This window comes from Pelobates fuscus, chromosome 1 (assembly GCF_036172605.1).
Source record: "Pelobates fuscus isolate aPelFus1 chromosome 1, aPelFus1.pri, whole genome shotgun sequence".
Lineage (NCBI taxonomy): Eukaryota > Metazoa > Chordata > Amphibia > Anura > Pelobatidae > Pelobates > Pelobates fuscus.
Genome location: NC_086317.1, coordinates 162,894,200 through 163,038,378, shown reverse-complemented (window position 1 = coordinate 163,038,378; position 144,179 = coordinate 162,894,200). Strand labels below are relative to the sequence as shown.

At 42.7% G+C, this 144,179-nt stretch overlaps 2 protein-coding genes and 1 long non-coding RNA gene across 5 annotated transcripts; 1 reads left to right on the top strand and 2 right to left on the bottom strand.

The window, feature by feature from the left end:
- The first annotated feature begins 58,089 nt into the window (after positions 1-58,089).
- TOMM6 (translocase of outer mitochondrial membrane 6) lies at positions 58,090-78,612 on the top strand. Its single transcript, XM_063451665.1, has 4 exons — positions 58,090-58,191; positions 59,689-59,852; positions 63,092-63,219; positions 78,385-78,612. The coding sequence occupies exons 2-3, from the start codon at positions 59,716-59,718 to the stop codon at positions 63,186-63,188; spliced, it is 234 nt and encodes a 77-aa protein (XP_063307735.1). The 5' UTR covers positions 58,090-58,191; positions 59,689-59,715; the 3' UTR covers positions 63,189-63,219; positions 78,385-78,612.
- Positions 78,613-78,614: 2 nt separating this feature from the next.
- LOC134608660 (uncharacterized) lies at positions 78,615-82,671 on the bottom strand. The gene is made up of 2 exons (XR_010090746.1): positions 79,591-82,671; positions 78,615-79,486 (listed from the first exon to the last, which is right to left on the bottom strand). It is a non-coding gene; the product is annotated as an uncharacterized LOC134608660 (long non-coding RNA).
- Positions 82,672-85,207: 2,536 nt separating this feature from the next.
- On the bottom strand, positions 85,208-137,489 carry USP49 (ubiquitin specific peptidase 49). 3 transcript variants are annotated; one of them, XM_063451580.1, is made up of 8 exons: positions 137,418-137,483; positions 134,100-134,253; positions 94,327-94,487; positions 92,323-93,675; positions 91,801-92,005; positions 91,193-91,301; positions 90,065-90,267; positions 85,208-87,721 (listed from the first exon to the last, which is right to left on the bottom strand). In XM_063451580.1, the coding sequence occupies exons 4-8, from the start codon at positions 93,646-93,648 to the stop codon at positions 87,489-87,491; spliced, it is 2,076 nt and encodes a 691-aa protein (XP_063307650.1). In that variant the 5' UTR covers positions 93,649-93,675; positions 94,327-94,487; positions 134,100-134,253; positions 137,418-137,483; the 3' UTR covers positions 85,208-87,488. The 3 variants fall into 3 exon arrangements, with proteins under 3 accessions (XP_063307650.1, XP_063307660.1, XP_063307668.1); XM_063451590.1 differs by lacking the exon at positions 134,100-134,253 and having other exon boundaries at positions 137,418-137,489; XM_063451598.1 differs by lacking the exons at positions 134,100-134,253; positions 137,418-137,483 and adding an exon at positions 94,931-94,980.
- Positions 137,490-144,179: the final 6,690 nt, after the last annotated feature.

Here is a 144,179-nt window from a genome sequence, read left to right as displayed (position 1 = left end):
TTAGAAATGTATATCCGATTCCCTTGATCACCGAGCTTTTTGATCGATTAAAAAGTTCTAAGATTTTCACTAAGTTAGACCTTAGAGGTGCTTATAATTTGGTGAGAATTCACGACGGAGACGAGTGGAAAACTGCATTCAATACTCGATATGGGCACTATGAGTATACTGTAATGCCTTTTGGTCTCTGCAATGCCCCGGCGGTATTTCAGGACCTTATTAATGAGGTTCTTAGGGAGTTTCAAGATGACTGTGTGATTGTATACCTTGATGATATACTTATACATTCCAGGGATATTGAAACTCACCACGGACAAGTCAGAAGGGTTTTACACAAACTTCTTCAGCATGGCTTATACTGCAAATTAGAGAAATGCAGCTTTGACCAATCCCAAACTACCTTTCTTGGTTATGTGGTTTCTGGGGAGGGGTTTGAAATGGATCCGGAGAAGCTCCAATCCATATTAGATTGGCCTTTACCTAAGGGTCTCAAGGCTATCCAGAGATTTATTGGTTTCTCCAATTACTACAGACGTTTCATTAAGGGATACTCCTCTATCATTGCTCCCATCACCAATATGACCAAACAAGGGGCTGATACTAAGAATTGGTCTACTGAAGCACTTCTGGCTTTTAAGACACTCAAGGAGCTGTTTGCTTCCGCACCAATTTTAGTTCACCCTGATACTACACTACCTTTCCTACTCGAAGTTGACGCTTCTGAGACAGGTATAGGTGCCGTTCTGTCCCAAAGGTTGGGTGTAGATAAACCATTACATCCTTGTGGATACTTTTCCAAAAAATTGTCAGGTACTGAAAGCAGATATGACATTGGTGACAGGGAACTACTAGCGGTTATAATGGCCTTAAAGGAGTGGAGACATTTATTGGAGGGTACTTTGCATCCTGTTACTATTTTGACAGATCATAAAAACTTATCCTATATTGGAGAGGCTAAACGACTATCATCTAGACAGGCTCGTTGGTCCATATTCCTCACTCACTTCAACTACGTACTCACATATAGGCCAGGTTCTAAGAATTCTAAAGCCGATGCCTTGTCTCGCCAATATGAACCTGCTGCCGTATCTGAGCCGGTTTTGTCCTCTATAGTACCCAAGTGTAACATTATCGCTAACACTACTCTCAAAGTCCATTCTCCGCTACTTGATCAGATAAGGAGCTTGCAGCATCTGGCACCTAGACTGACTCCGGCTTCCAGACATTTCGTTCCTCCTGAACTCCAATTGGAGCTCTTACAGTGTCTTCACGAGAGTAAGGTGGCTGGTCATCCGGGAGTTCGCAAGACGTATTCTTTGATCTCCAAGGATTTCTGGTGGCCTTCGTTACGGAAGGATATTAAGGATTTTATCGGAGTTTGTGAGGTCTGTACTAAAACTAAACTACCGCATTCGCTTCCTTGTGGCCTTCTACAACCTCTGGAAATTCCTGACAAACCTTGGTCCTGTGTGGCAATGGACTTTATTGTGGATTTGCCTGTTTCTAAAAGGCACACTGTTATCCTCACCGTAGTCGATAGGTTTACCAAGATGGCACATTTCGTACCTTTGCCTAAACTCCCGACTTCTCCTGAATTGGCGGAGATCTTTGCTAAAGAGATTTTTCGCTTGCATGGGATTCCTTCGGAGATCACTTCTGATAGAGGCTCCCAATTTGTTTCACGTTTTTGGAGATCGTTCTGTTCTCAATTAGGCATCAAATTGAATTTTTCATCCGCCTATCATCCTCAGTCTAACGGAGCTGCCGAACGAACCAACCAGAAGATTGAGCAATACTTACGTTGTTTTGTTTCCGAACACCAGGACGATTGGGTCGGTTTGATTCCTTGGGCGGAGTTTGCGCACAACAATCTCGTTTGTGACTCTACGCATTCAAGCCCCTTCTTCATGAACTATGGCTTTCATCCATCTATTCTTCCCTCGGTTTCTCCTTCCCAAGGGCGGCTCCGAATTTTGTTCCAGGCGATAGAGTTTGGTTGAGTACTAGGAATATTCGCCTTAAAGTTCCTTCCATGAAATTCGCTCCTCGTTATATTGGTCCCTACAGGATCTTGACTCGAATTAACCCAGTGGCGTATCGTCTAGCTCTCCCAGCTACTTTACGCATCCCGAACTCCTTTCACGTGTCATTGCTGAAACCTCTAATCTGTAACAGATTCTCCTCCACAATCGCCCCTCCGCGCCCTGTTCAGGTAGAGGGTCAGGAGGAGTATGAGGTTAACTCCATTATTGATTCTCGTGTCTCCCGGGGGAGAGTACAATATTTGGTTGACTGGAAGGGTTATGGTCCTGAGGAGAGGAGTTGGGTACCACAAGAGGATGTTCATGCTCCTCGCCTTCGCAGGGCATTTCACTCCCGCTTTCCATCTCGCCCCGGCTCCTTCCGCCCGGTGGGCGTATCTGAGAGGGGGGGTACTGTCAGGGTACCTGAAGCCTCTACCTCTGAAAGAGGTAGAGACTTAGAAGTTTATCCGTCCGGACGGCATGTCTCCTCGGCCCCTCGCGGTTCACTCGGTCTTGCTAACGCCGGCCGCGAGGGAGTCACTTCCTTTTATAGCAGGAGGACCGGAGGTCGACGTCATGACGCCAACCCGGAACGTCCTGTCACTCAAATCTCGGGAGACGAATCAGGACTCGCCGGAGGCGTGTCTTCTCTCCCTAACCAGGATACTTAACAGTGGCTCTCTCATTTACTCATTGCCCTGTCGTGGTTCTAGTCTGCCTAGTCACACAGTGCTTTGTTATTCTCTTGCCTTTTGGTTCTGACCCGGCTTTGGTATTTACTCTCCTGTCTTTCTGTTATCCTTGACCCGGCTTGTCTCTCGCTTACCTGTCTTCTCGTTCCCTCGACCTCGGCTTGTCTCTGACCATTCTATCGTAGTTTTACGTTAAGTCCGGCCATTCTAAGGACCGGTATACGTATCTGCTACTCTTTGTACTCTGCGTGTTGGATCCCTGACCCGATCCTGACAACAACAGACACGCCAACACTCTCCGCCTTCTACACCTCCACCAATTAGCGGATTGCTGGCGAGCACTACACCCAACAACCAGGGACTACACCTTCTATTCACAAACACACTCGACGTACACAAAATTGGATTACTTCCTGATGTCCCACTACAACCTAAACCTGCTTCAAAACGCGGAGATCCTGACGATGACTTGGTCAGATCACAACCCGATACGAATACGGTTGAAATCGCCGTTGTACAGACCCAGGCAGATGTCATGGAGACTAAACGAGTTCATCCTTTCAGACGTGGTGGAGACGGACAAGATAGGCAACACTATAAGGGACTACTTCCACAACAACGAGAGGGGGAACATGATGCCGCTGACGTGCTGGGAAGCGCATAAAACGGTGGTCAGAGGCCAGATCATCGCCATATGCGCAACCCGCAAGAAGGCGGCAGTGCAGGAGACGCTTGAACTAGGCAAAGACATAGCGGCCCTGGAGGCTAGACACAAACGCACCCTCGACGCACAAACGTACAGAGACCTAACGGCCAAACGAACACAACTCACAACACACCTCAACCGAGCAATCCAACGCTCATACCAACACTACAGACACATGATACACGAACATGGAGATAAATGCGGGAGATTGCTGGCGAGCCTTCTGAAACAACGAAAAACACAACTATACATCCCCAAAATAAAGGACGCACAGCAACGGCTCCAACACCTTCCAGACCAGATTGAGACGGAATTCCACACCTACTACCAGGGTCTATACCACCTCCGGCGAGATGAACCGGGAGACCCACGACCTCACAAACTTCGGGCCATACGTAGTTACCTGGACTCGGCTCATATGCGAGAAATTCAGGAGGCCGACCGAGAAGCACTCAAAGCCCCCATCACGCCGGAAGAATTGGCACACGCAATTAAGAAGGCAAAAACAGGCAGAGCGCCGGGTCCCGACGGGTTCCCCCTTCAATATTACAAAGTATATGCGCAAGACATCGTTCCGAAACTACTGCAAGCCCTGAACTCCATCCAAGAAGGGGCCACGCCGACAGCCCAGTTCACCTCGGCGAACATCACCTTACTCCCAAAGGAGGGAAAAGACCCGACACTGTGCCCAAGCTATCGCCCGATATCGGTGCTAAACACGGACATCAAACTCCTCGCCAGCGTCCTGGCATCGCGACTAGCGCCCTTACTACCAGCCACGATCCACCCGGACCAAACGGGATTCATCCCAGGCAGGGAGGTGAGGGACAATACAATACGGGCCCTAAACATCATAGCGCACGTCAGAACCCAACGGCACGGAACCCTCCTCCTGTCTACAGACGCTGAGAAGGCGTTCGACAGGGTGGACTGGGATATGCTAATAGAAACCCTCCATACCATAGGCATAGGGCCGAAATACGGTGTTTGGGTGAGGGCACTGTACACCTGCCCGACGGCACGACTCAGGATCAACGGCGCACTGACGCCGGGACCAGACAAGGCTGCCCACTTTCACCGTTACTATTTGCGCTGACGCTGGAGCCATTCCTAAACAGGATCAGACACAACGCAGACATCCAGGGGCTCAAGATAGGGAACACACACCACAAAACACTAGCGTACGCAGATGACATGCTATTTGTGGTCACGAACCCACAGACCTCCCTACCAGCGATACAGAAAGAATTTGAGGACTACGGGCGGGTGTCAAACTTAAAAATCAATTACTCAAAGTCGGAGATACTGAACTTAACCATCAAGCACGCGGATAGACTGACTCTTCAGAGGCAACACCCATACCGCTGGTGTGACCACCGCATGCGATACCTAGGAATTTGGCTCACCCCAAATCCGACAGACCTGTACACGCAAAACTACCTTCCCATATTGAAAAAAGCAACGGAGGAACTACATAGATGGAATGCCCTATACATCTCGTGGCTGGGGAGGATAAATGCGATCAAGATGACACTACTGCCCAAGCTGCTGTTTGTGTTCCAAGCAGTACCGATACATGCCCCACAAACATTCTTCAGGGCACTGAAGGCAGAGGTCCGCTCGTTTGTCTGGAAAGGCAAGTCCCCACGCATAGCACACACCCAGTTAATCCTACCTAAGCTTCGAGGAGGCCTGGCACTCCCCGACTTTGAGAAATACTATCACGCAACGCACCTGACGAGAGTCGCCAGCTGGACAATAGCCAGCGGCACTAAGCCATGGACCCAACTGGAATCAGACACCATTAACTGTGACCTCCGAACACTACCCTGGATACCCGCGGCGGCATACAGACGCAAACGCATCACCAACCCCTTCGTGGCAGCGACCATGAGGATCTGGCACAGGCAGGGCCACAAACAATACCTGACGACTGACCCTGGCCCGCTGCTGCCACTAAGGGGCAACCCGGACTTCCCAGCGGGAGACCTTGGCCCTACACCGGGCCAAGCAGGACGCCCGGCAATCCCTCGCATGGTGGATGTCCTCGTGCACCCATTTAATATTCGGCAGTTAACAGACCTCTTCCCAGACAGACCACTCACGTTCTCACACACACTGGCCAGAGCACAACTCTCCCAATACGCCAGATCGATCCCGCAAAAGCCATCCCTGATGAGGGAACTGACACAATTCGAACAACTCTGCACGCAAGACGCGGAAACACCTAGAGCCATCTCACAGATATACACTATACTGATCACTAGTAGATACCTACTGGCACCGCCCTGCATAAGGAACTGGGAAGAAGACCTCGACGAGGCTATGTCAGAAGCCGACTGGGACAAATGCCTCACCCTGATACAAAAAACGCCTAGCTCAGCGGGCCTACAGGAAAACTCCTACAAGGTACTTACCAGATGGTATCTGACACCAACGGCACTACACATCAGGAACCCAGACATACCAGACACCTGCTGGAGATGCGGGGAGGAAACGGGCACATTCCTTCATGTCTGGTGGTCATGCACACGGGTACAGCCATTCTGGGACACGGTCAGAGGCATCATACACGAAGTAACAGACGAGATGCTCCAGAGATCCCCAGCAGCCTTTCTCCTCCATCACACCAACATGGCCACACAGTTATACAGCAGATCCATAATACCGCGGTTACTGAATGCAGCCAAAGCGATCATCCCTATCTATTGGAAGCAAGCAAGCATACCACCGATATCAAGATGGGTGGAGGAGGTGGATAACACCAGGAAATACGAAGATATAAAGGCAAACACCCCGAAACTCAGAGACCGATACACCAAACACTGGTTCCACTGGCTGAGAATAACCACATCAAACGACTTCCAACGACACCTGGCCCCGCAATAGCCGGACGGGTCGAGAGGTGGAAGAGGGTGACCGGGGGACCAGACGGGGAGCGGAGAGACGTGGCGAAGGGGGGCAGCAGCAGGGGATGGAGACACGCATAACCCCCCCCCCCAAACCACACTACCTACCCCCCCCATACTGACACCAGACCAGACCCGCTAACGCACCACACAAAACGGACACGGAAGCAAATCTAAAAAAAACAGAATACCAAGCAGTGAGTTTAGAGTGTGAGAAACATTAAACCAACACTTGATATAGGTGCAGCGCTTTCAAAGTATAATGTAAATAATCCTTATGCACTTACCCCTTACAATAGGCACGGGGTGTACATGAAAAATAAACAAAGGAAATATATAGGGTAGTACTGTCAGATAACTTGATAATAGAGTGAAAAATATAAAAGGGGGAACTCACATTGTAAAGAGCCTTTTATACGGGTATAGGCTCTAAACACATCAACCAGTGTGCCTTTCAAGGTAGGCAGCAAAACCTAGGAATAGAAGATGCTCCTTTCTTCCTTCTGTCTGCGAATTATATCTCCAAAATAAAGCACAAAAGAAGACTCCTAGTGCAGATTTATCTTCAATTAAATATTGTAGAACACAGGTATAAATTTGGTGCTCACCTTTTATAGAGCCTTTTGGGGACTGGCTCTAAGTGCTGTAGGCATCAGTGTCAATTTAGAGGTGACACTTCCCTCAGGTGGATACCAGATATATGGAGGAGATGGAGTAAGGGTATTTAAAAAATTACATTTATTGAAAATCACAAGAAAACATATATATATATAAAATGCATACGAAGTAGCATGTATAAGTATACTACTACTAGAATGTCCAATCTCCTCTTCTCCCAGAAACGCGTTTCGCCGTCCTTATCGGCTTCCTCAGTCTGTACTTGTGAGTCTGCTGGTATCCAGTTTATAAAACATCAATTCGCGCCCTTTTCCTCGCCGTCCTGCAGCTGAATTTCATTTCCTGGTTAGATGCCGTCACGTCACTTCCGGTTCGGCTTGTATTGCCGATACATCATTTCCGGGCTCCAGTTGTTCCTACAACTCCCAGCATGCTTCAGTTTGTCCTTCCGTTTTTTTCGAACCTGCATGTAGGGAATGAGCTGTGCAGGAAAAAGGGGTCCTCTACCATTGCTCAAAAGTTGATATGTAATTAATGTATTTCATAAAACTCTCTTCAGAGTAAAACATTTAACAATAGCCATATATCAACTATCCTGGTATATTATAGCATACATATTTTTTCATATTCAACCAGGAACAGCAAATAGTTTTCAAATAATTTTCAGTATGAGGTAGACAGGGATATACAAATGTTAATATTTAAAACATACAATGGTCATTATTAGTTAAAATTTCCATAAAAATTACGTTTGCATAACAAATAAATGAACAATAAATAGTATAAAAAATATATATGGTCGAAAAATGTATTATAAAAAATGACATAACTCAAAATCAACGTTAAGACCAAAAGGAACAAGGGTATTAAGGTTAAAAATCCATTTCATTTCTGTTTGGCCAAGTTTTTTGATTACATCTTCCCCTCTCCAATTTGTCTCCACCTTCTCAATAGCAAAAAATTTTAAAAAACTTGGATCACTATTGTGTAGTGTTTTAAAATGTAGGGATACATTATGTTTTTCATAACCTTTTTTGATATTTCTTACATGTTCACTGATACGTATATGTAGGGGGCGTTTTGTTCTCCCCACATAATACAGATCACATGGGCACTGCAGGATATAGATAACCTTCTTGGAGAAACATGTAGTCATAGTTCTCAATTTATATTCCTTTTTGTTATGGGGGTCTTCAAAAGATGTAAGGTGTCTCTTACTGCTGCTAGTGCCCCTACAGGCCAGACATTGTCCACACCCAAAAAAACCTAACTTATGAAAAAAAGGAGTCGACTTTTTTTCTTTGATGTGGTTTTTAGTTAGAAAACATTTTAGATTGGGAGCACCTCTGTACACAATTTTCGGCTGGTCTGGTAGTATGCTATACAGCATAGGGTCATTTCTTAGTAAGGGCCAGTATTTTTTCATAGTTTTCCTGATTTGGTTGCTGTTCTGATTAAAACCACAAATAAAAGAGATCTCCTTATATTTTTCCTCTTTCTTAGGTTTGTATTCTAAGAGGGATTTACGATCTATATTTTCTATTTCCCTCTCAGTGTTTTGTAGTGCCTGATTTTCGTAACCTTTCTCCAGGAATTGTTCTCTAACTCTATGGACTTGATTTTTAAAAGTGTCTATATCCGAGCAATTCCTCCGAACTCTTAAAAATTGTGACCTTGGAATATTTTTTAAAAACGGAAGGACAAACTGAAGCATGCTGGGAGTTGTAGGAACAACTGGAGCCCGGAAATGATGTATCGGCAATACAAGCCGAACCGGAAGTGACGCGACGGCATCTAACCAGGAAATGAAATTCAGCTGCAGGACGGCGAGGAAAAGGGCGCGAATTGATGTTTTATAAACTGGATACCAGCAGACTCACAAGTACAGACTGAGGAAGCCGATAAGGACGGCGAAACGCGTTTCTGGGAGAAGAGGAGATTGGACATTCTAGTAGTAGTATACTTATACATGCTACTTCGTATGCATTTTATATATATATATATTTTCTTGTGATTTTCAATAAATGTAATTTTTTAAATACCCTTACTCCATCTCCTCCATATATCTGGTATCCACCTGAGGGAAGTGTCACCTCTAAATTGACACTGATGCCTACAGCACTTAGAGCCAGTCCCCAAAAGGCTCTATAAAAGGTGAGCACCAAATTTATACCTGTGTTCTACAATATTTAATTGAAGATAAATCTGCACTAGGAGTCTTCTTTTGTGCTTTATTTTGGAGATATAATTCGCAGACAGAAGGAAGAAAGGAGCATCTTCTATTCCTAGGTTTTGCTGCCTACCTTGAAAGGCACACTGGTTGATGTGTTTACAGCCTATACCCGTATAAAAGGCTCTTTACAATGTGAGTTCCCCCTTTTATATTTTTCACTCTATTATCAAGTTATCTGACAGTACTACCCTATATATTTCCTTTGTTTATTTTTCATGTACACCCCGTGCCTATTGTAAGGGGTAAGTGCATAAGGATTATTTACATTATACTTTGAAAGCGCTGCACCTATATCAAGTGTTGGTTTAATGTTTCTCACACTCTAAGCTCACTGCTTGGTATTCTGTTTTTTTTGGTTTCAACATTTTAGTGGTTTTGGAGTATCCACTATAAGTGCATATAGCAGCTACACTAAATAAGTTTGCACCAAATAAGCGTTAAGCGCCTTATAGCCACACCTTTTTTGTATCTTTCTACGGAAGCAAATCTAGACTGACAGATCTAAACAGGACACCCCCGCTCAACACGGCGGACGGGAAACACCGTACGAACGACACAACCCTACATAATGCCAGAAAGACCCCTGCCCGACGTACGTACACGAACTACCGAGACACACAGAGGGACACCAATGTAAGCCGCCCAGGGAAGGAAAAAGCACACAGGGAACAGAAACCTAACACTTCACAACGATACACACACACATACACTCAACTAAGGCCCGTCAAACCTAACAAAGAGAGATACCAGAATACGGGAACGGGCACCACTCACCGAACACCAATAGGCACAAGACCTCGGCTTAGCCAAATAGGGAACAGCACACGGGAACCGAATCAGCCGCACAGATAGACGCACCACAATAGATTGCCACCCAGGACTGAAGCAACCACCCTTAGCGGCGGAGACACCAATTCGGCTAGAGCACGCAACAACAACCAGAAACCCAAACAAGCTATAACGAAGCAGAATCTAGAGTCCCGCAGCGCCCAGAACACACAAACTACCAAGACACTCATAGCTGTAGGTAGGGCAACATAGCCAGACACACACACAAACTACACCTATTACAAGAACGAACGAGATTAGGGTATAGCCAAACACGACCACAACACAACAAGAGACACAAGGCAATGGATACTCAGCAGCACGGGAAACATACCAAAACATGTACTGGAGTTACACATTACACGGTAAAAAGTTTGAAATATGCCCTTCAGAAGAGAAGGCACTGGGTAGATACACTCTGCCAAAGGTCACCAGAGTAGACAAGACAATGGTGCGCCACGAGCAGTAACAGGGTCAAGTGCGAACAACTGACCAAGCATAAGCAAACTGTATTACACCAACATGAACCAGCTGGCCTCTGCATAGACGACGTAGCGCATAACGACATATACACCGAACATATGCGCCCCTGCGTGGGCAACCTATGCTTACTCATACACGAAGAAGCCACACGCACATATGCTACGGCAACAATAAGTATACAAAAATCTTAAACACACAGCCGTAAAACTAATCTGAGTGCATAGACCAGTTGACAATTTGAACCAAAATGTTATGTCATGTTATACAGGCTAAGACTAATTCGCTTCTGCGTAAGCGACGAACCGTTTACACATTTGTTCACCAATGCTTATGCCCCTGCGTGGGCGAATATTTGCTTTACTAAGACTCAGTTCGATATATGCGTTTATATTGTGACAACAATAAAAATATTCAAAACAAACCTTGCCTCGTGAGAAGCCATTTGCTGAGCCAAATCTGCGGGGTCCATGGCCCTATCGTAATGTAACGAAAATATACCCCAACTCACAGGATTCAACTCGACAAAAGACAACACAGAGGAGAGATACGTCTACCGGACCTTAGAATGGCCGGACTCGACGTATATGAGAGGAGACAGAGTCAGGAACGATCCGAGGTCAAGGGCACAGAGAGACAGCGTAAACTAGGACTAGCCGGGGTCTGGTACACAGTAAACAGCAAGCCGGCAAACAGAACAGATAAGGATAAAGAGATAACGTAGTCAGAAACAAAGCCAAGGTCAATACGAAGGAACACAACTGAACACAACAAGCGCTAAAGGGAACTGAAACAGAAACCACGATAGGGCAGGGAGTAAAGGGAGAGGTAAGTTTAAATACCTTCAACTTATTCTTGATTGGCCCTTGTCATATCCACGCCCCCAATATGTGAGAGGATGGGGAGTGTGGGGTGACAGGGGCCAATGGGAGACCGTTTTGATTTTCGGCTCCCACTTCCCCTTTAAGAGCGTGCTCGTGACGCGCGGCGCGCTCTCAAAGCTAGGCGGGACACGTGACCGCATTCCGCGGTCAGCGCCCGCCATCATCGGCGCTCTGAGCGCGCCAGGAACAGAGGACCTCGGCCGGCCCCCGGACAAGGTAAGTAACGCTACAGTTACATTCACTGCTCCATTCGGATGTCGTGGCAGACATTTATTGGAATTTTTTGTGCGCTTTCGCTCTGCCTCACCACCTAACTGCCCAAACTTGGAGTTGGGGTTTAGTTTTCCTGGTGGCCGGACAGCTCTTAGCTCTTTCAGACATTTCTGCAGAGCTCAATTTGCTTGTCCTCCCTTGCACAATTTTCAGTTCTGTGGGATATTTCTCTTGTCCTCAATTTTTTCAAAACTTGGCCAGATGCTTCATTATCTCTTCAGCAACTTTCTGTTGCTTAAATGGCCATGCTTTTTTGCGTAATCTCCTGCAAGAGACTTTTCGGACTTTAGAACTCTTGACACTGCTGCTTATTAATTTGCTCCGAAAGCCAAGGCCACCCCTTTTTGACATCTCTCAGAGAAGGGAGACTTCCTCCAAGTCTGTGGTATACCCGGCTTTCCCTAGGAGACCTCAACTTTGCCCAGTTGCATGCTTAACACAAACATGAAACTCGTACCATTCTTTTGCATAACCCTTTGATGCCTCAGCTTTTCATCTCTTTCTGCAAGACTCATCTTCCTGCACTGATTCAATAAGCAGTAGCAACAGTATAACTGTGCAGCATAAAAACTCCAATCAAGGACATTAGCATTGATAAAGGGCAATTGCTCGAAACTATTGCAACTTATATTTTGTCCTTCCAATAAATATGGTTACACCCGGGTGTGCACTTTAAATACCAGTTGCGCATTACTCCATTTTTTCTTGTTTGTATATACACTGGAGTAACTACAGTCGGAGTTTTTATGCTGCATGGTTATACTTTTGTTACTGCTTATTGAATCAGTGCAGGAAGATTTTCTGCCTCTACCTCTTAGTGCAAAATGGCCCATTGGGTCAAATGGACTATGTATCTTGTAGGTATTGACGTCTAAGTTTTTTCACCTCACTTAGTACATGGTGCTAGGGCCTCTCATACTTCTGCAGTTGGCAGTTGTTTGGATATCTTGAGAGCTGCTGATGATTTTTACTTAAGATCTATTCAACAGTGATTATTAAAGAACCACTATAGGCACCCAGACCACTTCAGCTCAATGAAGTCTGGGTGCCAGGTCCCTCTAGGGTTAATCCAGCCTCTAGTGGCTATCTCATTGACCGCCGCTAGAGGCGCTTCCACGCTTCTCACTGTGAGAAGACGCCAGCGTCCATAGGAAAGCAGTGAGAATGCTTTCCTATGGACTGACTGCGCGCGTGGGTCTTGCCGCGCATGCGCATTCAGCCTATGATGTCCAAATGAGGAGGAGAGGCCCCAGCGCCGAGGGAGCCCGGCACTGCAGAAAGGTAAGTGTTTAACCTCTTCCTCCAACTTCAGCCCGACGGGAGGGGGGCCATGAGGGTGGGGGGCACCCTCAGGGCACTATAGTGATCCTTTAAGCTGTAGTTGTTCTGGTGACTATAGTGTCCCTTTAATAAAATTCCCAGATTATTTTTTTTTTTATTCTATATTTATGTTGTGCACATATTAACAAACAGGTTTCGGTATGCCACGATAGCTATACCCAACTATAGTAATGCAGTCAAGGAACAACCGTAGCATGGCATGCATTTACATGGCACATTTTTCATTTTTAAGTGTTGTCGTTAAGGAGGAGTATAGTGTGTCACAGACTATGTGTGATGGTGGATATATAGTTGCTCATCCATCTCCGGGCACTCTTATGCATCTCTGGCGTGTTGTGGCCTAGATTTAACTGGGATACAGTGGTGCTGAGCTGCGTTCTAGAGTGTGTCCCAGCTAGTGTGTGTGCCGGAGAATGTTATAGGATCATTGCTGACCGCCTCCGGTACTTGTCAAATCAGTGTTATACGTACTTAGGTCCTAGGAGGTGTGTGTGGGGGGTGGTATAAGTGGCTCATGGGGAGCTGTCGAGCTACAGGTGGGCTGTTGGTGTACGAGCTCTCTTCTGTGTGTATGTTAGTGGGGCTAGGTGTGAACATGGGGCTTAAGTGTGTTTAGCAGGGAGCTGAAAAGTTAGTAAAACATTAAACATTATAGACTTTAAGTTCTGGTGCCCTAGGCTGTGCCTAAGGACGTGTGAATAGCGGACTGTCCATCTAATCAATGTCCTCAGGTGGTGGCTGCTGCAATTCCTCCCTTATTCGGCCGTCAGGGGGAGAACGGAATCACTGCGCCCGGGTTCCATTGGTGTGGAATGCGGCCTGCTGTTTCTGCTCCAGGCGGTGACAGGACGTCGGGTGAAAGGTTGAGGGTGGGCAGTGTGGCCTTTGCTTCTTCGAGATCTCTGATCTGGAGCTTGTTCCCTCCGTGTTGGATCATTAGGGTACGGGATTGCCGCCACTGGTATGGTATCTGCTTCTGTCGGAGGAGTGATGTGAAGGGTCGGAGCGACCTTCTCCAAGCTAGCGTACTCCCTGATAGGTCCGGGAAGAAGGTAAGTGACATGTCTTCAAAGTTATATGGCGCGTGGTCTCTGACCGCCGCCATCACCGCTGCTTTATCTTTCCCGCTCATTAGTTGGATGACCATGTCCCTCGGTACGTCGTCCGGTGCTCGTGGGGATTTGGGTACCCGAAAGAACCCCTCTATTCCCACCAGCTTGCCCTGTCTCGGGGAGAGTATAGTGCCCAGTAGGCGCCTTAGGAGGTGCGGTAATTCCGCTGTCGGCACTCCGTCCGAGATGCCCCTGATTTTGATATTATTTTTCCGCCTCCAATCTTCCATTGCGGAGAAGCGGCGTTCAGCTTGTTCGCTGTGTCGCTGGAGCCCCCGAACAGCCTCTTGAAGTGTGGCAATCTGTTGGGCCTGGGTATCGGACGTGGCTTCCACTACCGCCAGTCTGCCCGTAAGGCCTTGCAAATCCGTGCGGATCAATGCGACGTCCGTTTGGATGGTCTTCTGGAGATCCGCCAGGAGTGCTTTCAGCACTGCTGCCGTCACTGGAGCGTTGTCTCGGTCGGTGTGCTGTTGAGCCACTCTTGGGCTCGCAAACGGGATCTCGCTGTCCTCATCAGGGACAATGTCATCTGAGAGGTCAGAGTACGTTGCAGGGTGGTCGGCCATCTTTGGTCTCGACCCTCCGATGGCCTGCCGCAGCATGTCTCCGATATCGAAGCCCATCCGTGGCTTTTCTGGCTTCATCTTCTTTGATTTGCGACCCATGGCGTATCCACTGTCTCGTGGGGGGTTCCCCTGTTGTGGGTAGCTGAATTTTAGGGTCTTGTGCAGTATTTGTTTGGGTTTTGCGGTCAGAGCTCAGACAATGTGCGGCCATTCAGCTCGGCTGCTTGGCTCCGCCCCCAAATTCCCAGATTTTACTGTTAACATGACGTAAAGTCATGATTTTATTAATGACATGGATATGAGTATTATCCGCTCCTCCCATCCCTGGAGGATTATCCTTTGCTTCTAGGTGAGTGGTTTGATTTCTCTTTATGGTAAGTCCCCAGTAACCAATTATGATAGGCCTGTCCCCATCAATCATGCTTAAAGTTGTAAATTTGTTTACATATCTTTGTTATGGCTAATTGTTATGCTGAATACTTGCTAATTATGTGTAATTTAATTACTTCATTGGTATTACCATATTTTCTTTTCTCTCACGTCTAGCTTAAATAACATAATTTTCAGTTTACAAATAAAAATCCATTAAAAATAATGCCTCGGTTTACAAATCTTTTTTGCAATACAAAGCAAGTTTCCCCAGGACGAGGGTGGAGGTGTTGAAACGGCTTTTGCATCATTTTTAGAGCCGTTCTGGAAATTGTTTGCAGTTGTTTTGGGACTTATTTGAGCATTTCTCAAGCTGTGGAAAGTAGGGAGCTGAGCTTCGTTGTTTGCATGCCTTTTATTGTGTGTTCTGCATTGTGGGTTGGTTTCCATGCCAGCTCATTTTGACTTTTTTCTGACCTCCAGAACGGATGAATTGGTTTTCAATGCATTCCTATGGGAAACCGCGTTTCGATTTACAAATTTTTCGCAATAAGAAACGTCCCGGAGAACGCATTAAATTCGTAAACCGAGGTCCCACTGTAGTTTTAAATGTTTTTTCTTTGCTGCTGAGGGAAATAATGAAAGAGTGCAGCATAATAGAATAATTCTTGCCTCTGTGTCCTTATTAAAATCATGATTTTCCGTCATGCTAATAGTAAAACCTAGGAATTATATGATATTGGCAGGGGTCCGCAACCTGTGGGCCGCACCAGATCCGACCAATGCAATACAGAGGCCCATCACTGTATGCTTTGAAATACTAGGCATCCAGCCCTCTGTCTGTCCTGTCACACCACAGAGCCGAGCGGTAGATTTCTTAAATTGTAAAGAAACTGGCAGTTACAAATGCCCTAATGGTAATAACATTTCTGCAAGGTAAAGTAACTAGCGCTCTCAAATAGAAATTACTTTGAGTTAAGACCAAGCAAAATAACTCAAAAGTGGATAGCGCTTTAAGAAAATTTAATTAAATGTGCATGCAAATAAACAAGCTGCAATCACAAAGTTATCCAAAAAACAAAAACAAGTGGTGCTCTATAAATTATACTTAACATCTATTGATCAAATGAATTCAGAAAAAAAAATAACAAAACACAATCTAATGCAGATTATCCTTATTATAGATATAAAATAAGCAATATACACATATGTGGGTTGCAATTACATTTACAGAGCCAGGGCACGGAGGGTCACCCTACCTGAGGCTGAGTATCAAAAAATGCCCTTTCGGATGACCAAAATTTAAACCATGGCACAGCTTAGAACAGAATGCAAATTTGATATATAGAGCCTTAAAAGTTGCAGATTTGGCACAATAGATTGTGTGTCCCGTTGCACACATGACCCAAGCATGTTTGCATCATTGTGTATGTAAGGAAGTGAAACACCCTAAAGACACAGTCTCAAAGTAGCCAGCATGGGAAATTCTGATGATGTCACCAAGGAGGCGGATCGAGGACAGGAAATAAGAGGAGGAAAGCAACCTAAATGGTGGATTTAACACTATAGGGTCAGGAGCACATGTTTGTGTTTCTGACCCTATAGTGTTCCTTTAAGGTGTTGCAACGGCCCAGTCAAAGTCCAGACCTCAACCCAATTGAAATGCTGTGGCGGGCCCTTAGGAGAGCTGTCCATAAGCACAGGGCCGTCTTTAACGAGGGGCAAACGGGTAGCTACCCAGGGCCCAGTTACTACTGGGGGGCCCAAGGCAGCTGCCCCGTGGGCCGCCCACTGCCTGCAATAATTTTTTTATGAACGCGTTCAGTGCTCACACCGGGTCATCCGTCGGCACTCACGTGGAAACTTTTGTTGTTAAACTATGCGATCTTATAACTTGTGTGTGGCGTGATGTCTCACATTGAGACAGTCACACTAGGGCCTCACTGTGACTGCGCTGGCAGTCTATACCTCCCTCCCATACGTGCAGCCAACGTGTGTCATATTCAGGACAGAGGTCAGTGTGCAGCCCCCCCCCCGGCCAACTTCACAGCAAACCTCAGCCCCCCCAGCCTCCTACATAGCCTTCCCTCCGACACCCCCAACCACCGACACAGCCACCCCTCTGGCACCCCCAGACACCTACACAGCCCCCAGTCAGCCCCCCCCCCCAGCATATACTTATATAAATATTTGCAGCCCCCAGCAACATATACAGTCCACCCAACATATATTATACAGCCCCCAGCACATATACAGTCCCCCCCACCATATTTTATACAGCCCCCCAGCACATATACACAGTCCCTACCACATATTTTATACAGCCCCAGCACATATACAGTCCCCTCCACATATTTTACACAGCCCCCAGCACATATACAGTCCCCCCACCATATTTTATACAGCCTCCCAGCACATATACAGTGTCCCACCATATTTTATACAGCCCCCCGGCACATATACAGGGCCCCAACATATTTTATACAGCCCCAGCAGTCCCCCCAACATATTTTATACAGCCCCCAGCACATATACAGTCCCCCACCATATTTTATACAGCCCCCAGCACATATACAGTCCCCCAACATATTTTATACAGTCCCTTAACATGTTTTATACAGCCCCCAGCACATATACAACCCTCAGCATATACCTATATATATATTTTTACAGCCACCCAGCCATAGCATGCATATATATATATCATTTTATTAATATTATATAAACCAGCTATATATATTATATAAACCAGGTATATAATCTGTGTGTGTGTGTGTGTATGTGTATGCATATGTGTGTGTGTGTATATATGTACATATATATACACATGTGTTACTGCAGGGGGGTGGAGCGATGATGTGATGTGCACGTGGTCACGCCGCGCGAATGAGGGAAGCAGGAACAAGGAAGCGCCCTTCTAACCCCAGGTGATGAGCGGCGGGAGAATGTGGAGACCGAGGAGAGAGTGATATGAACGGGAGGAAAGGAACGCGATATGGTAAAAACTTGTTTTGCCGGTAGCTCGCACCGAAAGTTGGACCTCCACTGACGGCCACTCTGCTTAGCCGCGAGTACATCCCTATATCGAAGACTTTACCGCACGGTGGTGAAAGGAGGGGGATATAAGGAAAGATAGGAGAGAGAGAGAGGAACAGAGAGAAATAGCAACACCTGGTCGGGCTGCTATCAACAGCGGTGATTATGTGTGCTCTCCTGGCCTTGGCAAGCGGTGACTACTTATGCTACTTATGCTATTTATGCTTAAAGTCTGCTGAAGGTTTAAATAAGATATATACACCTAATGCTACACTCAGAAAAGAGATATAAAAGTGTTAAAGGAACACTGTAGTCACCTAAATTACTTTTGCTAAATAAAGCAATTTTAGTGTATAGATCATTCCCCTGCAATTTCACTGCTCAATTCACTGTCATTTAGGAGTTAAATCACTTTGTTTCTGTTTATGTAGCCCTAGCCACACCTCCCCTGGCTATGATTGACAGAGTCTGCATGAAAAAAAAAACTGGTTTAACTTTCAAACAGATGTAATTTACCTTAAATAATTGTATCTCAATCTCTAAATTTAACTTTAATCACATACAGGAGGCTCTTGCAGGGTCTAGCAAGCTATTAACATAGCAGGGGATAAGAAAATCTTAATTAAACAGAACTTGCAATAAAGAAATCCTAAATAGGGCTCTCTTTACAGGAAGTGTTTATGGAAGGCTGTGCAAGTCACATGCAGGGAGGTGTGACTAGGGTTCATAAACAAAGGGATTTAACTCCTAAATGGCAGAGGATTGAGCAGTGAGGCTGCAGATGCATGTTCTATACACCAAAACTTCATCATTTAGCTAAAGTTGTTCAGGTGACTATAGTGTCCCTTTAAGGTGTCCCTATCATATGGTGTGGATATTGGACGCTTTTTTTTTTTTTCCTCTCTCCTCTTTTTGGTACTTTTTTCCACGCGCCCTCAAGTTTACCGTTGGTCGTTATTTATTTTTTTTAGTTTATTTTTTTTAATTTTTTTATTTATCTCTCTCATCCTCCACAAATAACGACATGTGCATTGTATATTCACAGTGACACAAAAGTGAAATAAAATAGAGCCTACTAGAGTGAGAACATCACATCAGCTAGTACGGTCTTAATTAGCCATTAGAAACATCATAATTCTAAACTGTCATACTGCCAGTACACGATGGCATAAAAAAAAGTGACACTAAAACCAATGCTAGAAAAGACAGAGAAAAAAAGCTGAAATAAAGGCTGAATTAAAGTCAGAGAAACGCCTGTCAAATTATTTTCTATCTCGGGGCGAGGCCGGACCGCCGACCAGGATGGTCGCACGCAAGACCAGCTCCAGCAACTGCAGCCTAATTAAGCTACAAAATTAAGATTTCCAGCGTGAAAAACGTTCAGCGACGGCGGCCCTTACCGGGTGGAGAGCACCAGAACCAGGGCGAGGCTGACCCGAAGGGTTTTAGTCCCCTGGAGGAAGAAACCTCACTGGCACACAGAGGCCTACTCCGGCGGTGAGTGAGGCAGACGGCCGCTGCCCAGCTATCCCGCCTATCGGTGCTCCGCCAAGAGCCAGACCCGCGAGGAACCGGCTCCGTTCCCCCCCCTTTGGACCGGGGGGGTGATCCCGGTCCTCACCCTTGAGCCCTGACCAACACACAGCACCCAAGATGCCGCGGCAAAGGCGCCCCCGACCCGCAATGGAAACTCCGAAACTAAGATGGCGGAGGCCACGTGTGCGGGTACTGAAACTAACATCTACCTGCTTACCCGGAGCGGCAACAACCAGGAGGGATTGAAGGCACTTGCAACACAGTCCACTACTGCAGCCACCCACGGACACCCCTGTGTTTAAACGAGCCACACAGACCTCGAAACTGAGATATGAACAGGGATGAGGGAAAAGACCGCGACAGGCAGCGGGGAAGGAGGCTAAACAGACAAACATCGGCCACACAGAACAGACAGCAGGACCCTGAACTGCAAATGGTCACTACTCTGATAACGCGATCCAGAGGTACCCTGCCGAGTGACCCTGACGGAGACACGCCACACTCAGGCAGCCGACCTGCGGCGGGAACACGCTGAGTCCAAACCAAGCAGAGACTATTGAGATACACGAGAGAACACTTTGAAAGCAAGTCTCATTGCCACACAAAGTTAGTCTATAACCCTGGACTGTACGAGTAATTGGGGGGCGAGGGGGGGATACCTAGCACTCATTAGCGTCAGTTAATAGTATATGCATGTTGTCTACTTCTCTATGCATGACACACTAATCTGTATGCACACTCAGTTTGGCATGCCCTTTATGTTTTGAAAGCCTAGGGGGTTCAGTATACTGCCTATTCAGTCTTGCTGACTGTTCACTTATCTGCCTAATCTACTTAATTACCACCTGACATGTCTGCTGTATTTCACCCACATATTAACTACGTCGCAGTAATTGTCAACCAATGTTTAATCACTATTATATATGTTGGAACAGCAGACACACTCCAAGTTAGCTTGAATTAGCTTGTTCAATATTTTGCAACCATCTTGATACTTATCCTGCCTACCAAACAAACAAAGAATCGTTTACACTTTAAAGCGAGGACACTCAACGTAAATGTTAAAGTAATATTCTTAATCGATCGATATCCTTTTGTATTACCTAATCAAAAAAAAAATGTGCTCTGTTTCTCTATTACCCAATGTAACAAATGTTTTGAAACCTACGTATGGAATGCCGTTGGGGTACCATATGTAAGCATGTAACTACCATAAGCACTGCAAAAATAAAGATTTACAAATTATTTTCTATCTCAAGATAAGGAAAGGAGATTGAGTCAACCGGATTTTACTAAGCCTGGCGGAGAGGAGATGGCGAGTTCAAGCCAGGCTGATGTAAGTGGAGCGAATCAAAACTGCATTTCTTCACCAACTGATTCGATAAATATCGATAGAGTTACTCTGAATAGCTGTTTTGATACTCAAATGGAAAAGATAAAAAGTGAAATTCAGGCTAACACTATAACTTTTAAAGATGAAATAACGAAATTGAATATAAAGATCACGTCTATGGAAGAAAAATTGGAATATTCGTTGGTACAAAATAATATGATGGAGGAAAAAATAAACTCTTTGGGGCAGAGATTAGACCTCCTAGAAACTAAATTGGTGGACTGGGAAGATAGGTCCCGAAGAAAGAATATCAGGATTAGGGGAATTCCGGAGAATATTTCCTATCAACAGCTAACTGGCTATCTGTTAGAATTCTTTAATTTTCTAGATATACATTTGGAGAATATCCCATTCGTCTTTGAGAATGTCCATAGACTACTGATACCGGAGAAACTGACGGAAGCGAAGCACAGAGAGATGGACACAGGTTTCTTCAGGAAGGAAGAGATTCTTTATTGGATCACCGATCGGGACTCAGAGGGACTAGCGTCACCAAAATACAGCAAGTTCTGAGCCCCGGACAATAGTGCAGGCTCCTTATATAGGCACATAACTCCTCCCATATTAAGCTCCACCCGCACATTCTCTTAACCAATCAATACAAATAAGAATTAACTTCCTGTTTGACCGCATGGCTTGTCCAGCACAATGGAGGAGGGGGAATACTACATCCTGTATTCTTGCACATGCTCCGTACACTACTGATCGTATCTTGCCTCGTGCAACCAACTGATCGATACATCAGCATATGCACGTACACATGCCACGTGGTAATCTCGGCCTACTAAATTTATTTTTACCGAGATGCCACCACATTCCCCCCTTTGATGCCTCTTGATATTTCACAATTACTTGAGGCATCACTTAACCTTGGTTTGCATACACCGCAAGTTACCTTGAACCAGACCAGACTTATCTTATGATGTGAATCTTTTAACACTCATCTTCCTGCATTGGTTCTCCCTGATCTAGAGCCTTATACTTATAAATCGCCATTATCTGTGCAGCAGCCTTCCTCTCTGCTATATTTTCTATCAGGCTTTGCACAGACCTAACTACTAAGGGTATAAGACACGGCAGGAGTAGACACAACATTAAAATCAGTAGGACTCCACCTACCACTGCCTTAAGCCCTCCAAACCACTCATACCAGCTACCAAACCAACTACTTGGATTATACCCTTTCCATACCTGAGTAGGCACATGCGCTAGTTTAACCATATGGCTAGTAAGCTCAGCTATTGCTTGCCCTTCGTCATCTATTTGAAGACAGCAATTGCTCAGGTTAAACTTCCCACATACACCTCCCTCTACTGCCAAAAGGTAATCCAAGGCTAATCTATTTTGGTAGACTGCCGTCCTCATCCTGGTGTTATGCTTCGCTAGAAGATTGAGCGCTTGTGATGTCTCGTTGGTGATAATCTCAACCACCGCCTGTAATCTTATAATTCGGTTGAGCATATAAATAGGGGTTCTGTAACCAAAGGTACCATCCTCAGCCCACGTGGCTGGCCCATAATAATCTATGATACGCTGGGGCGGCCATTCATCATCTTCCCAGGCGCCTATCTCTATGGGCCCCCTTTTCTTCCTATGATTCACATCATACACTTTAACACCTAAAGTCTCACCTGTTTCAATCGGTAACAAGAAGAAGGATGGTTTGAGCATACCCAACACACATGCCCCTTCCCAGTCCTGTGGCAACTCCGAATAGGCTTTCTTACCACAGATCCAGTACAAATTTGCTGGGGCTCTCCAGGTAGATGTGATGGATAAATCAAACCACACATCCTTTAAATTGGCGTATCTAGCAAACGGGTTAGATGGTTCTGAGACATTTGAAGCCGACCACCAAGTTGTATTCTTTGTATCATCATCATAAGCTTTTTGCCCTAGACAAGTTAATTCTCCTACAGAAGTGTTATACATTATTCCTTTCCTTGCTATGCAAACATAACCTATGATGGAGGTCTTTAATCTCCACTCAGATTTACCTCTAACACTCATATGATAATCGGCTTGTGTAGATATTAGTTGGTCAACTGCCTCAGAACCGGACATTACCTCCTTTGCTTCCCAAGGCCATTGGTCTCCCATGTTAGTACCTCCACACACATAGCAGTTGGTAACATTAAGACTACCGGCAATACTTTCAGCTAAGTCAATGAACAGGTTTTTAGCATTATGGGGGATCTTATTATCTATACTCATCTCTTCATAAAAGGAATGGTATACTTGATGAGTTTGGGAGGATACCGTATCAGTCTCTATCCCTATAAACAATACTGTCCCAGGATCTAAACCCGTCCCGTATATCTGAAACCCAAATAAATTGCCATATTTGTCTAAGAACTTGTCGGGGTTATTTATAAGTATATGGATGGGATTACATTCCATAGACTTACAATATGGGCTAGTCGGCAACTTAGTCACTATCATGTCTTTGTCTACTGTCTGTCCCCAAGTCGCCCACCCCACACAAGACCAATATGGGCAGAAGTTATAGTCTTTATTTGGGCATCTAGGACTCACATATTTATTTTTACTACTGGGACAAATATATTTATCATTAGACCCATACGTCCTCTCCCATCTAAGATCCCCACATACATTCCACGGCTTTCTACCACTCGATATCGCTTTACACGCATCAAATAGCAGAACACCCGAAGAATGTACGGATTCTAACACCGTTTTATTAATTAGGGTCCCCTGAGGATCTCCATTCCTGAGAGTCAACCAAATTGTACGAGGTTGATACTCCGGACTGAAGCACTTAGGTTCTCCTACTCCTAAATGGCACACACTATAGTCTATATTTAAGTATCTACATCTCGATACATCTCCTTTACACTCGTATTGTGAATGCCAAATTAGGGTTTGGGAAATATGGTTACCTGTTCTCGTAGTCTTAATGCATACCTCACAGCTAGGAGTGTCGGTACCTCTACCTTCCTGAATATAAAAACACACATAAATAAACACTATCAAAAACACATCTTTCGCCGTCATCCTCAGTCTTCGTCCGTGCGAAGGCACCTCAGCTTCCAGGATGTAAGGGCTGCAGGGAATGGAGTTCTGCTCGTCTTCACAGGAGTCCCTTCGAGACTTTCCCTGGCTTATAAACTATACGTCGGTGGGCGGACAGGCTTTATTATGGCCTTCTCACTCACGCACCAAATCCCAAAAATAATAAAATTTGTAATCCACAATAATTCCTCGTTACTCCGACTGAGTAGTGCGTTTTAACCGGATCTTGCAGGGATTCTCTGGATCTGCTGTAACTTGCCAAGAATCGACTGCTGCTGGTTTAACCCTGGAGTGATGTATCCACGGAGTCACTTCGGCTACTTTTATCGCTGTAGGGGTAGACAAAAGAACAACATAAGGACCTCTCCACTTGGGCCCTAACGGTACATTATTCCACTCTTTAATCCACACTTGATCTCCTGGATGATAACTATGAACAGGGGGATAAATATTCACAGGTAATCTATCTTGTACCCATTTCTGTACCTCCTCCATAGTCTTACCCAACTCTACAACCTGCTGCCGGGTAATTCCTTCTCCCAACTGACTCAAATCCCCCCTTAAGTTACCAAGTACGGGAGGTGGTCGCCCATACATGATTTCAAAAGGAGAGAGGCCCATCCTTCTGGTAGGGGTACTGCGGATTCGCAATAGAGCTATGGGTAAGAGAACGTTCCACTTAAGTTGGGTTTCCTGACACATTTTAGCCAACTGGTTCTTAATAGTTCTATTCATTCTCTCTACCTTACCAGAGCTCTGGGGTCTATATGCAGTATGAAGCCTCCACTTTATACCAAGCATATGAGTCAGTTGTTGTAGGCACTGATGAACAGAAGCTGGACCATTGTCCGATCCTATAGAACAGGGTAGTCCATATCGGGGTATTATTTCTCGTAGCAGGAATCTCACAACTTCTCCTGCTTTCTCTGTACGAGTAGGACATGCTTCTACCCAGCCTGAATAGGTGCACACAATTACCAGCAGGTAACGATGTCCACCCGATTTAGGCATCACTGTAAAGTCTATTTGTAGATCGGACATGGGGAGTCCCCCCATAAACTGGACTCCTGGTGGCTTTACTGGTCCTTGTCTTGCATTATTTTTAGCACACGTTACACATCTTCGTACAATGGCCTGAGTCAAGTTGGACAATCTTGGTATGTAGAAATGTTTTCTGAGAGATTCTTCAGTACTGTCTCTCCCAGAATGTGTCCCGTTATGATAATTTTGGACAATTTCTACCGCTAGTGATGCTGGTATGACTATTCTTCCATCTTCTAGCTGATACCACTTGTTCTCCAAATACTTTCCTGGTTCAGTCTTTAACCACTCCTCTTCTTAAACTGTATAAACTGGAGTCCATTGGGACAGTGGAGTTGGTATAAGAGCAGCTATATGCCCCACATACTCCTGTCTTCCTGATTCAGCAGCACGCTTGGCTGCACTATCTGCCATCCGATTTCCCTTGGTTACATCACCATCTCCTCTCAGATGCGCTCGACAATGTATGATACCGACTTCTTTCGGTTCCCACACTGCTTCCAATAGTTGTAAGATTTCAGCTGCGTATTTGATTTCTTTGCCTTCTGAATTCAGTAGTCCTCTTTCTTTATACAAAGCTCCGTGGGCATGAGTGGTTAAAAACGCATATTTGGAGTCCGTGTAGATGTTCACTCTTAAACCTTCAGCCAATTGTAACGCTCGTGTCAGTGCTATCAATTCTGCCTTTTGTGCTGATGTTCCTTTCGCCAGTGGCCGAGCTTCTATCACCTTGTCTATTGTTGTCACTGCATATCCTGCATAGCGGATCCCTTCTTTCACATAACTACTGCCGTCAGTATAATATTGAACATCGGGGTTCTGGATGGGAAAATCACGAAGATCTGGTCTACTTGAGAATACTTCATCCATTACTTCCAAACAATCATGTTGACTTTCAGTAGGTTGTGGCAAAAGGGTAGCTGGATTTAAGGTGTTTACAGTCTCTAAATGCACTCTGGGGTTTTCACACAACATTGCTTGATACTTGGTCATACGGCTGTTACTAAACCAATGATTTCCTTTGTAATCCAACAACGTCTGTACTGCATGTGGGACTCGTACATAAAGTTCTTGACCCAGAGTGAGTTTATCGGCTTCAGCTACTAGCAGGGCGGCTGCAGCTACAGCTCTTAGACAAGGTGGAAGTCCGCTGGCCACTGCATCCAATTGCTTAGACATGTAGGCAACAGGTCTTTGCCATGATCCCAAGTACTGTGTCAATACTCCCACAGCCATTCTTCTTTGCTCGTGTACATATAAGTAGAATGGTCGTGTGTGATCAGGTAGACCTAATGCTGGGGCACTCATCAAAGCCTTCTTCACATCTTCAAATGCCGTTTGCTGTTCTTGGGTCCATAAGAAGGGGTCGTGCTCTGTACCTTTGATAGCTGCGTACAGAGGTTTTGCCAGTATCGCGTAGCTGGGAATCCATATCCTACAGAAGCCTGCTGCCCCCAAGAATTCTCGCACTTGTCTTCTATTCTTGGGTATTGGTATTTGGCAGACAGCTTCTTTTCTCTCTGGCCCCATAATTCTTTGACCTTCAGAGATATGGAATCCCAGATATTTGACAGTTGGCAAACACAACTGAGCCTTCTTTCTAGACACCTTGTATCCTGCCTTCCAGAGAATGTGTAGTAGATCGTGCGTTGCTTGCTGACAGATCTCTTTTGTAACTGCTGCTATCAACAAGTCATCTACATATTGTAACAATACACACTCTCCTGGGATGGACTCGAAATCCAGTAGATCTTGACTTAGGGCTGAACCAAATAGGGTAGGTGAATTTTTAAACCCTTGGGGCAGTCTTGTCCAAGTCATTTGGCGTTTTGAGCCCGTTACAGCGTTCTCCCATTGGAAAGCGAAAATACATTGACTTTCAGCGGCAATTCGGAGGCAAAAGAAGGCATCTTTGAGGTCTAAGACTGTAAAGTAGGTAGCCCCGCCCGGAATTAAAGCAAGCAGGTTATATGGATTGGGCACAACTGGATGTATACTAACAACCGCATCATTGACTGCTCTCAAGTCCTGCACAGGTCGATACTCATCTGTACCGGGCTTTTGAACAGGCAGCAATGGGGTGTTCCAGGGGGAAGTACAGAATTTTAGGATACCATACCGTATGAACTTATCCAGATAGGATTGGATGTTCTTCTTAGCCTTCTGCGGGATGTGGTATTGTCTTAGGCTCACTGGATAAACCCCAAGTTTTAGTTCAATTTTTATAGGTGGAATATTGCGGGCCAGTCCTGGTGGGTTGTTCTCTGCCCAAACTCCTGGTATGTTAAATAATGTCTCATCACTCCTAGGGTTTTGGCTAGTCAACGCTGTATAAAGTCGCCACTCTTCTTCCTTTGGTACGGATAATGTCATGATACCTGAAGGTCCATTAAACTTTAAAGATGTTGTTCCATTTGGTAGGAACGTAATCTGCGCTTGTAATTTTGATAGCATATCACGTCCCAGCAATTGGACTGGACATTCAGGCATATAAAGGAATTGATGTTTTACTACGTGGCCTCCCAATGTACAGAGTCGACTTTTAAGAACCGGTTTTTCAGCACTTCTTCCAGTTGCTCCTATCACAGTAATAGTCCTTCCAGATGGAGGAGCAACTAGATTAGTCACCACTGAATGTTCAGCACCAGTGTCGATCATGAACGCACTCCTTTTTCCCCCTATTGATACATCGACCATAGGCTCCGCTCGACCAAGGGGGATGGAGCCCGGTCGGTATCAATAGTCCTCCATGACCGTGTCAGCCAATCCTACAAAGTCCCTACCTTCTCTATCGCGGGACCTTTGCGCTGCTGGAATATACCTGTCTTCCCTAACACTTCCTCTGTTCCCATTATTCCCTCTATTACCATTACTCCCTCCGGGGCCTCCTCTACCTCTCGCTCTGCCTCTAAAGTTTCCATAACCTATCCTAGGTCTGTCTTTCTCACACTGTTCTCTTCGAGGACACTCATTTCTCCAATGCCCTTCTTCCCTACAGTATGCGCACTGATTTCTACTTAGAGGTTCCTCATTCCATCTACTATCGCCTCTATCTGGGCCCCGTCTATCTACGCCTGCGATCGCTACCGCTAGCATGTCTGCCTTTCTACGCATCTTGCGCTCTTCCTCTTTCTTACTTTCTGTTTCCCTATTCATATAAACCTTATTCGCTACCTCCATTAGTTGGGTGATTGACATACCTGCAAACCCTTCTAACTTTTGTAGCTTGCGCTTGTGGCGAAACCGAACTCGCCACGTGTCCTTGGAGGGGGCTGCTTGCCCGCCTCTTGCCTTTGGACTATGGACCAGACTTTATGGGAATGTGATACCCCAGATAGCCATACCATGGAGCCTATCTATATAATGAAAGACTATGGGAAAGACTTTAGCTCCATGGCAATTGTACTGTGTGAGTAGGATCTGCGCGCTATTCTGTAGTTTTGTGCGTGCAGATCCCAGCTATCTGGGGATAGGTGAAATGTCTGTGTGTTATGTGTAAATGTGACTTTATGTATTTTAAAGTGTTTTATGTTGTTTTGCAACCATGTGGTTAATGGAGTCTGCCTTTAGTCCTGGGTAATTGGATTACTTCTCCAATTAACTCCAGGGCAGAAGGGAGGAAACCAGGGTGCATTGTGGGGATGTTTTTCTGCCAGCCAGAAAGGAACAAAAGATACTTTTAGTAACTTTTTAACCCCTGGTCGGATTCATGCCATTTTTTAATATGTTGTTCCCCTGAATGGATTGATTGTGGATATGTATTTTTATGTGAATGTGATGTATGGTTTTAAAGTTATGAAAGTTGTGTAAAAGTATATGTTACACTGTATGCATAATGGGATTATGTGTCACACTAAGGGGAGGGGATGTGTGGGAGGTAACATCTATGTCATTGGTTCTTTTATGCCTCCCCCTGGGTGTGGCCTGTATGTGTGAGTTGGAAATAAAAGCCAGGCTGGATGAGCCAGTCCAGAGTTCCTGTTTTAACCTCAAAGTGATGTGTCGTCTCATTATTGGGGGAAGGATTTATTGTATGCTGTTCCAGTTGACTGCTAGGAGTACAAGCCTATTCGTATGGTTCCTATTCAATGGTCTACAGCATTCATATGCTTGGGAGAATTTAAAGGTTTCTCGGATTCGGTGATTGTGGTGTCTGCCAGAGTGCTTGGAGTCCTCAGGAAGCACTAGGAGCATCCATTAACGGAGGTACCAAGTCGGGGTGCCAGGCGATCCGTTACATTGGTGGCAAGCGGTGGGATGGCGTCCTAGTGCGAGGTAAAGCAGCTCAGAGACACTGTTTGGATTTACAAATTGAGGGCAACGCTAGCACTCGTGCAGCGCCCCTGGGAGCAGACTAGTATGGAAGGTTCTGGCTCTGGAGATGATTGGCTGGCCGAGGTGAGGCAGCGAGTGGCCGAGTATGGGGATGATATACCCATGGAGACACGCCGGGTGATCTGGAACCAGGTCATGGCCGAGCGAAACACAAGGCTGGACCGAGAATTCCGGTTGGCGAAAGAGAGGAAGTATGCTCAGCAGCAGGAGCGTTACAGCAGCCGAGTAGAGGCTGCATCCGAGGAGGTTAGCCGTCTTTCCCTGAGGCGGCGGGAAGAACCCGAAGTGGGGGTCCTCATAGACTGGTCCTGTGAGGAACCACAACAGGCAGGTAGAGATGGGACCAAGGTCTCTCCACCGGGATGCTGGGCAGCCGGCCCAGATCCCCAGCAGCAGCCAGAGTTGCCAGGTGGGGAAGCAGGTGGCCCTTACTCACAAATGTTGAGGGGCCTCACGGATTGGTCCTGGGAAGACTCACAGATGGCAGGTGGAGATGGGACTGCGGTCTCTCTACCGGCCCTACAGGGATGCTGGGCAGTCGGCCCAGATCCCCAGCGGCAGTGTGCGTTACAGGGAGCTGAAGGTGCCGTTCTTGCTCCCCAGCGGCAGTCTACGGTGCAGGGAGAGGAGCCTGTTATCCCCTCTCCCCAGCGGTTGAAGGTGTGTAAGGGAGAGGAGTTTGTTATTCCCTCTCCCCAGCGGCAGCACAGCTCACCAAGGGGAGACAGTAAGCCCCTCACCAGCGCAGATGGGACCGTGGTCTCTGCGCCCTGCCTGCGGGGAGTACAGAGGGTCAGCCCTGCTCCCCAGCGGCTGAAAGTGTGTAAGGGAGAGGAGTTTGTTACCCCCTCTCCCCAGCGGCAGCTTAGCACACCAAGGGGAGACAGTAAGCCCCACACCAGCGCAGATGGGACTGTGGTCTCTGCGCCCAAGTTACAGGGAGCTGAAGGGGCCGTCCTCCCTCCCCAGCGGCAGTGTGATTTGTTGGGAATTGGGAGCCGAGTCTCCATTCCCCAGCGGCAGAGTATCCAGCAGGGAATGGAGAGCCCAGCCCCCTTTCCCCCTCAGCAGGACTCTGTGCTGGGAGGAGAGACAGTCGGTCTCCCTCCGCAGAGACGGGAAGTATGTATGGGAGAGGAGATTGTTACCATCTCTCCCCAGCGGCGGATCATTAATGTACAGGGAATAGAGAGCCCAGTCTCCATTCCCCAGCGGCAGAGTGTTCTAATGGGAGAGGAGCTGGTTACCACCTCTCCCCAGCGGCAGCTTAATGTACCAGGGGGAGACTGTAAGCCCCACACCTGTGCAGATGGGACAGTGGTCTCTGCACTTCCAGCACAGGGGGTAGGGACGGTCGGTCCTGCCCCCCCACGACAGGGCTGTTTAGCCAAAGGGGAGACAGTCTGTCTCCAGCAGCAGAGCTGTGTACCCAGAGGGGAGACGGTCGGTCTCCCCCTCCCACAACCAGGCTCCAATCAGGCTACTTCAGTGGTAGCGCTGGCACCAGGGCAGAGTACCGCTGGTCTCTGCCCACTCAGCAACCCACCAAGGCAGACTACCAGTCCCCCACACAGCCGTGGTGAGGCACCTGGACCTGGACAAAGTTCTCCTCTACCCAGGTGTAGTAACCAGTTATTGTGGGTGGGAGGTACTGCTGTTTGTGCTTCATGGGTGGGTTGCTGGACTAACCAGGGCACGGACCGGCAGGAGGTCAGATACCCTGTTAGTCTGGGGGATAAAGGGGAGAAGTGTGGCGAAACCGAACTCGCCACGTGTCCTTGGAGGGGGCTGCTTGCCCGCCTCTTGCCTTTGGACTATGGACCAGACTTTATGGGAATGTGATACCCCAGATAGCCATACCATGGAGCCTATCTATATAATGAAAGACTATGGGAAAGACTTTAGCTCCATGGCAATTGTACTGTGTGAGTAGGATCTGCGCGCTATTCGGTAGTTTTGTGCGTGCAGATCCCAGCTATCTGGGGATAGGTGAAATGTCTGTGTGTTATGTGTAAATGTGACTTTATGTATTTTAAAGTGTTTTATGTTGTTTTGCAACCATGTGGTTAATGGAGTCTGCCTTTAGTCCTGGGTAATTGGATTACTTCTCCAATTAACTCCAGGGCAGAAGGGAGGAAACCAGGGTGCATTGTGGGGATGTTTTTCTGCCAGCCAGAAAGGAACAAAAGATACTTTTAGTAACTTTTTAACCCCTGGTCGGATTCATGCCATTTTTTAATATGTTGTTCCCCTGAATGGATTGATTGTGGATATGTATTTTTATGTGAATGTGATGTATGGTTTTAAAGTTATGAAAGTTGTGTAAAAGTATATGTTACACTGTATGCATAATGGGATTATGTGTCACACTAAGGGGAGGGGATGTGTGGGAGGTAACATCTATGTCATTGGTTCTTTTATGCCTCCCCCTGGGTGTGGCCTGTATGTGTGAGTTGGAAATAAAAGCCAGGCTGGATGAGCCAGTCCAGAGTTCCTGTTTTAACCTCAAAGTGATGTGTCGTCTCATTATTGGGGGAAGGATTTATTGTATGCTGTTCCAGTTGACTGCTAGGAGTACAAGCCTATTCGTATGGTTCCTATTCAATGGTCTACAGCATTCATATGCTTGGGAGAATTTAAAGGTTTCTCGGATTCGGTGATTGTGGTGTCTGCCAGAGTGCTTGGAGTCCTCAGGAAGCACTAGGAGCATCCATTAACGGAGGTACCAAGTCGGGGTGCCAGGCGATCCGTTACAGCGCTTAATATCTCCGTAAGCTTGGCTGACAAAGGCGGAGTTCACCATTCGGGAATTATCTGCGTCTTCCGGATTAAAGGGGGTATACAAGCGGTATGCCTCCAATAATCGGTCATAAAAGACACTGGGCGCTTCATCACTTTTCTGAATCACCTCAACTGTCTTCGACATGTTAATGGCTTTCTTTCCTCCGGCTTTCATGCCAGCAATTATAGCGTCTCTATAGGCTCTGAGTTGAACCATATCAGCACCATTTACATTCCAATCGGGATCGGTGTTGGGATAATGTGTTGCGGCCCATGCTGATGGATTGGCTTGGTTTAAAGTACGGGCTTTATCCTCTAGTGCTTTAATGGCCGCTTGATTAATTCTTGTCCTTTCCTCATTGTTGAATAAAGTCATTAATAACTGCTGGCAATCAGCCCATGTCGGGTTATGTGTCTGTACTATTGAGGTGAACAGATCAGTCATAGCTTGTGGTTTCTCAGTATACGAGGAATTGTGGGTCTTCCAATTTAAGAGATCGGTTGTCGTGAATGGGACATATACAAAGACTGGGTCAGCATGTGCCATTTGGCCTGCGGCATCGATATAGGCTGACCCAGGATTCAGACGAAGAGGCATCTGATAGTGTTTTAATTGTTGGGCACCGGTCAACTGTCGGGTCTGTATGGGGCTACGTGGAGGGGCGTCAGTCATAGGTTCCAGTCGGGGAGAAATAGGGTATGGGGATGTGGGAGCTTGGTTTTGGGAAAAGGTTGTAAATAAAACACTTCGAGCCGAGCTAGATGAAGCTTGACCGGAAGTCTGAAGTGGCGCCAAATCAGGATATTCGTTTTTAATGGGGGTTGGTTCTGATTCCGGAAGGGGAGATTTAGTACGAGGGGGGGTGGATCCTGTACTGGAGGAGGAAGCGGAAGTGGATGGGGGTAATGAGGGGAGGGTTGCAGGACTTCCTGCATTTGCGTCACTTCCTCTTAACGGAAAGTAAGGGGGCGGCAAAGGGATCTCGGACTCAGGGGGCGTGTCCAAAATGGGCCTAACACCAGTCCTAGTGGACGAACAAGTCCTAGCTACCATGAGGCGACACTGCTCCTCGTGGCATGTCTGGAGCCATTTTGGCGAGTCATTTACGGCCTGTCTCCAACAATCAATATAAGGAAACTGGCCGTAAAGTTCAGGCCTACCCGATACAACCACGTGTAAGCGCTGTACCAGAGTTGGATCCAAACTGCCACGTGGCGGCCATGCCGCAACCAAAGTAGGCACTCCCTAGTACACAAAGTGACCAAACGTACAGGAGACATTTTAACCCCAAAATCACATGTCTTGAATCCCTTTTTAAAATTCTTCACCATACAACCTAAGGGATCCGGAATCGTTGACTGCGACGCACCCATACTTAACACTGGAACGTCGTCGACAACGAATACTATACACGCGTACTATTCAACAGTCACACCCGTTTCCTCTGGCAACAGCACCACGTGGTACGGTTACCAAGTGAAACGTACACAATAACACAATAAACACTCAGGGAATTCCCGTACACACACAGCTGTTACACCAGTCACTAGATAATCAATATTATGCCCTTTGGCGTAACTATACAGTCACCCACGCTATAATTCTCTATATATGAATTACCCGTCTATAACACACCCCAGTAACATCGTCTTTTACAAATAGCGGTTACAGTACGGTTAGCATAGGTCAAAGCACAAGTTAAGGTCACAATACAATTATTAGTGGTTATGGTGTTAAACATGCAATGGACGACAATGATTAGTACTTATATACAGTGTCAGTAAATATACAGGGTTATGGTACCGTGCACTATGATACAGCAACACACTATTAACACTCTCGCTAGACGGCTGAGCTCGCGCTATCTAACAAGATATACACTTTACTAAACAATCTTTATCACATTTACAATTCCCAACTAAACTATTGGCCAGTACCTTGAATGGACTACCTAAAAACAATCTACATACGTTTTGGTTAGCCACACTGCCCAATCACCATATATAGCGAGCTAGAGGACCGAATTTACACAGACGCCTCTTAGTCGCACTATCAAAAGTCTAGTGGGTTCCAAATTTACACGCCTTCCCACTTAGCCCAGATAGGTTGAGAGCTAGCGAACCGAATTTACACAGACGCCGCTTAGTCTCCCGGTCCCTCCGACCTAGCGAACAAAATATACACCCTAGAACGCTAGTCTAGACAAGACACCGGTGTCCGGCTAGGGCTATTTACACCAGAGCCCCGCCTGACTAACAGAATCAAACGGTCTGACTAAAGAGCGTTCGATCGAGCGGTGCGCCTTCGCTCCTTCCCTCCGACAGAGGGGGCAGATACACAGATTCAAACCCCTTTGGGCCTACCGCACAATCGGTATACCCCTAGTGGGTTCTGCCGTCTAAAACAGCAGTTGTCTTACCTCCTCGTTCCTGAACCTGAGTTCACACTCATCGACGGGGACACCCCAGCACTTCTCACGTAGAGGCCGATGATCTCCTGGACAACAGACCAGTGGCGCCGAGACGAAGGGAGGTCCACGCAGAAGTTCAGGGGTGCAGCCGTAGAGAACGTGGGCAAAGATAGACCGTCTCATGCCTCTGCCTCTCAGCTACCGTTGAACGATGAGCTTCCCGGCCAATGCACCAAATGATACCGGAGAAACTGACGGAAGCGAAGCACAGAGAGATGGACACAGGTTTCTTCAGGAAGGAAGAGATTCTTTATTGGATCACCGATCGGGACTCAGAGGGACTAGCGTCACCAAAATACAGCAAGTTCTGAGCCCCGGACAATAGTGCAGGCTCCTTATATAGGCACATAACTCCTCCCATATTAAGCTCCACCCGCACATTCTCTTAACCAATCAATACAAATAAGAATTAACTTCCTGTTTGACCGCATGGCTTGTCCAGCACAATGGAGGAAGGGGAATACTACATCCTGTATTCTTGCACATGCTCCGTACACTACTGATCGTATCTTGCCTCGTGCAACCAACTGATCGATACATCAGCATATGCACGTACACATGCCACGTGGTAATCTCGGCCTACTAAATTTATTTTTACCGAGATTCCACCACACTACCAAAATCAAAAAGTCTACCAGCTCATGTCCCAAGAGAGGTCATCATTTAAAGGTTAAACTTAATGCTGCACTGAGGACGAAATCCCTAAAGGACTTAAAGTTTGCCGACTTAAAAGTCTTTAATGATGTATCCCTGGCCATGAGAAACGCAAGAAATAAATACTCAAGCTACACGGCAAAGTTAAGAGAACACAATATAGGCTCTGCATGGGTATTCCCTATAGGATTAAAGATTCATCATAAGGAAAAAACTGAACTGTTTAAAGATACTGACAAGGTACAACAATGGTTATTAATGAACGAACCGGCTTAAAAGGAAAGGGAAGGATAGAGAGGGGAGGGCAGATAAGAAAATGTCTGCCTTTTTTTTTTTTTTTTTTTTTGGTAAATGAGGCTGAATCTAAAGTCTATTTATAAGAAGGTGATATGGTGGCAATAGTGGAGCCATACAGTAGGAGGATATATGGAGGCAGGAGGGGAAGGAAAGGGAGGAAAGAGGGAGAAGAGAAATGAAGTGTTTATTAGTAGCTTGATACACGATTATTTTGCACACAATAGGATATTTTTATGTGACTCACTAAATTACCTGCAGTTACTATTGGTCACAAATTTGATGTTAGATTAGAAAGTACTTGAAAATATGATAATGCATTCACAGGATATAAATACACTTAATATTACATTTGAAGTATGTATACGCGTATATAAGGGGGGAAGTATAGGGATTACATAAATTTCTACAAGACCACTTGGGAATAAATCAATAAAGAGGTTGAACATAGTTTGAGGATTATTTATATGAGTGTAACACAGGATAATACTGGATAGAGATATAGAGATTTTTTTGGTTTTGTTTTTTATTGATAATAAATGCAGGGTGATTTATTTGCAATATGGGATAGTACATGAGTGATATATATTAAAGTTTCGCGGAGAATGGATAATTAATACAGGGTGAATTAGGACGGTTGTACATATTCCTTCTCTTACGTTTTATTGGAGAACCCTATCTCCCAATTTGTATTATTGCTTTTTTTTTGTTTATACGAGGATATACGGGAGTGTGAGATGGGAAGACTTTTACGTATACAGTACTACATAGATTTTCTATGTATATTAAACAAGGAGGTTCAACAAACATTAAAGATGTATTAAAAGGTATCATAAAGGTCTTTTGAAACTTATTCTGCATTCTATTGTAATACCAATCTTGGCTTCTGCGCAAGCAAAATGTTTCTGTACACTTGTTACTCCTGTCGAGTCGAAAAATAAAGAATAAAAAAAAAAAAAAAATACTGTAGCATTACACCCTATTCCAAATTATTATGCAAATTCTATTTGTGTCACAAAGATTAAATATTTTGTTTTTCAGTTTAACTCATGGATGGCATTGTGTCTCAGGGCTCTTTTGATCACTGAAAACAATCTCGGACACCTGTGATAATTAGATTGCCAGGTGAGCCCAATTTAAGGAAAAACTACTAAAGGAGGGTGTTCCACATTATTAAGCAGAGCACCATTTTCAAAAAGGATCTCTCTGCTGCTGAAAAGAGTAAAATAGTTCAATGCCTTGGACAAGGTATGAAAACATTAGATATTTCACGAAAACTTAAGCGTGATCATCGCACTATTAAGAGATTTGTGGCTGATTCAGAGCACAGATGGGTTCGTGCAGATAAAGGCACATTCAGGAAGATTTCTGCCAGATCCATGCATCGGATCAAGAGAGCAGCTGCTAAAATACCATTACATAGGTATTTGAAGCTGCTGGAGTCCCACGAACATTTAGGTGTAGGGTCCTACAGAGTCTTGCAACTGTGCATAAACCTTCTATTTGGCCACCACTAACCAATGCTCACAAGCAGAAACGGCTGCATTGGGCAGAAAAATACGTGAAGACTAATTTTCAAACAGTCCTGTTCACTGATGAGTGCCGTGCAACCCTGGATGGTACAGATGGATGGAGTAGTGGATTGTTGGTGGATGGCCACCCTGTACCAACAAGGCTGCAACGTCAGCAAGGCAGTGGTGGAGTCATGTTTTGGGTCGGAATCATGGGAAGAGAGCTGGTCTGTCCCTTTAGGGTCCCCGAAGGTGTAAAGATGACCTCTACAAAGTATGTGGAGTTTCTGACTGACCACTTTCTTCCCTGGTTCAGAAGGAAGAACCATGCTTTCTGTAATAAAATCATCTTCATGCATGACAATGCACCATCTCATGCTGCAAAGAATACCTCTTCATCAATGGCTGCTATGGGGATAAATGGTGTGGCCTCCATCCTCCCCTGACCTCAATCCTATTGAGAACCTTTGGAGCATCCTCAAACAAAAGATCTATGAGGGTGGGAGGCAGTTTACATCCAAACAGCAGCTCTGGGAGGCTATTCTGACATCTTGCAAACAAATTCAAGCAGAAACTGTCCAAAAACTCACAAGTTCAATGGATGCAAGACTTGTGAAACTGCTTTCAAATAAAATGTAACGTGACCTGTTAAAATGTTGTCATAAGTTTGATTGAAATAGCTTTTGATTTCAGTAAATATGCGGCAAACACAACAAATGACAATTTTCAGTTCTTTACAACCTATAAAGTGTTTTGAAACTTACTGTGCGTAATAATTTGAAACCGTGCATTGTAAGTTTTTTATGTTTTAAAAAAATACTGCTATCATTAGGAGGCTTGTTCAATAAAATTTGAATTGTACTCTTAATAGTTGATAACATGAGTATTATGCTGACTGTTATTTACATCAATTATTTAGGTAAATTAGAAAAATATAATTTGGAACAGGGTGTATAAATAAATGCATGTACAGTGTTGGGTAGTCTCTTTATTTTAACTGTAAATTTAACTGTAAATTTAACTGTAAATTTAACTGTAAACCAAAGGCGAGAGAGTCCCTCACTTCACCTCGGCTCTGTCCCTGGGACATTATCAGTACTGATGATCTCCTGGCCAATCTGATGCTTACGACAGAGAAACACTGGGACACAAAGCACATGCACTGTAATCACTACCCGGTGCCTGCAATGCTTCTTATAGGGTACACCCAACCCAGTGCTTTTTTGACTGACAGATGGGAGGGTGCAACCTTGTCACTTTATAAAACTGATCATTTATCTTATAAAGTGACACAGAGGGAACACTATGTTAAGCCCCAAAACATTTTGGTAAGCTGTAGTGCATTAGGGGTTTGGAGTGCTCCTTTAAATTATAAACATAGTAACATAGGGTCTTATTTCTCAACCTGTGGCATTGATACTTTAAATTGTACACCCACCAAAAGCCAGCGGCAATGGAGCTCTAGCTTTTAAAATAGTCCCAGACTGGTCCTGCCATCACTCTAATTAGGTGACTTAGGCAGGCTCCAACAGATGCTTGACCATCCTTTGATTCTCCTGAAGTTCTTCCTTCTGTGTGGCCTCACAGGGAAGCAGCAGCGTTCTCACAAACAGAGTTCTGTTCTTGCTGTGTTCGGGAGCCGAGTTCTGTCTGCAGTATAGGAGTAGCGTTCGCATGAACAGACGTGGCGTTTGTAAGCATGGGGTTCTTCCTTCTGGATCTGGTAAGTGGCGTTTGTGCGAACAGAGGTGCTGTTCGTATGAACGTGAGCGGTCAGCGTGGGTGATTGAACCGACCGCGCTGCCTGGGGGGATTATATAGGTGAGTGAGGGGACAACCTGATAAGGGGTGGTTTTATCAGAGTCCATACAGATGTTTAAACTGCAATTGGATAAATACTTCCAAAAACATAGCATACAGGGATATAATTTCTAATTAGTGGGGTAATAGCTTCTTGAACGAAGGAGATATCTGGCTGCCATTTTGGGGTCAAGAAGGAATTGTTTCCTAGTTTGTTGCAAAACTGGAAGTGCTTCAAGCTCGTTTTTTTGCCTTTTGAATCAACAGCAAAAACATATGTGAGAAAGGCTGAACTTGATGGGCACAAGTTTCTTTTCAGCTATGTAACTATGTCACAATTTAATATTTGCATATACAGGGACAAACTGAGTTCAGGGTGTCTAAAATCGAGTCAATAATAACCTCCAAACCAAATCATTTATTGTTATGCTTCCTATGGATTTGGAGTGGAACTCAACTGCAGAATAGTGTTTGAGGAAGTGATGAGAGTATAGGTCGATGGGGAGGTTCCTGTAGACTTAAGGAACACAATATAGAGATAGCTTGATGAGAAGAGTTCATGTAGCTTTAAGGAACACGACATGCAGAATAAAGTGATGAGGAGAGTTCTTCCTGTAGCTTTAAGGATTGCAATATGAAGATAGTTAGTTGAGACGAGTTCCTGTAGCTTTAAGGAATACAATAAGAAGGTAGTTCGTTGAGACAAGTTCCCGTAGCTTAAAGAATACAATAAGAAGGTAGTTTGTTGACACGAGTTCCTGTAGCTTTAAGGAACCCGACTGGAATTAGTGTCTTGTATTATAATACAGAGAGGATGCAGAGGAATAATCTGCGAGGATAAGTTCATGTATGAATTACAGAGATAGCTTTTCCATTAATAGTACTCAGACGGCACGGAAAGACCTTGAGGTGCCAGTAGAAAGGGATAGTCCAACATTTACTTGCCGTAAGTTGGTGGTTTAAACAAGAAGAGTATTCCAAAGGTAATCCGAGTCAAGGTAAGGAGAATGGAGGTCAGAGGATTAAACAGTCCAGGTTCGGTACACGTAGTCAGTAGATTAGCGTGATAGTTTGTAGCCGGTCAGAAGACAGGAAGCTTCAAAATAATCAAGCACTTTGAATCTGGCGCGGTTCCTCTATGTAGCGTGAGGAAGCCGAGTCAGAGAAGGGGGTGTGTCATTGGTCCGTGAACCCGGAAGTGTTGGATATCGGCAAGGTCGCTAGTTAAAGGACCACTCTAGGCACCCAGACCACTTCAGCTTAATGAAGTGGTCTTGTGATGTAATTCCAGTAAAATACAAGTTTAGCAGGCTAAGATTGCCACAAGGCATATGTATGTATATGTGTTTGTAGTATCAGTTAGTTAATTACACGTAGCTAAGATACTGTTATCACTGTACTGACCAGGTGCAGGAATGTAAGAACTGGAATTACGCGTCCCTCTCCTTTGTATCAGATGAGCCACGTGGTTAGACCGGATGGATGAGTTTAGACTCTATTTATTAAATAGGTTAAGGGTATGTGTGGGTGTAGTTAATTGTGGGAGGAGCTACAGTGCTATATAAGGAATGTACTCTATGTATTCAGTACTCAGACTTTGCTGTATTTTGGTGACGCTAGTCCCTCTGAGTCCCGATCGGTGATCCAATAAAGAATCTCTTCCTTCCTGAAGAAACCTGTGTCCATCTCTCTGTGCTTGGCTTCCGTCAGTTTCTCCGGTATCATTTGGTGCATTGGCCGGGAAGCTCATCGTTCAACGGTAGCTGAGAGGCAGAGGCGTGAGACGGTCTATCTTTGCCCACGTTCTCTACGGCTGCACCCCTGAACTTCTGCGTGGACCTCCCTTCGTCTCGGCGCCACTGGTCTGTTGTCCAGGAGATCATCGGCCTCTACGTGAGAAGTGCTGGGGTGTCCCCGTCGATGAGTGTGAACTCAGGTTCAGGAACGAGGAGGTAAGACAACTGCTGTTTTAGACGGCAGGACCCACTAGGGGTATACCGATTGTGCGGTAGGCCCAAAGGGGTTTTGAATCTGTGTATCTGCCCCCTCTGTCGGAGGGAAGGAGCGAAGGCGCACCGCTCGATCGAACGCTCTTTAGTCAGACCGTTTGATTTGGTTAGTCAGGCGGGGTCCTGGTGTAAATAGCCCTAGCCGGACACCGGTGTCTTGTCTAGACTAGCGTTCTAGGGTGTATATTACGTTCGCTAGGTCGGAGGGACCGGGAGACTAAGCGGCGCCTGTGTAAATTCGGTTCGCTAGTTCTCATCCTATCTGGGCTAAGTGGGAAGGCGTGTAAATTTGGAACCCACTAGACTTTTGATAGTGCGACTAAGAGGCGCCTGTGTAAATTCGGTTCTCTAGCTCGCTATATATGTGGTGATTGGGCAGTGTGGCTAACCAAAACGGGTGTATATAGTTTTAGGTAGTCCATTCAAGGTACTGGCCAATAGTTTAGTTGGGAATTGTAAATGTGTTAACGATTGTTTTAGTAAAGTGTATATCTTGTTAGATAGCGCGAGCTCAGCCGTCTAGCGAGAGTGTTAATAGTGTGTTGCTGTATTATAGTGCACGGTACCATAACCCTGTATATTTACTGACATTATATAATAAGTACTAATCATTGTCGTCCATTGCATGTTTAACACCATAACCACTAATAATTGTATTGTGACCTTAACTTGTGCTTTGACCTATGCTAACCGTACTGTAACCGCTATTTGTAAAAGACGATGTTACTGGGGTGTGTTATAGACGGGTAATTCGTATATAGAGAATTATAGCGTGGGTGACTGTATAGTTACGCCAAAGGGCATAATATTGATTATATAGTGACTGGTGTAACAGCTGTGTGTGTACGGGAATTCCCTGAGTGTTTATTGTTATTGTGTACGTTTCACTTGGTAACCGTACCACGTGGTGCTGTTGCCAGAGGAAACGGGTGTGACTGTTGAATAGTACGCGTGTATAGTATTCGTTGTCGACGACGTTCCATTGTTAAGTATGGGTGCGTCGCAGTCAACGATTCCGGATCCCTTAGGATGTATGGTTAAGAATTTTAAAAAGGGATTCAAAGTTTGTGATTTTGGGGTAAAGATGTCTCCTGTACGTTTGGTCACTTTGTGTACTAGGGAGTGGCCTACTTTGGTTGCGGCATGGCCGCCACGTGGCAGTTTGGATCTAACTCTGGTACAGCGCTTACACGTGGCTGTATCAGGTAGGCCTGAACTTTACGGCCAGTTTCCTTATATTGACTGTTGGAGACAGGCCGTAAATGACTCGCCAAAATGGCTCCAGACATGCCACGAGGAGCAGTGTCGCCTCATGGTAGCTAGGACTTGTTCGTCCACTAGGACTGGTGTTAGGCCCATTTTGGACACGCCCCCTGAGTCCGAGATCCCTTTGCCGCCCCCTTACTTTCCGTTAAGAAGAAGTGACGCAAACGCAGGAAGTCCTGCACCCCTCCCCTCATTACCCTCATCCACTTCCGCTTCCTCCTCCAGTACAGGATCCACCCCCCCTCGTACTAAATCTCCCCTTCCGGAACCAGAATCCACCCCCATTAGAAACGAATATCCTGATTTGGCGCCACTTCAGACTTCCGGTCAAGCTTCATCTAGCTCGGCTCGAAGTGTTTTATTTACGACCTTTTCCCAAAACCAACCTCCCACATCCCCATACCCTATCTCTCCCCGACCGGAACCCATGACTGACGCCTCTCTACGTAGCCCCATCCAAACCCGACAGTTGACTGGTGCCCAACAATTAAAGCACTATCAGATGCCTCTTCGTCTGAATCCCGGGTCAGCTTATATCGATGCCGCAGGTCAAATGGCACACGCTGACCCAGTCTTCGTATATGTCCCATTTACCACAACCGATCTTTTAAACTGGAAGACCCATAATTCCTCGTATACTGAGAAACCACAAGCTATGACTGATCTGTTCACCTCAATAGTACAGACGCATAATCCGACATGGGCTGATTGCCAGCAGTTACTAATGACTTTATTTAACAATGAGGAAAGGACAAGAATAAATCAAGCAGCCATTAAAGCATTAGAGGATAGAGCCCGTGCTTTGAACCAAGCCAATCCAGCAGCATGGGCCGCGACACACTATCCCAACACCGATCCCGATTGGAACGTAAATGGTGCTGATATGGTTCAACTCAGAGCCTATAGAGACGCTATAATTGCTGGCATGAAAGCCGGAGGAAAGAAAGCCATTAACATGTCGAAGACAGTTGAGGTGATCCAGAAAAGCGATGAAGCGCCCAGTGTCTTTTATGACCGATTATTGGAGGCATACCGCTTGTATACCCCCTTTAATCCGGAAGACGCAGACAATTCCCGAATGGTTAACTCCGCCTTTGTCAGCCAAGCATACGGAGATATTAAGCGCAAGCTACAAAAGTTAGAAGGGTTTGCAGGTATGTCCATCACCCAACTAATGGAGGTAGCAAATAAGGTCTATATGAACAGGGATACAGAAAGTAAGAAAGAGGAAGAGCGCAAGATGCGTAAAAAGGCTGATATGCTAGCGGTAGCGATCGCAGGCGTAGATAAACGGGGCCCAGATAGAGGCAATAATAGATGGAGTAGGGAGCCTTTGAGTAGGGATCAATGCGCGTATTGCAAGGAAGAAGGGCATTGGAGGAACGAATGTCCGCAAAGAGAGCAGTACGAGAGAGACCAGCCCAGGGCAGGCTACGGAAACTTTAGAGGTAGAGCGAGAGGTAGAGGAGGCCCCGGAGGGAGTAATGGTTATAGAGGGAGTAATGGGAACAGAGGAAGTGTTAGGGAAGACAGGTATATTCCAGCAGCGCAAAGGTCCCGCGATAGAGAAGGTAGGGACTTTGTAGGATTGGCTGACACGGTCATGGAGGACTATTGATACCGACCGGGCTCCATCCCCCTTGGTCGAGCGGAGCCTATGGTCGATGTATCAATAGGGGGGAAAAGGAGTGCGTTCATGATCGACACTGGTGCTGAACATTCAGTGGTGACTAATCTAGTTGCTCCTCCATCTGGAAGGACTATTACTGTGATAGGAGCAACTGGAAGAAGTGCTGAAAAACCGGTTCTTAAAAGTCGACTCTGTACATTGGGAGGCCACGTAGTAAAACACCAATTCCTTTATATGCCTGAATGTCCAGTCCAATTGCTGGGACGTGATATGCTATCAAAATTACAAGCGCAGATTACGTTCCTACCAAATGGAACAACATCCTTAAAGTTTAATGGACCTTCAGGTATTATGACTTTATCCGTACCAAAGGAAGAAGAGTGGCGACTTTATACAGTGTTGACTAGCCAAAACCCTAGGAGTGATGAGACATTGTTTAACATACCAGGAGTTTGGGCAGAGAACAACCCACCAGGACTGGCCCGCAATATTCCACCAATAAAAATTGAACTGAAACATGGGGTTTATCCAGTGAGCCTAAGACAATATCACATTCCGCAGAAGGCTAAGAAGAACATCCAATCCTATCTGGATAAGTTCATACGGTATGGTATCCTAAAATTCTGTACTTCCCCCTGGAACACCCCATTGCTGCCTGTTCAAAAGCCCGGTACAGATGAGTATCGACCTGTACAGGACTTAAGAGCAGTCAATGATGCGGTTGTTAGCATACATCCAGTTGTACCCAATCCATATAACCTGCTTGCTTTAATTCCGGGCGGGGCTACTTACTTCACAGTCTTAGATCTCAAAGATGCCTTCTTTTGCCTCCGAATTGCCGCAGAAAGCCAATGTATTTTCGCTTTCCAATGGGAGAACGCTGTAACGGGCTCAAAACGCCAAATGACTTGGACAAGACTGCCCCAAGGGTTTAAAAATTCACCTACCCTATTTGGTTCAGCTCTAAGTCAAGATCTACTGGATTTCGAGTCTATCCCAGGAGAATGTGTATTGTTACAATATGTAGATGACTTGTTGATAGCAGCAGTTACAAAAGAAAAATGTCAGCAAGCAACGCACGATCTACTACATATTCTCTGGAAGGCAGGATACAAGGTGTCCAGGAAGAAGGCTCAGTTGTGTTTGCCAACTGTCAAGTATCTGGGATTCCATATCTCTGAAGGTCAAAGGATTATGGGGCCAGAGAGAAAAGAAGCTGTCTGCCAAATACCAATACCCAAGAATAGAAGACAAGTGCGAGAATTCTTGGGGGCAGCAGGCTTCTGTAGGATATGGATTCCCAGCTATGCGATACTGGCAAAACCTCTGTACGCAGCCATCAAAGGTACAGAGCACGACCCCTTCTTATGGACCCAAGAACAGCAAACGGCATTTGAAGATGTGAAGAAGGCTTTGATGAGTGCCCCAGCATTAGGTCTACCTGATCACACACGACCATTCTACTTATATGTACACGAGCAAAGAAGAATGGCTGTGGGAGTATTGACACAGTACTTGGGATCATGGCAAAGACCTGTTGCCTACATGTCTAAGCAACTGGATGCAGTGGCCAGCGGACTTCCACCTTGTCTAAGAGCCGTAGCTGCAGCCGCCCTGCTAGTAGCTGAAGCCGATAAACTCACTCTGGGTCAAGAACTTTATGTACGAGTCCCACATGCAGTACAGACGTTGTTGGATTACAAAGGAAATCATTGGTTTAGTAACAGCCGTATGACCAAGTATCAAGCAATGTTGTGTGAAAACCCAAGAGTGCATTTAGAGACTGTAAACACCTTAAATCCAGCTACCCTTTTGCCGCAACCTACTGAAAGTCAACATGATTGTTTGGAAGTAATGGATGAAGTATTTTCAAGTAGACCAGATCTTCGTGATTTTCCCATCCAGAACCCCGATGTTCAATATTACACCGACGGCAGTAGTTATGTGAAAGAAGGGATCCGCTATGCAGGATATGCAGTGACAACAATAGACAAGGTGATAGAAGCTCGGCCACTGGCGAAAGGAACATCAGCACAAAAGGCAGAATTAATAGCACTAACACGAGCGTTACAATTGGCTGAAGGTTTAAGAGTAAATATCTATACGGACTCTAAGTATGCGTTTTTAACCACTCATGCCCACGGAGCTTTGTATAAAGAAAGAGGACTACTGAATTCAGAAGGCAAAGAAATCAAGTACGCAGCTGAAATCCTACAACTATTGGAAGCAGTGTGGGAGCCGAAAGAAGTCGGTATCATACATTGTCGAGCGCATCTGAGAGGAGATGGTGATGTAACCAAGGGAAATCGGATGGCAGATAGTGCAGCTAAGCGTGCTGCTGAATCAGGAAGACAGGAGTATGTGGGGCATATAGCTGCTCTTATACCAACTCCACTGTCCCAATGGACTCCAGTTTATACAGCTCAAGAAGAGGAGTGGTTAAAGACTGAACCGGGAAAGTATTTGGAGAACAAGTGGTATCAGCTAGAAGATGGAAGAATAGTCATACCAGCATCACTAGCGGTAGAAATTGTCCAAAATTATCACAACGGGACACATTCTGGGAGAGACAGTACTGAAGAATCTCTCAGGAAACATTTCTACATACCAAGATTGTCCAACTTGACTCAGGCCATTGTACGCAGATGTGTAACGTGTGCTAAGAATAATGCAAGACAAGGACCAGTAAAGCCACCAGGAGTCCAGTTTATGGGGGGACTCCCCATGTCCGATCTACAAATAGACTTTACAGTAATGCCTAAATCGGGTGGACATCGTTACCTGTTGGTAATTGTGTGCACCTATTCAGGCTGGGTAGAAGCATGTCCTACTCGTACAGAGAAAGCAGGAGAAGTTGTAAGATTCCTGCTACGAGAAATAATACCCCGATATGGACTACCCTGTTCTATAGGATCGGACAATGGTCCAGCTTTTGTTCATCAGTGCCTACAACAACTGACTCATATGCTTGGTATAAAGTGGAGGCTTCATACTGCATATAGACCCCAGAGTTCTGGTAAGGTAGAGAGAATGAATAGAACTATAAAGAACCAGTTGGCTAAAATGTGTCAGGAAACCCAACTTAAGTGGAACGTTCTCTTACCCATAGCTTTATTGCGAATCCGCAGTACCCCTACCAGAAGGATGGGCCTCTCTCCTTTTGAAATCATGTATGGGCGACCACCTCCCGTACTTGGTAACTTAAGGGGGGACTTGAGTCAGTTGGGAGAAGGAATTACCCGGCAGCAGGTTGTAGAGTTGGGTAAGACTATGGAGGAGGTACAGAAATGGGTACAAGATAGATTACCTGTGAATATTTATCCCCCTGTTCATAGTTATCATCCAGGAGACCAAGTGTGGATTAAAGAGTGGAATAATGTACCGTTAGGGCCCAAGTGGAGAGGTCCTTATGTTGTTCTTTTGTCTACCCCTACAGCGATAAAAGTAGCCGAAGTAACTCCGTGGATACATCACTCCAGGGTTAAACCAGCAGCAGTCGATTCTTGGCAAATTACAGCAGATCCAGAGAATCCCTGCAAGATCCGGTTGAAACGCACTACTCAGTCGGAGTAACGAGGAATTATTGTGGATTACAAATTTTATTGTTACAGGTGTGAGTGAGAAGGCCATAATAAAGCCTGTCCGCTTACCAACACATAGTGTATAAGCCAGGAAAGTCTCGAAGGGACACCTGTGAAGACGAGCAGAACTCCATTCCCTGCAGCCCTCACATCCTGGAAGCTGAGGTTCCATCGCACGGACGAAGACTGAGGATGACGGCGAAAGATGTGCTTTTGATTGTGTTTATTTATATGTGTTTTTATATTCAGGAAGGTAGAGGTACCGACTATCCTAGCTGTGAGGTATGCATTAAGACTACGAGAACAGGTAACCATATTTCCCAAACCCTAATTTGGCATTCACAATACGAATGTAAAGGAGAGGTATCAAGATGTAGATACCTAAATATAGACTATAGTGTGTGCCATTTAGGAGTAGGAGAACCTAAGTGCTTCAGTCCAGAGTATCAACCTCGTACAATTTGGTTGACTCTCAGGAATGGAGATCCTCAGGGGACCCTAATTAATAAGACGGTGTTAGAATCCGTATATTCTTCGGGTGTTCTGCTATTTGATGCATGTAAGGCGATATCAAGTGGTAGAAAACCGTGGAATGTATGTGGGGATCTTAGATGGGAGAGGACGTATGGGTCTAATGATAAATATATTTGTCCCAGTAGTAAAAATAAATATGTAAGTCCTAGATGCCCAAATAAAGACTATAACTTTTGCCCATATTGGTCTTGTGTGGGGTGGGCGACTTGGGGACAGACAGTAGATAAAGACATGATAGTGACTAAGTTGCCGACTAGCCCTTATTGTAAGTCTATGGAATGCAACCCAGTCCATATACTTATTAATAACCCCGACAAGTTCCTAGATAAGTATGGAAATTTATTTGGGTTTCAGATATACGGGACGGGTTTAGATCCTGGGACATTATTGTTTATAGGAATAGAGACTGATACGGTATCCTCCCAGACTCATCAAGTATACCATTCCTTTTATGAAGAGATGAGTATAGATAATAAGATCCCCCATAACGCTAAAAACCTGTTCATTGACCTAGCTGAGAGTATTGCCGGTAGTCTTAATGTTACCAACTGCTATGTGTGTGGAGGTACTAACATGGGAGACCAATGGCCTTGGGAAGCAAAGGAGGTAATGTCCGGTTCTGAGGCAGTTGACCAACTAATATCTACACAAGCCGATTATCATTTGAGTGTTAGAGGTAAATCTGAGTGGAGATTAAAGACCTCCATCATAGGTTATGTTTGCATAGCAAGGAAAGGAATAATGTATAATACTTCTGTAGGAGAATTAACTTGTCTAGGGCAAAAAGCTTATGATGATGATACTAAAAATACAACTTGGTGGTCGGCTTCAAATGTCTCAGAACCATCTAACCCGTTTGCTAGATATGCCAGTTTAAAGGATGTGTGGTTTGATTTATCCATCACATCTACCTGGAGAGCCCCAGCAAATTTGTACTGGATCTGTGGTAAGAAAGCCTATTCGGAGTTGCCACAGGACTGGGAAGGGGCATGTGTGTTGGGTATGCTCAAACCATCCTTCTTCTTGTTACCGATTGAAACAGGTGAGACTTTAGGTGTTAAAGTGTATGATGTGAATCATAGGAAGAAAAGGGGACCCTTAGAGATAGGCACCTGGGAAGATAATGAATGGCCTCCCCAGCGTATCATAGATTATTATGGGCCAGCCACGTGGGCAGAAGATGGTACCTTTGGTTATAGAACCCCAATTTATATGCTCAACCGTATTATAAGATTACAGGCGGTGGTTGAGATTATTACTAATGAGACCTCACAAGCACTCAATCTTCTAGCGAAGCATAATACCAGGATGAGGACAGCAGTGTACCAAAATAGATTAGCCTTGGATTACCTTTTGGCAGTAGAGGGAGGTGTATGTGGGAAGTTTAACCTGAGCAATTGCTGTCTTCAAATAGATGACGAAGGGCAAGCAATAGCTGAGCTTACTAGCCATATGGTTAAACTAGTGCATGTGCCTACTCAGGTATGGAAAGGGTACAATCCAAGTAGTTGGTTTGGTAGCTGGTATGAGTGGTTTGGAGGGCTTAAGGCAGTGGTAGGTGGAGTCCTACTGATTTTACTGTTGTGTCTACTCCTACCGTGTCTTATACCCTTAGTAGTTAGGTCTGTGCAAAGCCTGATAGGAAGTATAGCAGAGAGGAAGGCTGCTGCACAGATAATGGCGATATATAAGTATAAGGCTCTAGATCAAGGAGAACCAATGCAGGAAGATGAGTGTTAAAAGATTCACATCATAAGATAAGTCTGGTCTGGTTCATGGTAACCTGAGGTATATGCAAACCAAGGTTAAGTGATGCCTCAAGTAATTGTGAAATATCAGAGGCATCAAAGGGGGGAATGTGATGTAATTCCAGTAAAATACAAGTTTAGCAGGCTAAGATTGCCACAAGGCATATGTATGTATATGTGTTTGTAGTATCAGTTAGTTAATTACACGTAGCTAAGATACTGTTATCACTGTACTGACCAGGTGCAGGAATGTAAGAACTGGAATTACGCGTCCCTCTCCTTTGTATCAGATGAGCCACGTGGTTAGACCGGATGGATGAGTTTAGACTCTATTTATTAAATAGGTTAAGGGTATGTGTGGGTGTAGTTAATTGTGGGAGGAGCTACAGTGCTATATAAGGAATGTACTCTATGTATTCAGTACTCAGACTTTGCTGTATTTTGGTGACGCTAGTCCCTCTGAGTCCCGATCGGTGATCCAATAAAGAATCTCTTCCTTCCTGAAGAAACCTGTGTCCATCTCTCTGTGCTTGGCTTCCGTCAGTTTCTCCGGTATCAGTCTGGGTGCCAGGTCCAGCTAGGGTTAACTAATTGTTTTATAAACATAGCAGTTTCAGAGAAACTGCTATGTTTATCAATTAGTTAAGCCTTCCCCCTAATCCTCTAGTGGCTGTCTCACTGACAGCCGCTAGAGGCGCTTGCGTGATTCTCACTGTGAAAATCACAGTGAGAGCACGCAAGCGTCCATAGGAAAGCATTATGAATGCTTTCCTATGTGACTGGCTGAATGCGCGCGCAGCTCGTGCCGCGCGTGCGCATTCAGCCGACGGGGAGGAACGGAGGCGGAGAGGAGGAGGAGAGCTCTCCGCCCAGCGCTGGAAAAAGGTACGTTTTTACCCCTTTCCCCTTTCCAGAGCCGGGCGGGAGGGGGTCCCTGAGGGTGGGGGCACCCTCAGGGCACTCTAGTGCCAGGAAAACAAGTATGCTTTTCTGGCACTAGAGTGGTCCTTTAAGTTTTGACATTTAGACAGTCAGCAAACAGTGGGAAAACCTAAAGAAAATTGTGTCCATTGCATTTACTTACACTTGCTTGTACTTAAGTCCCTCCAAAATGCCAAGATGTAACAGATTCTCACGGCACAGCCGGTTACTTACCCGCTCCTGGGCGCCCACAGCTTCCTCTTGGTGGAGCGGCAGCAGTCACAGCTCTCCAGCGGCACCCTCTCTCCCTCTTGCCACAGAAGTCCGCGGCGACCACCAAATTGGCAGCCACCACGCGGACTCTGCGTTCTGGTCATGGGGGGGACACGAGATGTGGATCTGATAAGGGGAGGCAGGTCAGGGACTGTGATGAAAGCCAAAATGGCGTTGAGTCCCTGACCTCCTTTTATTGATCCTGCTTGCTCCGCCTACTGGGAGGAGGTGGCCAGTCATGTGAGTGTCTCCCTATTTAAACCCTGCACGCCCCCCAGTCAGTGCTTGGTTATTTTCCTTGCTCCCTTATCCTAGCTGATAATACTGCTTTCCTGATTGACTTCCTGGTGTCTGATTCCTGAACTCCTTATTGACTATGTGTTATAATATATATATATACAGGGAGTGCAGAATTATTAGGCAAATGAGTATTTTGACCACATCATCCTCTTTATGCATGTTGTCTTACTCCAAACTGTATAGGCTCGAAAGCCTACTACCAATTAAGCATATTAGGTGATGTGCATCTCTGTAATGAGAAGGGGTGTGGTCTAATGACATCAACACCCTATATCAGGTGTGCATAATTATTAGGCAATTTCCTTTCCTTTGGCAAAATGGGTCAAAAGAAGGACTTGACAGGCTCAGAAAAGTCAAAAATAGTGAGATATCTTGCAGAGGGATGCAGCACTCTTAAAATTGCAAAGCTTCTGAAGCGTGATCATCGAACAATCAAGCGTTTCATTCAAAATAGTCAACAGGGTCGCAAGAAGCGTGTGGAAAAACCAAGGCGAAAAATAACTGCCCATGAACTGAGAAAAGTCAAGCGTGCAGCTGCCAAGATGCCACTTGCCACCAGTTTGGCCATATTTCAGAGCTGCAACATCACTGGAGTGCCCAAAAGCACAAGGTGTGCAATACTCAGAGACATGGCCAAGGTAAGAAAGGCTGAAAGACGACCACCACTGAACAAGACACACAAGCTGAAATATCAAGACTGGGCCAAGAAATATCTCAAGACTGATTTTTCTAAGGTTTTATGGACTGATGAAATGAGAGTGAGTCTTGATGGGCCAGATGGATGGGCCCGTGGCTGGATTGGTAAAGGGCAGAGAGCTCCAGTCCGACTCAGACGCCAGCAAGGTGGAGGTGGAGTACTGGTTTGGGCTGGTATCATCAAAGATGAGCTTGTGGGGCCTTTTCGGGTTGAGGATGGAGTCAAGCTCAACTCCCAGTCCTACTGCCAGTTTCTGGAAGACACCTTCTTCAAGCAGTGGTACAGGAAGAAGTCTGCATCCTTCAAGAAAAACATGATTTTCATGCAGGACAATGCTCCATCACACGCGTCCAAATACTCCACAGCGTGGCTGGCAAGAAAGGGTATAAAAGAAGAAAATCTAATGACATGGCCTCCTTGTTCACCTGATCTGAACCCCATTGAGAACCTGTGGTCCATCATCAAATGTGAGATTTACAAGGAGGGAAAACAGTACACCTCTCTGAACGGTGTCTGGGAGGCTGTGGTTGCTTCTGCACGCAATGTTGATGGTGAACAGATCAAAACACTGACAGAATCCATGGATGGCAGGCTTTTGAGTGTCCTTGCAAAGAAAGGTGGCTATATTGGTCACTGATTTGTTTTTGTTTTGTTTTTGAATGTCAGAAATGTATATTTGTGAATGTTGAGATGTTATATTGGTTTCACTGGTAAAAATAAATAATTGAAATGGGTATATATTTGTTTTTTGTTAAGTTGCCTAATAATTATGCACAGTAATAGTCACCTGCACACACAGATATCCCCCTAAAATAGCTAAAACTAAAAACTACTTCCAAAAATATTCAGCTTTGATATTAATGAGTTTTTTGGGTTCATTGAGAACATGGTTGTTGTTCAATAATAAAATTAATCCTCAAAAATACAACTTGCCTAATAATTCTGCACTCCCTGTATATATATATATATATATATATATATATATATATATATATAAAATAAATATATATATTTGTGTTAGGGGCAAAAAAGCAGTATAAAGTGATAGAGAGCAATATAGGAATAGCATAATACAGAATGGAAAACGTCGGTTTAGGTATGCCGGAACCGACGATACTGGTAGGCCTGTAAAATAAAGAGGGTCCACCCAAGGTTATTTTTAAGGTGGCAAAAAGCAGACCATATTACAGAAAACATGGCAAATATGTTGTTAATATACTGTACTAATACTTGGTCAGAGAATACGTAACCTGGAAGTAGGGATGTGCATGGGGAAAAAAATCGTTTCGGTTCGGCATTCCGAAATTCGGGACTTCGGCACTTCGGTTTAGTTCGGCACTTCAACACTTCAGAACTTCGGTACTTCGGACCTTCTGGACATCAGAATTTTGGGACTTCGGATGTTCTTTTGCAGCCGCTTAGTAGATAACTCCCTAATTCCACGGTATTAGGGAGCTATCTACCAAAAGGCTAAAAGACCTAAATTGGTCTTTCAGCCAAATCTACTAATACTAAGTAAAAATTACTTAGTATTAGTACATTCTGCCCCTACTTGCTATACCGCGAGTACTGGCATGTCTATTAAACAGTGAGCAGCCTGTGGCTGCTCACTGTTTAAAAAATAAACAAAAACAAAAAAACGGGGCCCCCTCCCGAGCCCCCATCCGTGCCGCGAGTGGGGGGCTTTTAAACTCAAAGGGTGACCTATTGCCCCCCACCTGGCCCCCACCCCTGAGTAGTGGGTGGGGGCCCTTAATTACATCAAGGGGGGACCTATTGTCCTCCCTCCGGCCCCCACCCCTGAGTGGTGGGTGTGGGCCCTGAAATACTTCAAGGGGGGGGACCTATTGTCCTCCCCCCTGATCCCCACCCCTGAGCTGTGGGTGGGGCCCTAAATTTCTTGAAAGGTGGGGACCTATTGTTCTCCCCCTGGCCCCCACCCCTGAGCTTTGGGTGGGGGCCCTAAAATACTTGAAAGGGGCGAACCTATTGTCCTCCCCCCGGCCCCCACCCCAGAGCTGTGGGTGGGGCCCTAAATTTCTTGAAAGGGGGGGACCTATTGTCCTCCCCCCACCCCTGAGCGGTGGGTGGGGGCCCTAAAATACTTGAAAGGGGCGGACCTATTGTCCTTCCCCTGACAGAGTGTGTTATTAGTGTGTGTGTGTGACCAGAGTGTGTTGTTAGTGTGTGTGTGACCAGAGTGTGTTGCTAGTGTGTGTGTGTGTTACCAGAGTGTGTTGTTAGTGTGTGTGTGACCAGAGTGTGTTGTTAGTGTGTGTGTGTTACCAGAGTGTGTTGTTAGTGTGTTGTTAGTGTGTGTGACCAGAATGTGTTATTAGTGTGTGTGGATTACCAGAGTGTGTTATTGGTGTGTATGTGTGCGTTACATCAGTGTGTTTTATGTGTGTGCGTTACATCAGGGTGTGTGTTATCAGTGTGTGTTACCAGAATGTGTATGTGTTATCAGTGTGTTCGTAACATTAATGTGTGCATTACATAAGTGTGTTTTATGTGCGTGCGTTACATCAGGGTGTGTGTTATCAGTGTGCATTACATCAGTGTGTGCGTTACCAGCCTGTGTTATTAGTGTGTGTTACCACTGTGCGTGTATATATATATTTATGTGTGTGTATGTGTGTGTATGTGTCAGTGCGTGTTTCAGTGTGCATGTGCGGGGCAGTGTATGTGTGTAAATCACAGCAAACGCCAGCTCTACATACAAACATATTAAAAACACAAACACTAATCATATCTACAACACAAACACTATATACAAGTACACCACTACTTTTAAATAGCAACAGTACATTTAAACATACAACTGCATTCAAATGCCAACACTTCACACAAATTCATACATACATTAAATTAAAACACACAAAACATGTTTACATGCAAACACAAACTCTGCTCGCAAATGCAGTTCTGGAAGGATGGCTACATGGTAGATCCCCACCAAGAAAAGCATTGTGGGATTTGTATAAGAAATGGGGATCTATCTGCCTTTTGGCCCTCTCTTCATTAGTTCTGCCACTGGATCCCATCAATAATTATTATTTTGCGTTTGTGACTCAATTGCGCGATGCTCGAGCGCGGACTGCATAGGACCGGTAGAAACAATAAAAATGCTGTGTAGGGAAGGGCGTAGTGCGTCGGGAGGGGACAGTGCAGTGCTAACGTCGCAGCCTGCTGCACATGTCAGGTTGTGGCAATTTGCCACAATATATAATATTTGAACCTACCTAAACGTGTTCTGTGATTAGAGGCGTTTATTATTATTAGCCATGTAAGTTTTTTTTTGTTTTTTTTTACATTTTATAATGAAAAATATAAAAAACTAAATTACTTTTTATTACTTATATACCTTAACTATAGTATATATTTTATATGCGGCCCGAGAAAATTTCTCAACACTCAATGTGGCCCAGAGAAGCCAAAAGGTTGGACATGCATGCTCTAGTGGCTGTCTCCTTGACAGCCACTAGAGGCCTCTCCCGCGATCCTCAATGCGAAAATCACATTGAGGACACGCTGACGTCCATAAGAAAGCATTGAGTAATGCTTTCCTATGGGCAGTTTGAATGCGAGTGCGGCTCTGGCCACGCATGCGCGTTTGGAGCTGACGTCGGCAGGGTGAGGAGAGGTCACCAGCGCTGAGGGAGCCAAGCGCTGGATTAAGGTAAGTGGCTGAAGGGGTTTTAATCCCTTCAACCCAGCGGGAGGGGGGGATCTAATAAATCTATAGTGCCAGGAAAACGAGTTTGTTTTCCTGGTATTATAGTGCTCCTTTAAGCCCGACATAAGGTCCAGTAATACACAAGTCTATCCTTTCTCTCTGCCTCTTGGTAGTATTGCTGACCTATATAGACTGAGCTCTGCAGGGCGGGGGAAGGCGTATAAAGCCTTGCCCTGCCCTGCAATTAGGCTCAGAGCACTCTGATTGGTGGGTTTAAGCCATCCAATCAGAGTGCTCTGACAGGTAAATGAAGAGGCTGACAGGTAAGTCTCTACATTTACCTGTCACAGCACTCTGATTGGTTAGCTTGACATCCACCAATCAGAATGCTCTGTGTCATTTTACACAGCGTGGGAAAGTTATTTTGAATTTTCCCACGCTGTGTAATTTTACTCATAACAACACTCTGATTGGTGGATTGAAAGTAACCAATCAAAGAGTTATGAGTCAAATTACTTTCCCACGCTGTGTAAAATGACACAGAGCACTCTGATTGGCTGGATTTCAAGCCATCCAATAAGTGTGTTATGAGTCATTTTACACAGCATGGGAAAGTTCCTTGGAATTTTACCACGCTGTGTAAAATGACACAGAGCACTCTGATTGGCTTAAAATAAGTGTTCTTATCCTAATTGCAGGGCAGGAAAAGGCTTTATAAGCCTTCCCCGCCCTGCAGAGCTCAGGCTGTGCGGAGCCCTCCATGGGTGAAGATGGATTTTTTTTTTTTTGCGTTTGGTTTTTTTTTTATTTTTTTTATTGCGACTGTCATTATGGATTTTTATTTGCCCTTCTATGGAGCTGAAAAAAGAAGATTTTAGAAAAAAGAAGATATCAAATGGTAAGTTTTATTTTTTTTACAGGTACTTAGTTAATGGACCCCCTCATTATTTTTAGGGAGAGGGGGGTAGGTAGGGGTAAATTTGTTTGGGAGGGGGGTGACTAGGGGTTTGGGGACCCCTAGTCACCTGGAGTGGGGTGTTACATTTTTACGTAGGGCCCCCACCCGCCGCTCAGGGGTGGGGGCCAGGGGGGAGGACAATAGGTCCCCCCCTTAATGGTATTTAGGGCCCCCACCCACCGCTCAGGGGTTATTAGTGTGTGTGTGTGACCAGAGTGTGTTATTAGTGTGTGTGTGACCAGAGTGTGTTATTAGTGTGTGTGTGTGACCAGAGTGTGTTGTTAGTGTGTGTAAAACAGGTGACCCCAGCGCAGCATTCAGCCAGGAGAACACCGTACTCATCGACAACCACACCGCTGCACAGCACGAGAGCTCAGACCTCCCACACACTGGAGAGCTGGCATGGGCTGCGACGAGCGACACTGAGAGAAAGCACCCAGCCCCAACAAGGCATTGGCTGACCCTACAGTGACTGAGACCTGATACCAGGCAAAATGCCCATTGCCAACCGCCCTTCAAAAGCCTCCATTGAACTCACACGACTACATTATCTGTAGACTCTTAATATCCTTTCTTTAAGTTATGTTCTCACGTTGACTCACACAGGGGGTCACAGGGAGGGCCTTACTTGTAGTTTACATCGTACCAATGCTAATAGTAATTAAACTTAAACATGTATGCAAGCAAGTAGCTGTAACTAATGACCAATGGTTATGTCTGTCGTATCTCACCCACAACAGGCGCAGCATAACTCCCAGAACACACAGCCTATATTAAGCCAGTTTGCTAGATAGCATCAACCAGACAAGCCATGCAACAAACATTTACATTTTATTACGATACATCTGACGCTGCATCACTGCGCTAAACGTGCTTATACTATAACATTGTGCTGCATAACTCAATGTTTAAGCTAATCGAAATCTTATACTGTTGCAGTCTTGTTATGTTTTTCTTTTTAACCACAAATGTGCCTGACTATCGATAACCACAACCTGTAAAGCAAATGTTTATAATTATACTCTGATGTCGCTGTTGTGGCGCACCAGGGCTTACTGTTCCTTTTGTGCACACCAAAAATAAAGAATTAAAAAATAAAATAAAAAATCCAGAATATTCTAAACTTGCACTCTTAGGTCTAGCAGTCTAATCAGGTGGTTATCCAAGGCTGCCAGACACAAAATACCAGACACAGAACCAGAATCCAAAGTTGCCCATACTGAATTGTGACCAGAGGAATCATGGTTGCCATTATTCGTGGTATACTTGGCCCAATCCAACAAGTAGGACCATTGGTTTTGGTTTACAGAGATGGATTGAACCGGACCCATCACAGTACGTTTCCTAACAATACCAAGGTTTATGGACTACAATATATATATGTACTAAATACTTTAATACTATGCAGTAGCTGTTTTTCCACTGAAGGAAAATCTTATCAATTTCCCATCTGTTTATTAATCCATCTGTTTGTCTTTACTGGAGTAGTTTTGGACTATAACCCCAGCTTTCTATGTAGAATGTTTGTGACGATTATAGTTATTCAGGTAGTAGATATCAACAGGAACTCCACAGTTGTCTGAGTGTTGAATCAAAGTAGTGTTGTACCTCTCTGCAGTTGGACTACAAACTACATGAAGCAGAATCACTTTGAAGAACCAGATCACATACTCAGGTTGTAAATTTTTGACATGGAAATCTGAATACATATTTCTAATATTAAGTTTTGTATACTGTATAAAGCAGTCATTTATATGCCAGTCTTCATGATACGCCACCGGTGTATGTTTTGTCAGTATCCCAATAGAAACAGTATCAGGAAATGCCTTAATCTGGCCAATGAGTGGCCCTCTGGATAACCTCAGTAGACACAAAGGCACATTTGCATTCAAATGCTAACACTGCACACAAATATACCCAACACACACTCCTACATTCAAACACATAGACACTGCACCCAAATACTGCCTTGAATGGATGGGAAAAGGGTAGATCCAGAGCTGGAAAAGTATTGCGAGGGTTTAAGGACAGTTGAGAACAGTTGTGGACAGTTTGTGCACCAAAATCCTTTCTTCATTTGTTGCTCCACTGAGAAAACGAAGTAAATTGAAATGGATAGAGATAAGATAAGGGAAATTGAAATGACATGTGGGGCACAACAAATATTATACATTAACAAGCCAGAAGAGACATGAATTATAAGTGGACAATTACATTGATATAGATATCAGGGAGGAACTAACATGGTCAAGCACGGGTTGTCTGAACGGGACAGTTATCAAGGGGAAAGTAATTACAGAACATTGGGATAACAGGGAAAATAATGTAACCTGATAGAGAAAGTAATAATCATGTGACAAATGATGGGAATTTTAAATAGACAGGGATAGTGGTTATGAAGGGAGAAAGAGATGGGGGAACAGAAGAAAGTGGGAATTGTGTGTGTTAGTGAGAGGTGGAACTTAAATCTATATTGTGCCTTGTGGTAAAGGAATAAAAGGAAACGTGAAGCTTTTGAAAGTTAGAATTATATTCATGCAGACCGTGATAGATATCAACTTGCTACAGCTTCATCTTAATTTGCTGCTTCTGGTCACAGAAATAAACATCTACCAAGAATGACAAAATACTGAAACTATTACATAGTGAGGCTATGCCTTATGTACACTGTATCATTACACGGTATCAAGTTTTTGTGTTTTCCTTTATTTTCTGTGTAATCTGGTGAAAGACCTTGCTTGTTATACATAAATCTTGAATTCTGTTCCTGACCTTGTAAGTTTTATCCAGTGTGAGTACAATCTTCTCCCCTACATTAACAGTTCCTTATCTTAATCTCTATAAATAGCTGATGCCGTGCTACATCTGTTTTTGTTGTTGTTGTTGCTGTTTATGCAAAATTAATTATGTCTCAACCTTATTTATATTCAACAGCATTGTTACTTCCACATAGTACTTTTTTATTTTTTTTTTACAATGTGTTCATATTTTTATTTTGTCTATAAAACGTTAACTTTTCCCAAAAACAAAACAAAATGGGGGAATTCATGGACTTGGTAACAAATAAGGACTGGCTGCCCTTATCAAGCAGGGACACTTGTGTTGAGTGTCTCCCAGCTATGTCCCACGTGCTTCATGTGGATAACACTGTCATACCCCCTCCTGCCTGCAGAGGTCACTATACGGACCCGGAAGCAGCATGTTCCTGAAGCAGGAAGAGGTTAGCAATCTCACAAAGAAAATGGCGCCGGGTAGCACGGAGAAAGCTGCTGCAGGGTCCCAGGGATGGCTCCATGGGGCCTATCATTTTATCACCGATAAGAATGACTTCCGCAGGTTTGTGACCCCGAGGGTTTATATTGATAGTGTCATACGTGGAGTACATCCTATAACACACAACACGTGCATGGCTCCCAGGGTGTGGGTGATGGTGGCAGTGTGTGTGATATTCACATTTAATATCATTGCATATTACCTGCATGTATTTCCTCATAGTGTATTATGACATTACTGTCTTAGCCATGAATATTTATATATATTACACACATTGCCAACATTTGGTCTGTATGTATTTACTCCTGGGAAATGTAGTTCTGAACAGCTGGAGTGTCCAACACTATATATCTGTAATTTAATATAACTGTGGGTGTCACTGTTCCTGCTGCTGTTGTTTAATGTACCATGCTTCCATGTGAAACAATGTGGTGGGTTACACCGATTGTGTTCAAGGTCATGATGTACTGCTGCTGAAGACATAACATAAGCATGCAAGGGTTGGCACAGCTATTGCAAATTGTAGGCAATAATTAATGAGCTTGAAAAAATAACTTTTATTTTGACAATTTAAATTATGATTTTGAAATTTAAGTTGCTGTTATTCATCCTCTTAAAGCGGCACTGTCATGCCGAACTTGCCTTTCTTTAATCGATTCCTTTTCTCTCCCTCTCTCAGGATCTGTTCTTCATTTCTTCCTGTCTGCTTTAGTTTTTTTTAACCCCTTAAGGACACATGACTTGTGACATGTCATGATTCCCTTTTATTCCAGAAGTTTGGTCCTTAAGGGGTTAAAACATAAGACAAAGTAGGGACTACTTGTCTTGTGGAGGTTTCCTACGCCTGACCATCTCTGACATGTGGAGGAGCAATTTTACCATAATTCTCACCTTTTGTCCTCCTCCCACCCCCAGGCCCCCACACCTGAGCGCCGGTTGGGGACCCTAAATAACAATGGGGGGGGGGGGGGGGGGCTATTGTCCTCCTTCTAAATAACAATGGGGGGGGGGCCTATTGTACTCCCACCCCTGAGCGGCAGATGGGGACCCTAAATAACAATGAGGGAGAGTGGGAACTACTCCCCCCACGGCCCCCACCCCTGAGCGGCGGGTCGCGGCCCTAAATTAAATTGTTACCCCCCGAACCCCAAAGTGACTAGGTCCCCTAGTCACCCACCCCCCCCAAAAAATAAACCCCTACCTATCCCCCTCACCCTAAAAATAATGAGGGGGGATTAAAATAACTAAGTACCGGGGGGGGGGGGGGCAAATAAAAATCCATAATCCCTGTCAAACTTGGAGAAAAAAAAACAACCCAGAGCGTCTCTACATTTACCTGTCACAGCACTCTGATTGGTTGGCTTTAAATGCAACCAGAGTGCTCTGTGTCATTTTACACAGAGTGGGAAAATTCCAAACAACTTTTGAAAGTCGGATTTTTTTTTTTTGCGCTCGGGTTTTTAAAAAAAAGAATTGACAAGTTTGATGGGTATTATGGATTTTTATTTGGCCTTATTTGTCGCTGAAAAATTAACGCTAGGTCCCTCCTTCAGTTAAATAGCCCCCACTTGCGCAGCCCCGCAGGGGGCATACTAGATTATTATTTTTTAAATTAAGTGAGCAGCCACAGGCTGTTTAATAGACATGCCCCTATTTGCGATATTGTGAGTAGGGGCAGAATTTACTAATATTAAGTAATATTTACTTAGTATTTGAAAATTTGGCTGAAAGACCAATTTAGGTCTTTCAGCCTTTTGATAGCTCCCTGATACCATAGGAATTAGGAAGTTATCTACTAAGCAGCTGCAAGATGCTGCCGCGGCACGAATCGGATCAGAATTTCATTAATTCGAATGAAATTTCCGGACAAAGACACGAATGGAGAAACTGTTCTCATTCTGTGAGGACGCAATTCGGTAGTTTCGCCGGCGTTCTGTCTAACTGACAGGACCTTCAGGAAAAGTGAAAGGAGGCTCCGCGGGAACACTGAGGAAAGGTGAGCATTGTGGGAAAATTGCTCTGACCACCAAAAATGAAGCCCACTGTGCACACACAACCCATGGAGCCCCGGTGCGAAAACTGATCCGTGGGCCCCCCTCTCCCCCCCCCCCCCCCGAGCGCTTACTCTGCGCGAACTGGCGGTGGGCACCTGGTCGCATGGGTCACAGGGCTGCGACCGCGGTATGTACGCCAGTGCATGCAGATAGACATACACTTAAAGAACCACTACGGACACCCAGATCACATCAGCTCAATGAAGTGGTCTGGGTGCCAGGTCCCTCTAGTTTTAACCCTGCAGCTGAAAACATAGCAGTTTCATAAAAACTGCTATGTTTTACTGAGGGTTAATCCAGCCTCTAGTGGCTGTCTCATTGACAGCCGCTAGAGGAGCTTCTGCGAGTCATTGAGTAATGCTTTCCTATGGGCGGTTTGCATGCGCATTCGGAGCTGAGTGGCGGAGAGATCCCCAGCGCCAAGGGTGTCCGGCCCTGGAGAAAGGTAAGTGCTTAAGACATACACACTCAACACACTAACAGACACACATTCACTAACACTAACACACACACACACACACTCTCACTAACACACACACACTTTTTTTTTTTTTTAAATTGAATCCCCCCAGCCTCCCTACCTTTAGAAGTGCTGAGGGGATTCCCTGGGGTCCGGTGGTGGTGGTGCTGCTGCTGCTGGGCGGGGTTATCTGGCTGGCGGGCGCGCGAGGGAGCACTTTCCCCCTGAGTGCTCCCTCTTCAGCTCCCTCACGCGCACCGTACTGATACCGGAGCCGGAAGATGACATCATCTTCCGGCTCCGGTATCAGTGCGGTGCGCGAGGGAGCACTCAGGGGAAAGTGCTCCCTCGCGCGCCCGCCAGCCCGGTGATACCACGGCCAGCCTCTGGGGGCCCTGAGGTGGCCGGCTCCTGGGCCCCCCAGGGGAAGAGGCTGGCCACAGTGGGTACATACCGGGTCGCAGGGCGGCCGGGCCCCCTGGTGGGCCGGGCCCGATCGCAGCCGCGACCCTGGTATGTACGCCACTGCCACTTTTCTCCTCTGCTGGTCAGAGATGGTCAGGCGTAGGAAACCTCCATAAGACAAGTAGTCCCTACTTTGTCTTATATTTTAAAGAAAACTAGAGCAGACAGGAAGAAATGAAGAACAGATCCTGACAGAGGGAGAGAAGAGGAATCGATTAAAGAAAGGTAAGTTCGACATGACAGTGCCGCTTTAAATATATTGTTAGTTAATAAACCATTCTTTATGCCATTTCTTCAAAGTGATGCTTATGTTTTCTTTATAGGAATCTTATTGTGAACTTAGGGTTATTTGCAGCTGGTGTTTGGGTGGCCAGAAACCTGACAGATATTGATTTGATGGCACCACCCCCTGCGCTCTAGCCAAAGAAAAACACAAAACAATGCTTGTAAGGTGAGACTTCCCATGTGAAATGCAGCAACCTGTGCTTGAATGTTCCTAATTGTTCTGAATCTGGCAATATGCAATTTTTTGACTGTTAATGATTCACCACTGCACATAGTTAATTACATTCCTCAGTCACCTTGAAAAAGACACATGTAGAGTTATTTCAAGGGGGTTTTATATTGCTTCAAAGTGCATAAATATGGCATTTTTTTTTTTGCTGTGGGCCCACTAGACATGAATGCTGAAAAGATGCAATATGCATCGACCCACTCCCCCCCACACAAAAACCCCAAAACACTGCCATTTTGTAATGTCAGTCAATGTGCAACATTTCTTTCCATTTGATCTTGGTATAATTCTTAAAGGATCACAATAGGGTCAGGGACACAAGCATGTATTCCTGACCCTATAGTGTTAAAAACACCATCTAGCCCCCCTGGGCCCCTCATGCCTCCAATAATATAGCAAAATCTTACTGTATTCAAGCCAGAAGCTGTAACTCTGCATGCTGTTTGCCTAAAAAAAAAAACAAAAAACAAGCAGTCTGCTGACATCATCAGAAGTGGTGGCCTGATCCAATCACAATGCTTCACCACTGACAAAGAGGCAGATCAGGGGCAAAGCCAGCATGATTCAAACAAAGCCCTGGCCAATCAGCATCTCCTCATAGAGATGAATTGAATCAAGGAATATCTATGAGGATAGTTCAGTGTCTGCATGCAGAGGGAGGAGACACTGATTGTTTAGGATGCATTTTAGGCAGCCATGACCCAGGAAAGATCTCTAGCAGCCATCTGAGGAGTGGCCAGTGAAGTTATCACTAGGCTGTAATGTAAACACTGCATTTTCTCTGAAAAGACAGTGTTTACAGCAAAAAGCCTGGAGGTAATGATTCTACTCACCAGAACAAATTCAATAAGCTGTAGTTGTTCTGGTGACTATAGTGTCCCTTTAAAGGAAAACTTCAAACCTCTAAAGCACTTCAGCTCAAATGATTTAGGGGTTATCAGTGTCCCCTAATTCTAATGTTCTAAAAAAAAAAAAAAAAAAGCAAACTGCAAGAGAAATCAGAACTTTTGTAAAGCTCCAGGTTGTAGCACCCTCCTTGCTGTCAGCTGAGAGGTTACTTTTTCTCACATACTTTTAGTGCTCTGAGAAACTTTGAACTGGTAGTGAGGATATTGCTAGATTAACTTCTGAAGGTTCACAGATATGCAGAGGAGACTCTCTCACTGCTGTATTAGTGGTAAGTAATAGCTCTATATCAGGGATGGGGGAACCTTCGCTCCCCTAGATGTTTTGGACTACATCTCCCTTGGTGCTTTGCCAGCATTATGGCTGTAAGAGCATTATGGGAAATGTAGTAAAAAACATCTGGGGGGAGCAAAAATCTGATCTGAAAATAGTTTAGAACATCAGCGTTACAAATAAAGGTTTATAATACTGGAGTATTATAAATAATGCAAATAGTTTTGTCATGTGCACAAAATAATCATATTGTGCCTTAACCCCTTAAGGACCAAACTTCTGGAATAAAATGGAATCCTGACATGTCACACATGTCATGTGTCCTTAAGGGGTTAAAGGAACACTCCAGGCACCCAGACCACTTCTGCTCATTGGAGTGGTCTGGGTGCCAACTCCCACTACTCCTAACCCTGCAACTGTAATTATTGCAGTTTTTTATAAACTGCAATAATTACCTTGCAGGGTTAACTCGACCTCTAGTGGCGGTCTACTAGACAGCGACTAGAGGTCACTTCCTGGATTATAGCAAGGATTTTCCTTGCTAGAGCGTCGCTGGACGTCCTCACGCTGTGTGAGGACCTCCAGCATCGCTCATTTCCCCATAGGAAAGCATTGAAATTCGTTTTCAATGCTTTCCTACGGGGAGCGCTAATGCGCATGCGCTGCATTGCCGCGCATGCACTGCATTGCCGCGCATGCGCATTAGGTCTCCTCGGCCGGTGGGCGGGATCAGTCTCGCCGGCCGACGGAATCAGAGGGAGGAGCGGTGCGGAGGAGGAGACAGCGACGAGGGACATCGTCGCTGCCTCAGGTAAGTGACTGAAGGGGTTTTCACCCCTTCCGTAACTGGGGATTGGTGGGTGGGAGGGAGAGGGACCCTCCAGTGCCAGGAAAACTGATTGTTTTCCTGGCACTGGAGTTTCCCTTTAAAGTACCACTAAAGTTACCCAAGCCACTTCCTCTCAATGAAGCGACCTTGGTGCAGTGGTCCTGTCAATTTTTTTTTTTTTCTTTATTTTTCACTTGACAGAGCATAGGTGAACACAGTTGCATCACGGCTTTCACCCACATGAATAAACACAGTTGCATCATGGCTTACGCAGAAGCCCTTGTAATCACGGTTCTGGCCAACATGTGCTTTCCTGAATATAAACATTAAGCTGTGTAGCCGTAGGGGTCCTGTCAATTTAACTTATTGAAGGTAAAATCTTGCAGTTTTGCACAAACACAATGTTTACCTTAAAGGGTTAAACACACCCCCAGTGGCTATTAGTCATTGGAGGCATGTCCACTGTATTGACAGTCAAACTCTGTAACATAGTGTAGATTCCCCTATAGGAATGCATTTATTAAATGCTTTCCAATGGTTAAGCTTGGATGCTTATCGCTCGCATCCTCTACGAGGAACATTGGATTGGACCACACGATAGGAGGCTGTCTCCATGATGTAGTCGGTGGCAGCGAGATGGCCACTGGAGGGGCTTCTTGGCTCATGGCTGCACGGTAAGCAGCGCTGCCTTCAGCGTCCCCGCGCTCTGCATGCAGAAATTGAATTTTCCTCATAAAGATGCATTGATTCAATTCATCTCTATGAGGAGGTGCTGATCGGCCAAAATGGCATATGGCCCTGCCCCCGTGCCGATTTAGGGAAAGCATTGGATTGCAAAAAAGCCTCCACTTTGATGGTTACAAATGGGGCGGAGCCAGTGCCGACTGATCCGCGCAGCGCTGGAAATAAGTTTTAAACTTTTATAGGGGAGCAAGCCACTTCAGTGGTGGGTTTAGCACTGTAGGGCCAGGAATACATGTTTGTGATCCTTTAAGAATCAAGTTTTTTTTTTTTTAGGTCTATGTAACGTAATGTCTCATTATGCTAATATACAGGTTTATTTATTAAGAGAGAATTCAAAGTGAATTTCAAGTTGAACATGAAAATAACCGAATTTGAATAATCTGTCCAGCAATGCTTTCAGTTTGGCTTCTCGGATCTCTAAATTTAAAATTCTCTTTGAATTCTCACTTTAGTGAATAACCCTGTCAGGCTTTTGGAAATGAAACCACAAAATGAGTGATACTTTTGTAACTGCAGTTATAGACTTCATTATGACTGAAGTGCTTTATTTGTGAAGAGTGTCTCCTCTTTGCATTTTACAAAATGTAAGTAGAAATGTTCACTTTCAGAAATGAACCTTGTTACACTCCCCTGTCAGACAACAGCTCCTGTTACTTCCTGGTTTGGTTAGATCAGTGGAACTAGACTCAAGAGGCAGAAAAAGCTCAGAGCACTTGACTTGCAATGACTTCTCATTGAGCTGTGATTGGACAACCACAGCCCACAAAGGAGAGCTTCACATACATATATTTGCAATTTTGTAAATGCAGAAATTGCCCACAAGAAATATATATACAAATAAAGGAAAAAAAATATTAAAACCTCATTTATTTCATTCATTTAAAATAGAGAGAAAATGTTTCACCCTATGAGGGGTTAGTGCTATCGTGAAGGAATAAATTTAGTGATTGGTTTAACCCTATGGTGAAAGAAAATACAAAAAAAACTAAGAAAGAAAAACTTATGTACAGCTGTACTATTGGGCTAAGCTTGTCCTTTTTTTTTTTTTATTATAGAGATGGCAACATATATTTGAGCTAGCTATTCCCTTCTTTGGGCATAACTTAAATAGTGTCTATTTACCTAATAACAACATGTTACCATTTGTCTACAGTTGCAGCTACTAGACATATATGTTGCCATCTCTATAAACAGTCTGGCTTCCAGCCAGTACAAGAGAAGTATGGTATATGGAGGATTTCCATCGCCCCAGTCTCTTGATGATGTGAACCGGTGTATTAGTGCTGGAGGCTGAAGAGGCGGCTCCTATGCGAAAAGAGTGCCCGGAGAATGAAGTCGGATTAAAACCCAGTTTAGATAATAGCGTTCTGACGTGAGACGTGAATTTAGCAGTGGTAAGCGGGTGCCCTTGTATTGTTAAGAGCGGAGAGTCTGGTAAGTGTGCGTGAAGGGTTGACCGTAGGTGGTCTAGCGCCTTGACCGGACACCAGGCATTATCAGTAGGGAAGAGAGGAATTACAGTGGGGTGTAGTGAATGGTTGGTTTTAGTTGATGGGATCGAAAGTAGATAGTGATCCTCCACCTTTGTAAGGTGCGATGTTTTTAGGCTGTGCGTGATATCCCCTTGACAAACAACCGTGAACTCTCTAGGTCTGAGAAAAACGTAGAAAGCAAGATAGATAGCCACTTTGATCACCAGGTTAGTGTCGGGATCAAACAGGGATTCGTCAAGGATATTGCTAAGTGATCTGAAGACAGGACCATCTATAGGTAGTCTTGTGATAGTGAGAGGAGCTGACCCCTTTAACACCTTCAATACCTTTTTAATGGGATATGATGACAAGAAGGGGGTGGTGTTGGGGAAATTTGTGAGGCTATGGTGCTGCACCCCAGTGAGATAAAGTTTTATGGTGTTGTGGGAAAGTTTAAGATGTACCGTATATACTCGAGTATAAGCCGACCCGAATATAAGCCGAGGCCCCTAATTTTACCCCCAAAAATTGGGAAAACGTATTGACTCGAGTATAAGACTAGGGTGGGAAATGAAGCAGCTACTGGTAAATTTCTAAATAAAATTAGATCCTAAAAAAATTATATTAACTGGATATTTAGTTACAGCATGTGTATATGAATGCAGTGTGTGTGTATGCAGTGTGTATGAGTGCAGTGTGTATATAATGAATGGAGTGCAGTGTGTATATAATGAATGGAGTGCAGTGTGTATATAATGAATGGAGTGCAGTGTGTATATAATGAATGGAGTGCAGTGTGTATATAATGAATGGAGTGCAGTGTGTATATAATGAATGGAGTGCAGTGTGTATATAATGAATGGAGTGCAGTGTGTATATAATGAATGGAGTGCAGTGTGTATATAATGAATGGAGTGCAGTGTGTATATAATGAATGGAGTGCAGTGTGTATATAATGAATGGAGTGCAGTGTGTATATAATGAATGGAGTGCAGTGTGTATATAATGAATGGAGTGCAGTGTGTATATAATGAATGGAGTGCAGTGTGTATATAATGAATGGAGTGCAGTGTGTGTATATGAGTGCAGTGTGTGTGTGTGTGTGTATGAATGCAGTGTGTATATAATGAATGCAGTGCAGTGTGTGTATATGAATGCAGTGTGTGTATGAGTGCAGTGTGTATGCAGTGTGTGTATAATGTATGAGTGCAGTGTGTATGAGTGCAGTGTGTATATAATGAATGCAGTGCAGTGTGTATGAGTGCAGTGTGGGGGTTGGGCATTTTATTAATTATTATTTAATTATTATCTTAATATTTTTTTTTTTGGTTTTTTTTTAGGTAATTATTTTTTTATTTTATTAATTGTATTATTATTTTTTGTTATTATTATTTTAATATATATTTTTTTCTTATTATTTGTTTTATTAATATTTTTATTTTTTCGTCCCCCCTCCCTGCCTGTTAGCTGGCCAGGGAGGGGGGCTCTCACTCCCTGGTGGTCCAGTGGATGGGCTGTAGGAGGGGGGCTGGCAGAGAGCTGTAACTTACCTTCACCGCAGATCCTGTCTGCTCCCTTCTCTCTCCTCCGTCCGCGCAGCTCCCAGGTTGGCTTCCTCTGCAACTCTCGCGGCCGCGCGGAGCGTTGCCACGGTAACCCGTGGCAACGCTCTGACCCCGCGGCTCTCGCAAGAGTTGCAGAGGAAGCCGACCTGGGAGCTGCACGGACGGAGGAGAGAGAAGGGAGCTGACAGGAGCTGCTGTGAAGGTAAGTTACAGCTCTCTGCCAGCCCCCCTCTCCCCCCAGTCTGTATTATGGCAATGAAAATTGCCATAATACAAACACTCACTCGAGTATAAGACGAGTGGGAGTTTTTCAGCACAAAAAATGTGCTGAAAAACTCGTCTTATACTCGAGTATATACGGTAAGTGGCAAAAAGAGGCAAAAGCCACCATGGTTTGAATAGAAAGGTCGCCTTGTAAACCGAATTCTGCAGTGAATTTGTTAAATATGGTTAGTGCCCTATGATAAGAGATGGCTGTGTTAGGTGATAGTGCTTGGTGAGTGAGAGTCCTAGCGTGATGCATTAGTGTGCTCAATCCAGGATTAGTTCATGAAACCGTGGTGTCCTGTATGGCTGGTGGTGAGCCGTAGGGAGTGCCTGAGAGAATACCTGGAATTGAGAGCGAGAAAGAGCGTCCGCTGCAGTGTTATGGATACCCGAGATGTGACAACAACCTAAGTGAAACTGACCAGTTGCTGCTAGCCAGGTCAGCTTGCGAATCAGCTGCATGATGGTCAGGGATGATGAGCGCCCCTTGTTAATGATTTTGCAAGCTGCAGAGTTGTCAGAGTAGCATTTTACTGCCTTGCCGGACCAGAGATGACCCCAGGTGTGTGTGGCCGCCACAATGGGATATATTTCAAATAGGGCTGAGGTCTCCCTGAATCCTGGCAAGGCATCCGTCTCAGCGGGCCAGTGACCCCTAAACCAGTGGTTGCCAAAGATGGCTGCGAAACCAGTGTTGGCTGCAGCGTCTGTGTGAATGATGGGTGAAGAAGTGGAGAGAGGGGGGATAAACATGGAGATACCGTTCCAATCTGCCAAAAACTTCCCCCACATAGCTAAGTCAGCCTTGGCGTGGGGGTCCAATGAAACTGGGCAAGAGTCCGGTACCCCATGGAGCAGGCAAAGAAGCCTGGATATAAAAGACCTTCCCTGCGGGATGATGCGCATGGCGAAGTTCAGGGATCCCAGAAGGGACTGGAGTTCCTTCCTGGTGCAAACATCATTCCGCAGGAACATGTCTATCTCCCTTCTCAAGCGGGTCAGTTTGTCATGGGGAAGGCTAGCCCTGAGGGTAACGGAATCTAGCTCTATCCCCAAAAAGGTTAATTTAGTAGGGGGGGCCATTGTTTTAGATGGGGACAAAGGTACTCCAAGTGTGGAAAAAAGTGCTGTAGTGCGTCTGATAGCGGTGGGTGTTTGTGCCCCAGGCTCTATCAGTAGGAAGTAGTCTAGGTAGTGAATAACTGAGTGACACCTGAGGACGTTCAGAAGCAGCCAGCATAGTGTCTCAGCGAAGATATTGAAAAGTTTGGGGCTGCTTCGAGAACCGAAAGTGAGTCGTGTGGAGAAGTAGTACTTTCCTCGCCATTTAACACCGTGCAAGTGCCAGAGTGAGGGGTGCATGGGTAGTAACTTAAATGCGTTTGTGATGTCTGTTTTGCTGAGCCAGGGGCGATTACCAGAAGAGATGATGGCCTGTATAGCGTCGTCAATAGTTACGTACTGGAGTGAGAATTCGTCTGCTGGAATGAGTGCGTTTATGCTGGGAAAAAAAGAGGAGTGCGGTGCCAATAAATCGATAATTAGACGTTTTTTATTAGAATATTTGTGAACTGCGACACCGATTGGGTTAGTGCGCCAGGAGGTGAAAGGCCCGATCATGAAACCATTAGTAATTTCTGAGGAAAGGAGAGTGTCTGTGGAGACTGGGTCTAGACGTGCTGACAGTAGATTAGGACATTCAAATGTACCTGAGGGGATGGCTACTATACCCGTGAGAAACCCCTGTGTGAACCCTGTGGTCAGATATTCCACCAGGTGCCTGCTAGGGTGTGACCTTAAGTAAAAAAAACAGGTTGTCGACATTAATGTTGGTTAGTCATTTGTTAGGGGACAACCTGTCCGTCACATGGTCTTAGTATGGGCCCTGAAGCAAATGGGGCAGATGTGCAATAATCTACATGCGCTGAAACTGCAGGAGCCTGCGTTGAAATTATTGCACACCTGCACCTTGCCTAAAAAGGAGATGGGCCTACCCGGCTTGTCACGTAGACCACCCACTGGTTTGTTGTGAGGGGTGAAAGAGGGATGAGGGGTGGGAGTGGAGGTGGTGGGATCTGCTTTAGAGGGACATAAGTCCGCCATGTGGGATGTGGAATTACATATGGCACAAGACGGGGGCCTGAGACCAGCGAAGTGGCGACAGAATAATTCTGTATCCATCTGACACCAGTTAATTCTTACGTTGAACTGTTTCAGATGGGTCGCCGCCTTCGCTGATACTGACTTATGGTAGTCGTAGAAAGAAGAGCCTAGATCCACCACCTTGTGAAGGTAGAGGTCTAACTCCTCTCTTCTGTGGGGATACACCGTGCAGATGACGTCACGGTATATCCCGAAAGCTATCCCGAACTGGAGAATTGAAAGTTTTTTTATTAAGCCTAGGATCTCTTGTCTTGAGCACTACTGAAATATCCCCGTAATTGTAAGCCTGGTTCTCCAGTATGTCCTGTGACGCTATAAGCAGAGACACCAGACACACGTCCTTCCCGTCTAGGATTTCTTTCCTGATAGAGTCTGGGACGGAGTGAGCTGGTGACTCAAAAGGAGCTATAGCTGTGAGTGGTGTAGGCGAGGGGAGTATGGGGGGGGGGGCATGCTGGTACAGCCCAAGGGTGGAGACTGGGAGGCCCGGGGTATTACCTGGGGAGGCGATGGCGCTCTCCACCTTAGCCTGCTATTAAGGGTCTGTAGGTTGACCAAGATTGCTGCCAGGGTATCCTGGGTGGTCGTGCCAGTGCTTGGTGGCTGTCCTTGAGAGCTAGTGCTTGGCCTAGGTGCAGGGGCATGGTAGGTAAGCAGCCTGTGAAGTTCTGCCTTTCTAGCTGTGGCTGGAAAGGGGATTCCCCTGAGCCTAAGTTCGGCAGTAATTTTAGGAATAGTCCATGCTCTCAAGGACGTGGGAGTTGAAGGGGTGAGAGATTCGCCTGGAGACTCTGGTCTGGTTGGCGTGAACGGTATCTCTTCTGGCAGTTCTTCGATGGGGATTGGTTCTTGGGACATTCTAAAATAAATGATTTTGTGAATGAGGTATTAGAAGGGGAGTAAGGAAACGTGGGGGGGGGGGGGGTGGTATGAGAGATGGTATTTATCGGAAGAACTGGACTGTAATGCTAGTGCCTAAGCGAAAAACGTATCTGTAAGATTTTGAGCAGGAATGCAAGAAACCGATACAATCTGTAAAGCCAAAGACATGTGACAGAGGCAAGAATAAATGACTGCGTGATTTTAAGGAGAAGATGTAGTACAGATGTGGATTTAACGGAATTACCCTAGAGTATCATAGTCTAATAAATTAATATCTGTATGTAGGGTTTGAATAGGGTTGGTGTATAGTTAGAAAAACTTGTTTATTTATATTGGTGACATGAGAAGTCTATAAGAATTAATAAAATGGATATTAAGACGTAGGTTACTAGTTAATTAGGTGTAGGAAAAAGAACCATATCTTTATAAATAATTGTTGAGATTTTAAATGTTTTAGATATATCAAACCGGCCAACACAGTTTAAGAAAGAGACTGGTAGTTAGACCGGATTGTATAACCAATACTGACATGTAGGTATCAGCAGTTAACTGACCGAACAGGGAATATGCGTTTACATTTAGAATTCGTGTAAATGAAATTGATGAATTAATTTAGCATGGTTTAACAGAATTACCGTATATACTCGAGTATAAGCAGAGTTTTTCAGCACATTTTTTGTGCTGAAAAACCCCAACTCGGCTTATACTCGAGTCAGTGTCTGTATTATGGCAATTTACATTGCCATAATACAGACAGGGGGCTGTGGGGGCTTACAGAGCGTTTACTTACCTCTTCTGCAGCTCCTGTCAGCTCCCTTCTCCTCTGCGGCGGTCCGTTCAGCACCTCGGTCAGCTCCCAGTGTAAGTCTCGCGAGAGCCGCGGGGTCATAGTGCGGCTCTCGCGAGACTTAGTGTCAGCTGACAGAGGGAGCTGACCGGACCGGCGCGGAGGAGGAGGGAGCTGCAGGAGAGGTAAGTAAACTCTCAGCCAGCCCCCCTCCCCCCACTGAACTACCAATGCCACTGGACCCCCAGGGAGTGAGAGCCCCCCTCCCTGCCATGTATCAAGCAGGCAGGGGGGGACGAAAAAAAAAAAAATCAAAATAATAATAAAATATTAATAATAATAAAAAATAATAATTAATTAAAATAAAAAATAACAATAAAAAATAATTATTAAATAATTAAAAAATAATAATAAAATTGCCCATCCCCCCACCAAGGCTCTGCAACACACACACACACACACACACACACACACACTGCATTCATACACACACACACTGCATTCATACACACACACACTGCATTCATACACACACACACTGCATTCATACACACACTGCATTCATACACACACACCGCATTCATACACACACACACACTGCACTCATACACACACACACACTACACACACACACACTGCACTCATACACACACACACACTGCACTCATACACACACACACTGCACTCATACACACACACACTGCACTCATACACACACACACACACACTGCACTCATACACACACACACACACACTGCACTCATACACACACACACACTGCACTCATACACACACACACACTGCACTCATACACACACACACACACTGCACTCATACACACACACACACACACTGCACTCATATACACACACACACACACACTGCACTCATACACACACACACACACACTGCACTCATACACACACACACACACACTGCACTCATACACACACACACACACACTGCACTCATACACACACACACACACACACTGCACTCATTCACACACACACACACACACTGCACTCATTCACACACACACTGTAAATAAATATTCAATTAATATAATTTTTTTAGGATCTAATTTTATTTAGAAATTTACCAGTAGCTGCTGCATTTCCCACCCTAGTCTTATACTCGAGTCAATACGTTTTCCCAGTTTTTTGGGGTAAAATTAGGGGCCTCGGCTTATTTTCGGGTCGGCTTATACTCGAGTATATACGGTAATCGTAATAGGGATTTGTACCGTGGGTTCGTTTAAACCGTACGAATAGATCGGTACTGAATGAGAAAATAGCGAGGGGTGAATAGGATTATTGTCTAATGTTAAGGATGCACGAACGGGTAAGTAGGTAAGTACGAGGTTCGTGCGTAAGCCCGAACAGTAACATAGAAATACAACGATTAATATGTGCGTTATACTTATACATAGTTCGGTAGTTTTCCGTACGAATACGTGAACGATGCGTAAGTGTGACGGGCGTTCGTCTGTTTTGGCGCGGACGCTGAATACGTTTAAACGAGCATGGATACGCGTAGAGAAGATAGAGGGAGCCTACCCCAACGTTTTTAGGCCCGAACAGAGGGAAATAGCCGAACGCTATTTCCCTCACTTAGCTTACGTGAGCGTGCCGGTCTCGTGACCGGAAGCCGTGTACCGCGACCTGGAGGGAAAAAAAACGCGCGGCGGGGCCTCGGAACGGAGGGTGGAAAGCTCTGGACCTCTTGCTGCAGGAGACTGAAGCTGATCTGGCGGGAAGCTCGGACCGGAAGTGCTGGTTGGTATGGGGATAGACAATCAGCTGAACGGCAGAGGTGAGTAGGGCCTGGGAGTTTAAGTAGGGGACTTACTCCTCCCACAAATTCAGGCCTAATGGCCTTTCTACATATATATATTTGCAGTTTCCCCCCAGTGGCTGTATTCAAAGTGGGCTTGTCATGTTGAAGGGGTTTTCAAAATATTCAAAGATGCATGAAAGTGACAGAGCTGCAGAAATGCACTGAATATGTTGTTCAGCCTCGAGTACCAGATGATAAGATTCAGCTGCTAAATAATTTGGTAGCTGCTGCTTCACAACTGTTCTATGTTTGGCATCTTTCTTTTTAATAAGGTTGTGTGCACAGTGTTTATCTAAGCTTCCAACTATGGCCAGGTTGTTTCCAGAGAGATAAATAGTGGATGTGTGAAATTGAACAGTGTGCACATGACCTATGGCTCTCATTTTAAAGGGACACTGTAGGCACCCAGACCACTTCGGCTAATTGAAGTGGTCTGGGTGGAGTGTCCCTTTTGCACTTAGTGCTGCAATGTAAAACATTGCAGTTTCCTAGAAACAGCAATGTTTACAATTGCGACTCTAAGTCTGCCCTTGGTGGCTTTCTGAATTGAAATGGACTGGTCCGGTATCTGACGCTGGACGTCCTTACGCTCTGCATGGGGATCTCCAGCGTCATATTTTTCCCCATAAGAAAGCATTGGCTTTTCTATTGGGAGGTCTAAAGCTCAGGGCATGTTTTTTGCCGTGCATGCACATTAGACCCTGTTTGTCGCGTGACGGAAGGGGTGGAGCGTCGACCCAGCGCAGAGGGACATCGACGCTGGGAAAAGGTAATGGGTTTTTAACCCTTTATTTACCGTTGGACGACAACACACGCGAAGGAGGAGGAAGCGATTAGTGCCAGAAATATGTATTCCTGGCACTACGGTATCCTTTTATGTAAAAGAGAAAATGGGAAGATGTGTGCAAGGAGACTGGGTACCACTTTGCACCATTATGTCCATGGAGTAGTTATGCTGCTTAATGTTTATTTAATCCCCTAAAGAAATAGCACAAATGTTAGGTTCTGTTTAGAACTTGAACAATTACCTATGTTTGTTCCTCAACTGTAATTTTTTTTTTTTTAATTCTTTATTTTGTATTGTGCTTATATCAACAGTACAGGCTTGTCTAGCCACAACAGTGTCCACAAGCTTAGTTACAACAATTTTTGGTGGCAGCGTGGCATTTCGAGTAACAGCACACATTTTTTTATAACGTATGAAAATCAGTTGTGTGTTAAGTAGCATATAAGTAAATAAAAACAGGTCTGCAAGAGTGTCCAGTACAGGTAGCTAGTCATATAATAGTAAAGGCATGTTAAAGGCAGCGCTCGTTGTACAGGAAACAATGCATAGGTGAATAAAGCTGCGAGCTGCGCGCTTGCCATATACGTTATGCTAGACCTGGATGTCAGAAGTTTAGAGTCAAGCTAGTATGGTGGGACAAGTATTAGTTTGTCATATGTAGTAGACTAGGCAGAGCAAACAAGCTAGGTAGGTAAGTAAGTACATGAGGTGCCATAAGTTACTGAGCAAGATACAGATTAAAACATAGATTAGTGTAGTTCGACTCTGTGGGAGACACCCCTGTGGGGGCCAAGGGGTAACCAATACTCTGTGTGCTGGCCACTAGTCAATAGTCATAGGAGTTGGAGTCAGACCCAGAGTGTAGTGCTGGCAGGGTATTGTCCCGTGAGACCATTAGCTCCGTGGAGTTCCTGCTGTCTGTCAGCCGGGTGCTTTAGCCGATACCTGCAGGGGGGGAGCATATCTGCCCCTAAGTGTGGTAGTGTAAGGCAGTGGGGAGGGGTGCTGCTGACAGACCCAGTGGGCCTTTGATTGTTCCATGCCCTCTCACCCTCTCCAACCGGGATCATGCTGGGATCATGTGCTGTTCTTGGAGGGATCCGACAACTTTTCGCTTTGGGGTGTAAGTCCCGTGATCTCAGGCGGCGGTGTATCCTCCGCTTATGCGATCTACAGGCTGATGTTCGGGGCCACTTGGTCCTCCGCTTGGGAGTAGGGCGCCGCTCCAGAGCTCTGCCTGTCGGTTGCGTCTTGGGAGCAGGTATAGTCGATTGCCGACTCCGCGCCTCCACTCTCCTCCAAAACTGCTGGCAGATGTCATCAAATGTCTTCAGGAACAGAGTCTCCCAGTCAGGGAGTCGTTGCAGCGGCAGGAGAGCGCCCGCCTCTCCCGTGCTGGCCAGGCCGCAAAGGCAGCGTGGTAGGAGCCGGCAAGAAATTTGTCGTGTTTGGCATGAGTGGGTAGCTTATGCTGTCCCTTGGTTCCCGGTAGCAGGCTTTGGGTCAATGGGAGCTTGTTTCGGTCGGTAAGTGGGTAAAAACCGCCCCCGGGAGCAGGAGCTGTGATACCGTGCGGCTGCTCTGCTCAGAGGTCAGGCCCCGCCCCCCTCAACTGTAATTTAAGGTTTTCTCTTTAAAAGGGAAGTTATTATCCTACATGTTTGCCTAACAACATTTAAATAAAATACCCTGCCCAAATACAAAATATTACTGTTTAGTAGATATACTCCAAATAAACTTGCATGTATTCTTTTTTTTTTTTTTTTATTGGGGTAGATCTAAAACAGCTTACAAAGCCTGGAGTTCTCTTGTCTGTAGCCTTTGCAAACCTTCCCCTTCTAACACCACCCAGACTTTGTCGCTGTCCAATCACAGACTTCCCAATGCAGCTCATTGTGTAGTCTTTGCAAGGCAGGTGCTCTGAGCAATTTCTGCCTCTTGAGTTTAGCTCCACTGAACTAACCAAATCAGGAAGTAACAGGACCTATTGGCTGCCTGAAATCTGCACTTTTAGCAAAATGAAGTCAAATGTGGTGGTGGGGCACAGGTTGGCTAGCATTTTTTTTTTTTTTTGTCTTCCATTGCAACTAAATAAAAATAGATAAAATCATATCTGTCCTGAATGGTAAATTTCCAGGATCTAAATTGTTTGGTAGTTCTGCTACCCTGACTATATTTAACTCCCTTTATCCTTACCCTTAACATGACACTATCCATAACTCTAAAATAGAAGTAACCCTTAACTTTAACTCTACGCCCAAGTCTAACCATAAGCAGATACATTTCCCACATAAAACAGTATTGTGGTATGATGCTGCCATCTACTGGATTTGTTGTGGCATATTACAGGAAGCTTTTCCTGACTGATTACACTGTGATCAGTGCTGGGAATCTGGCAAAGCCCAGTATAAACACAGTTGGCTTGGGGATATGCAGGGAGATCACAGGGGTCTCATCAGCAGTTTGCTGCATATAGCTATAAATTTATGGCTTGAAAGTATACTATTAAAGTGATCATCTACATTGTTTCAAAATTAAATTGATGCTTTAAAGACTTTTGTACAATTACAATCCATTTTCTCTTCTAGTTATTCGACATAGAACTTGTTCATTCAGCATACTCAGTTCTTTCGCTTGAGTGCACTAGCACATGTCGGAGCAGAAGGTACATAGGGCTACAGTGAGGAAATGGGAACCTTGTTCGTGGCCATGTTGGAGGTTTGCGGCAGCACATCACTGGATGGGATCAATCTGACTTTTGTTTAAACCATTATTTAAAAGAAATGTTTTAGAATTCAAATAAATGTACAATCACAGCTTTGGTTTTATCTTTTAATAGGAAACTTTAGCTTACAAAAACCAAGGTGTAAAAAGAGTAGAGATTTACAAAACTCATAAAAACATGACTTCTACCCCCTCCCAATTACACAATTTTTCCTCTTCAAGAACATGGATAAACATTACTTTGTATCCAACAATCCACAGCCCTGTCAGCTATCCATTTAAAAGGAAATTAACTAGGACAGAGTCACTACTACACACAGGCCGTTGGGCAAAGGATATGTGTGAATGAGATTTAAAAATGACCAGCATATACTAATGTGTATTGAAATGATTGGAGTACACATTCCCAGTCCAACTTAAATGGAAGAAAATGTTATTTTTATGAAGCCTGGTGAAATCCTCAAGCCATTACTGATTTGGCCACAGAAAACACATGAAACCAGTCTTAATGACTATAGTTTGTGTTAACATGGTTTTTAATCCCAAGTCTGATATCACACAGTGGAAAAGGAGCAGTTTGACAAGATTCTAATGAAATCACCCAACAACCCAGTAAGATTGGAAGAGAACATTAGTAAGGAGGGTGGCATTTTAAAGAGTTGGACATTGGTTATTTATGCAAAAAAGTGCTTTTCACAATGGTCCGCTCTTGTCAAAGGCAGAGTAGACACAATGCTTACTGTTCCATTCTTATTTATTAATCTGAGGACTGTATTCACTAAACAGTAAATTAACATGAACTACAATGTTTTTAGCCAAAATGAAAGCAGTATAGAAAACATTCTGTTTAATTTGACACAAGTGCAGTTAACTATTTAGTGAATACATTTGTAATCTAAACCTTTGCACAAAATGCATATCAATTTTACATTGTTTCCCCATGTCTCTACATATACAGCAGTGGTTCTATCCTGGGAGCCATTAAGGAATATTGAAGATGTATCAAAGGCAGTTATATTTTAACATTCTTAGCCTTTTGGTAAAGTAAAAAAACAAATTGTGAACATGACACAATCTAGGGTGAAATGTATATGGCAATAAAGTGCTAAAAAAGTGACTAAAGGGACACTATTAGCACTAAAACAACTTTACCTTAAATAAGTGGTTTTGGTTTATAGATCGTGCCCCTGCAGTCACACTGTTTCCATATAGACTTTCTGCAGAGAGATCTAATTTTTAAACTTCCTGCAAGTCATAAGGTGTTTAATATTAGTCTTAAATGTTTTGTTAATTATCTGCAATAACCTTCAGAAGCTTTGTGTGAGTAAATTTTAGTTAACAGAACTGGATAAAATCACTTCTAAAGTAACACACTGTGCTGTTACATTTGAGACTGCAGGGGCAGGAGCTATACACCAAAACTGCCTCATTAAGTTAAAGCTGTCTTGTATCCCTTTAATAATGTTTGATTTGCTACTTTGATGTGGTAGTCTTGTAGAGTTGTTGCAACTCATCTCTCTTCCCATCAATTTTTTTATAGAAAGGAATTACTAGTTGAAACCAATTACAAATACGTTGGAGTACTATCTGCAGCTAAAATAATAATCCAGTGTTCTCCCTCTAAAATACAGAGGTAAAAAAAAAAAAAAAAGAGTGGGTGCAGCAGTAACACCTATAGTGATCACAAACCATGTGGCTGCCTTTATGAAAGCCAAATGGACATTCTATGGTCCATTTGACATTCGCCAGAATATTTTGTATTTGAGTCTATATATTCCATTTCAGGTAAGGGAACAAAAACGGTCAAGTGCCTAGCATTGACATTAGCTATATGATATATTTCTATAAATCTGCCAATTAATATGTGGCTAACATAAGATGTAGCAGATTGCAATGGAAATGTGATGTATCACAGTGACTTTAGGGCAGGGTTGCCCAAAAGGTAGATCCTCTGATGTTGTAGAAATATAACTACCATCGTACTGTGCATGCCTTTAGAATGACAAAACATCTGGGGATCTACCTTTTGGGCACCTCTGCTTTAGGGTATACCACGTAAAAGTTGGTTTTAAATAATCAAGGATTTTGATTATGGAAGGTCTGTGCTACTTGCCATAGTTTAATCAAATGCTCTGCCATGTAATTGGTACTTATCTTATATGCCTACCAGAATTCAGTACTGGACAGCTGATTAAGTGATGTAGAATTCAATACAGTGGTAGTTAAAATAAGCTGTATTCAGGGTACATGCCTATTTAAACCATACAACTTATTTATTATAAGGTCACTGCAAACACCATGACCACTTCAGTAGTTTGAAGTGGTCATGATGCTTTGAGCCTGTATGTGCAGAATTTTAAGTTTGAAGCAGTGATATCGCACATTGCTGCTAGGGGTGGAAGTCCATATACAGCCGTACCATTAACCAGCCCTGAACAAGTGTTCTAGGCTTGTTGTGTTAACATTGTGCACACATAGCATGCTGCAGCCAGATGACCAACGATGGCACGATCCCGAAGTCCTCCACTCAGCCTGTCTAATAAAGGGAAGGAATAAAATCACCATATGAGGACAGGCTGCAAGGAGAACTTGGCCACAGAGTGGGATTGCAGGTAAGTTTCTCTTCAGATGGTATTCCAGCAAAGCTTACTCCATCCATAAGCTGTTTACTTAAAACACTGTGGTTGAAGTAACCCTTTAACTTCTGGCAATGGAAAATCCTTTCCGATGGATCATATCTGCCTTTTTGCAATGAAATGGATAGAAGTTTTGGATGTAAGCAAACTGAATGCCAGTCCTGTTTTAAAACAAAATTTCTGATAATTGTACACAGAACTATAGACTAAGATGCAGCCAGCAAACCAGTAATATTTAAAACACCAACTACACAGCAACAAATAGCTTAAGTTGAATAATTGTCCCTAAATTACATTCTCATTGTCTGCAGCTAAAGAACGACCCAATCTGCTTTAAAATAACCAAGTTATTGCTTACAACAACACTGGTGTGGATATGTCCCATACCTACATAGTCGTTCTTTCAGGACATCTGAAAATTCGTGAATTAGTTTTAGATAGTGAAGCTAAATTCACAATCTGGATTTAAAAGTCACAGGCCCCATTCATGTACCACATAGACGTTTTATTGGTACTTTTTATTATTAAAATTAGGCACAGATCATAATGGATGATTCGTGCAGTGGTACTTGCCTCTTAATCATGATTATTTATGTAGTATACAAGTGTGTGCGCATCTCTTGGTTCAAAAAGATGTTGTGATACTTGAAAATAGTACTTCAGATCAATGAATCTATACTAAAAAAAAAAATATATATATTGCTATCGAGGTGCCTACAACCCAATTAAAACCATCAGAAAGGTCAAACGCCCATCCTGAGAGACATCCTTTGAAAAATGTTTAGTTACAAATTTTAGTATTTCTGGAATAATGTCACAGGAACATTAAGGACAATGAGTATCATAACCACTACAGCAGAGTGTCGGTATTTTTTTCAAATAGTCTTTGGGTAGTGTTACTCTTGTTTGAACCTTTCCTGTGACTTGGCTAATGCAGAGGGAACAACCCCATTAGCCATCAAACAAGCTTTCAGTGACCGGAGATAAAGGCTTGGCTGGCCATATCGCAGCCTATTATAATCCTACAAATATGAAGTCACAGTAAAGAGTCCCACATCGACCTGGATTTTTATCAGACCACTCAAATGTTGAAACAAATCAGGGGAGTTTAACTCACAGAAGTGACCAGCTAGAGCGGTTCTTTCTGACTGATAAGGGTTTTAATTCGTAAAAGGAACAAACTAATTTTGTAATTTGGTAGGTTTGACATTGTTGTAAATGTTCATACTTTAAGTAGCTTGCTAATGGTAGGTAGTTTTATAGTTATGGATTACTGCCACCTTTTCAAAGAAAATCTTATCTTTAGACACAAACTTATTGTGCCTCAGTTCCATTGTTCTGCATAATGATTGTATACGTTCATGTAGCATAAACCAGCCCAACAAGAGCCAAATGTAAGACATTTAATTAACCCCTTCTACATGAATCAGATTAATAGTGTCCATTAAAACAGTTAGGAAATGTACACAGACACTGGACCTAAAATATATAAAAAATAAAAAAAATAACATTCAATAAATGTCCTCACTTCAGCATAAAAAAAAAACCAACACAAATCCCAAACACTGAATGAAAGCAAATATTTGAATGGAAGCTACCAACACTTTCAAATTAGCTCTCTGTTCTTTCACTTGTGTCAAAACAGGTCATGTGATCTATGAGAAATGTACCTTTTTTTTTTTTAATGCAGAATGTCTCACACTATATACGGTTTGAGGTAGGTGATGTGAGGTCATGCACGTTTATCACTTACCAACAAGTTGAATATTTACTTTCCTACCACTTTTCCCTCTAGTTCGATTGAAAGGGATGTCTGTGCATTTTTTTTTCCCTTCTCAGAAGAATGAAAATGTAAGAAGCACATATCAACCATGAATAAAACTATTAACTACATTCTGAATAACTGCCTTTACTGTCCACACGCCTTGCTTATAGAATTGTCAAAAAGCAGAATGAAACCAGTTGCATACAGTATGTTACTAGACACACAATGATAATCTGCCTGAATCTACTGCAATGAAACTTAAGACTCAAAGGACCACTCTAGGCACCCAGACCACTTCAGGTTAATGAAGTGGTCTGGGTGCCTGGTTCCTCTAGGATTAACCCTTTTTATATATATATATATATATATATATATATATATATATATATATATATATATATATATATATATATATATATATATATATATATACACACATACACATACACATACAAACAAACATACATAGCAGTTTCAGAGAAACTGCTATGTTTTTACTGAGGGTTAATCCAGCCTACAGAGCCTCTAGTGGCTGTCTCATTGACAGCCGCTAGAGGCGCTTGCGTGCTTCCCACTGTGAAAATCACAGTGAGAAGACGCCAGCGTCCATAGGAAAGCATTGTAAATGCTTTCCTATGCGACCGGCTGAATGTGCGCGTGACTCCTGCGCATTCAGCCGATGACATCGCGAGGGAGGAGGAAAGCTCCCCGCCCTGCGCTGGAGAAAGGTAAGTGTTTAACCCCTTCCTCTCTCCAGAGCCCGGCAGGAGGGGGTCCCTGAGGGTGGGGGCACCCTCAGGGCACTATAGTGCCAGGAAAACAAGTGTTTTCCCTGGTACTATAGTGGTCCTTTAAGTATTCTAAAGTTTGCCACATAGTAGTTTAGGCTAACTGGAATGAAGGGGGGCCCCCACACAACTTTGTCCACGAAACGTTGCAACACTTGTTCTCTCCCAACAGTATCTTGTGACGATCTATGAAGTATGTTACATGTGCAAAACTTGTGATAAAATACATGTCTGTCATTTAACACACAAGATGTTTATAGTGTAAGAAAATAGATAAAACGAAAAAAGCGATGGTTGATGGTCCTCAAAATGCAAAACATAGTACGTATGTTTGCTATATATTTTTCTTAAAATAACGGCAAACATGAAAAAAACAAAAAGCTGCTTTCCCCCCTATTGTACCACCTTGATGCACAGCTCCCAAACACACCAGATTCTCATTTTTCTTGAGTGCTGTCACAAACAAATTGCTAGAATTCAACATTAACACTGTTAATGGGCACTGGAGGCATTTTTATTCATTTATTTTTTAAGTATAAAAACAGTCCTGAATTTAGCTGCAACTTCTGAAAAAGACCTAGCAAGTGGCTGACATTTTTAGTGGTCCTGGTTCAGATTTCAATGGGGGTGATGGACAATCCTATGCACACCAATAAAAACTACTTGGCAAGACTTAAGAGGAACTTTCAGTTTTTCCACATGAATGAGTTACTGTAGACCATGGGTAGCCAAAGGAAGACCTGAGCAATTCTAGAAATACCATTATGCTTTTCCAGTATTTAGGGGGTTGTTTTCCTAAAAGGCTGGCTTGATATGTAGCTGTGCATGCCTACTTTTCATGATGATCTAGCGATAGCCACAAAAGACCTAGAGCATTTTAATTTTACAGCAGACCAGTTATATGCATACACATGCTATTCAAGTTCATGTACAGAGAAGAAGGGTTGGACTATAGCTTCAGGGTTTGTTTTAAACCACTGCAGCTATAATTAACCCCTTAAGGACCAAACTTCTGGAATAAAAGGGAATCATGACATGTCACACATGTCATGTGTCCTTAAGGGGTTAAAGCCACAGACTGTGGGCTCCTAGCAAAATATGCTCTACAAGTAACATGTGGTATGGTGCTTAAATAGTCCCTTAAACAAACAAAAAATAGTACAGTGCAATATAATGAACATCACCGGATGAATATTTTTGAAAACACATAGCAAAATTAAGTGCATCAAACTTACACCAGTTATTTCCATCTCATACACAAACCACATCATTTCACAGGCATAAATTCTTTGGGAAGGGGGTGGGGTAGAAGAGTATGCTGGAAAAAAAAAAAAAAATGCTGGAAAAAAAAATTCTCTCTAAAATCTTGGTTGCCTTTTGATATGTGCAAACACACAGTTCCACATTTTTGGTTAAAAAAAAAAAAAAAAAAATGCTATACACACATACACACACACACACACACACACACACACACAACTTGTTACCATTACACTGTTTTTGTATCGCAAGTTAAAAATTCTGTAAGCAAGTTTATCAAATGGCCTTATTTCCTAAAGGAACACTATAGCTTTAGGAATACTAACATATTCCTAATGCTGCAGTGACTTGTTCAAGGTCTAGCTTAACCTCAACCCTCTGAGTTCATTAAAAGGCGAGTTTTATTTTTCTTGGCCGTCGCTCTGCTTTCTCCACGGCCGGCCCGTTTCTCCGGCTGAGATCATCAGTCTTGATGAGATCAGCCAGTTCAATTCATACTATTGGAAGGCTAGTGTGCAGCTAAATGCTTCACTGTGACAATCCGCATCTCCTCCTAGAGATGCATTAAATCTCTGAAAACGCAGAGTTTGCTGTGCTAAGACTGTAGGGACAGGCTATAGCCACCAGAACCCCACAAGCTGTAGAGGTTCTGGTGACTATAGTGTTCCTTTAAAAGGAGCCATCAACCGTATACCTATGTAAACAGAGAATGAAAGGACTGCATTCTAGATTGCTTAGCTTGTGAGACAAGAGACAGATACCTGTGGTAGCCTTGATTTAGTAATTTTGTCAAGCAGATGTAAAAAAATGATGGTCATGAAGGGAAGTCCAGAACCACAATTCCAGCAAATCTTCTGCGTTCGGCCGAATTGATTCACTGGAGTTGCTGTGGCTCTGAGTTGAATGTTTATATATTTCTGGGTCTCATTATAGATCCAAATTCATACATAAACCACTTTACTTACTATGTCAAGAGGAATAACAGCTCCAACGCACTAGAAAAAGCTGAAATCATAATCTAGTGGTGACGTTGCTCTCTTGTAGCGAAAAACTGATCTGGATTGTTATTGTTGATGGGACCATTCTCAGTAACATGGAAAGTTTTCCCACTATTGTGGCATTAGTAAGGCAAAGCTAGTTTGGGTTGTGCTGCACATTTAGGAGCCACTCAAAGTACAAACCTAAGTTGGTGCTCTGTGTCTTACACGTTTGTTTTGCCCACTAAGAGATACAGCTGCTAGTAACATGACCTGCAAAGACACAAAAATACTCTGATGCTAATCAACATCTACATCACTCTGTACATTTTATTTATAATGATGTAAAAAGCTGCCTCAATTAATTGGGAAACACTGTACCAATATGACATAGGATCCCTGCCTTAGTAAAATAAAAAAAGAAAATTGTAGACAAATGTAAAAACAACATATTCACAACTAGTTTCCTCTTATCGAGCCAGGTAGCACAGCTGTTAACATTTGTCATAAAATGATGCCCCAAAATCTGTTAAATAAATTCCACAATCTATACCTACATTGAAGGTAGACACGTGGGTCTTAAAATTGTACTAAAGGGTAAAAAAAAAAAAAAAAGCCTATCCGATTACTGGAACAAGAGGCATTGGAAGGAAGTCTTAAGCAATCTGTTGCATTAGGATTGCCAATTTGTGGCTGAACAGATTAAAGCCACATATTCGCAGAATTTAACTTTAGTGACCACATCATATTTAAAAAGGCAACCACAAAACATTCAGTGATCAGTTTTAAGCGGCTATATAGGAAGACAGTTACTAAGCTCCAAGGAAGTGCAGACACCAAAAACATAAGCAACATAAGGAAGAATAATGACCCCTCAAGTTACAATTCTAAACAGCCAAAACAGTGGGCGAAGACGCCTTGCATGGATTGTGCTTTCAAGGTTAGTCCTTGCCCTTTGGCTTTTTAGGACATGATGCTGACGAGCCTTACATGGGCAGTCACACACCTGAAGATAACAAGGAAGAAGGCAGACAAGTCTAGGCACCAAATTGGGGGAAAACAAGAGCAAAATTATGTCTATGAATGGGGGTGGAGGGGGAATTTAAAAAACAAAAAAAACAAATCCACCACAGGAATTTTCAAACATACATCTGAAATTACACAGTAGTGATATGGACAATAGTGAGATTTGATATGGTCTCCAACAGGCTCTCAATGGACACTTTACACTACTGTTTTAAGTGAATCTGTAGTTCAGCAGCTTTTTGTCAATGGCTTTCACCACCCAGCTACACATGTCAGTGGCAGTAAATATGTAATCAGATCACAACCAAGAACACTACATCTTTAGCAGTGAATGTTTAAAAAAGACATCCTGGCCATATGCACTTTATTCTAAATTTAAAACCTGCCCCACTTGGGTGTCCTTCAGATTTATCACAATGCAAGTCTTTTGTTGCAACTGACAAGATGGAGGGAAAAAAAAAAAAAAAATATGGAAAATTAAAATGACCGGGACATCTTGCAGTGGTACCAGAAATGTCAGGGAGCAATAGTCTTTTGGCTGGATTCTTGTGGATTGGACGGATCCTGAGATGGGAAGGGGAGGTCAGGGATCCCTGCATCACTCTGGATGTTGCTGTTCGGTACTCCACTCTGTGTAGTATTTTGTGTGTTACTCCGCTGAGTGTAGAAAAGGATGTAGGCTTGTGTCCTGCACACCTCCTCCACAGAGCACATGTTCAGTTTCGAATCATTGCAGTGCACCCAAAAGCCTGAAAGGACATTGGAGAGACATGGTGATTAACAGTGCTTCTTAAGAGACACCATTTACACTAATTGTAGTAACAATAATAAAAAAAAAAAATACTCGCCACAGTCTGGATGAAATGGATAGCAACCAATATAGAAAACAATGACGATAAGAACAGTGCAAACTTTATTTGCCCATAGGTAAACTTGTTTAGGGAATAACTTTTCATACAAAACGCTTTATGAATTTGGTACACAAAATAGATGACCAGGGCAGGATTAACATAGGGTCTGATGGAGCTGCAGCTCCAGGGCCAAGCCCATGGAATAGGCCCATTGATTTAAAAAAATACACTGCTCTTAGGGTTGCCAGGTATTTCTCAGGTATTTGAGGCTGCCTAGCAGTAATACCAGCAATACAAATGTCAGTCTCAGTATGAACAGAGATTATTCTGCAATACCAGTGCTTGCCAGTAGGGGTCTCTGTGTGTGTGGAGAGAGGCAGGGATAAGAAGTTACAGCATCTCCCTCCCTGCCTCTCTACTCAATGAAGGGAGCAGCTCTGCACAGAGAGTCCAGACAGCATCTCCGAGCCTGCAGAGACAGCCAACAGCTCAGGTAAGTGAGGGATGGGGGGGTGGGGGTGGGAAGGCTGCAGGGAGACATAGGGACACAGACACTAGGAGACATTTAGACACTAGGGGACACTACTAAGCAGAGTAGATAATGTGAACCGCACTCAATCCCAGCGGCCACGGGTGCTCCGGATCAGGACCAGCAATCCCAGAATCATATGTAAAAAAGGAAGAATCACAGGCACTCAGAGTTCAAGCCGCAGGCAGTTTTATTGTGACAAAATGCAACGCAACGTTTCGACCGTAAAAGGTCTTTTTCAAGCTTGAAAAAGGTCTTTTTCAAGCTTGAAAAAGACCTTTTACGGTCGTAACGTTGCGTTGCATTTTGTCACAATAAAACTGCCTGCGGCTTGAACTCTGAGTGCCTGTGATTCTTCCTTTTTTTACTAGGGGACACTACAAGACATGGAGACACTGAGACACTAGGGGGCACTGGGAGACCTGGGGACACAGACACTAGGGGAAACTGTGAGAGACTTGGGGACACCTGGTGACACTGAGACACTAGGGGAACTGTGAGAAATGGGGACAGTTAGAGACTTGAGAACACTAAGACATTGAGACACTGGAGAACATGGGGGCCCTGAGACACTAGGAACACAGTGGCCACTAGTCTCCCAGTGTCCCCATGTCTCCCAGTGTCCCTAGTGTCTCAAACACTAGGGGACACTGGGCAACATGGGGGCACTGTGAGACACAAGTGTCTCAGTGTCCCCTAATATAAAAGAAAAAAAATCTCAGGCACTCACTGTGATAGATTTAAGCAGGTTTATTGGACACCGCAACGTTTTGACCTGTACCCAGGTCTTTATCAAGTCTCCTATGTATCACAGTGTCTCAGTGCCCCCAGGTCTTCCAGAGATCCCTAGCATCTCAGTGTCCCCATGTCTCCCAGTGTCCCCTAGTGACATGGGGACACTGGGAGACAGGCACTAAGGGACTGGGAGACATTGGGACATAGACATCCCCCTTTTTGGGTATGTTTGCCCCTCTTCTGGTTATGTTATTTGCGTCAGTGGCCCACCCTTTTACCCCGTCCATAGAATGCCTGCTTTACTGGACACTCCTGTTAGTGGGTATGGATTTACTTGAAAGATGAAAGCGTGGGTGTGTTTTCTCATAGCTGCATCATATGATCTTCCCTCCAGCACCATCTCCATCAGATACATGACGCTTGGGAGGTAGAACTGTTTTTGGTCGATAAGACTTTGTAATTAGGCCCATCATAATTGTCAGCACCAGGCCCACGGGGCTCTTAATCTGGCCCTGTATATGACACTTGACACGCTAGGGGTAAATTTTCCTGTGTTTGCACTATACCACCAGTTCAGTTTTCCAGTGTAAAGCTGATTGAAAAGGTTTCAAAACCAATAGCATTTGGAAAAAGAGGAAACTGTGGCCTTTGCAATTTAAAAGGCACTCTATATTTAATTCAGTTTAACTAAAAAATACAGAATTTTGTTAAATCTACATAATAGGCAGTTTCCTTTTAACTCATTTAATTATAAACTTCTGAAAGCCATGCCACTTGACACTTTAGCAGACAAAGTACATTTCCCATGGTCCTCAGCAAGTTAAGAGGACAGGGGCAGCTGAAGCTGTGAGAACACCATAACAGCTAAAATGCAACATTATATAATTTGGGTTACAGAATGCATTATGAGAGTAGGCGGTGAGGGCAAACAAACAAACACCAGTATGTAATTCTCCATTTTAGTCATGCACACTTACCCCCCTCTGTATTATAGCAGTATGCAGTGTAGTGTCCAGAGCCAAAGCCTTTACCATGATGCATGACAACTGCAGAGAGGTCATAAAGAAAAGTCCCTGTATCGGACGACGGCAACACACTTCTACAGTATGGCTCCATGTTTAACACCTGGTCAAAAAATACATGAACTCCAATCTTCTCTCTGTGATTCCGTCCAGACCACCTGTATGTTTAAATAATAATAAAAAATAAAAAAACAATAAAACCCTCAGACACGGACTTGAAGTGCAGTAGCAGAGCAATAGAGCGTCTGCTTGCAGACTTTGGGGTTAAACTTGCTATCTTGCCCTGAATGTCCCTTGGCTTGAGGTTAAAGTTTTTCATGAAGATAGCATCTTTATGAAATACTAATACTTTCACTCAAGTTCCAACCCAGCCAAGAGATTTACTGAGAAAAAGTACAGACTACTTTGTCTCGGTATTTCTCTTACAACTGACACTTCTAGACAGCGGTAGCTACGACCACCGTCTAGAAGTGTCAATCCCTCCCAGCCGTCACAAGGTATGGCTGCAGGGAACTGGCTTAATCTATGATGGATCTTGCGGGATCTTCCATAAACCTCAATGCTGTACTCATGTCAGCTCCTGGCACTGAAAGATGGTGGCATCCACGGGGGACAGGTTCAGGTAAGTAGAACCAATAAGGGCTGTTGTCACTGTGGTGAGGTGTTCTGCCCTCCAGCTGGAGCTGGGTGATCTCTGGTGATCACCAGAACCCATTCTTGCACTGACTGGGAGAGAGAGAGACCCTTAATTGCTTTGGAACTATTCACTGGATCGGAACTGTGCTGCAATCCGGTGAATCTTTGAACAGATGCCAGGGACAGTGCTATTTGGAGCGGATGTCTGGGAGGAGAGGCTGCTTTCAAGGATGTCCAGGACTTTAGGATGCTCCTCTCTCAAGAGCTATAGGAACACCTATTGTATGAATCACCCCTGCTGGTTCAATACACATAGGCTATATATAAATATGCAAGTCTCTGAAGTTGCCCTGATGAAAAAGAAGGGAGATTGGCGGAGATACTCAGCCCGAGTAACGAGCTTTATTACACACTTCTATAATGCTCTAGCCATCATGTAGGCCTTACCTGAAGCGCTTGAGATGCAGCCGCAGGACCTGAGGTAGTCTGAAGATCATGAGTTGTTTCTTTGCCTCACTCAGCAACAAGGGTTTTGGGGAGGACTTTCTCCTTCTGCCTGTAACAAACTTATGTCATCAACTGTTCTATGTTATTGCACCAATGCAATAAACAAAAATATTTAATTTACTAAGTTTTAATAAGTTAATTCCCCTGTAAATGTAATAAAATACCATCCCTGGACACATATGCAATGTCTAGGATACTTATTTGGTACTTGAATAGTAAGGAGATACTTGCATTCAAGGAAAGGTCTATAGAATGTAGAGGTGGGTTTTATTCCCATGGTTAAACAGAACATGGGAGATTTATTAAAGGATTCTGTAAAGTAGTCCAAAAATAAAAACTGAGGAGTGAGCAATGGAATGTGTTGGTTCAATTAGTTTTCATTGTGATTGCCGTTTTATAGCAAAATTACACACAGGACGGTGCTAGCTTTGATTCAGCTTTCAGCGATCCATATTGACAATAGGTGTAGAAGCAAAGAAGCACATTCAGCCTCAAAACACTTTACACACCAATGTGATCATAACCAATATTATTACCCAAACACTCACTGTTACATTGATCACAGGCATATATTCTTCCCTCCAGGGCTTCTGTTTCTGTGAACTTAGCCAGCATTTCAGTAAGTGTGCATTCAGTAGTGGTGACAGGAGCAATCCCCTTTTCCAGGCAGTGGTAGCGTTCAGGAAACTCTAAAGACAGATCCCAGAAGGGTTCTACTGTGTCAGACTTATAGCTGCACGTTAAGCAGGTGACCTAGCAGAAAATAAATGGTTTCAGAAAGCACAAAGGTCATATGCATCTACATAAAAGCATAATATTAACAATAGTTAAGCTAGTATAAGTTGATGAAAACAAAAACAGCAGCCCCCACCCTCCCCCTGCCAAAAACCACAACACAAAACAGGGTTATTAGCTAAAGTGAAATAACACTCTTTAAGTCAGTTATGCTTCCATTTCAGCTACTTTGTCCTTAAAATTGAAATTCACTTTGAGTTCTCAATTTACTGAAAAACCCTGCTGGGGTATGCGGGGTGGGGACGAGGACATTACCGGCAATCTTAGGTTCTCACCTGACTGAGCAGCTGCCCATGGAATATCGTATTCACTACTTTCAACACCTGTTTAGTTAGTTTTCTCTGGGAAATAGGTATAAGTATCCTGTGTTTGTTGCCTTCAGACTCTAGCTCTTGCTGCACTTTATCCAACAGCTCACATAGGAACTCTTGGGCATCCTGCTGATCATAACCCCGGAAAGCTGGGATTAGATTCCACACTGAGTGCAGCATGGCAAAGGGCGAAACCAGCGCCCACTTTCCTGACCACATCACCCGGAACAGAGTGTGCAGCTCGTGGCATAGGGACAGTTGTTTGGTGCTGGGTTCCTTGGCTTGAATCAGTTCCAAACTTTTGCTTATGGAGGACTCTCCATTCAATCTTGGTCCCAAAGCGGGGAGTCCTCCTCCCCCACTGTCAGTTACATGGTGTTTGCCATTGGTGCCAGTTCTTGCCAATAGTTCTTCCTTCTCACAGGTATCGAGGGTGAGAAAGCACTCCCTAAACTTCTGCAGGTGGCTGAGCACTTGTAAGATAGAGTTCATGTAGCAGGTGTTTCCCAGATTTCTAAGTCCAGTTACTCCTGGTGTCACAGTGGGCCTGATGGAATACAGCTGGTTGAAGCGTCTACGTGCCTCACGCCTAGAAGAGGGGCTGCTGGATGTCATGTCCCTGAATTTGCGTGGAATAAGGCTGTCCCGGTTTGTGTGAGACAGCAAACGTGCACTTTTCCTTGGGGGGGTGTTTGCAAGCTCTTCAAGAAGGCGCCGTTTCACTTCTTGCCTTTTCAGCCTGGCTTCTTCTTTTCGCCTTTCAAGTTCAGCCTGTTGCCTCCTCTCCTCTAACTTTATCTGTCCCAGTGAACTTCTTTCAAACCAAGACCGCAGTGCTTTGGCCAACAAAGCCTGGCGTCTGTGGCGCAGAGCGGTGAGCATCATTGTGTGCCCTTGTGGTGATCTGTGGCAACCACTCCCATCACTTGTTGAAGCTTGGGAACGTAAGCTTCTGCGGCTTGTTTCTTCCTGCTTCTGGCTGCGCACAGCAGAGAGGGCGCTTCTAAGCAGCTTCAAGTCTCCCTCAGGGTTATCATTTAATACATAGTCCTGGCACAAATAGCAAAATACATAAAGCTCATGCACCTCCATCACTAGAGGGTGGTTGCTCTCTTGAAAGTGGCGCAAAGAGTGCTCTTCAATATAGCGTCCACAAGCAACATGGGAACACTTAAGACATGCCCATACGGACTCCCGTGTGTCACAGTCCACACAACGCCATTTCTGTGGGTTTAGGATGGAGTGGTCCTGGGCCAGACGCAGGCGTCCTACGTGTTTGCATCGATCCATATTCACAAGAATGTCTCAAAGAAAAACCTAAGGTAACATCGTAAAAAATAAAATTAAAATAAATTTATGAAGAGTACGGTGACCTCCAAGAATACATGTCAGATAAAGGTCAATTAATAAACACAATCAAGGGGGGAGGGGACAACGACACGATGAAAAAAAAAATAAAAAATAAAAATTACACATACACACAAACACACTCTACAGAAATAAATGGTTTAAAAAAAAATTACAAAATCATGCATGCACACACACTGCAACTAAATCAGTCTGTCAATCCAGTGTTTCTCTAAGAGAAGCATCGTCTTTTGTTTTGTGCAAGATTTCTCAAAACGCACGTAAGGAAGGGCATCCTACAGGCTTCTCTGATAGCTGGGAGGGTGCAACCTAGAAGCGCTATAAAAAGTGCAGATTTTGTTTTCTTGATATTGGCATTTTTGTAACGTAGCATAGAAAGGACAAGCTTAAGCTGAAGTGCTTTAGGAGTTTGGATTGTTCCTCTAAAGGCATTTTTAAACTACCTATACAGAAACCAGAAGTGAGAGAGGAGAGGGGGAGATCTTTCTTCAAGTAGTACGAAGTATATACACACACACACACACACACACACACATAAAAAAAAAAAAAAAAAAAAAAAAAAAAAAAAAAAAACTACTTTCATCCCCCTGTTTTATTTACCTGTTCATAGCCCCACAACAAATTCTTTGTAGAGATGAAAGCAGCAGAGCCTGGGCCAGCCCCATGTCAGCCAATCACAGACTTGGAGATCCTCACTGTTATCCAACTACTCCTATGTGAGTAGAGAGAATTTCTAACTCAGAGGAGGGGGCACCTCATCACTGGCAAGGAAGAGAGAGAGAGAGAGAGAGAGAGAGAGAGAGAGAGAGAGAGAGAGAAACAGAAGTATGAAATAAGACAAGATTGCACATATATGTTTTAATCATAAGATAAATTCATATTATGAGTGATAGGACTCACAGCTCAGTTAAAATATTTTTTCCCCCCTGCAGTCAGTCAATCTAAAGGATGAATATTTCATACTGCAACTTATGGTACATCAAACTCTTTATATTTTATTATATACATGTGTAGAAACCTTTCGGAATACAATGTTTGATGGCTAATAACATCAGCCTTTTTTAGAATAATGCCGTAACATTACGTATCACTATAATAAGATAATTTAATGAAGAATGCAATACAACACATGTGTTGAATAACCCTTGTTCTATCAAAAATGATAGCCAAGTAACCAGAAAAGGCAAACAATTGCATTATGTACCATGACGTTGATTTCCTTAACTCAAAACGGACCAATGAGACGGATTGTTCTGCGAGCCAATCAGGTGCTATTATGACATCGCATCACAAGTTGAAACCAAGCTGAAACCAAGTTGGCCACGGCTTTTTTGTAGTTGACCAATTTATTGTTCACAGATGATATATGACCAAAAAAAAAAAAAAATGATTGAAAATAATTGACTGGTCAGCAGCCATGTTAAATAACGTTGCGTGAAAAAGGCTAAACTTATAAGGAAATCTGGTAGTATATGCCTCTGGACCATTCAAGGTTGTCCAAACCCCTTCTGTGTAAGGTGTTTTCCTTTAAAGTGCTGTAGTTCTTCTTTCCAGTGCTTTGGAATAATAGATACACCAGGTCCAGGATAGTGAATCCAATAAAATGCTTTATTTCTTTAAAATCAATGAGTAAAAATAAATAAACGAATCTGTGCCAGGTAAATACCTGGATAGACTAAGTAGTCCAATATCAAATGTCCAAAACGCGTTTCGCCTTGTTAAAAGGCTTCCTCAGTTGGTTGTTCTGTCTCTTCCTCCTTTCTCCTGTTTTTAAATCGCCCGCTTCAGGTTGTTAATTGTTTGTATTTCCGGTCTCTCATTTCCGGTTTTTCGTTTCGTGGAACGCACGTGCGTTCCACTGTGCGTCCTTGCTTCCTGAATCATCATTCTGGTAAAACGCACCTTGTGTTCGGTTTCCGCTTCCGGTTCCGCGATCAGTGGAACGCACTTGCGTTCCAGCGAGTGTTGTCACGGACACCTTTGTTTTACCTTCTAGACAATACTGTATGAAGTTTAATTCATATGTGGATAACACCATCTTTAGTGGTAAACCTTATTTTTACAATGTTACTATTATCCCTAATTTTGTGTATCTTTCAAGGGTGACTTCATTCCTATTCATATATATTCCCACTATTGCATATACATCCACTTTTAAATATATTTTAAAGAAGAAAACATTTAAAAAGACCTTGTCAATAAAAGCAATGTTAATATATATCCTAAAAATATATATGGATAAAATCAAATGATAATTTAAAACCCATTTCTTTAAAAAACAAAGAGAAGAGAGGAAAGAGGTAAATACAGATGGAATCTTCAACTTAACTGGGAAGGAACTACCCATGGGGGAGGTGGAAATTTTACAGAAAGGCTTAAAATTTGCCCCAACTTCTGATCTTAATAAGTTCGATTTTTTCATAGATATTAACAAGTTCATTAGAAACCTCTGTTTAAAAAAATTTTTTTACAACAAGGAAGAACCACAAAAGGAAGAAGGGATATCCGAGTACATACATACTGATCTTAAATCAAAATCGGACTTCTTCCCCAAACATCTTATCTCAGACGAGATTAAAACTTTTGAAATAATGGTAATGAAAGAAATAAAGAAAATTAAACCTTTGAACAAATACCATCAAAACTTGTCTAGTAAAGAAAAAAGAATAGTGAAGGAATTAAAACAAAATAAGGAGATAGTGATTAAACAGGCGGATAAAGGGGGCGGTGTAGTGGTTATGCAAAATAGCAAATATTTACAGGAAGCAGAACGGATCCTCTCAGACTCACAGACATACCAGAAATTAGAGAAGAACCCAATCGAAAATATCAAAAAGAAATTTGATGATTATATTGAAAAAGGGTTAGAGAAGGGAATACTAACCACTAAGGAGGCTAAGTATTTATCTACTCCACACCCCAAAACTCCAGTGTACTATCACCTCCCAAAGGTACATAAAAATAAGGATAATCCACCAGGGAGACCCATTATATCTGGGATAGATTCTATCTCAGCAAAAGTATCTGAGTATCTCGATCACTTACTACAACCCCTAGTGGTCCGAAATGCAGCATATTTGAAAGACACCATACACATCCTACAACTAATTGAGGCAATAACGTGGCAAGAAGGTAATTTTTTAGTGACGTGTGATGTGACCTCTCTTTACAGCATTATACCACACGAAAAAGGTTTGGAAGCAGTGCAATATTTTTTAAAGAAGAATAATTTTAAAGAAGAACAAATTTTATTCATTTTAGAAGGCATCCATTTAATTTTAACCAACAATTTTTTCTGGTTCAACGAGACCTTCTATCTACAGATTAGGGGAACGGCGATGGGCACCAAGTTCGCCCCAAGCTATGCCAACTTGTTTATGGCTTATTGGGAGGAACAGTTTGTATACCAAGGACACCCATGGGGGGCGAACTTGGTGTGCTATCGCCGTTTTATAGATGATATATTCTTTATTTGGACAGGCACTAACATGGATTTAAACCAATTTATCACACACTTGAACACCAATGAATGGAACATTGTTTTAACTGCAGAGATTAGCACTAAACAAATTAATTTTTTAGATTTAGAAATTAACATAATGGACTCACGGATCGTAACAAAAAACCACTTCAAAGAGGTAGATGCCAATGGATACATCGGTAAGGAAAGCTGCCACCACGCACCCTGGCTAATGAATGCCCCAAAAGGCCAATTCTTGCGTATTAGACGCAACTGTACAGAGGATCGCGATTACATAATACAAGCAAATAAGATTAAAAAACAATTTTTGCAAAAGGGGTACGAGGAAACAAAACTCCAAGCAGCCTTAGAAGACGTCCTCAAGATCCCACGAGAGAGCACTTTAATTTATAAAGACAAAAAGAAGAACCCAAAATGGGGCGGGCACAACACCCCATTTATATGTAGTTTTAATGGAAATAATAGGAAGATAAACAAAATTGTAAATAGATACTGGCACATCTTGAAAGATGACCCTGTCCTTAAAAACATTCTACCAGACAAACCTAAAATAATATATAGAGGAGCAAAGAATTTAAGAAACACGCTGGTAAAAAGTTGCAACAAGGACACAACACAAACCAATAAAACCTTTTTTAATATGAGCAATGGTTTCTATGGGTGTGGGCAGTGCCTGGCATGCAGAAATACTAAAAGCAAAAAACGTCACATAATAGATGTGGAGCCCATCATAAACCGAAAATTTCAAATAAAAGACCATTTAACCTGCCACTCAAAGGGGGTAATATATGTTTTAAAATGCCCGTGTAACCTTTTATACGTAGGCCGAACAATCCGCAATTTAAACACAAGAGTGGCAGAACATATAAGGAACATAAGAAATGGGATAGAGACACATAGTGTCTCGAATCATTTTAAAAAAGTTCACAACCTTAACCCTGAAGGGCTAACTTTTATGGCAATCAAAACAGTGAAGAAAGATTGGAGAGGTGGCGATTTTATTAAAAAGATTGGAAGGGAGGAGATGAAATTCATTTACAATTTTAACACGATGATGCCATATGGGTTAAATAATGATTTTGAATTATGCCATTTTATGAATTAACATGGTGCATTTTTATTAATGATTTTTTAAAGAAATGGGTTTTAAATTATCATTTGATTTTATCCATATATATTTTTAGGATATATATTAACATTGCTTTTATTGACAAGGTCTTTTTAAATGTTTTCTTCTTTAAAATATATTTAAAAGTGGATGTATATGCAATAGTGGGAATATATATGAATAGGAATGAAGTCACCCTTGAAAGATACACAAAATTAGGGATAATAGTAACATTGTAAAAATAAGGTTTACCACTAAAGATGGTGTTATCCACATATGAATTAAACTTCATACAGTATTGTCTAGAAGGTAAAACAAAGGTGTCCGTGACAACACTCGCTGGAACGCAAGTGCGTTCCACTGATCGCGGAACCGGAAGCGGAAACCGAACACAAGGTGCGTTTTACCAGAATGATGATTCAGGAAGCAAGGACGCACAGTGGAACGCACGTGCGTTCCACGAAACGAAAAACCGGAAATGAGAGACCGGAAATACAAACAATTAACAACCTGAAGCGGGCGATTTAAAAACAGGAGAAAGGAGGAAGAGACAGAACAACCAACTGAGGAAGCCTTTTAACAAGGCGAAACGCGTTTTGGACATTTGATATTGGACTACTTAGTCTATCCAGGTATTTACCTGGCACAGATTCGTTTATTTATTTTTACTCATTGATTTTAAAGAAATAAAGCATTTTATTGGATTCACTATCCTGGACCTGGTGTATCTATTATTCCAAAGCACTGGAAAGAAGAACTACAGCACTTTAAAGGAAAACACCTTACACAGAAGGGGTTTGGACAACCTTGAATGGTCCAGAGGCATATACTACCGGAGTCATATGACGGTATGACTCCAGGCTTGTGAGTGACACCATTATATATTTTTAAACCAATTTTACATATACTGTGTTACACTATTTTGCTGCATTATCTTGTTTTTCAGAATATTTGCTGCATTGAGCTCCACCTTTTTATGTATGTATACTATGTATTTTTAAGTGGTGTAGGGGATACCACTTTTTAGGTGTTTGAGCATCAGTCCCTAATCACCCCCACATTGTGCACCCATTTTATTGTATTATTTATAAGGAAATCTAACCAAACTTCATATTTATAAACTGTGCAAGAGGGATCTACAGAATCTATCCATTCAAAACCAATCTGGGAAAAGCACAACTTTATGTAGTGATAGAAAAAAAAAAATGTGTGACAATCACCAGAGTTAATTAAAAATGAATTGTTTCAATGTGGTTTGAAGAGTAGTGCTAGTATTGTAAGACGCAGAAAATTCTGTGGAGCCTATTAAATAATCTTGTGAGTCAGAAGCAACCAAGGAATAAAAGAATGGATAGAAGCAATCATACAATCTTGGTTTCACATTCTAACACCTGAAGAATTATTAAACAGAGTTGGGAAACCCTTTTGCAGCAATTACTGCTTACAACAGCATCCCGTGGGCTGAACTAACAGAAATGGTTAGAAGTTATGAAACACACTTCCTGGGGTTTTATTCGCATTATCATTGCAATTCTTGTAATAAAGTATATTGCATTATATTCTGCATTAAATGGTCTAATGATATAACATTTTATGGTATTAGTCTATTAAAAAAAAAAAAAAAAAAAAAGACTGATATTGGAAAAGAAAGAATGATGCCACAAAACATCAGGAATAAACATTTTCCAGGTTTCCACAATTTTGAACACTAGTGTATAATATTACATTTTACCATATATGCCTGCATATAAGTCGACATTTAAAAAAAAAAAAAAAAAAAAAAGAACAACTCAAAATTAGGGGTCAAATAATGTACTGAACATTAAGTTGCTGACATGTCCAAGATGAAATGAAGGCCTTATTAGTACACAGATGTATGAAACAGGACTATTTGTAGACGTCAGCTGCCTGGCCTAGGCCCTTTATTTTGAGGGTTGACTTTTCTGTTGAATATAGGCCTAAACCTTTATAATGCCTCTAATTTTGGGGGTTGACATATATGGTGCATTTAGTCTGTGTATTTTTTTTTTTTACCAACTCCAGTAACTCAAAATGTTTTCTGACTCGACAATAAACAATGCAGCACACATACAAAATGAAAACTCTTCCTGAGTACGAGATACAATGTGCAGCTTCTGTCATGCCCCCAACCCCCCGATATCATTAAGTTTAAGGGAGAAACAGGGATATTTCATGCACAATACACACTCAGTGAACAGGCCCTGCGGGAACATCCTGCCAGTCCCTCATTTACATATTGGAATACTAATCAAATGCCATAGTTAACATCTGCCGTTTGCTTTAACACTTGGGTCTTAAGCCTCTGCCGTCTCAGGGACGTGATTACCAACAGGGATACAAATATAAAATTAAAAATTATAAGCAAACATTACAATAAGAAGGCAGAGGCAAAAAATAAAAAAAACAACAAAGAAACAAGACAAAATTCTGATATTGGTAGGTTAAGGTTTGGCAAGCTATAGCTTGCATTTTTAAGTTTCAATGCAATTATTTCTTCTTTAGGTCACAGCCTTAGAGGAGTTTTCCTTTGGTAATGATAGTGAAAGGGTTAAACTTGAAGGTGTGTCTGTAAACAGAACTAATTGCTAGTAGCAGCCAAGCTCATAGAATCACTGTTTGCACTAATTGCCTTCTGTCAGCAGTAAAACACAGTGAGCCCCCTCCCCTTCTATATTTCTCCCTCTTCGCATTGGAGGCTCTTGCATTGTTCCCAGTGTGAACAGGAGAGGCCTTGAGAGGGACTTAAGGGGATTCTCAAAACGACAAAGCTTTGTGCACGTGGAAAGAGCACACTATGTGGATTTACATATATACCTGAAAAACAGTTGTATAAAACCACCTGCTGACAGCATTGGAGTAGCTGGGCAAGAGTAATAAAAGCTAATCTGGCACAATATTTGCCGTTATCTGTCAATGTCTTAGTTTGGTGAATATCTCACAAAGAGCCTTTTTAAATTAATTTTTTATTAAAGCTGCATTTTTCTCTGAAAATGGTGGTAGAAGATCTGGTTGAGAATTACAATTATCCTCATCAGCAATCATTTTTTGAATCAGAACTGATGAGCCAGGTAAGAGTATGTTAATTAGAAGCCATGAGCAGCAGATGCTAATAGTACAGATTGTATGTGAGTTGCAGTTAATCAAATAGTATTTGAACGTGCCACAAGACATGATCCTAGCACCTAAAAGAAAACAGGAGAGGAAAAACCACAAAAAGCTGAGTCTACATGTACACACTCTAACAGATGGTCAGATCAGTACAGGCATTGCCTGCTTAACCCTGTGCCCTAACAAGATTATAGAATGGCTCCTGAAATTTTTAAAAGGCACGCTAGCCTAGAATGTCTTTTTGTTCCCCCCACCAAAAGAAAAATAAAACACAAACACACATACAAAGCATTCACCACCCTACTCCTAGAAAGTTATTATTAGTATTTATATAGCACCAACTTATTCCACAGTACTTTACAATATTATGCAAAATGCTACAGGAACAATAGGTAAATGAGGACGCTGCTCAAACCAGCTGACAGTCTAGAGAAGGTGGAGTGTAAAGATACCATAAGAAGGGCATCAAGTGGACAGCGAACAAACAAGCTGTAAAAGTAGCACAACTGGAGGCATGTGAATCTTTACTGCTTTTAAATTACTGTTAATAAATAGATTTTGGTCATTTTATTATTTTGTACCATTATCTTTTTTTTTTACTTTATTATTTATTTTAAACTACCTGGCTTTTTACCCGATTTATCTCCTATACTCCAAAGAATCCTTAGGTGGGGATTATACCACCCGTACCTGTATCATAGAGCAGTTAGCCTGCCCTATACATTGTGAGTATATTTTATTATATTTTATATACCAGCATTATTTTACTGAGAGCACTATTGCTGTTTTATTATCTTCTCCCTGAGCTCCTGTTACCATCTTAAGAACCATTTCAAGATCGCTCACCACATATCCCAGAGGCAGGGATTATACCGCTGTATGCCTACTACACTAGAGCTAGTATAAGCTCTATTAAATGTGAGTGGATCTACTATATCTAAATACTTTTTATCCACTTTTGGAACATACTGCACCATCACTGTTTTTTGTTTTATCTCCCCACCTGGCTGTCTGTCACTACACCGAAGAGGATACTCACCGCATATCCCATAAGCGGGGATCATACCGCTGCAAGCTATTCATACCAGAGCTGGATTAAGCTCTACAAAAAGGGAGTATTATCTCTTCTATTTTATTTGGATACCTTTTGGATCACCCTTTATCATTATTATCTTCATCATTCATTGCCCTCCTCCATATATCTGCAAGGAGCGATACTCTAGAACTTCAAAGACCAACATAGGACCAAAGTTCCATTATACTGGACTCTATTTCAAAATTATTACCTCAACCAGGACTTTTTATTCCATTTACTTTGCTCACCGGCGCAGTCCCATCCCTTTGTTTGCCTTTCTTATTTATTTCAAGGACACGTGAGGGAGTCCTTGTTTGGGATTGCTGCCCTTTGTACCTCTTTCTGATATATTAGCGCTGACTCTATTCTCTGTTTTTTCTTACCTTTGTCTAAACCATGGGTCGTCAACCTGGTCCCTACTGCCCACTAGTGGGCGTTTCAGGATTCCAGGTGGGCGGTAGGGATTTTCAATTTTTTTTTTTATAAATTGGGCGGGCGGGCGGGCGCGAGCCGGCGGTACCACTGTGACTGGGTACCGCCATCACCACTTGCGGCCCCGGCGGCAAACCGCCGGGGCCGCATATGGAGGGGTCCATCGGGTGGCCCATGCTGTCAGGGCCACCCGATGGATGTGGATTGTGAGGGGGCCCGGTCAGCGCTGGGCGCTTTAACAGCGCGACCGGGCCCCCTGTGATGACATCAAATCTGCTGGGAGGAAGTGATTCCCCGGTCACTCCTCCCAGCATACAGAGAGCCGCGCGGGAGGAAGGAGGAGGAGGGAGTCAGAGTGGGAACTCTGACTCCCATGCACCTGAGCCACCACTGGACCCCAGGGAAAGTCACCCTCCTGCACCTTAAAGGTAGGAAACAGGAGGGTGACTTAAATATAATGTGTGTTTGTTTATGTGTCTTTGTATGTATGTCTTGTGTGTGTCTGTATGTATGTCTTGTGTGTGTCTTATGTAAGTGTCTTGTGTGTATGTCTGTATACATGTGTCTTGTCTTTGTATGTATGTCTTGTGTGTGTCTTATGTATGTGTCTTGTGTGTATGTCTGTATACATGTGTCTTGTGTTTGTATGTATGTCTTGTATGTGTGTCTGTATACATGTGTCTTGTGTTTGTATGTATGTCTTGTATGTGTCTTGTGTGTATGTCTGTATACATGTGTCTTGTGTTTGTATGTATGTCTTGTGTGTGTGTCTGTATGTGTGTCTTATGTATGTGTCTTGTGTGTGTGTGTGTGTGTGTATGTCTGTATATATGTGTGTCTTGTCTTTGTATGTATGTCCTGTGTGTGTCTTATGTATGTGTCTTGTGTGTGTGTATGTCTGTATATATGTGTGTCTTGTCTTTGTATGTTGTGTGTGTGTCTTATGTATGTGTCTTGTCTTTGTATGTTGTGTGTGTCTTATGTATGTGTCTTGTCTTTGTATGTATGTCTTGTTTGTGTCTGTGTGTATGTCTGTATATATGTGTGTCTTGTCTTTGTATGTATGTCCTGTGTGTGTCTTATGTATGTGTGTGTATGTCTGTATACATGTGTCTTGTCTTTGTATGTATGTCGTGTGTGTGTGTGTGTGTGTGTATGTCTGTATATATGTGTGTCTTGTCTTTGTATGTATGTCCTGTGTGTGTCTTATGTATGTGTCTTGTGTGTGTGTATGTCTGTATACATGTGTCTTGTCTTTGTATGTATGTCTTGTTTGTGTCTGTGTGTATGTCTGTATATATGTGTGTCTTGTCTTTGTATGTATGTTGTGTGTGTGTCTTTGTATGTATGTCTTGTGTGTGTGTGTCTTTGTATGTATGTCTTGTGTGTGTGTGTGTCTTTGTATGTATGTCTTGTGTGTGTGTGTCTTTGTATGTATGTCTTGTGTGTGTGTGTGTTTGTATGTATGTCGTGTGTGTGTGTTTGTATGTATGTCTTGTGTGTGTGTGTCTTTGTATGTATGTCTTGTGTGTGTGTGTCTTTGTATGTATGTCTTTGTATGTGTCGTGTGTGTGTGTCTGTCTGTATATATGTGTGTATGTATGTGTCGTGTGTGTGTCTGTCTGTATATATGTGTATGTATGTGTGTCTGTTTCTTGTGTCTGTCTGTATGTGTCTTTGTATGTATATCTTTGTGTGTGTGTGTGTGTGTGTGTGTGTGTGCCTGTCTGTCTGTATGCTGTCTGTGTGTCTGTATGTCTGTATGTATGTGTGCCAGTCTGTTATAGTGGGATACCTAGCTCAGCCTTCCTACTGGGCATTGCTATAAGGAAGGTAAAAAAAGGGGGAAAAAAGGTGGGGAGGGGAATTGAGGAGGGAGAAGAGGGGAGCTGACGCACAGATGAGAAATCATATTATGCGCAAACAGAGAAGTCGTCTGAATATCACCGAAAGAGGAGACCTTCGTTTGTTCCTTACAACCTCAAGGATCTCATTAATCACTAGTAAAGGTAATTTCAATTTACTTTATTGTTTTCTCATTAAACTTTTTATAAAGTTAAAAACATTATAAACATGCATTAATTGCAAATAAAAAGATAAATGTACGTACATTTATTTTTTTTAAAACACCCTCCTTTCGAAAAAAATATTCCGCACTTGCGCGAAAACTGGTGGGCGGTAAGGAAATTTTTTCAACCAAAAAGATGCATTAGTGGGCGGTAGTTAGAAAAAGGTTGACTACCACTGGTCTAAACCATGTCTACCAACTCCAATAAACTACCTGAAGTTAAAGGACCACTATAGGCACCCAGACCACTTCAGCTTAATGAAGTGGTCTGGGTGCCAGGCTCATCTAGGATTAACCCTTTCTGCTGTAAACATTTAAACTGCTATGTTAACATTAGGGTTAATCCAGCCTCTAGTGGCTGACTCATTGACAGCTGCTAGAGGCGCTTCCGACTGTGATTTTCACAGTGAGAAGACACCAACGTCCATACGAAAGAATTGAGAATGCTTTCCTATGGACTGGCTGAATGCACGGGCGGCTCTTGCCGCACATGCACATTCAGTCGATGACGGGGAAAGGAGGCGGAGAGTCCCTACCGCCGAGGGAGCCCGGCACTGGAGGGGGGCCCTGAGGGTGGGGGGGGGACCTAGAGACCCTATAGTGCCAGGAAAAAGGAGTATGTTTTCCCGGCAGTATAGTGGTCCTTTAACCCTGGCATAAGTCTCCTCTCTGACCTGCTCAGAATTAGGACAGTATATGTGAATCTGTATCAGTATGTGTGTGTGTATATTTCTTTATCTGTCTGTGACAGTGTATGTGTATATGTATATGTATATGTCAATACACCCAGGTATTCCAACACAATACACATACACCCCTGTATGCAAATACCAACACTACATTTAAATTCAGCAATACATACAAATACGCTAGTACATTGAAAAACACCTACACTGCTCACAAATATAACCCTGCAATGATTGGAAAAAGGTAATTCTCCAGCTGGCAAAGCATTGTGGCAGTTGCACGATAGTTAATGTTCTAACTTTTAACCATCCTTGCAAATACATTCTTGCACCAAGGCCCTCCACATTAGTTTCGCCACTGGATAAGTACTTTTAAGTATAGAATAGAACAATGTAAAAAAAAAAAAAAAAAATCCCTTATTACAGAGTATTTACCACAACTCCTGATTGCTCTTGCATTTACATTCCTACCAAATTTATTAATAGAATGTGCAATGCAACTCCTGAATTTCTAAATTATAAACAGCATGTCCCCCTTAACAGGGCTTCACATTTTTGGCTACTAAATTCTTAAAGTAAAATTTCAGTGTTTACTTTTATTTTTGTATGATCTGTAGCAATGAGGAAAAAAAGCACGCTGTTTGTTAGCTTTAATAATTTTATTTTATAATAAAAGCAACAATGTAGGTGAAGAATCTGAAATAATTTTAGGATAACAATTTGAATTGTCCCCTACAAACTCTAGATAAACAACCACTTCCCCCTCTCTATCCAACTGATCTTTAATGTTTGCTCAGCAAATATTGTATGAATTTCAGATAGATAGATAGATAGATAGATATATATATATATATCTATCTTTGTTCTACATTACTCCGATTCACTCTACATTCCTCATGGATATTGTTCAGTCACACCCTTAGTACCAATAGCATGTATTCACCGTTCTAAAAGTAAAATTCTCCCACATTAAAGTGTTGCTTTAATGCGTGCTTCCAACCAACAGTCTTATTTATGTTCTGCATCTCCCATGATTACGGATGATATTTTATTTTTCCAGGTTCGGTACAGAGTGTTCCTGCTTTTCTATTCACCTTAGCCACCCCATTTCTAATGCTACAGTTTCTGTTTAACATATCAAGAAATTCCCTGGCCCCTTTTCTCATCAATCTAATCAGAGATCTGATGTGTTCTAAGTCACAACTCCAAACATTTAAAGCAACACCACTTTCTCACCATCAGCTGTGTCACTAATACATGTCACACGTCCAATGCTAACCTAATGAAGTTTTTTTTATATTTTTTTTTCCTCTAGGTCCTAGTTCTGCTTACAAGTATTTCACACAAGAGCTGGAATTAAATAGATTGTCATTTCTACTCTTGAGACTTACCTACTGCTTATGTTGCTACTTCTATCAATGAAAACCCATCAAGAACATACACTGAATGCCAAGCCAATCTATCACTTTCATTTCCAGTCTGACTAGTGAAACTATTATGGTGTTACATACATAGTTACATAGCTGAAAAGAGACTTGCGTCCATCAAGTTCAGCCTTGCTCACATTAGTTTTTTTGCTGTTGATCCAAAAGAAGGCAAAAAAAAAACAAACAAACACAGTTTGAAGAACAATTTTGCAACAAGCTAGGAAAAAAATTCCTTCTTGACCCCAGAATGGCAGTCAGATTTATCCTTGATCAAGCAGTTATTACCTTGCATTCAATAGAACAGAACCAACTACGATTGCATTATCAGCAAGGCAAATAACATATGAAATCTGTGTGGCCCATCACACAGTACAAAGTGTAATGTTCTTGTAGAATAAGACAAGACTTTATAGTTACAGACTGCTTTTTGTGGATCACCATCATTGTTAAAAAAAAAAAAAAAAAAAAGTAATATATATTACAAAAGATTAGTCACATACATAATTGCAACTTTAGATTTTATTTAAAGAACACTATAGTTACCAGAACAACTACAGCTTATTGAATTTGTTCTGGTGAGTAGAATCATTACCTTCAGGCTTTTTGCTGTAAACACTGTCTTTTCAGAGAAAATGCAGTGTTTACATTACAGCCTAGTGATAACTTCACTGGCCACTCCTCAGATGGCTGTTAGAGATCCTTCCTGGGTCATGGCTGCCTAAAATGCATCTAAACATTCAGTGTCTCCTCCGTCTGCATGCAGACACTGAAGTTTCCTCATAGAGATGCATTGATTCAATTAATCTCTATGAGGAGCTGCCAATTGGCCAGGGCTGTGTTTGAATTGTGCTGGCTCTGACCCTGATCAGTCTCAGCCAATCCTCTTGGGAAGCATTGTGATTGGATCGGGCTATCACTTCTGCTGATGTCAGTAGGCAGGTCTAAAGGAAACAGGGACAAAGTAAGCAGCTGCAGACTTGAAAACAAGTAAGATTTTACTATATTTAGGGAGGCATTGGGGGGACAGGGGACTAGATAGTGGTTTTAACCCTATAGGGTCAGGAATACAGGTTTGTGTTCCTGACCCTTTAGTGCTCCTTCAATAAAACACATGTGGAGTCAAATTGCCATTTCAGCCCAGGGTTGTGTTATTTAATAAGTACCCAGATATTATATTTAATAAGTACCCAGATAATATACCTACAATGTTTCTCAAGCATATCAGTGACATTTTGATGGGCCCCACACCACTGTTGAAGGAAGCAATTGAATGGACACTACAGGGCCAGGAACACAAACATGTATTCCTGACCCTTTAGTGTTAAAACCACAATCTAGCCCCCCCTGGAAACCGCTCGCCTCACATAATATAATAAAATTCTACCTTTATTCCAGTCTGCTGCTGCTGGCTCTACACCTGATCTGCCTGCTTTGCTGGTTGTTTTACTATGGGTATCAGTGATGGTCTGAGCTAATGATTTCACATAGGAAAACATTGGGTTGCCCAAGACTGTCAAGAAAGCAGAGCCAGCACAAGCCAAACAAACAATCAATGCACCTCTATGAGGAAAGTTCAGTGTCCCCATGCAGAAGCACTGCAAAATACCTTAAGGGAATGATTCTACTCACCAGAACCAACACAAAAATATATGTTGACTCAGTCCACTCACAATGCACCTCTGGAGGGTCATTTGCTAAAGTGCAAATGCAGTCAGGATCAGCAAAATTCAGAGAAAATACAGACAAAAAATATTCACAATTCTCATTTACACCACTCCAACTTAAATTCAGTTATTTCAACCAAAGCAACACTGCTCATTCACTGCCATCTGGTGTTTACTTTAAAAGTAGTACTTCTGGGGGGCGGGGCCTGACAGCCAAAATGGCCGGACGTGCTCTCTAAGAGCTCTTGCACTGGAGGGCACAAAAAACGATAATCCTGGCAAATCCAATCATGCCAAAAGCCGAGGTGCCCAGAAAACGATAGAGAACCACACGAGGAACACAACGGTACCGGTCATGCATCACAAAGTTACACGAGCACAAGAACCGGCCATGCGGCCTACACTGCAGCGGAGCCCGAAACCTGGGGGAGGCGGCCGATCGCCCAGCAAGGGATCCGCTCGCAAGCGAGAATTGCAAGATGCCCAGCTACCCCCCCCCTCTGGACCGGCGGGGGATATCCCGGTCCTCGCTGGGGGCGATTACCCCCACAACAAGACGCGAACAAGCGACAACACTTGCTGGCAAACGGGGCTGTCAAGGCCAAAAAAAGATGGCGCCGCAGGCACAACCCGCAACGAAAAGCTCCCCTGCCAAACCACCCGTTCACACACTGGACTTTTTTGAACGGCTCTGTACCAGCCTATGGTCTGGGCTCCGCAACAGGAGATGGCTCTTCAAGCAAGCGAGAAAAGAGTCAGCGGCATGGATTCGCCCTGCCACCCGGCGCCTCCTGAGTGGATGCCCAACCCGAGCCCCCAGAGCTGCCCTCAGGCGAAAACGAGGTGAGAGATCGGAATGGGGGAGAGCAGAGAATAGCCTCCCAGGCTCCATAACTAGCCCTCACACATGGCGGCACGAGATTGCCACACATACCCGACCCACTCACCGCTCAGCAGCATTCGACGCCTCCGAACATCGAAACACGTCCCCACACTTATGGACGCGAGCTGAAAACCTGCACCAAGCACCTACCATCCCAGGGGCCACCCGACACAAACAGCAAGGAGCTTACCAGAAGCAGGAGCTTCATCAAAACATATCCAGTCGTCCGGTGGAGGCTCCCTCACAGTCCGGGGACCAGAGAGGCACCATACAAGAGCACAGAACTGCTGCCTATTGGCCGAGTCTCTTTTACCGCATGACAGCTCTACACTCAAAACAGCCCGACCCTGAGAATGGGACAGTTAGCCTCTATGAACTATCGGTGTACACCATCAGCTTGCCGATCACCGGAGTTGGCTGAGCGAGTATTGTATACTGTGTGCTTACACATGCCATGAGTCCCCTATGAGCTTAATAACCATGTACCCTACTCACTATGTTCACTACAAGTTCAGTATAGTATAACCCAGGGGCATAAATGTCTTGCATGTTTCTCGTATCCAGATAGATACTGCTACCTTTTGCTTTTTCCTAGCATAGCACAACACTTACTTACATCTTGCCCAGCTAGCAAGACAGGGGGCACTTAAAAGCTCTTTCTATAGCCATAACCTGAGGCCAAATGTTATCAGTTGTTACTTGTTTATATGTTAAATCTCTTAAAGTGAACTGCACAAACCTATGCTTACACCCAACATACTAACAGACCCTAGCCTAATGCATTGTACGTTAACATGACTGTGTGGCTTGAGGCCATCTTGCCTTTGCCACACTATAAAATGGTGGTCGTACCCAGCGATTATACACGCAAGAAACTACTCCAGTTTATAAGCGCCTCACCTCATGATACAGATATAGACATCCACAGCACCAGCCTGTCTATCAGCCTAACACTGTAAATCCCTATAAAACGTGTGATACTAACATACTCCACACTCTGACCAAGCATGTATACAGCATAGTTGTACACGTACAGTTGAAGCTACAATGTTAAAGCTATAATGTTAACACAGCTTATCAAATTATAATCTGTTTTATGAACCTAAACAACGTAAACCAATACTGTATATTTCCTTACCAAAAAAAAATGTGCAAGTTCTACTGTTTACCCTTATGTTTTAATTGTGTAAATTACGCTAGAGGAATGCCTTTGGGGTACCTCTTCAGCATTTGTTACAGTCGTACGCACTACAAAAATAAAGAATTACAAAAAAAAAAAAAGTAGTACTTCTATATTTTAGAAGACATGAAAAAAAAATAAAACATTCCCTGGCTTTTTTGCATACTAAAATCTGTAGTATTTGCCCACATAATAAATAGTTATTATTTTGCCTAAATATAACAACATTTAATAACCTAAACAAACATGTTTAATTGTACGACCCTGTGGATTTAGTTATCTGAATAGTTGCAATTTTTGCCATGATAGCCTCTATTGGCAACTGTCTACCTACAAATTCGGTCCAACCGAAATTGTAAACAGACAGCTGCCAGTTCGGTCTAATCATTATATCTGAGCATTTGGATGTGTCTGGAGAAGCTGAAATCCAGTTTATATCTGCAAAATCTAAATCTTCTTTTCAAGATTTTGCAATACATGTTTGCAGTGCAGTCACCTGCTCCTCCTCCCGCAGGCGCTGCTTTTTCACCCTCTTGTCCAATCAAATGCTCTTCACAGTAAACATTGGGAACAAGAAGTACTTGCATAGCAAGTATCAAGCTCCTCCAACTGAATGCTCTCTATAAGAAGCATTCAGATAACTTAAAGGGACACTGTAGGCACCCAGACCACTTCAGCTCATTGAAGCAGTCTGGGTGCTGTGACCCTTTTGCACTTAGTGCTGCAATGTAAAACAGCACTACAATGTATTTACATTGCAGCTCTAAGTCTCCTCTGTGGCTGTCTAACAGACAGTCACTAGAGGGCTTCCGGAAGCCAAACCGACCTTTGGTCAGTTATCGGACGCTGGACGTTCTCACGGACCTGCAATAAAAATATCTCCATATATACACTAATAATGGAAAAATTTAACAGGGCTAAAATGACAGGGGTACTGCACCCAGATAACTTCATTGAGCGGAAGTGGTCTGGGTGCTAATCGTGTAAACCGAATTTACCTTTCCCCAAATCGATTCCTCTTCTCTCCCTCTGTCAGGATCTGTTCTTCATTTCTTCCTGTCTGCTACTTTGTCTTATGGAGGATTCCTACAACTGACCAGTGGAAGAGCAAAGTGTGCTTCATTTCCGGCAATCAAAGCAATTTTCCTACAATTCTTACCTTTCCCCTGTGATCTCGCTATGCTTCCTGTCAGTATTCCTGAACGTCCTGTCACTTAGACAGAACACCGGCAAAACTACCGAATTTCGTCCCAACAGAATGAAAACAGTTTCTCTATTCGTATTAGGATGCAATTTGGGACTTCGTTCAGATCGGAATTTAATTTGAATGAATGAAACTCCGATCCTATTCGTGCAGTGGCTGCATCTTGCAGCTGCTTAGTTGATAGCCTCCTGATACAGTGGGAATTAGGGGGTCATCTACCAAAAGGCTGAAAGACCTAAATTGGTCTTTCAGCCAAATTTACTAATACTAAGTAAAGATTACTTCTTATTAGTCAATTCTGCCCCTACTCGCTATGCCGCGAGTAGGGACATGTCTAGTAAACAGTGAGCAGCCAGTGTTGGAACGCCCCCCCCCCCCCCAACCCCCATTTTAAACTGAAAGGGGGACAATAGGTCCTCCCCTCCCTCTTATTGTTATTTAGGGCCCCACGCTCTAAATAACAATAAGGGAGGTGCGGGGTGGGGGTTAACCTATTGTCCATCCCCACCCCTGAGCGGCAGGTGGGGGCCCTAAATAACAAAGAAGGGTGGCAGAGGGGTGGGGGAGACCTATTGTCCTCCCTCGGCCCCCACGCCTGAGCAGCAGGTGTGGGCCCTAATCAACAATAAGAGGAGGGCAGGATATCCCCCCCACCCCTGAGTGGCGAGTGGGGGCCTTAAATAAAAAATGCTTTCAATCAACCAATCACAGTGTTATGAGTCAAATTACACACCATGGGAAAATTCCAAAGAACTTTTTCACACTGTGTAAAATGACACAGAGCACTCGGATTGGTTGGATTTCAAGCCAACCAGAGTGCTGTGACTGGTAAATTTAGAGACTTACCTGTCATTCTCTTCATTTACCGGTCAGAGCACTCTGATTGGTTGGCTTAAGCCAATCAGAGCGCTCTGTGCCTAATTGCAGGGCGTGGGAAGGCTTTATAAGTCTGCGCCGTGCCCTTGCTTGGTGAAAATTGATTCTTTTTTAGCGTGTTTTTTTTCCGTCTTTTTTTTTTTACCGCGCTCAGGTGTTTTCTTTTCAAACTGCGACGGGTATTATGGACTTTTATTTGCCATTTTTGGGACTGAAAAAAAGAAGACATCAAATGGTATTTACAGGGAATTAGTTTTATTGAGTGTGTCGTTTCCCCCCCCCCCCCCCCCCCACTATTTTTAGGGTGAGGGGTGTAGGTAGGGACTTCTTAAAAAAAGGAAAAAAAATGGGGGGAGGGGGGGGGGGCTGTGACTATGGGTGGGGGAGGAAATTAGCTCTCTATTGTTATTTAGGGGCCCGCCGCTTAGGCGTGGGGGCCACGGGGGAAAGACAATAGGCTCCCCCCCACATTTTCATTTAGGTCCCCCACCCGCTGCTCATGGGTGGGGGCCGGGGAGGACAATAGGTGGTTTTGTTTACTAGGCATGCCCCTACTCGCGGTATAGCGATTGGGGCAGAATTTACTAATACTAAGTAAGCTTTACACAGTATTGGTAAATTTGGCTGAAAGACCAATTTAGGTCTTTCAGCCTTTTGGCAGATAGCTCCCTGATACCGTGGGAAATAGGGAGTTATCAACTAAGCGGCTGCAAAATGCAGCCGGGGCACGAATAGGATCGGAGTTTTATTCATTCGAATGAAATTCTGATCCGAACCAAGTCCCGAATTGCGTCCTAACACGAATGGAGAAACTGTTCTCCTTCCTCTATGCCGCCGCAACAGCTTAAGCCCATTATAAAGAGGATGGCATAGATAAATCTTACCTTTATTCCAGTCTGCTGGTGCTGGCTCTGCCCCTGATCTGCCTCCTTGGCTGACATCATCAAAAGTGATTATCTAGGCCAATCACAATGCTTTCCCCACAGGAAAGCATTGGATTGGCTGAGATGGTCAATTCGGATGAGGTCAGCCAATGAGGTGGGGTGGGGGTAGAGCCAAACATTTGGATCCACCCTGGCTAATCAGCATATTCTCATAGAGATGCAATGAGGGTGAAGACACTGAATGTCAGTGCTGCACACTGCACTTACACAGGAAGCACCTCTAGTAGCCACTGGATGTGTCCCTAGGCTGTAAAGTAAAGTAAACACTGTATTTTCTGAAAAGACAGTGTTTACTGCAAAAAGCCTGCAGGGACTAACTATACTCACCAGAACAAATCCATTGAAGGGACATTGTAGGCACCCAGACCACTTCAGCTCACTGAGGTGGTCTAGGTGCAATGTTCCATGTACATGTAGAGGGACCTCCGGAATAGAAACAGACCTTTTGAATAATGCTTTCCTATGGGGAAATCTTAATGCGAGCGCGGCCATTGGAGTGCGTGCGAATTAGGTCTCCTCGGCCGAAGGATGTCGGCAGTGGAGGAGCATGGACGTAGCCCGACCCAGCGCCGAGGGACATCGGTGCTGAATGAAGGTAAGTGACCTAAGGAGTTTTAACCCCTTCAGCCGCTCAGGAGGGGTGGGGGGGGGGGAAATCACAGAATTCTACAGCGCCAGGTGACTATAGTGTAAAAAGTATCACAGCAATAATAACAACATCAGTAAAAGTGCCGTTTGGGTGTGAAAAATGCAAAAACCGCCACTTTCACTGACGATATCATCGTTGTAATACATTTTACGGTTTTGAAACACTAATATTTGTGTTCAGCGAAGTCTCCCGAGTAAAACAGTACCCCCCATGTACAGGTTTTATAGTGTCTTGGAAAGTTATAGGGTTAAGTATAGTGCTAGCAAATTAAATTTCCCGCAAATTGTAATTAATAAAATGACCTAATTATGTAAAAATATTACAGAAATATATATACATACATATTATTTTATTTATAGTGATATATATATGTATACTTATGTATATAGATATATTTTGTTCTAGGTGTATTTTGATATCTATATATATTAATATCAAAATACAGTAGAACAAAATTACACATTTGAATAATTTTTTATGTTTTTTTATGTTATATATTTAATCAACATCATTGTACGTGTATTTTGAGATTATTATATATATATACACACACACACACACACACTTAGATCACATACATACGGAATGGAAGCAGGGGGACTCTCTGGGATGCCAGGTAAGTCCCCCACCCCAACACGATCGCATAGAATGCTCCTTAAGGAGTTTAAAAAAAAAAAAAAAAGACTGCATTTACAAGAGATCCGATTTGTGTGGTGTTCCTATCATTAAGACTGTGATTGTATGGTCCCAGGTCACTATAACATCATATAACTCAAGCTCTGCGCAAAGACATCCAAGCGTCAGTGACGTCCCCATAGTAAAGCATTATGTCAATTCTTTCCTATGAGGAGGGCCTAATGTGCTAGCCATGCATGTGCATTAGGTATCCCGAGTCAGATGACATCGGCGGAGTGCTGACCCAGTGCCAAGGGACATTGGCGCTGGGATCAGTCGAGTAAGTAAAGGTTCTTAATTAAAAAAAAAAAAAAAAAAAAAAAAAGGTATATATATATATATATATATATATATTATTTTAACACTTTACATGCTGGAATGAGTGCACACAACGGAGGGAGGGAACAGAGGGCACTATAAGGTTAGCAACTTTGTATTCCAAACACTATAGATTCCCTTTAAGGCTTACTTGGTTGCTAAGAATACGTTGCAACTAATCTCCATGCCCTTGTCATGGTATTCAGGGACACATAGAGAAGAGCCATACCATAGAATGGGGGTACGTGGAAGTGGATTATTTGAGCAGCTCCCCAGATATGGCTATATGAACCAGAAATGCCAACCCAGCATAACGCCGACTGACTTGGATGTATGTGCGATATGCGGGCAGGATTGTGTGCATTACAGTCTCAACAAAGCGCTACGGAATCTGTTGGCGATATATAAATGGCAATAATACTAATAATAATAAATTTAATATAGTGGTCCTTTTGAAAGTAAATTTATTTCTTGATGAATTCTTTGTAAAAGTATGGGAAAAACGCATTCCTACCTTTAGTATATAACAGGACCTTTCAGCCATAATATATATACGCTGGGTCAGACAGTGTTTGAATTTGACAGTTAGTCTGTCTGATGATGGGTTTCTTTCTCTTTTTTATATATACACACACACACTTCATCGAACAAAGAATACAGTTCCTTTCAAATCTTGGTTAAAAGATCATTATATAAAAAGATAGGGTTACGGTGACAGTTCTCCATAAAGGCTAATGGTAGGCGAGTGGGTCATACACTTTCCCCTTGCAAGTACTGTCTGGAAGGGAGAAGCTAATTAAGCCAGACATCAGCATGTAGTGAGCGCAGACAACAGATGTGGTTTTGCACAGAACGGACATTAAAGGGACTCTCCAGTGCCAGGAAAACTGGAAGTGCCCTCTAGTGGCAGTCTAGTAGACAGCCGCTAGAGGAGGAGTTAACCCTGCAATGTAAATATTGCAGTTTATAAGGGTAGTGGGAGTTGGCACCCAGACCACTCCAATGGACAGAAGTGGTCTGGGTGCCTGGAGTGTCTCTTTAAACTACCAGAACATAGTTCTTGGCTGCCTAAGTCAAGTGTGCCGGAGATGCAACTAGCACCTGGCAAAAAGTGCAAATATCTTTTCAAGCAGAAATGCTGCACATACAAACTCCTACCTTCATAACTACTTCTAAAAGCAGAAGTTGTCATGGTGGTTGAAGTAACCCTTTATCGACCAGACATTTTTTCAATTTTCTTACCGCTAAGGACCAGGGCTGTTTTTACATTTCTGCTGTGTTTGTGTTTAGCTGTAATTTTCCTCTTACTCATTTACTGTATCCATACATATTATATACAGTCGTGCCATTAAAATGGTCTTTCTAAAAATACCATTATTTTCATATTATAAATTTACTATAAAAAAAAAAAATATATATATATATATATATATATAAAATATGATGAAAAAATTAAAAACACCTTTTCTAACTTTGACCCCCAAAATATTTTACGAATCTACAATCACCAAAAAAAAACCCACTAGTGCTAAATAGTTTCTAAATTTTATTAACATGTTCTTAGCTTTTTTGGAAAGTTATAGGGCTATAAGTACAAGTAGGACATTGCGGTTTCAAAAATTTATATATATATATATATATATATATATATAGCAATAGAAAAAATATACCAGCACTCCTAGGATTTTCAAATGAAGTTTTCCTTTATTCCAAAGTACAATATCGACGTTTCAGCTCTCCCTCAGAGCTTTCATCAGGACATATACAAAATTCTAAAACATAAACAGACTTATATAGGGAGCTAAAATCAAGGTAAGTACTTACTTTTACAGCTGATTGTCATTTCCCATTCCCGCCCGATTGCTCAGGTTGCCTGTGCATGTACTTCCGGGTATGGTCATGTGACCACCATAAGGAGTTCCGATTCGCCGAGCACATCACGTTTCCTGGGCAACCATGGGCATATTACCTATAATAAATTAGTGAAAATATGCTAATTCACTTAGCAAATGTAAATATGTGAAAAAAACGTGTTTAACAAATGTTGCATGAATGAATTAGCATATTTTCACTAATTTATTATAATATATTTACATATTTAGATTGTTTCTCATTTATTTGTATGAGCAGATTAAAATTTGCACTTTATGTATAAGACACACTACTGTGCACAGTTAAGTAGATAATCCTTACTAATATGCACATTCTAGGAATAGATTTCACACAGCCCTGGTATATTAACATATAAATAAGTGTGTTCCCCCTTTGTTTATGTTTCTTTGTACATTTCCCTTCCCAGAAAATCAGCCCGGCTGCGATCAGGTTACCATGGTGACGTGTAAATAGGAAGTCCGTGGCAATGATGTATTTTGAGCCTTGACAGCACCAGTACACGGGGGATTAACCAATGAGGTAATATGCCCATGGTTGCCCAGGAAACGTGATGTGCTCGGCGAATCGGAACTCCTTATGGTGGTCACATGACCATACCCGGAAGTACATGCACAGGCAACCTGAGCAATCGGGCGGGAATGGGAAATGACAATCAGCTGTAAAAGTGAGTACTTACCTTGATTTTAGCTCCCTATATAAGTCTGTTTATGTTTTAGAATTTTGTATATGTCCTGATGAAAGCTCTGAGGGAGAGCTGAAACGTCGATATTGTACTTTGGAATAAAAGGAAAACTTCATTTGAAAATCCTAGGAGTGCTGGTATATTTTTTCTATTGCTGTGCATGAGCTACCAGAGCACCAGGTACTTTACAAATAGTGAAGAGTGCAAGAGCTGTCTGCATTTATATTATTATTGAGGGCCTGGCTATCCCTCTCTCTATGCACCCACTAATATTATTGCAAATAACTGCAAAACTTCCCCACTATTGAAGGGAAAAGACTGTATTTTTTGGGACATTTTTTCTTGCAAACGGTAGTACATTTGTATTTTGCCGGTAGCATTTTGTTTTAATTTTGGCATTTCTTAAAGCAACAGTATTTTTTAAGGCATACCAATAAAAGTTATTTTTTATATTGAATTGCGTCCATATGAAGAGGCTTGGAGGTGCTCACACCATCTGATACAAGTTTGCTAGGAATATAATATATAAGCTGATGGAGGATTTCTTACAGCATTAAGGGGCATGTGCCCCACAAGCCACCACGCTCCAATTCAGCGATGCCCAGGCTGAGGAAATACTATGGAGTACGTCCAGCATAGAGTTACCCACCACTACCACACTACGTGATGTATATTTCAAACTTCTGAAGTTGAAGAAAAAAGAGGTTGATCTAGACCTCCATGGAATTTTTCTCTCCGACTACCACAGAGCGAAACAAGTACCAAGGGGGTTCCGCGTGAGGAACATCCCTACAATTGGGAGAGCAAAAGCAAAAGTTTGCAGGGACTGGACAGCAGTCCTTAAGTGTTCATTAGACCTGATGGAAATTCGGAGGAAAATACAAAATGTTGAATCTGAGTATGCATTACTTCTCAATACACAGGAGGGTAACAATACGGCATTGAAATTGAGTGAAGAAATCCTCAAATATAAGAACCAGCTGATCAAATTTAAGAGACAGAAGATGGAGAGGGTGCAACTGGACTATCAAGAACATTCAGTCTACCGATGGCTATCAGGTGAGCAGAGGGGGAAACAGAGAAGATTCCGTAAGAGAATAGTGAAACCGAATATCACCACCATCGATATAACATCTGGTGAGTCTGCATCAGAGGGTGAGGGCAGTCAACGAGGACCCTCTGTACATTTTTTAGACAGAGAAGGGGAATCGAGTGCGGAGAAACAACCGACAACGGTCACAAGAAGCAAATTCAAAAATGCAAAAGGACAAATACCAGACGTGGATGCAAGGGACGTCTCCATTGGTCAAAAAGGGAAACCACCGATACGCAAATGATCCCAATCTTCAATCTATCCACAAGGGAATTGTCACCCCTAGAGGTGAATATTTTGAGTAAAGGTCTGTCGTTCATACCTACCACTCCCCCCAACCACTTTCAATGGGACATAGAACTATTTAAATTTGGTCGCACTATCAGACTAAAAGATTTTTTTCAGAAACCAAAATCTCTGACTCCCTCATCAACTACTGGGACACCTTATAAATTTAGAACACCTAGCACTTTTGACCCTCCTTCAACTCAGGTGGCCATTAAATCCTTTCTAACAACGGTTCAAAATGAAACTGATACTATGTTGAAGAAACACAAACAGACGCATTCCAACCTTTCAAAGAAAGAACGTGAATTGGTACAAAACTTGGCTATGGATCCTGAGATTGTAATACGACCGGCGGATAAGGGTGGTGGGATTGTGATCTTGAATTACTCTGAATATGCTGAGGAGATCAAACAACAATTAATGGACACTGATACCTATAAACCACTGGACAGTGATCCCACAACTCTAATTGCCAACAGAATCAGTGAAACACTACAATTTGGTCTACAAGCTGGACACATTGATCTGGTCCTGTTCCAATACCTACAAAAGAAACATCCCAGAACCCCGATAATTTACACACTACCAAAAATACATAAAAATTTAAAAACACCGCCGGGTCGTCCCATTGTCTCTGCAGTACAAGGCCTGCTGGAACCCATAGCTAAGTACCTTGACTACATCTTCAAAGACCCTGTAACGTCCCTCAGCACCTGCATTAGAGACACCCCTGATCTGCTGCAACAACTTAAGCAAGTTGAGGAATTCGATGGGGTTCTCATTACAATGGACGTAGGGAGCCTGTACACGATCATCCCACATGAGGAAGGTGTGCAGGCCATGCGGGACCTCCTCACTCACTCTCCAAGCTACAAAGGTCCATCAATTGAGTGCTTTGGAATTGCTTATGATTGCTTTACAGAACAATTATTTTCGTTTTGAATCACAATGGTACCTCCAGATAGCGGGAACATCCATGGGGGCAGCGATGGCCCCCATGTATGCTAACGCGTATATGTATGAATACGAGATGAAACACATCTTTCAACAATATGGCCATTCAATTCTTAAATATTTTAGATTCATCGACGATATTTTGATTCTGTGGCGAGGCTCTAAAAATGAAGCAATACAGTTTGTACAAAACCTCAACGAGCTACCTACACCGGTAAGACTGACCGCCAACATTGATGAGAGGAGTGTCCAATTTTTGGATGTGGAAATTATGAACATCAATAAGAAGTTGGAATTTAAACTGTTTACTAAATCCACGGATCGCAACACTTTGCTGCGATTTGAAAGTGCTCATCCAAAGCATCTTAAAGAGTCTTTGCCCTATACACAATTTCTAAGGGTATTACGTAACAACTCTCAAAGCTTCCAAGGTGACCTACAATTGGGGGACATGTATAAGAAATTCCAGGCACACGGGTACCCTAGGAGTATCCTTGATAAGGCTGTATTGAAGGCTAAAACGACGTTGTCCTCACCAACATCCTCTAATAAAAAAATGGTTAACACCAGACCCATTTTTCCTATGAATTTTAACACTGCATCTAAGGAACTGACATCATCCATACGTCGAAATTGGAATATAATTGAAGTTGATCCCACTCTCCCAGATGAGTTACGTCAAAAACCGTTATTCTGTCATAGACGGAACAAAAACCTGCGCGATCTGTTGGTGAGAACTGATCCGCAACATTGCTATAATCCTGCAGCTAAAGAGAGTAAGAATGTTGGGTGCGTTAGGTGCTTGGGATGTGTCACTTGTGGGCACATCATTCCTTGCAAAACCTTCAGTCACCCATACACTGGTAAAATCTATAAAATCAGACAACGAATTCATTGCAGGACGGATCATGTTATCTATAAGTTGACATGCCCTTGTGGCCTCAACTATATAGGTAAAACACAGACGGCACTCTGCGAGAGAATTAGGGGCCACAGATCTAGTATCCGGCTTGCCTATCGTGATGGCAAGTCGGACAAACCTGTGGCCCGACATTTTTTGGAACACCAACATCAACTATCTTCCCTAAGATGTGTGGCAATTGAACATATACCTATATCGGCCCGAGGAGGGGACAGAGGCAGATTCCTGATGCAACGCGAAATATATTGGATAACACAACTGAACACCTTGGCACCCAAGGGCCTGAACGAAAAATACTCCTTAACAGTTTTTTTGGGGTGATTTAATATGTGACGTGATTTAGATTTATTTGTATACTACTACTACTGTTAACTAAGAATTCCATATTAATAATGTTTTTAGATAATGATTCAAGGTGGGCTCGCAAAAGCAGGATTTCTTGGAATATAATAATGACTCATTCATAGAGGTAACATCAGACACTTAATTGTTAATATGGGGATTGTAAAATAGTTTGTGGCACTTGCAATTTTTTCACATAGTAATTCCTCATATTTAATGTAATCACATTTATCAACAACTCATGCAACATTTGTTAAACACGTTTTTTTTTCACATATTTACATTTGCTAAGTGAATTAGCATATTTTCACTAATTTATTATAATATATTTACATATTTAGATTGTTTCTCATTTATTTGTATGAGCAGATTAAAATTTGCACTTTATGTATAAGACACACTACTGTGCACAGTTAAGTAGATAATCCTTACTAATATGCACATTCTAGGAATAGATTTCACACAGCCCTGGTATATTAACATATAAATAAGTGTGTTCCCCCTTTGTTTATGTTTCTTTGTACATTTCCCTTCCCAGAAAATCAGCCCGGCTGCGATCAGGTTACCATGGTGACGTGTAAATAGGAAGTCCGTGGCAATGATGTATTTTGAGCCTTGACAGCACCAGTACACGGGGGATTAACCAATGAGGTAATATGCCCATGGTTGCCCAGGAAACGTGATGTGCTCGGCGAATCGGAACTCCTTATGGTGGTCACATGACCATACCCGGAAGTACATGCACAGGCAACCTGAGCAATCGGGCGGGAATGGGAAATGACAATCAGCTGTAAAAGTGAGTACTTACCTTGATTTTAGCTCCCTATATAAGTCTGTTTATGTTTTAGAATTTTGTATATGTCCTGATGAAAGCTCTGAGGGAGAGCTGAAACGTCGATATTGTACTTTGGAATAAAAGGAAAACTTCATTTGAAAATCCTAGGAGTGCTGGTATATTTTTTCTATTGCTGTGCATGAGCTACCAGAGCACCAGGTACTTTACAAATAGTGAAGAGTGCAAGAGCTGTCTGTATATATATATATATATATATATATATATATATATATATATATATATATATATATATATATATATATATATAAATTTTGAAACCGCAATGTCCTACTTGTACTTATAGCCCTATAACTTTCCAAAAAAGCTAAGAACATGTTAATAAAATTTAGAAACTATTTAGCACTAGTGGGTTTTTTTTTGGTGATTGTAGATTCGTAAAATATTTTGGGGGTCAAAGTTAGAAAAGGTGTTTTTAATTTTTTCATCATATTTTATATATATATATTTTTTTTTTTTTTTTAAATGTATCAATAGTGACATTGTAACACTGTTATCGGTCATAAATCTGAATCACACCTTGCATGTACATTTTTTTTATTTTTATTTTTATTAAAGTAGACAACCCAGGGTATTCAATATGGGGTATGTCCAGTCTCTTTTTAGTAGCTACTTAGTCACAAACAGTGGGCAAAGTTAGCATTTATATTTGTTTGTGTGTTAAAAAAAAAAATGCAAAAAACTGATTTGAATACTAACTTTGGCCAGTGTTTGCAACTAAGTGGCTACTAAAAAAGACTGTACATGGGGGGGGGGGGGTACTGTTATACTCTGGTTACTTCGCTGAACACATATTAGGGTTTAAAAAATTTCATTCTAAGTGTATTTTGAGATAAATATATGAATATAAAAATACAGCTTGAATTACACATAATTTTTTACAATTTTACATTTACTTATTTAGATTTTATAATAAATACATACACAAAATATAGAGTCATTACGTGTGTAATTAATTATAAGTGTATTTTTTATAATATATGTATATATTAATTTAAAAAGACACTTCGTATGACATTAAATATAGATATATGTATATATATATATCTCTCTCTCATACACACAATATATATGACCCCCCCATTTTATTTATTTTCTAACTTTTTTTAAACAGAAGCAGTGAAATGGCGGCGATTGGGTAAGTAATATATTTGCTGCGGACGTATCCTTAAGGACTGTTTTTGTCGGACTTTCTTAGTACATCCGGTCTTCAAGGAGTTAACTACCCAAAAAAATAATTTAGACCCTAGATAAGGCATTTTTTTTTTTATCCCTTTTAGTCCTCTTCCCATTTTTTAGATGTAATACATACTTAATGTTGTGTGAATAATACATGTGTGATAAAAGAAACCACTTTGTTGTTTAAAAAACACATTTTATATATGGGGTACCCATACATAAACTTCCATAGGAGTTTTTTTTTTTTTTTTTTTAAACCTTCAAAAGACTATTTAAAAAAAATAATATAGAAATATTAAGATGGAACTCACAAGTTCAGATGTTGGATAATTGCCTCCATTCTTAAGGGCTTAAATAGTCACGCAATGCCTTGGATTACATGCTAGTGAGCATGTCATCACAGATACATAATACATCCAAAGCAACATTTTTATACACACAAAACCCCCATCCCAGATTAACACCAAGAGGATTGCCAAATCAAACAGGCAAATACTTTGCTGCCCAGAAAGAGGAATAAAAACAAAACTGTGTCAGTAATAAAACAGCTACCATCAAAAATAAAAATCATTACCATATTAAAATGATAATAAAGGGCCACATACTGCTCAGGGATTTACCACATCCTTTGCATTGTTTGCAGTCGTTCAGAAAGATACTCCAGGCAGATATTTCACTATAATGCAAACTGCAGACATTCTTGGAGTAAATATTACAATACTTGTTTACATGCTAGTTAGAGTAAGTTTTGTTTGCCGTCTCATACCACCTTATGCAGGAAGATATAGGTAGCAAGCCTAAATGTAAGTAGTACACATGTAAATATGGCAGTTCAGGGTGAAAAAAAAACCCATTAAAAAAAAAAAAAACAAAAAAAAAAAAACACAAACACACAACCTAAACAGCTTTCCTCGCCAACAATACCAGAATGGCAACAATTATATTTGTATTATACATATGACATTTCGAATTTTATTATTTTCTAGTAAACTGTATACATAATTTTAGAATATTCTCTTTTTATAATAAATATATTTTTATACTTAACCATCTTTGCTGCACCCTGTTGAAGTGATTCCAGAAAGGGGTAGTGTCACCCCACAAATTGACACTAGGCCAATATACTTAGAGCCGGTTATCAAAGGCTCTAAAGAAGGTGAGCAATACTATATTTTATTTACATTGGTATTTATAGTATTTGAAAATACTACGCTCAGATTAGATTACCTGTGTCTTTTTTCTATCTAAAACTTGGAGGAAAACACGTATACGTATATCGTGAGAGGGGGGTCGTGTGGTCTACCCAAAAAGACACAGACGCCAGGGAGTTTAGAGCCTTATATCTGTAAAAGGCTCTAAAAAAAATGTGAGTGAATTTGACTCTATCTCCAGAATTCACTAAAAATTTGATTCACCCTAATATACTGCACAATTATCTGTATATTTTCCCTTTTTTTCATATATACAAGTGTGTTAAAGAGGGTAAGTGCAATCAAGAGCACTATTCACTGTTGTATTATTCTATTACACCTAGCGCTACACTCAAGAAAACTTAGGTTTTCATTGTTGATTTTGGTAATACCAGAATGTAATCCACAGAAATGTTTGGGTTTGAGTTCAGCGTATTTGCACTCCAATTGTTAGTTCGTCAGTCCCCCTGGTTGCACTAACAAACTGCATGTTTGTAAATAAAAAATATCAAAAACACCCTACAAATGGCAGAAGCTAGTTTCCACACTGTAACCCAGATCCATGCTATTAATGGTCATAATGAGACCCAGGCAGGCAGACATTTTCAAATGTCTGATGCCATAGTATGTGAATGCTGAAACAAATCTGGTCTCTTCTTTACCAATTAGTGCACCATTGCCATAAAAAATTGACCCAAGACAAGTGCAAGGCTGCAGAATACATAGTTAAGAGGTAATAGCACGTTGAAAGACAAGATCACGAAAAAGGTGGTTTTGTGCACCATGGAATCCCAAGCAAGCATTTGGCAGTCCCCTAAAATTTTATTAAACTCTACAAATTTAAGTAAGTCGAGTACAGCAATATTTCTTGAAATGTTCACAAAGAATCTTTTTAAAAACAAAACAAATAGACAAGCCATCACTCACAACAGCTGATGGAAACATTCAATAAATGCATATTCACCACCATTTTGCAGTCTTGCACATTAACTCACATTTATGGAGCAGATAGGATGTAACAGTAAGAAATTTAAAGCACGTATGTGAGATAGGAGTTTTTTTTTTTTTTTTTTTAAACCTTCAAAGACTATTTGAAAAAAAAAAAAAAAAAATTAAAGCACCAGCGACATAGCTAACGATGGAGCTGAGAGAGCTAGCAGCATCATCCTAGCATTCTAATGTGAGCAAGGCTAAATCCCTGCTCACGACTAGATGACCCAGGTACCAATCAATACCTGGGACTTCCATCGGTTTGCTGAGGACATGTATTAAGTGGTCACAAAATGACAAATGTGCTGCATGCAGTGCTCAACATGAACTCATTACATTGGATTTGCTGCATAGAGCACTTGAAATGCTATTCAAATTCCTGTGGCTAGAATTTGAGGTTAACAGCGTTAAATCCCTTATCACATCAAGTAGAGCCAGGTATCACTAGATACCTGGGGCTCCCTTCTGTCAGGTGGGGCTATATTCAGTGGCCACGGATGGACAGAGGAGGAGTAGTAAGTGCTACATACAGTCCTTCAAACCCATTTAAATCCTTGCAGCTGAGTGATTGCGCCCAGCAATGGTGATTCTCGGGCTCCCTGCAGTCTGATCTTAATTCACAGAGTCGCCCTGCATTGTGACCAGTGCTGGGCTATACCAGCTGCCCAGAACTGATCACACTAGAGAGAGCATGCCAGAGCTTCAGCTTTACAAGGAGACCGCTCTGTCATGCTCAAACAGCTTGTTGTCACATACAGTTCTCTATTGTTTTAGCTTGGAAACCCTTATGCGATTATCAGTACTGATATTAGGAGATGGAAAACCTCAATGTTAGGTTAAGAAAAAGGGTAAGGTTTTAGAATTAAACCATTGCCCAAATACAAAGCACTTTTTGGTGGATGTACCCCAAATGAAAGCTTGCATGTGTTTATATATGCATGTTTTCATTGGGGGAATAACAAAAAAAATTGCAAAACCTGCAGTTCTCTTTTCTGCTGCCCTTGAACCCCCTTCGAACCATATCCAGACTTTCTGTGGCTGTCCAATTATAGGCTTCCTAATGCAGCTCAACGAGAAGACTTTTCAAGGCAGGTGCTCTGGGCAATTGCTGCCTCTTGAGTTTAGCTACACTGAGCTAAACAAACCAGGAAGTAACAGGACTTGTTGTCTGCTTGAAAGCCAAGGATGCGTAGCCAGGTTGATTAATAAGAGTTATAGATTTTCTTTGGATATACTATATATGAGGGTTAATTCATGTATGTGACATTTTGTCACACACAAAAGGCGTAACTAGAAATCACTTGGCCCTGTTCAATAATTTCCGTCCCAGACCCTCCATGTGGGTCATTCTCTCCCCACTACTGTAAAGTAAGTAGTGTGTTTCTGTGTGTGCACACAGGATGCATTGTGTGTTTGTGTAAAGGACGTGTTGTGTCTGTAAGGGGTGCATATTGTGTGTGTGTGTGTGAGAGAGTGTTTGCTGGGTCGGATAGGGGCTGTGTGGCCTAAAAACGGAGCTTTTTTTTTTTTTTTTATTTTGTAATGTAAATTTAAAAAAAAAAAATTTTATATATATACACACACACACACACACACACACACACACACAGAGAGATATAGAGCATACTCTTCACACAAAGCTTTTCAGCAAAATTAAGTGTTTTGTGGTCCAGTGTCCCTTTAAAGGTAGGTATGGTTATAGCTAGGTATGTTTAAATTTAGTATAAGAAGAGGGGTAGGGTTGGTATAGGGTTAACGTTAACTACTAAACATATGAGGAACTTAATTAGGACTGGTATGACCCTATTTTGAGTTATTTTTCTTTATTTGCATAATACATTTTTCTTTATTTATTATGTTTAGGGCAAGACTTTTAAATAAGCAGGACATTTTAAGTGAGCCCTGCTATACAGCCCAGCTGGAGAAGACCAGGTGTGGTGTGAGTGCCAAGGTTAGTTGTCAAATAGTACAATGAAACAACGGTTTAACTACTTAATGCGGGATGGCACCAAGGCAGTTATGGCACCATAGAAACATAGAATGAGATGGCAGATAAGAACCATTTGGCCCATCTGGTCTGCCCAATTTTCAAAATACTTTTAATTAGCCTCTGGCCTTATCTTAAGTCTAGGATAGCCTTATGCCTATCCCACGCATGCTTAAACTCCTTCACTGTTTTAACCTCTACCACTTCAACTGGAAGGCTTTTTCGTGCATCCACTACGCTCTCAGTAAAGTAATACTTCCTGATATTTTTAAACCTTTGACCCTTAAGGACACATGACATGTGTGATATGGCATGATTCCCTTTTATTCCAGAAGTGTGGTCCTTTAGGGGTTAAATTTAAGACCATGTCCTCTTGTTGTGGTAGTTTTTCCTTCTTTTAAATATAGTCTCCTCCTTTACTGTGTTGATTCCCTTTATGGATTTAAATGTTTCTATAATATCCCCCAGTCTCGTCTTTCCTCCAAGCTATACATGTTAAGATCCTTTAACCTTTCCGTGTAAGTTTTATCCTGCAATCCATGAACCAGTTTAGTAGCCCTTCTCTGAACGCTTTCCAAAGTATCAATATCCTTCTGAAGATATGATCACCAGTACTGAGTACAATACTCCAAGTGAGGTCTCACCAGTGTTCTGTACAATGGCATGAACACTTCCCTCGATCTATACAACAAAGCATTCTGCTAGCATTTCCTGCTGCTCTATTACATTGTCTTCCTACCTTTAAGTCATCTGACATAATTACTCCTAAATCCCTTTCCTCAGATGTTGAGGTTAGTATGATATCAAATATTGTATACTCTGCCCTTTGGTTTTTACGCCCAAGATGCATTACCTTGCACTTATCCACATTAAATGTCAGTTGCCACTGCTCTGACCATTTTTCGAATTTACTGAAATCATTTTCCATTTGGCTTATACCTCCTGGAACATCAACCCTGTTGCAAATTTTAGTATCATCAGCAAAAAGACATACCTTACCATCAAGACCTTACGCAATATCATCAATATTAAAAGCAATGGGTCCAAGTAGAGGTATCCAACTGGTAACTAGACCTTGCTTTGAATATACTCCGTTGACTACAACCCTCTGTTGCCGGTCATTCAGCCATTGACTAACCCATTCAACAATATTGGAATCCAAACTTAAAGGGACACTATAGTCACCAAAACAACTTTAGCTTAATGAAGCAGTTTTGGTTTATAGAACATGCCCCTGCAGCCTCACTGCTCAATCCTCTGCCATTTAGGAGTTAAATCCCTTTGTTTATGAACCCTAGTCACACCTCCCTGCATGTGACTTGCACAGCCTTCCATAAACACTTCCTGTAAAGAGAGCCCTATTAAGGCTCTCTTTATTGCAAGTTCTGTTTAATTAAGATGTTCTTATCCCCTGCTATGTTAATAGCTTGCTAGACCCTGCAAGAGCCTCCTGTATGTGATTAAAGTTCAATTTAGAGATTGAGATACAATTATTTAAGGTAAATTACATCTGTTTGAAAGTGAAACCAGTTTTTTTTTCATGCAGGCTCTGTCAATCATAGCCAGGGGAGGTGTGGCTAGGGCTGCATAAACAGGAACAAAGTGATTTAACTCCTAAATGACAGTGAATTGAGCAGTGAAATTGCAGGGGGATGATCTATATACTAAAACTGCTTTATTTAGCTAAAGTAATTTAGGTGACTATAGTGTTACTTTAAAGATTGCCGTTTATTAATTAGCCTTCTATGTGGAACAGTGTCAAAAGCCTTACTGAAATCTAAGTAAGCAATGTTTACTGCACCACCCTGATCTATTAATTTAGTTACCCACCCAATCAATAAAAAAAAAAAAAATCTACAAGATTAGTTTGGCATGATCTCCCTTAATTAAATCCATGTTGTCTCTGATCTTGAAGTCCATGGCTAGTATACATTTTCAAAATTTTATGTGGCATGTTAAAATTCTCCCTTAATTTATTTTATAAAAGTAAAATAAATTGCAAGAGTACAGAAAGTGGTCTACTGTTGAGGCAATCTTCTGAAAGCTATAAAAATAATTCCTGAAAAGATACCCAATTTAATTTAGATGCTCTAAAACAAGCATGTCAAACTCAAAGGCTAGCACGGGCCACATAAACTTTTAACGTTTAAGTTTATGTGGGCCGCAAAAAAAAAACGAAACCTTAAATTTTCATAGAAACATAGGTTTGTTTTGAAAACTACAGTATAACACACACACACCAAAAAAAAAAAAAAACACACCACAAAAAAAAACCAGCATCCACTCTACTAAACCCCAGTCCCCCCCCCCCTCTATATTAAATCCCAGCCCCCCATACTAAACCACAGCCCTTGTTTAAAAAAAAAAAAAAAGAAACAAACAAACAAAATACACACAAACCAACCACAACAAACAATCAGACTTCACTCACATTGCCGCTGCCAGTATGCAACTCTGGAGTCCAGCCTCTGGTATACCCCCAATGGCACCGTTCGCAACCTGTGCCAAAGCAGATACTCCCGCTACTCCTTGAAAACCTGTGAAGGTGGAGCACGTGGAGGTCACGTCGGAATGTGACGTGGCGTGCCTCTGTGGACCTCCAGGTCCTCCACTGTCCAGCTGCAGCCATCGCAACACTAACCAACACACACACACACACTCACATTTTATTTATTGCTCCCTACCTTTGGGAGCTGGTGTGGGGCCTCTCCCTGTGGTCCAGTGGGGATCTTCTCTCGGGAGTGGTCTTCCTGCTCCTCACTGCTCCCTCACGCGCAAAGTTTAGTCATGCTGGAATGACGACATACCCAGCATCACAATAGAGGGCGCAGGAAGACTGAGCTCCCTCGCTCTCGCCAGGCACCTCTCCTCCCCAGCCGGATACATTTTTAGGCACCTGCAATGTAAGGAGAGCAGGTGTCTACTCTGCCTTAATAAGCATGTCTCAAACTAGCAGCTCACCGGGCCGCAAAGATATTCATTGTGGGCCGCAAGTTTGACATGCTTGCTCTAAACCAGACACACACACACACAGTTCTATGTCAGCAATGTATTTTATATTTAATGTGTTTGCTTCTGCATAGAACAAAAAATGGTGACCATTATAGAATTTTACACATTTACGGGTTTTTAAAGTCAAGAATCCAAAGTGAATCAAAAGTTAGCTAGGTTTACAGTTTGGCTATTTTGATAAAAAAAAAAAAAAATGCACTTTAATATGAAAGCCAGCAGTTAGTGGCAATACAAGATTAACATGTGAAATGAAAACTACCTTAGCTTTACATTCTTTACCAGTCAAACACAAAGACCAATCTTTACCAGTGATTTAATTTCTCACAGGACCATCAACTAAACCAGGAACTGTGAAGAATGGACGAAGGATATGCAGATTTTAACAAAAAAAATGGCAGACCTGGAAACAAAACAAAAAACAACTCTTTAAAAAAGTAAATTTTCAGTTTGGATAAAATTTGCCAATCCCTCATTGATTCCCTGTAACTCCCGGTTTAGCAAATAACCTTGCTTAAATGTTTCTTTTATTCAGTTCAAATATTCTACAAAGAAAGTCCCGTGCACAGATTTCTAACTGCGATAGTCAGCCACCTATTAGGGTATGACCCGTTACCCACATCTCTAAAGAGATGCAGTGCTGTCTGTGAGTAAGAGTAACCTACAAAAAGCAGACCCAGCAGGGTGGAGGAAAATGACGAGGGGCTTTTGTTCCTATGTTTCAGAAAACTAAAGTCTTAAGGCCTATTCTGGACCCTCTGGCCCACACACTGTTTCAATTGTATTACCTACTACAAAGGCTTGATCTCACACAAATCATCAGTGCTTATTGTGGTGGAGATGTCCATCTAATACACAAATACTTGATAAAATTTAAAATACCACTGGTTTTCATCAGTACGGCACATGCAGGAGCTTAATTTAGGGCAGCAATGTTACTGGCTATTCAAGAGTTCAAAAAACATCTTCAACAACAAAAGAAAAATATCAAAAACGCTGTTGCCTCTCCCTTGAAAAATAACTGAAATGCAGATTAAATGAAAACCAAAACCTCACCACACACAGCTATATGAATGAAATTATTAAGGAGATGAATGTGCAGACTGAAATTTTACAATTAGCTATGAAGACAGAAAAAGCAGGTAGAAAACAAATGAGTGGGATTCTTGGCAGAATGTGAATTCAACACACACATGAGATAGATAGATAGAAAGACATACATAGATAGAATACATGGCTGATGAGCACAACAGGTGTCTGATTACTAAAATGTTTCATCCTATAATCCAACAGATGAAAAAAAATGCAGCCGATTGGCTAAAAACATTCAGTTCTGTGCAATCAGAGACTAGTACTTATGCTACATTACAAATGCCACCAGTTACCAAGGGGTCCGCGTGGGTACGAAAGGGGCTATCAAGCATGCACGGAGTACAACTGCACATTCTGCTTTATGTTACCATGGCAACAGAGGACAATTCCACTAACAACATGTGGGGCAGGCAATAGTAATTTAGAGTTAAAGCACATTTCCAGTTCAGCTATTTGGTCCTAGAATTAACAATCATTTTGGTCAATTCCCCACAAATGAGTATTCACTTAGGTTTAAATTAGCCTTTGGGCTTGCTGTTTGTTACACAGTACTACGCTCACAGGAAAGTGAACTAAACTAAACTATTCAGGTTGCTCATGTTTTGAGAAGTTGTGTTCATTTTCTGTAAGGGAATTTTTTTAAATCTCTGTGCTTCTGGGTTTTACAGCGTTCGAAAGAACAGTGTTTAGGCAATTCAAAGTCACAAAAGAACAACCATCCCAAATAAATGTACATAATGCAGAGTGTGTGAATAACGCACCAGATTAAAATACTCGTATTTTGAGGGGATGGGGTCGCATTCTAGCATTCATTGCACATCAAAAGAAAGGTTGCTTCAGAAAACAAGAAAAGGAGCAAATTAATCAGAGATATTCTTAAAGGAACAGCATGTCCACCAAACTGTATTCAATGGGTTTAGTAGTCTAAATGCTTTCATGGAGTTGTGGGGTCTAAAAAGTGTTGTGACTTCTTTCAATGAACTGATGGTATTGTCTTTTTCTACAATGGTGCAGAATACCAGCTAAACAATTTACAGAAAGCAGGAATATTATAAGTTAAATGTGTTTAGGGTGTAACTGTATACACTAGCCCTAACATAGCTGTGGTTGAAAATATATGTACTGTACAATGCATTAAATACAATGCACAAAACATAGTAAAAAAAACTGAGATTTATATAAAAAGTGTTAGAATGTCACAGTAAGAAAAAAAAAAATCCCAGATGTGCCCCAGAATGAAAATTATAAATACACTTTCTTTGAATGCTAGAAATGTAGTTTCTCAATAGGTTAACGATTTACAATTTCCTATATCCAATTAGTCTTTATTTCTAGCTAATGTTCTCAATTAAAACATCTAAAGCATAAAATAAAAATGATGTACTAATAAAAATTTGTATTAGCTTTTTTTTTTTTTTTTAAAGGTTGACCATTATTTCCTGTAAACATGATTGGTTTAGCATGTTTAAAGTGCAGATCTAATCGCTGTATTTAAACACTCCTCACTCGAAATGAAAAACAAATCATAGCAATGATCCAAATGCAGTATGACAGTAACTCCAGTAACACCTCAGTGTTAACTTTAATTAAATGAAATCCCCCATAATCTTTCATTTCATGGGGAGATTGCCCTGATGTTTAGATTGAAGCCTACTTAAAGCTCAAGTCAAGAAGCATTAAGGGGTGGGCACTTGTGTCTAACAAGTAAAAAAAATAAATAATAATATTTACTTTTACCAAAACTGTAATAATGCTTTCAATTTTTGGTTGCCTGTTAAACACACGACCAGATCGCAAAACTCAAGCAGTTATTAAAACCTAAATTTATCTCTATATCCTCTTGAATAACAAAATGTTAACCCCCTCAGGACAAGGCACAGTCATATGACAGTCCTGACAGGTCATTATTTCCAGAGGGATTACCACAATGGTTTTTAAAGCTATTAATGGGCCCGCAGCTCTAGGAAAACATACTACCAACATATTTTCCTTCAATTGGGACTCAAAGAAAAGAATTCTGAAAGTCAAACCAGATTGGTGAATAATTTATTCACTAATCAAGCTAACTTATCGGGCTGCAGTTTGTGAAGAACCACTTACATAATTTCAATTCAGGAGCAGAACAATGTCTCTTCCATGCCTAGGAGTAAGTTCCATCCAGAAAATAAAAATCAGAATCTCTCCATGTGTTGAATGCAGCAGAAAACAGAATGTAGCCTGGGATATCTTCTTAGCCCGAGGGTGACAGATGTTTCTAAACCGGGGGTAAGATAACCAGCTGCATCATAATAGTGGATGAGATAACCCAAGTCTACTGAAAACTTAGATATACAACAAACATCTTCAGGCTGGGGTTAAAAGTGTTCAAAAATTATTATTTTTTTTAAAACTTTTAACAGAAACTGTCACAACATACCTGTAATGCTTGTAATTTTGTGTAAATTGTCCTAGCAAATGCATATTATCACAGATAGCTCCCTGCCACCTGAAAATATCTGCATTCACAGCAGCCATTTTGAAAGAGGTATTCCTGATTTTCAGACTGGAGTAACACACTAATATTGCAAAACAGGAGTTTGGAACAACCTTAAAGTGTGCAGCAAATACTGTATACATTCTGGCAACATATCACTTTAAAGGACCACTATAGTCACCCAGACCACTTCAGCTCAATGAAGTGGTCTGGGTGCCAAGTCTTAACCCTGCAGCTGTAAACATAGCAGTTTCAGAGAAACTGCTATGTTTAGATTGCCGTGTTAATCCAGCCTCTAGTGACTGTCTTCCTGACAGCCGCTAGAGGAGCTTCCCCGACGCTCAATGTGAAAGTCGCATTGAGCACGCAGAATGTCCATTGGAAAGCATTGAGAAATGCATTCCTATGGGCGTTTTTAATGCGCGCGCAGTTCTAGACGCGCATGCGGCTCCACTCGGGAGCTGACGTCGGAGAGGGAGAAGAGGTCACCAGCACTGAGTGAGCCCGGCGCTGGATATAGGTAAATGGCTGAAGGGGTTTTTACCCCTTTAGCCCAGCAGGAGAGGGGCCCTGAAGGAGGGGGGAGACCTAAGGATTATATAGTGTCAGGAAAAAAAATTGTTTGGAAAAACAATGATTTACTCAAAGATAGATAGATAGATAATGAGCTTTATGACCTTCAAGTCAAACAGTCACTGAAATTTCGAAAAGAAAGTTAATATACATAAGACAATAAGAGAATACTTTGTCTTATGCATACACACCTAAATATTGATCAGTTTCCAGTTGACAAATAGAACAGATTTGTAAAAGATGCAAAACCAATGGTGGCCCTAAACAATAATCTGTTAGAACTTTAAGACAATAAACAGAAATACCAAGAGGGGAAAGATTGAGAGTGGGGGTGTCTACATTAAAAATAAAAATGAAAGACCCTACATGTAAACGCAATGTTCCCAAAACATTTGTGATGTGTAAAGGTCACAAATAAGACGACTTAGTGCCACTTTAAAGAGCATCACATTCATTCTATACAATGATCTAACCATAATACTAGCAAACGTACAGAAATGAAAATTATTTTGTATCAATTGTAACTGGCCTTCCAGAACTTTATTTATATACTAGAAAGGATGCTTCAGACACTGCTCCAAGCAGTCCAGTATTCCATATGAGAAACAAACAGAGTGCATATACTGGAAATAATATTTTAACTAATTTACTGGTGCTTCCATCACAGAAGTGTACAGAGTATAGCTATCACTACCTGAAAGTAAACTTGTCATCCAAATGATTTGTGGACAATGAGTATACTTTAAGATGACAATGGAAGCCTCTTCGTTTTACTTTTATATGACCTAGTGAGCACTTCTTATCGAAAAGCACTGTCATAAATGGTTCTCTACAATAAGTATTTTGTTGATGAAGTTGCCTCCAATGTGCAATGGGATTAGACCAGAAACCATCACTAGTTATCTCAATGTTGGAAGATCAAGCTGTGGTGAGAAGACTGTCTTACAACTAGGAAAGAGACAGACATACATACATACATACATACATACATACACACACACACATACACACACACTATTTAAACTGAGTGGTATGGCCCAGTAATCTAAACAAATAAAGAAAATCAATTGTTAAAAATAAAAAACATTTGTTTAACACTTCAATGTTAAAACTAAATTAGAGAAATTGAAAACATAACTGACTTGGAGAATATTTTCCCATTGTTATTTTGGCATAAAATGTGTTATATACTCTTTGGAATTACAAACAATTTGTTGCAGAGAATAACTCTGACAATGTCTACAAATGTTTGTCAAACACCAAAACTCCCCCCCCTCCCCCCTTTTAATTTTAATCAAAAGTATGGTCAATAGAAAAGAGCATGCAAGTTGCACATACCTAGAACTTTACGACAGTTGTTGACGCTAAAATATATATTACTATAAGGTACAACCTGCATAACTAAAATTGAACTTTGAGGGGTCCTTCTTGTGCATGGGAACTGGAGAAATCATGTTTTACAACAATCCCATAGCTCCCAACTGGACATTCAAATGGACACAGGCAAGCACTGTGTTTCAGACTTCATACTGCATTTATGCAGGTACCCATAGCAATAGACCGTTTTAAACTGCTTTTGTTAACTAAAGAGTGGGTTATTATCAAAAATGATCAGCGACCAGAAACCAGACATGGACTGCAGTTTCAACCTTGTGGGTCTCATCAGCATGTTGCCGGTTCGGGTTTGGAAGTATCCACACTATGAGTGGTGGTATCGTGTTTGGACTGATATATATATATATATATATATATATATACACATACATACACACACACACAAATACATGAATGTATGTTCACATTTGCTCATTAGTATCATCCTCCCATGGTGCCAATTAGGTGGAGGAAGGGGGCACATTTGAAGTAATCTGGAGTCTAACACAACCCATAGATCAAACTCAAAATTAAGTAATAGGTGTACTCATGTGGTTAATAGGTGTACTCATGTGGTCTATAGGTGCACATGGAATGCAAAATAAATTGAATCTGTGCACAATACTCTATATGCTTAAATATTAGGTAAATACAAACTTGGGATAATCCCTATGCCTAAAGGGAATGGGCTGATGGTCACAACTATGTATTCTATGAGATCCCCCCAGAAACAATGCCTGTTAGTGTGTATATAAATATATATAGCTCTATCTCTATGTGTATATATATTTTATTATGATTTTTCTGTATATATGCAGTGTGTGTATATGCAGTGCCCTACTCCCAGCCTGGGCACACACATGCCTGCTGTATGATATTTACATGTGTGTTTGTGTACACATACGTACACTATTAGTAACTGTGCCTCCCCCGGTACCACCTCCACCGGCCCTCTCCTCCCCCTCCGCCTGGCGCCCCGCCCCCAGCCACCGTGATACCTGCTCCCCCGGTGTCTGCCCCTCCTCCTTCCCGGTGTCTCCGCCTCATGTCTCCGCCGCTCCCGCTCTTTATTCCACCATCCGCAGCATGCGCGACCTGTCACCCACCGCCACCGCGTTACGTCCAGCCCCCCGGCTCCCCGAACTGCCGCGCCATTGGCTCCAACCCGCCGGCGCCCCGCCCCCTTACCCACCCCATTGGTCGGCGCGACAGCCACACACGCACACAAAGCTTCACCGCCCCGCCCCTCTTTCTCCACGTCCGTCGCACGCAGGCCGCTTGGAGGCTATTCTTTCCGCTCTACGCAAAATGCGTAAATGCAGCGGACAGTGAGGGCCCGGAAAGTGTAACCGCCTTAGTGAATGGAAATGGAAGGAGGAAGTGTGGTTGCGCTGTAAAAGGGTAAATAAGGTTGCTGGAGACAAAGAACTCTTAAAGGCGCAGCACCGAGACCATCATTAAACATGGACAGTGGGAGCTTAATTATAGCTTAGGCAGGCTATAGCCATATCCCATAGTAAATCCGCTTTATTTACCAACACGTATAGATGACTATGGCTGGGGAGAGTATGAGAAGCTGCTCATTAAAGCACATACAGTAAAACATGACATCCCATGTAAATCTTCCCAGCTCAGACAATGAGTATCCCCACAGCACCTCTACACAGAAGATGGCTGGAGACATGGGAATTAACATGCATGTGGTACCCAGACCTCCTCTACTATAGGACACTGACTGAGAATTAAAACATTATTCAATTATTATTATTATTATTTGTAAAGCGCCAACAAATTCCGCAGCGCTTTACAATACAACTTCAGCGTGATGCCATTTATCAGCTACATGTTAGCATTCTCTTAAAAAATAGTTTTAAAAAAAAAATTAGTGTAGCATTTTAGGTCTGTTTATTTCTCACATGTTCAGTAGTACTGTTGATATTGGAATGAAATGCTATCCGGGTTATTCACAAAAATGGGAACTGACCAGGGAATTGTGATTAACAATGCCAGTATTCTCTAACTATACACATTTATGAGATGTTGATACTGTATCCAGTAGCGGTATTTATAATTGGCACCAAGGATATGGCACCATATTGATACACTGCAGAATCCGTGTAGAATGCGTTGGGAAGTGTTGTACAGGCACTGCAGAATCCATGTAGAATGCGTTGGGAAGTGATGTACAGGACACAAGAATGTCAAGTATAGCTTATGACTAGATTTTCTCTCCAGGTGTAAAACTATTTTAATTCCTCTGACGGAGGTCACAGAGTATGCAGCAAATAAAAAGCTATATAACTGTGTTTCTGCCATGAATTAAAAAACCAAAGAAGTAATTTTAAAGGGCCCTGTGTAAGCACCATAAGCACTTTGTATTGCTTCAAAGTGCCTGGTGTTTGCACAACCCTGTATTTACTCTATTTCTGAGAAGGGCTGATAGTGGAAACAATTTGTAAAATCAAGGACTGCCATTCAGGTAACCAATAGCAGGAGAAGCCTCCTGTGGGCGGTTATACTGCTTGCTTTCAATCTATGGGAAAGTGATCTCTAAAAGGAGGGAAGAAGAACTCAAGGTTTTTTTTGTTTAAGAGAGGCAGCCCTTTGTTTTAACATGCTGCTTGGATGGCTGTGAAGATAGCATAAAGAAGTGCATGCAAAGTGATATTGAGAAAGTCTATGCTTCTCAAACAATGCCATCAGTTGGATACAACCAGTACTAAGGTTCGGAGCCTAGCTAATGCCATATCTCTCCTAACAGAACGCATTGTGAAATTATAATGCAATAGGCCGCTTCACTTACTGCAGTCAGACCTCTTATATTTGTGTGGCATCACCTAGAACTAGAGCAGGGGTAGGCAACCTACGGCACTAGTGCCATGCACGGCACTCGAGGTGCCTTTGCACGGCACTCAAGGCTACAAGAGCCAAACAGGCTCTGGCTTGTCAGGAGTCCCAATGAAACTTCAGATATCTATAATACGAAAAGGTGGTGATGGACAATCCTCAATTTATGCATTGGAGCACATAGAGGAAGTGATCTCAGATCACTTCCTCCCAGCACTTATGAATGGGAATCCACACTGTAGTAAAGCAGCCCACAGCTTCCTGTTGCAGCTTCTGTCCTTGAGCTGTACCTGGCCAGCCTGGTCCTCACTGGAACCCAGGGAAGTGTCAGAGCTGCAGAATAACCCTCCCCTCATACAAATAATACAAACACACACACAGTCCGCACAAACACAACACCACCAACAATCCACATACATGCACACAACCCCACATGCAGCCTCTCACATGCAATACCCCAAACAGCCCCACACATACAAACACTACCAAATACACAATGTGACATATCCATCCACACACAATTCCACAAGCAGCCCCCATACACAGCTCAAATTCATAGGTATTATACATGATACCAAAAACTATTAATGAACATATACAATATAATAGCTCATATACTCACAAATACAATGATACAAAGCAACTGCAGTATAAATAACACAAGCAGTATATGGCAACATGCACACCTCAATTTAAAGAAATAGGACCGACACGCTATGGGACATCACAATCATATTTCGGCACAGTGCTGCTAAAAGGTTGCCTACCCCTGAACTAGAGGATGGGTTGTTATGGCTCTTCCTCCAACTGCAGTAGGAAGGCAGTGTAGGAGTTCATACAGAGGTTAGTTTGTCACTAGACCCCAGGGAAGTCCCCCTACTGTGGCATAAGTGAGAGCAGGAAAGTTGCTAAAAAAAAAAACCAAACAGATTTCTGTGGGAAAAAACAAATCTTATGGCTTGACTGCTGTGTATATTTGTGTTTAGCAATGTACACAAAAACAAAACACATGCAAGTATTTCAATGTGTGTTGCAGATCCCGGGTTTTCTTTTTGTGAAATAAATCAGACCATATCTTTAATGTACACTATAGTATTAGTAATACAAACACAGTGTTATAGTAACTTTAGATGTTAAGCCCCCCTCCCCCCCCAAAAAAAGTGTTACATATGTTTCCCCCAGTTTGCCGGCCTTGCCGAGGCCACCCCAGCTGAGAACATTTAAAACGCAATCTTTGCAGGACCTATCCCATGAATTTCCTCTAGTGGCAGTCTAGTGGCCTGCATAGAGAGTATAATTTATATGAAACTAGTTTCTTTAAAATGAGCATTCAAAGAGAAATCTTAAAGGGGCACATGTCCCTTTCCAGGTTTAACAAATTATGTTTACCTTATCCTCTATAGTTAAAGGGATACTGTGGGCACCCAGACCACTTCAGCCCATTGCAGTGGTCTGGGTGCCAATTCCCATCACCCTTAACCCTGCAAGTGTAATTATTGCAGTTTTTATAAACTGCAATAATTACCTTACAGGGTTAAGTCCTCCTCTAGTGGCTGTTTACCAGACAGCCACTAGAAGACTTCCGGGTTCATAGACGCCTTTTGGTCATCTAAACGACGCTGGACGTCCTCACGTTATGCATGAGGACCTCCAGCGTTGCCGGAATCCCCATAGGAAAGCATTGAATAATAAACAAAGTAACAGAAATAGAGGCAAACAGTAATACAAAAGTAACCTCGACACTTGTACTTGGAGGGGCCTGCTTGCCAGCCTCTTTGCCCACAGACTATGGGCCCTGCAGGGAAACCTGTAAAAACCTGTAAAAGGCTACCGAACTGTTAGCACTGATTTTCCTGGAATCGTTTTGGACATAGGACCATATGCACGGTCGGTCAAAACTATGACTTCCCGGAAATTCCGTAACCCCTGAACCAATCTGGGTGATTTTTGGATATGTTGTTCACCCAGATCAGGGCTATCAGGGGATGTTATGGGGTTTTATGTGTTTTTAAGGTACTTTTTGGGGTTTCATAAAATTGTATGTTTTTCGGTGCTTGGAGATAATTGGGTTAGATTAGTACAGTTCCTAATTCAATTATCTCCCAAGCACAGAGGAGGGATTCTATTGTTGTGTATCGGATTGTTTCACTGTATGACTCTTTTTATTGGTTTATTCACTTTGTGTCCCTATGCCCAACAAGGTCCACCTGGGTGTCACCCTTGTTGGGAAACTTGCATTAAAGGCCAGTGTGCCTCCATTGAAATTCTGTTCCTCGTTACCCTCAACATAGAGTCTCATGTGTGGGGGAAACGGCTGTATCTATCCTGGGGATTGCTATAATCATTATACTCCCTTGGATTCTCTGAGCTCTTTAAGAGCTATTCCTGCTTGACCCTCTGGGAGTAGGAGAGGTCTGCCCACTGGAAGCTGGATCCCGGTCTTGGGTCCAGGTGGGTGAAGGACGGTGAGACCCCGGCGCAGCTGCATCGCTGGAAGTGGGATCTGCAGTGCTTATGGTGTCTGGTGGAGTGCTGGAAATCCTCGGTGAGCACTAGGAGCATCGATTGGCTGAGGCACTAGGTTGGAGTGCCAGGCGGTCCGTCACAAGTACTATACCAAAAATCTTTTTTAAGCCCCAAGGCAGAAACACAAGTCACCAACTCCCCCAACGTTTCAAGGTTGATAAAGGCAACCAGTTAGTGCCGAAAAGTTGGGGGAGTTGGTGACTTGTGTTTCTGCCTTGGGGTTTAAAAAAGATTTTTGGTATAGTACTTTTGTATTACTGTTTGCCTATATTACTGTAACTTTGTTTATTATTGATTTTTGTCTGATATTGTGATTTTTCTACTGATTAAAGTCTTATTGTACTTAATGATTGAAGTTGTTAAAGTGTGCATTCTATATTATATATGAACCTAAATTTAATTAAAAAAAACAAAGCATGTAATGAAACAAATGGTTAACTCAATTTATAGGTGACTTTTTACAGTGGTATAAATGCCAGAGAAGTGACAGTTCCCCGTTAAAGTTAATTTTGTTCATGTTCCAATTATCATGTGGTAGCAGTTTTCAGTGTTTTATCATTTGTGAAATTCTGAAGTAATCAGTGGCCATTTTAATTGGTGGCCATGTTCTTATCTTTAATTAAATTTTTGACACACTAGCAGCACTTCCATATAATCATATTAAAATTAAACAGGTGGTTCACTGACTTTCTCCCTACTTAACCTTATCCAGACAGTGGAGGAGTTCGGAGATTGTTTGGGCATTACCACTACAAAAGTAAAGAATTGAATCTGACTTTGTCACAGACACAGGCTGAACACCGTCCTTTCCCTTCCGACGGTGCACTGAAGCAATTGTATCTCTAGGAATCCACATAACTGTGCTGGGCAAATATGGTTGGAGTAAACTACTGATCAATGATTTCTCACCCTGATTTACCGGTCACGCTATAAAATTAATTTTTTGGGGCACTTTTACACCTACTACAAGGCAGCTCAGTTCACTATGTTATCTCAAAGAAATCTGTCTTGATACAGGGCAAAATGGATTTAGTCTTACTGGTCCATTGCGCTCCGTCCTATGGTATTCTAATGCTGCCCTTATACAATCCCACCCTAGTCCTGTTCTGCAACACTCCTTACGACTGTGGAGAAAGTATTGGGTGCTATGGAGCCTTCTCTCTGAAGGCATTACTTTCCCTGTCTCTTCTGTAACCATGGGTTCCCAGAGGGGTTAACCCCTTTAGCCTTTCAATGGTAGATTTAAAAAGGCATCACAGAGGTCAGACATCTGATATGCGCATCTGGTGGAGAAGTCCACCTTCCTCCCTCTGAATCTTTTTCAGGCAAATCAGCCCCTCTATGTTGTGCGTTTTTATCTAAAGGCTTATCCTAAGGGGGAATGCACTTTCTATGAACTTAATTGTAGACTATCGCATAAGAGACCGGGCTTGATCTTGTATTCATATTTTTTTTTTTTTTTTTTTTTTTATTTTTTGTTATGCAAAGAGGTTAACATATTAGCCCGCAGTGCCACAACAGCAGCAGCAGGCATAACAAGGTATTTAGTGTAACAACATATGAGTGAATAGCACCTTTTGTTAGGTAAACATAGTCATACTAGTCCTGTTATCAGGTATTAAGGTAAGTAGTGAGACATAGCTAGGATTTGTGCAATGACTGACTATTTCAGATAGTAAAGTTCAAACAAGGGAAAGACATCTTGCTAACCATAAATTAAAACATGAACCAATAATATAATAAAATTAAGTAACATAGTTATATAGTACATTTATGGCGTTTCGGTTAGGTAACATCGGTTTCTGGTATGCCTGTAAAATGACCTATGGTTGTGGGTGGCCAGGTGTCCATCCGGCGTCAGGCTTATATGTCGTGTGGCTTGTGTGATGTGCACCGGGCCACCCCACTGTTGTTATAGTCGTGCGAGGGTTGAGTGTGTGTGGCCGTCGGGTTCGGTTAGTCCCCAACCTTTTGCACATAACCGATGTCAGTGAGGGACAGCTACGCAGGTGAATTAGGTTATGCAAATAGTTTAGGTGGTCAATTAACAACTGGCACTTACTGCCCTGTCAATCACTTCCATAGACTGGGAATAATAAGTGTTCCCAATGCTGAAATTAGACGTGTGTTGGGCTTAGTCGGTATGTCCCCCATGCGTCCGTGCATGGGGCTGGGCCGTTATCGTGGCGGAGTCTGTTGCCTGCTAGTATGTGGGGAGGGAAGAGTGTCACCTACTCTCTTACACCCAGGTTGGTGGGCCGGTTCCCGTAAGCTTACATGTCCGGGGCAGGGCAGGAGGCACTGTGTCTGGTGTGTTTACTCCTCTCTGTGTGTGTGCCCTCCCCCTCCAACCTCCGACCTTCCGTCCGCTAGGTCAAGTTGTGAGT

Excerpts from the sequence above, each read along its gene's own strand:
- USP49 (XM_063451590.1), bottom strand. The coding sequence starts at position 93,648 with ATGGATCGATGCAAACACGTAGGACGCCTGCGTCTGGCCCAGGACCAC. Across the intron at positions 91,302-91,800 it reads TGCCTGTGATCAATGTAACA|GCAGAAGGAGAAAGTCCTCC; the intron begins GTGAGTGTTTGG and ends AGTTTGTTACAG. Across the intron at positions 90,268-91,192 it reads CTGCATCTCAAGCGCTTCAG|GTGGTCTGGACGGAATCACA; the intron begins GTAAGGCCTACA and ends TTAAACATACAG.
- TOMM6 (XM_063451665.1), top strand. The coding sequence starts at position 59,716 with ATGTTCCTGAAGCAGGAAGAGGTTAGCAATCTCACAAAGAAAATGGCG. Across the intron at positions 59,853-63,091 it reads GATAAGAATGACTTCCGCAG|GAATCTTATTGTGAACTTAG; the intron begins GTTTGTGACCCC and ends TTTTCTTTATAG.